General features: G+C 39.5%; 3 protein-coding genes and 1 pseudogene across 3 annotated transcripts; 2 read left to right on the plus strand and 2 right to left on the minus strand.

Moving 5' to 3' along the window:
* The first annotated feature begins 2694 nt into the window (after positions 1–2694).
* Positions 2695–14521, plus strand: LOC139644586 (NLR family CARD domain-containing protein 3-like; annotated as a pseudogene).
* Positions 14522–22692: 8171 nt separating this feature from the next.
* Positions 22693–73460, minus strand: abat (4-aminobutyrate aminotransferase). The gene is made up of 16 exons (XM_071520000.1): positions 73417–73460; positions 48162–48309; positions 45061–45158; positions 44905–44934; positions 43246–43363; positions 35240–35289; positions 34608–34688; positions 33656–33748; positions 32852–32914; positions 32627–32690; positions 30240–30388; positions 29600–29737; positions 28255–28422; positions 27402–27548; positions 26180–26291; positions 22693–25891 (listed from the first exon to the last, which is right to left on the minus strand). Exons 2-16 carry the CDS (start codon positions 48229–48231, stop codon positions 25770–25772), a joined length of 1503 nt encoding a protein of 500 aa, XP_071376101.1. The 5' UTR covers positions 48232–48309; positions 73417–73460; the 3' UTR covers positions 22693–25769.
* Positions 73461–74492: 1032 nt separating this feature from the next.
* Positions 74493–106041, minus strand: mettl22 (methyltransferase 22, Kin17 lysine). Its single transcript, XM_071520006.1, has 12 exons — positions 105938–106041; positions 102914–103051; positions 90719–90911; positions 89816–89964; positions 89108–89148; positions 88778–88922; positions 83044–83115; positions 81513–81566; positions 81214–81294; positions 80639–80741; positions 78539–78707; positions 74493–76850 (listed from the first exon to the last, which is right to left on the minus strand). Exons 2-12 carry the CDS (start codon positions 103017–103019, stop codon positions 76782–76784), a joined length of 1182 nt encoding a protein of 393 aa, XP_071376107.1. The 5' UTR covers positions 103020–103051; positions 105938–106041; the 3' UTR covers positions 74493–76781.
* On the plus strand, positions 95183–101473 carry LOC139644584 (CD209 antigen-like). Its single transcript, XM_071520005.1, has 7 exons — positions 95183–95249; positions 96027–96119; positions 96467–96565; positions 96691–97485; positions 99331–99473; positions 99590–99699; positions 99847–101473. Exons 2-7 carry the CDS (start codon positions 96050–96052, stop codon positions 99983–99985), a joined length of 1356 nt encoding a protein of 451 aa, XP_071376106.1. The 5' UTR covers positions 95183–95249; positions 96027–96049; the 3' UTR covers positions 99986–101473.
* Positions 106042–144179: the final 38138 nt, after the last annotated feature.

The following is a 144179-nucleotide window of genomic DNA, read 5'->3' on the forward strand; positions in this document are numbered from 1 at the left end:
CTTTTACTCCAGGTTTTATAGCTACATGTTTAATGATGTTCATAAGAATTTCACAGTAAATCCTATTTTTTTTTACACCTTATTCTACAAAATTCTAACCCATGTTGGAACCTATTCTCTCAAAATACAGACCGATTTTACTTCAGAGAACAAACATTTTACAGGAGCAAAAGCTGAAACAAAACATTTCAGACTGTAAAAAAAAAACTGCCTTTAGACCGGTGGAGCGATAACAGTGACAGTGTTAACATGCACAGAGTTTACAGCAGCTCTTTTCTGTGTTCAGGTCATATAAAAGCAGTGGAAAAGTGTTCAGGTCCAGGAGGAGGTTTTTGTGGAGTGATGGCGCCCTCTTGTGGATTGTACTGGCTACAGCATGTGTGCAGATCGGCTGCTTTACTGCAGTTTTATATGCAGTCTTTTGTTGCTCTGCTCTGTCTCTGCCGGGAAAGTAAAGAAGCGGCATATTGAACATGGCCAATGGTTTTGGCCAGTTATCACTCCAGTTCAAGATATCTACAATTGTATTTTGACCTATCTTAGTTTCACACCTATCAAAAAAAAAATCTTTACCTGTAATAAGTCAGAACTAAAGTGAAGATATCCTTCTCTCTGGATAAACCTGGTCAGTTAATTTGTTGGGAAGAGCAGGTGTTCTTAGTATTTTGTACATTCATACAGCCAACTCGCAGTTTGATACACAATACTGGATTCACAGTTTTATATTATACCAATATTTTGAGCAAAATCTGACTGTAAACCATTATGACTAAAAATAAAACATTTTTATTTCTGAGGGAAAACAAAAGTGCAAACCATAAACTGGGTGACTACAGATGTAAAATATCTGTAAAATTAAAGAGTAAAATTTAAAAGGTTGTCAGACCATTCCTATCACTCAGTGCACTTAGTCATCACTCCAGTTCAAGATATCTACAATTGTATTTTGACTAGCCTTATCTTAGTTTCAGATATAAAAAAAAAGATAGATATCTTTAATTATGAGGAATTAAAGATAATTTCAATGGAGGGCATAATTTCAATGGAGATATCTGGAATTCACATTTCAGATAGTCAAAACTGAATTGTAGATATTGATTCCATACAACTTAATGGCAAAAACAACTTCAATCTTACTAGTCAAAACGTAATTAGAGAAATCTTAAATTAGCATTTTAACTAGTCGTTAATGAATTACAGATATCTGTAATGAGAATCTGGTCAGGCTAATAAATGTTACAACGGCTTGTCATAGTGGGTGTGAACACAGACCTATGGAAATTGAGTGATGTAGCCTGTATAGTCCAATGTAAAACTGATTGAAATGACAGTAGGCCTCAGTGACGGTAGAGTAGACTACTTTTAATGACCAATGATGGCCGATGGCAATTTGCTTACTCAGCAGCACCATGGAGAGCGGCACGACAACAGACCCACATTCAGTTTATAACCGCCTCCCACACATCATGTAACTTCTTTCACAGTGTTTGCCAAACACGGCGATTTGGAGGGTCTATACTTACTGTACTTTTCTGTCCTCTCTCTATATATTGATTGTTAGGCTTTTTTTTATAAGGCATCAGCGGACGGCCATCGCGACAAATATTTTCCCAACTCTTTCCTCCTTTCCCCGTCTCCCTTTATAGATGCGTGCAGGCCTTAAAACAACTTTTTTTTTTCTTTTCTTTTTCAGTGGGCTAGTTATCAGGCTGCATGCCTGATTTTACATTTTAGCTGTCTGCTCCAAAATCGAGTATGAAAGCCATTCGAAAATATAGCCAAAAGGGTCCAATCCCGACTAACCTAATAAATAAATAAATAAATAAACACCACTGGCCTTGACACATAACCTAATTATTTCTTTCTTCCTCTATCTTGCCTATATTTACATAGCCTAGTATTAAGTGCTGTGGTTTGTTCATGCGTTATTCGGTTTCATATTGTGCTGCCACAAATGTAATATAATTGTGCCGTTAGTTGTGCAAATTGCAGTTCGATCCTTTACTTTGTGCATATTGGCCTATAGTCTATCGCTTATAACAACAGACTGATGCCGCAATAGAAAAAAAGTCCATGCTGTAGCCTTTCATCTTTCATATTTGCCTCCCCAAGATGAAGGTTCAAACTTCGACTATGCTTTCTGTCTACAGGTTTGAGGGAAACCTCTTCAATTGACTCTCATTAGCACTGCCAATGATGAGAAACAGAATCCGTCTGGATCCGTCTAGGCCTAAATGGTGATTCGCAAGCGTAAAGGATCGTAGCCTACTTGCAAAACAGTTGCAATCCTGTTTAGAGATTTACAGAACTGACTTCTGGTTTTCAGATTCGTTATTTATGTTTGAACCATTTCACAATCTTGGGTATATGTACGATTTCTTTGGGCAGAAATATACCTCCAGTCCTCCATAGATAGCTGTCATTTTGTGTGAAGATTTTAGATCTACACTCTCATTCACTAAAGCGATATAAATTTCTCTTCCATGCATTACAACTCTGTCTGCTGTAGCTTACTACTGTTTAGTTCACTGTAGATGATGTGGCAAATGTCGCCATCTAGTGGACATCACCTGATCTGTGATTTCTCTGCCTCAGACTTGGTTTCTGGCCACAGGTTAGACCGGTTTGGTGTCAGGCTGATGTTTGTGGACTTTGATTGTGATGTTATGCGGATGTGACCGCACCCTCAGATCAAGAAAACAGACACCCAGAACTGACGAAGAACAATAAGCAGCATCTTGTTTGTTTGTGTTTTTACAGATGAAGGTAGAAAGTCTCCGTAGCTTGATCTAGATGTGAATTCACCAGGAAAACATCTTCCAAGGTAACATTATTGTTTGATAAATGCTAGCTGGCATTATATGATGTGACTGTATAGTCGACTTGTGCAAGAGAAGGTGCTTAAGTCTTTCATGCAACTGTTGCTTGCAGATGCTGTGTATAGTGCCATGATATCCAAAACTTGTGTTAATGTCTCAGTTGTCCCCAAGGCTTGAAAATCCTTCTCTCTGTATAAACCTGGTCAATTAATTTGTTAACAAAAACAAAAGTGCAAACCATAAACTGGGTGACTACAGATGTCTGTGAAATTAAAGAGTAAAATTTAAATGGTTCTAAGACCGTTCATATCACTCAGTGCACCTTATATTTGGTATTTAACTGTCAGGAATGAACAGCAGAAGTGATATATCCTGTAATGGAAACCTTGGTATAATAAATCAGTCCAAGTCACACAGCATGTTGGGTGTGTTTGTGTAAAGGTGCTCGCTCTACTATGAGTCAGTCTGAGGAGAGAGAGGAGGGGCTCCCTCCCTCTAAAACCACTCTGCCTGGGGAACATGACAGCCGGACCAAAGCTAAGAGGTAAGATGAGGATCTCCAACTGTCCATGACTGTTCTCCATCTCAGAGCTCCGCAGTGAAATCATTACAGCATCATTATTCAGAGTAAAAGCTCTGTCTCTGTTGTGTTGAAGCCCAGTCCAGCAGGAGAGACCAGACTCCCCTGAACCCAGCTGTGTGTCCATGAAGAGCGACAAGTCTATGAATCACCCAATTCGTTTTAAAAGACAACATTCTTCTAAAACAAAGTAAGTCCAACCTTTTGTAGCTTGGCAGCTACAGTAGTAGCTGTTGAGGAAGGGGAGAACATTACTCATTCACTCTCCTCTCAGATTTTCTATCTGGTTCTGGGATTTGAACTGGTGACCTATCTGGTCAAATTCAGCTTTTATTGAGGTTAAAACTACCCTTCTTTGGGGGCACCGAGGTGCCCCCAAAGAAGGGTAGTAGTAACTGAGTACCACTCAATTGGTAGAGCATGTGATCCCCTCTCTGCCCTGTCTCTCTCTCCTGTGACTGTTCAATAAAGCAGAAATTCCCCCCAAAAAACTAGCCTTCTTTTGTGAATGTTGTGTTTCTAGCAAGATCCGGCAGGAGAGACCAGACTCCCCTGAACCCAGCTGTGTGTCCATGAAGAGCGACAAGTCTATGAATCACCCAATTCGTTTTAAAAGACAACATTCTTCTGAAACAAAGTAAGTCCAACCTTTTGTAGCTTGGCAGCTACAGTAGTAGCTGTTGAGGAAGGGGAGAACATTACTCATTCACTCTCCTCTCAGATTTTCTATCTGGTTCTGGGATTTGAACTGGTGACCTATCTGGTCAAATTCAGCTTTTATTGAGGTTAAAACTACCCTTCTTTGGGGGCGCCTCGGTGCCCCCAAAGAAGGGTAGTAGTAATTGAGTACCACTCAATTGGTAGAGCATGTGATCCCCTCTCTGCCCTGTCTCTCTCTCCTGTGACTGTTCAATAAAGCAGAAATTCCCCCCAAAAAACTAGCCTTCTTTTGTGAATGTTGTGTTTCTAGCAGGATCCGGCAGGAGAGACCAGACTCCATTGTACCCAGCTGTGTGTCCATGAAGAGTGACCGGTCTATGGGTCGCATTATTGAGTTCAAAGATGGACAGCACTCTGCTGAGCCAAGGTGAGAATTTAAAACAGATGAATTTGTTATTATCCAACGCATCAAGTCATGAGATATAGAATTGGTCCGGCCCTTCATACTCTGTTGATTTAGTTTCCTCTTTCAAAACTTCACATCCAATAATCAGGGCTGGCTTTCCTGATAACAGTGTGTCTTGAAAACTCACAACATACGTCACAGACTACTTCACAACATTTTCTTGTTCATGTGCTTGAATTTTTCACTTGCATTTCCAAAGGACATCACGATGATGTCCTTGATCATGACAGTTTTTCAAGATCAACTTCAAGAATCGTAAGGCATCACAGGTTGATTCAAGGAATCATCAATTTTCTGAGCTGAAAGCATAAGTTGATGGAAGAAATTTTTAAAACATATATTTTATAGTCTCCAGTGGTTCACTTTATCACTTGTGAAGGGGGTTGAGGGAAAATATTTACTGAATTGGCAGGCTCATGAACTACACTGTTTGCGTTGTGGGCCAGTTGCCTGGGATTTGCTTAGAACATAGCAGAATTGGGCATAGGGCACTGATGTAGACTAAAGCATAAATTCAAATTTGGTGTTGCCCAATAATAAATACATTGGTGAAAGAGAGGTGGTATTATTATTTATTTATTTATTTATGTTGACAGTAAGGGCTGGCCAAAAGGAAATGCCTCTAATGGTTTTGATGTTGTGGAGCACAGAGTTTAGGTTCAACACCAGCTTGTCTGCTGTAGGATCTCGCCTTCACCGCTTCTGCAAAGAGATACTTGAAATCTCACGACTAGTGCCAGGTTGTTGTGAATGAACGACACATTTTATGTACTGCTTGAGTGTGTGTGTGTGTGTGTGTCTGGAGACCTAATACTTAATGTTTTCTCCACAGAGTTCACCATCAAAGTAAAGAGGTTTCCAGTGGTCTGTCTGCCCAGGAGCATCAAACAGACCTGGACTCCATATTTATGGTTTGTAAACAACAACACCTTTTACTTCAGCTACAAAGAAAATGCAAAACAACCATTCTGGTCATTATAGTCTCCATGCTACACTCTTTAGACCAGTGGGCTTTCAAACCATGCAAGATGGATCTGAAGTTGTGTTCCACGATTTAAATATATGGAACTTTAATTTATGTATTATTCTGTTACAGCTTCTTGAGGAGAACATTGTCACTTTTGTGAAGAACGAGCTGAAAAAGTTCCAGAGGGTTCTGAGTCCAGATTACCCAGAATGGTCAGAGAGGCAGATGGAGGATGAGGAGTTGGTGGACGGTGAGGAGGAAGAGCAGAGGAGGAGCAGCAGAGAGGCTTTTCTGCAGATCACACTGCGGTTCCTGAGGAGAATGAAGCAGGAGGATCTGGCTGAGGACAGGTTTAACATGATGGAAAGGGGGAATGCTTTATATATTCTGTATACATCTGCATCAGCACTTTTGAAATTCTTCTGGGCTGCACACACAGCCAGAACATGTTTGTCCACTAGATATCATGGAGTGGGAAAATATATACATCCACACTGAAATGTTTACATTCCTCAGATTTTCCATAACATCCACTCATTGATTTCATTTGTTGTTTGTTCCTTCAGACACTCTTACTGCAGTGTGCCAACGTAAACTCAAATCCAAACTTAAGGAGAAGTCTCAGTGTTTGTTTGAGGGAATTGCTAAAGCAGGAAATCCAACACTTCTGAATCAGATCTACACAGAGCTTTACATCACAGAGGGAGGGAGTGGAGAGGTCAATGATGAACATGAGGTCAGACAGATTGAAACAGCATCCAGGAAACCAGCGAGACCAGAAACAACAATCAAACGTGAAGACATCTTTAAACCCTTACCTGGAAGAGATAAACCAACCAGAACATTGATGACAAAGGGAGTGGCTGGCATTGGGAAAACAGTCTTAACACAGAAGTTCACTCTGGACTGGGCTGAAGACAAAGCCAACAACAACATACAGTTCACATTTCCGTTCACTTTCCGGGAGCTGAATCTGCTGAAAGGGAAAAAGTACAGCTTGGTGGAACTTATTCATCACTTCTTTATTGAGACCAAAGAAGCAGGAATCTGCAGGTTTGACAAGTTCCAGGTTGTGTTCATCTTTGACGGTCTGGATGAGTGTCGACTTCCTCTAGACTTCCACAACAATGAGATCCTGACTGATGTTACAGAGTCGACCTCAGTGGATGTGCTGCTGACAAACCTCATCAAGGGGAAACTGCTTCCCTCTGCTCACCTCTGGATAACCACACAACCTGCAGCAGCCAATCAGATCCCTCCTGAGTGCGTTGACATGGTGACAGAGGTGAGAGGGTTCACTGAACCACAGAAGGAGGAGTACTTCAGGAAGAGATTCAGAGATGAGGAGCTGGCCAGCAGAATCATCTCCCACGTCAAGATATCACAAAGCCTCCACATCATGTGCCACATCCCAGTCTTCTGCTGGATCACTGCTACAGTTCTGGAGCATGTGTTGAGAATCAGTGAGAGAGGAGACCTGCCCAAGACCCTGACTGAGATGTACACCCACTTCCTGGTGGTTCAGTCCAAACAAGGGAATGTCAAGTATCATGGGAGAGATCATGAGACAGATCCACACTGGAATAGAAAGAGCAGGAAGATGATTCTCTCTCTGGGAAAACTGGCTTTTGACCAGCTGGAGAAAGGCAACCTGATCTTCTATGAAGCTGACCTGGCAGAGTGTGGCATTGATATCAGAGCAGCCTCAGTGTACTCAGGAGTGTTCACACAGATCTTTAAAGAGGAGCATGGGCTAAACCAGGACAAGTTATTCTGCTTTGTCCATCTGAGCATTCAGGAGTTTCTGGCTGCTGTTTATGTCATCGTCTCATTCATCGACTCTGATGTCAATCTGCTGTCATGAAATCAGTCAACATCCCGAGACAAATCTCAGGTAAATCACCTCTACCAGAGTGCTGTGGACAAGGCCTTACAGAGTCCAAATGGACACCTGGACTTGTTCCTCCGCTTCCTCCTGGGCCTTTCACTGCAGACCAACCAGACTGTCCTACGAGGCCTGCTGAAACAGATAAGAAGTAGCTCACAGACCAATCAGGATACAGTCCAGTACATCCAGGAGAAGATCGGGGACAATCCTTTTGCAGAGAGAAGCATCAATCTGTTCCACTGTCTGAATGAGCTGAATGACCGTTCTCTAGTGGAGGAGATCCAACAGTACCTGAGATCAGGAAGTCTGTCCACAGACAAACTCTCCCCTGCTCAGTGGTCAGCTCTGGTCTTCATCTTACTGTCATAAGAAGAAGAGCTGGACGTGTTTGACCTGAAGAAATACTCTTCTTCAGAGGAGGGCCTTCTGAAGCTGCTGCCAGTGGTCAGAGCCTCCAGTAAATCTGTGTAGGTACATAGATAACTGGAAATATTAAATATATTAAATGTAATATTTGTACAGAAGAGAAAAAAGGAATATTTTCAAAGTTTGTCTTTATTGCAAATGCTCCTTCAGGCTGAGTGTCTGTCAGCTGTCGGAGAGAAGCTGTGAAGCTCTGGCCTCAGTTCTCAGCTCCCAGTCTTCTAGTCTGAGAGAGCTGGACCTGAGTAACAACGACCTGCAAGATTCAGGAGTGAAGCTGCTCTCTGCTGGACTGGGGAGTCCACAATGTAGACTGGAAACTCTCAGGTAAGATACATTTACAGTTTTTCTCAATTCATTTTCTTCAATCTGTTCAACAGATGACCGTTTAAATTCTGCTTTTCATGTAGGTTAATGTCAATAAATAAACACCTGGGACCATATTTACGAAGCTTCCTAGTACTAAGAGTTGGTCATAGTGGTGAAATTCTATGAAGAATTTCTCCTTAAAAGTAAGATTAAATCATAGTAAAGATAAAAGCTATTCCAGAAGCATTTTAGCCCTTAAGAGAACTCCTAAGATGAAAAACTGTTAGAGAGGAGGACTTTTAGGAGGTTTGGGAGTTTCTTAAGCAGAGAAGAAAATGGCTGAAAGATGCAGAGGCAGGAGAAATGCTCTCCAAATGCTGAACCACCTAGGAACACCCTAGCAACCACCTAGCACACACTAGCAACCACCTAGAAATACCCTAGCAACTGGTACTCTACAGCAAGCCCACGCATTTTCTCCAGGAAATGTATTGTAGTTCCACAAAAAAATCTTTCCCCCCCAAAATTGGTGCACTATCTACTCCCACACCGTTTACACTAGAAACTCTGTCCAAGTTGCATCTTGTAGCATGTTACGTAGAGTTATTCTTGTATTCAACTTTGTGATCCAACTTTTACTTTTTGCACTATTTATGTTAATCGCAAATTAAAACCAAATACACAATAATTGACGGAATGTTCAGAGACCAGTAGGTGGGGCCATTCTCACTGACCAGAGTCATTAACAGACACACACATAGCTACTGGTACATATATAGTACCAGTTCCAGTATGTGTACCAGTATGTACCAGTACGTGTATAGTCGGCCACACACACACACACACACACTACACATCGGTACACATCCATCCGCACACACACACACACACACACACAAACAAAAACACACACACACTACACATCGGTACACATCCATCCGCACACACACACACACACATACAAACACACACACACACTACACATTGGTGCACTTCCATTCGCACACACACACACACACACGGCTACTGGTACGTATAGTACCAGTGCCAGTACGTTTATCAGTATGTGGCAGCACCAGTACATGTATAGTCGGCCACAGACATACACACACACACACATACACACACACACATACACACACACACACAGAGCTAGAATCGCCCTAGCAACCACCTAGAACACCCTAGTACACACTAGCAACCACCTAGAAGTGCCCTAGCAACCACCTAGTACACCCAAGAAACCACCTACTACACACTAGCAACCACTTACAAAGGCCCTACCAACCACCTAGTACACCCTAGCAACATCTAGTACACCCTAGCAACCACCTAGAACGCCCTAGCAACCACCTAGAACGCCCTAGCAACCACCTAGTACACCCTAGCAACCACCTAGTACACCCTAGCAACCACCTAGAAACGCCATAGCAACCACCTAGTACACCCTAGCAACCACCTAGAAGTGCCCTAGCAACCACCTAGTAACAAACAGCAAGCCCACGCATTTTCTCCAGGAAATGTATTCTAGTTATCATTAATAGTGGGCTTGCTGCAATAATAATAATTTCCATTATTTATTCTGGTACCAAGGAGGCTTTATATTATGCAACGGTACACATAAAAATGGCCGCTGCTCCGACCATCCAGGAGCGTTGATTTGAATGGGAAAGACCGTTCTATCCATTCAAATTCTATGGTGTCATACCTAGCAACGGGGTCAACCACACCTCCTCTCTAAGATAAAAGTTATTTTCCATTCCTTGCTCAGAGTTGCTCTGAGAACTTTCCTAAATCACTTATAAGCTAGGACTTCTTGCTAGAAATGTTTAGGCAAAGTTAAGAGTATTCTCAGAATATTAGTGATGAATACGGCCCCTGACCTGTGTAGGATTTTCTCTGCTTACATGATTTTTAAACCAATTGAGATGCCAACATTTAGCACTGTTTTGTAGCCCCTGTGAATTTCTTTCCTTGAAGATATTTCACTATTTCCTCTTCTTGCCACCTCAGTTGCTGAAACCTAAAATACCAGAAAGGACTTCTAAGATTCTGTCACATATTGAGTGGAGAACTCTCAAACTGGATCAAATGAAGCCACAGAGCCTAACATTGGGTTAACTGTTTGCATTTGAGACATTTACATTATTTGCTAGAATTTCACCGCATTGTCGCAACTAATTTCAGAGATACCTAACACAGAACTTGTTTTGTGTGTGTGTGTGTGTGTGTGTGTGTGTGTGCAGGGTGTCAGGCTGTCTGCTCACAGAGGAAAGCTGTGCTTCTCTGGCCTCAGCTCTGAGCGCCAACCCCTCCCATCTGAGAGAGCTGGACCTGAGCTACAATCATCCAGGAGCCTCCGGAGTGAAGCTGCTCTCTGCTGGACTGGAGGATCCACACTGGAGACTGGACTCTCTCAAGTATGGAGAGGCAACATCTGCTATAAGGCTGAGAGCTCACACACATTTTCTCTGTCACACTGAGAACATGAAGAATATTGTTTCATGTGTCATGGTGGATATGAGTGACATTGTATGGAAAATCACTCATACGAAAGGTTATGAAGATTAATTTCCATTATCTTTTTTATACAATTCATTTTTATTTTTCCATTACAATGTTTACATTCCACACATCAAGTGTGTTCACTAGTTCACTAACAGAATTCAGAGACAAATCTCTGTTCAGCACGTGTGGACACACAAAGAAAAAAACAATTATAACAACACTAAATGACTTAATTACTATTCTACACACCCCTTCATCTACCAGACCCATCTCCCCACCCATTCTCTTCACAGTCTCATACGCAGTCAAAGACACAAGACAAAAGAAATAAAACACAAACAGAATCACAACTTCTGCAACATCGACTTCCTGTACATTAACAAACATTGGTAACTGTTTATAATCAAGCATATTCAACGTCCTTTCTGATTCAACATTCTTTTTAAAGTCTTTTAATCCTTTATATCATTCTTTAACTTTTGTAAACCAAATATAATCAAACTGTCTGATTTTATAATTTTTAATACTTTTAATACTTTCAATATTCAAATAGTATTTAATGTTGTACTTGCACAACTGAAATTCAGGGCACTTATCTACTTTCCAATTCAATGATAGCACTTTTTCCCACGGCACGCCATGTGGCCAGGGGCAGAAAGTGGCAAATTCAGGTCACTCACTCAGTCACTCATTCACTCACTCGGTCACTCAGGGACGGTTTTGCACTGAGCCTGTGGTTCGTCAGATGGCCTCTAGAGGGCGTGCCATGGATCTGCACAGGATCTGTGCTTGTTTTAACAATTAAAGCTGAAAACTAAATGTTCACACTAAATGTTCGCTGTGTGACTCCCTATAAAATGTTGTAATCTTGTCTCTAGTGTAATATATCCTGGTCATAAGTTTATATTGTATTAATCGCAACCCTTCATCTGTTGTAATAGATTTTGTTAATGCAAGGCACTGATTCCATTTCCCTGTTAAACCCCCCCCCCCCTCCCCCCTCCTCCCTCCTCAGTGTGGACCACGGTGGAGTGCAGATGTTGAAACCAGGTCTGAGGAAGTGTAAGTGTGTGTTTTGTGTTAGTCATGAAAACAAAGCAGCACACATAAAATTTCGACATCTATTTATTCAAAGTCTAAATGTGTCATCATGAAACTGTGACAAAATCAACATTCTATTAATAATCTAACAAACTATTAATAAAGCAACAAATAACATAACATAATAACAGAACATTTAGATGAGAAGCTGCTGCTGTATTGTGTCTTGTTCTCTCCATCAGATGCCTGTGAGCTCACACTGGACCCAAACACAGCACACAGAAACCTCTTCCTGTCTGAAGACAACAGAAAGGTGACAGAGGTGAGAGAGGAGCAGCCATATCCTGATCACCCAGAGAGATTTGACTTCTGGCCTCATGTGCTGTGTAGCAATGGTCTGACTGGTCGCTGTTACTGGGAGGTCGAGTGGGAAGGAACGGTTTTTATAGGAGTGACTTACAGAGGAATCAGGAGAGGAGACAGTGATGACTGCTGGCTTGGAAGGAATGACAGGTGCTGGAGTGTGTTCTGCTCTGATGATAGTTACTCTGCTTGTCAAAATAACAGAACAGACATACACACTGCCCCCCCCTCCTCTGTCTCTGACAGAGTAGCAGTGTATCTGGACTGGCCTGCTGGCTCTCTGTCCTTCTACAGAGTTTCCTCTGACACACTGATCCACATCCACACCTTCCACGCCACATTCACTGAACCCCTCTACCCTGCGTTTGGATTTGGGATTAGGGATGGGGATGGGTTTAGGTTTAATTTTGACTCCTCAGCGTCCCTGTGTCAGATATAGGAGGTAGAGTTGCCTCCTGTGTAGGGAAACACTCACACTGCTGACCAAAGACAGCTGCTGAAACTCTGTACAGGATAGTCCCTTGAAGAAGTGAGATAGAAGTACAGGAACACACACACACTTACCTACACTGTAAATAGAGTGTATTCTATGTGCTGGGTAACTGAACTGGGTTTTAACAACACGCATACAAGAACATGGACATTTTATTGTGAAAATGAATGAGTGAGATATTAACCAGGTAGAATTGAGTCATGGTTGTTCATCTTAGTGTCTCCTGTAGATGATTGACAGGTGTTACGCCTGGTCTAGGGGAGACTAAAAGCGCAATATGAAATGAGAGTGACCCTCTGCCCCCAGCTCCCAAGACCAGCAAGGATTGCGGTTTAGAAAAGTTATTCATTTTAAACAAACCAAATGACAAAAAGGAAGCTATAGGCTTCAGGGTGAGTCAATGCTAAAATAACAAACAAAAGAAAACTAACTGGGGAGGACAACCAAACTTCCCTTACAATACAGTAAAATACAAACAACTATCCTAATCTCCTAACTAAACTATGACAGGTAGGCAAACTTGGAGAAGGTCTTCATTAAAAGTAACACGTTAGAGTACTTTCACGTTACCCACTTAAAATCATGCCTTTAAAATACGTCTTCTGCTGATGTCATCACTATTATTGTACAGAAATCATCACTAATCATCATGTCTGGGACACAGCCTTAAGTAACAAACTACTGTTGTCTAAAGAAAACATCAAGGTAGCTTTCAGTTACCTGGCTCCACAGTAAATAGTCAGATCACAGAAGCGTTAACTGATCCGGGCTGGTCTCAAAATAAATGGAAGACTGCACTCATAAGCACTTTCAATTCAAATCTTAGGTATGATAGTGAAAGCTAAACTTACAGTTAACAATAATGTTCTTACCCTTTTTTTGATCAGTTCAAAGTAACACAAATATTTCCAAGTTCTGCAGTTTATTGTTGTGTTCATTCTAAAAGCGAGAAAGCCAGTCTACAGTATAGTCTGCTTTTAATAACATCATGTAGCGCAATACATAGTTCCACCAAAGGGGGGACTATGGATCGGTCTCTGTCCGTTAGTTTGTTCATTAGTTTGTTAGTCACACTGCAACGTTGACTTTGTGCTGGTAGGGGACGGCATTGACAATGAATGGGGACTCAGTGGTAAAGCAATACAGTTTAAGTTATCATAGGTAACATAATAGTCTACACACGCTACACACTTGGAGACATCAGACTGGGTTGATGTGTTGAAGTGAAAGTCAATGGAGAATTTTTGGGCAAACCTCTAACCACAAGACACTGTAGTTATTGTACAGTTGTTGGACTGTTGTACTGTTATTGCACTCATCACTGCACTACCACTGTGCCGTCAGTGTTGACTACTTATATTACAACTTACCTACTGTACAATACCATATATCACTTATCATTTAGCATTTATATTATTCATAACATTCACGCTACATCTGGTGGGGGACAACATGTTTACTATTTGCTTGTTTTATTTGCACTAACTCCTAACTTTCCTGAATTTCCCCAAGGGGTTTAATAAAGTGCTATCTTATCTTAACTAAACATTTAACCATTTGAAAGAAAAATAAAAGTAGCGGAATGTAACTTATAACTGTAACTAACTAACTAACTAGTAATTACATGAACGCGTTAAGTTAGTCATTACCACAAAAAAGTAATCTGATTACTGTAACGTGTGTTATGTGTATATATATATCTATATATATAGATATAGATGTACAGTATATATATGTATATATGGGTGGTTTTAGAATTGGGGGTACATTTCGCGTCTGCCAGGTTAACCTTTTGTTATTTTCCCAAAAAATGCTCTTTTGTGAATCAATCTGAAATAATAATAGTAATTATATTAAACACTCACTAATAATAATGCTTGCTAGCTTGATGTATATTTTAAGCATAATTTATACATAAAATATTAAAATATTAACCAAATGACTTTCACCCCACCTATTATTGACTGTCTTCGACTCCTGATTTATTACATTCAACTTGAAATAACAGAGAATAATTAAGTGTAATTTTTTTTTTTTTGTGCTTAGTCTATTAATTATTATAAAATCAATTGCTGAGAATATCTATTTTCTGTATTATATGTAATTTCAGTAATAAAAAAAAATATTTTGAGCCTGTCCCTATGTTCTGGTCAACTCTGTTACCTCTGTTATAAAACCGTATTCATATATAATATACTTATATACTTCATATATAAAGCATGTGACCTGCACTCAGTGATGTCACTTTCTCTGGCAGGAAACATCTGGAGGAGAGTGAGGTGTGTCATGCTTCTTCTCTCATGATTTTGTACAAAATGTTGAAGATACACCAACAGTAGATTCATTATTTGTCAAATCTGTTACTGTGATATTGCAGTGAAGATCTTGTTAAATTTTTGAAGAACAATAATATGATGAAAATCCATAAAATTCTGTTTTTAGACATGCCATGTGCTATCTGGTTTGAGGTTAGCACATGAAGTTAAGGCACAAAATGGTGAAAAATGTCAACTCTGTTACCGTCAACTCTGTTAATGTTTTACTCAGTTTAACGATAACAGAGTTGACGATGAGTAACAAATGTTCCCAACGACATTTAAGCATTTTACATTATTTTACAACATTTAATATAGATGGGTCATTATAATGTAAAGGGTACATTTTAGGTAAACCATTCCAGGTTAAGGAAATTTGAATAATTTTATGATTTTAATTAAATTTTTATAATTTTATGGTCAACTTTATGAATAGAAAATCTTTTTAATAAAAAAATAATTTATCAATGGAAAATATGCCCACTGTGTCCTAATGACCAGGCAGTTCCTCCAGTAATCCTCTCTAGCCTTACAAGCAGAAACAACTTTACTTTTTCGCGGTTATGTTTTCTGATACCAATGTGTTGAAAATGTCAGCAGTATATATTCGGGTTTAGGCCTATATAATCCTATAATTAGGTCTATTTATTGTCTATGGCTTTTATTGTTTGATTATTTTTTGCCTATTTCTATTACTTCTTTTTATAGCTTTGCGCTTATATTCTATTTCCTTTCCCCGCTGAGTCATATTAATTTTGCTGTTGCAACAATCTAATTTCCCCACGGGGATCAATACTTTCATCTTATCTTATCCAAATTGTCTGATCTGGATCTGTCCATGTTGCATGTGATTGGCTATTTGTTACAAACCCCGCCTCTTTCATGTGAATGCGCTCATAGCTGGATAGGTAAATCCCGGGTTGACAGAGCCAGTTGATAACCAGCTATGTGAGACCGGTTATCTGGGACCACCAATGTTAGGTTTAGTGAAGCCGGCTAAGGCAAAGACTATGTTGAACTCGCTTCGTGAGACAGGCCTCTGACCTTGAACCACAGACATCCAGGTTAGATGAGTGCATAGGTCCATGAGTCCTTGAGTAATTAAATTAGAGTAACTGGACACTAAGTTATAGGTACATTGAGAAAAGTGTAGTTATTTGATTGTTAGTATTAGTCAAAATGATAGTACATAAACTGAATGTTTGTAAGGTGTTTTGTCTTAAAAGTATAGCCTACTCCTTAATTTCTTTATAGTTTGTTTATAGTCTTTTATTCCTTAACTATATGACTTCTAGATAGGACATTGTTCTCTTTTTGTTCTCACCCCACCATAACTCAAAATACAAGCTTGTGTTGCTCTAATGTTTACAAACAATACAATTGTAAACAAACCTTTTATGACATTAAAGTACATCTAAAACTCATGTTAGCTCTTGCAAACTGCTATTCCTTGTATCAAGAGCTCTATCTCTTTCTTTGTAGGTGTGTAAAAAAGTTGCATAGTGTACCTTTAATGATAAATACCAATTTCGTGAAAAATAACTTTAAGACTTTATTTTCTAGATCAATAATGAACGAGAGACATGCAGTTAATATACAAGTTCATGAAAGATCTGTAATTCAGAGATACAGTACTTGGTAGGATTAAATAATTCTTTTTATATTTAAAAATCATTTTAAAAGGTTACAGGTACTAAATGTTGTTGTTTTTGGTCTTTTAACTACAGGTGGTCAACTCTGTTATTCAGATCAACTCTGTTATCATCAATGTCAACTCTATTTTTGTAAGATTTTGTCTTTAAAATGATCATTAGATATGTTTTATTGTTAACAAAATGATCAGAAGCTGTCTCATAACTAACATTCTTACCACATGAAAATTCAAAGCATTTCATTCATTATTAAAACAATATTTAGAGAAAATGCACACTATCTTGGCAACTTGTCAGTTAATTTTTTTGATTTTTTTACTCCAAAACAAAAAGTCTTTATCTTATTAGATTTAAATTGAATTAATGGATGTAGAGACAGAAGTTCTCTTAGGGAAGGCATGGTTTTAAATTGTATAACATTTGTTGACTATATATATTTAACCCAATTTGTCTATAACAGAGTTGACCGATTTTTCTGTTAGTACATTGATTTTCCGAAAAAATATTTAAAATCTTACAGGTTTAAGATCAGCAAATACTGACAATGTTAAATTTGAATGTTGAATGGAAAAAACATTCCTATTTTTTATTTTCTTTCTGTACTTGAAATGTACCCGCAATTCTAGAATCAGCCATATATATATATATATATATATATATATATATATATATATATACACACGCACACACACACACACATATATATATATATATCTGTAGACCAGTGCCTATGGTTTTTGCACCACTGAACTCTCAAATGTGCATTTGTCTTTGTAATGAGGGGTTTATGCACTACAACCCTACTATAACATCCCTCTCTATGTAGCTGTCGACGGGCTGTTCTTGCTGACACAGTCTGATCATGTTTTGCATTGACATTCTCAGTCACCTGAGGAAGAGTTGCTCTTCTGTTTTTCCTTACATGTTGCACAAGCATCACGGTCATCGAATGTGTGCTTTCGACCACAATTTCCGACCCTATTTACTGATATCTTTTGCATAGATCTAAATGCAGATGTCACTTTACTCACTGTTCCTATTGTAACACTAGCCAGTTGAGCAGTCTTTGTGACTGAAGTTCCTGCCATCCGTGCCCCAATAATGAAGCCTCTTTCTAAGTCACTTGGATCTTTTCCTCTTGCAGGGAGGAGCTGGGCTGGTTGATTGAAGCTCAGATACAGGTGTGGAACAGGACCTAGAAACACAACACATAGAGAAGACATGCACAGACAAAGAGATGCTAGGAGAGGGAGGTAGGGGACGAGGATGGAGAGGAAGTAGGAGAGGCAGGCTATGAAATAGCCGGCCCCGTGACATAAAACACAGGAGAAAAAGAGGACCAAAAGAAGGCCCTTCCTGAACCTAACACTAAATGAAAGTAAAACAAACTACTTACAAAAAAAAGTACAATATTGTCACCCACCCACCAAAGTCACGACCGGCCCACAGGGCACCCCCCACAGATCCCATGATCAAGCTGCCCCCCAAAAAAACTGACAGGACCTAGACAAGGCGATCGCGCCGACCAACCCACCAGAGACAGCACCTGTCTCCAAAAACCCGCCAGCCAACTGTTGCCCTGAGAGGCGAAGGCCATTCCACGCGCAAGGTGAAATTACGGAAGAAAACTGGGACAGCCAACACTGGCACACTGCAAAGGAGAGCTATTGGCAGTCAATAAAGCAGACTGACAGGAAGAAGTCCAGACAAAATCATGGACTAATCATGCTTATGAGAGGAACAACTACATCCGCAAAGTTCCTACAGAATCCATTCGTCCCCAAACATTGACGGAATGCACGTTTGGACTGAAACGGGATAATCCAATACCACCTGCACCTTGGCCGCCACAGGGCGCACTTGCCCTTGACCCACTTGCTTACCCAGGTAGGTGAAAGTTGCTTTCCCAGATTCGCATTTTGCCAAATGCAACAGCGCGCAAACGATGGTAGATGTTGGTTAGAGTCACCAAGTGATCAGACCAAGTCAAGTATGCCATCTAAGTATGCCTCACAGTTTTAATGCTAAACAAGACCTTGGTCATTAGGCATGAAAAGCGGCAGGGGCATTTCTTTAGCCAAATGGCATAACGGTGTACTGTAAAAATTGATCAGCTGTAACAAAAGCAGAAATTTCAGAGGTACATGGAGTCAAGTCATGTTTAGTGGGCTGATCCTTATTCACTCAATTCAGTTGTTACAGAAACAGGGAGTTTTGTCTAGTGCTGGGGACAGCTAGACCATGTTCAAGCAAGTATTTAACCTCTTGCATAATAGCCCTCTTACTAGGGTTTACATGGTAGGCGTACTGTTTTATTGGAGTATGGCCATCAACATCAATGTCTGAAGTCTGGGATGGATTGTCAGAGAACAGGGACACATCCTCAGTCAAACAAACAATATCTGCATGGGCCAAAATAGATAAGTGGGATAGATGCGAGTCCAGATCTTTCAGGATTTCAGAATTTTCATCCACGCACAAGGCAGCGAACCACTGCTCTTCCACTGACCATCCTCCTCCGGACAGTACTGGGGTGAGACCACAGAAACAGAAGCGACGGAGGCCACTGTAGGGGGCAAAGGAGAGACTTTAACATTATCTCAGGACACATACGGCTATTAATGTGGCGAGCAAGGGTATTTACCAAATTGTCAGTTTCACTAATTTGACTATCAATGTTGTAGGGGCCATAGAATTTTGCCTGGAGAGCGGATCCAGGAATGGGAAGCAGAACTAAGACTGTATTGCCAGGCTGAAAAGTTCTTGGAACTGCTTTTTAGCCCAGCGACAGAAGAGGATCTATGGATGGCATTGTCAGTTGGTCGATTGGTCTGTTCACCACTTTATAGATCACGTGGCCCGCAGGGAGTTAGACTGCAGACTCTGAAGCAGGACACCCGAGTTCGATTCCCGGCAGAGACGCTTTCACAAAATTCAACGTCACGGGGCTGTTAGACTCTTAGTCTTGTTTGTCAAACTTGCATTTCATCTTGGACTAACAGTAAACATGAACAAAACACAGATCATAATCTTCCAAAAGAAAGCCAGATCACAGGGAAACAAGTACCAGTTCACACTAGGAGAAAATATCATAGCACACAGCAGCACTTGCACCTACCTTGGACTAACAATAAATTCATCAGGAAGGTTTAATATCGCAGAAAAGGCACGACGAGCCTATTATGCATGTGATGATGTGACTCCTCACGGTCATCACACAGGTTTTTTCTTTCTCTTGTTTAGGTCCTTGGACACATAGTCAGAGTTGTATGTTACTCTTAAATATTCGTGGTCTGAACATTTACTGTGTATACTTATTCCCCTATTCATATGCATATTTTCCAGCCAGATTCTAAATGTTGATTTAGGTTAATTATTTCCATCAGAGCAGTCCTGTCAATATCAAACATTTGGAGTAACCTATGTTAGCTAGGTTTCAGGTAAATTGTTTGCTGCCAACTTCATTACCTTGATACTGCACCATTGAATTAACCACTTTAATGTCACAAACAACACAGATACATAGAATACTGGTCCATCACTAAACATTTATTAAATTAAATACACCATAGAATAATTACACAGACCATACATACCTCTTCTTGGTTTTCCAACACCTCAAAGAGTGCTGCCGGGCGTCGGCACAGTATTTATGGGTGTCTGATGTCATTAGGCTCTACCATAGAGCATGCTTATCCTTTGTTATTTTTGTTAATGGAATATAATAATGAATGGAATCCTACATATAGTGATTTATATATTGTATGGGTAACATGGGATATTGTGATGTTGACTAAAAGTTTACCTGTGTTTTAGGTAAAACTTTATACCACCCTGGACTAGTAAAGTGGTATGGTCCTGGGAGTGGAGGCTTGATTGAGGCCTGTATTTAAGCAGTCTGTGCTTAGACATGGCAGAGAGAGGTTGTGGGCACAATGCTGGATGCTCTGTCCCAACTACCAGTTTGTTGATGTGAGCAAACTTAAAGCTGTCCGATTGATATATTGAGCTTGACTTGACGAAGTCTGATTACATGTTTTTTTCCCCCCTTTTTGTATTTAACTATTCATTTTGTACGCCATCCTGGCATTTGCCATTTTTGATTTTCACCCTAATAAACTGGTAAAGGCTGAGAACTCTGGATTGTCATCAGTCCTGTTATTTGCCTAGGCCCCTCATCAATGCCACCCATTTACAATGCAATTAGAAGAAACATCTCTAAATTCAATCCCCCCATAACAATTTGGCTTAAGATTTTTGGATCCATAATACAAGCAATCTTACTTTAACATGGGATACACACACACACACACACACATCAAAGACTGTGACATACACACCTCCACCCTCAGAGACTGCTACCACAGACACAATTTATAAACACAAGGATTTAACATCTATTTATTAATATTTATAAAATTCAACCTTTGTAAATTTGGAAATGTGTAAATTTAAATTTAACTAGTGTCTTTTATTTTTAAGTTGTACTTGCACAAGTCTTTTTCTAAAATTATGCTGCTATTACTGCTTTTACTACCGCTTTTATTTTTTTTGTTTTATTTTAACTACACCGAGAAGCCAGGTGAAATTTCATTGTACCTGAGTATAATGACAATAAAGATCATTCTATTCTATTCTATTCTATTCTATTCTATTCTCTTATATTCTATAAAAACCCAGCAGAACAATTCCATCTTGAATTCTGCAAGCATATTTTACCTGTTAACAGAAGCTTGAGAGTCGCTTCCTGCTTCACTGTGAAAATATAAGAGTCATAAATGTATACCTACCAAGTATTATGCTGAAAATTTCAATGTTCTCTGTGTTTACAGAAAGAGAAAAGCTCCAGGTTTTATTGGGGGAAAATAGAAAAACTGTAGAAGAACTCGCAGCTCAGTTTGTTAGTATATATGTCATCAGCGGCGTGAAGAAAAGATAAATGTTGAAAATGTTTCGTCTGTTACAGTTTCTTCTCCCTTTCTATCTATTTACTCTTTCAAGAGTTCTTCTCTTTACAATATTGCTATCAACTGAATCAAATTGCAAAATTTAACTAAACTAGTAACTTTACTGAACTGCTTTAGGTTATATTGTAGTTGATATGATTGTTGATATTTGTTAGATTACTATATATTCATTATTAATTATTAGTCAATGTTGCAATCTTACCCCATTTGAAATCTTGCACTGTTTGGAATGGAAAAGACAGATGGTTTGATAGAGACTGTCAAAAGCTTAAAACACAGTTAAGAAAAATATCCAACCAAAAACACAGAAACCCAGGAGCTTTTACGCCTTCAATATTGTGAGGCTCTTAAAGGTTATAAAAATACACTCAGAGCTAAAAAGAAAATTAAAATACACCAGTAAACAACTGAATTTAATCGAAGACAGTATAAATTCAAACTCACTCATGACAGTGGAGGGAACAAGTTACATTTACTGTTGATCATTATTATTTATTTTATTCTATTTTATTTTATTAACATTTTACTATTTTACTATAATCAATTTATTTTGTGTAGTATTTCATAATTTTATTTTTGTTATTTTTATTGCTTGTATTATCTTTTGTTGTTTATCTTTTATTATCTTAACTACCCATCTTTTATTGTTGTCATATTCAATTAACTCTAAATCCATTTTTAACATCCTACGTTTTGTCAATCACTTGTAAAGCACTTTGAATTGCATTTGATTTGTTGGAAAGGTGCTATATAAATAAAGTTTGATTGATTGATGTATTGATAAACGCCAACAGAGATCAAGTATTAAAACCAGAAATGAGTACAAATCTCATTCATCACAATCACATTAACGATCGGAAATAAACAAAAATGTGATTCAAAAGCTATTGTTGTTGTCCATCTTCTTCTATCAATTTGACAGTAACCTTTCCTACCCTAAACTTACAGTATAGGTTGAGAGTGGTACTCAAACTCAAGACCTTGGGAGTTCATCACCTCAGTATGGAGTGATAAAGAGGCAGCAAGTGACAGATATTGAAGGAAGACCTATTTGAGTGTTTCTGATGATAATTCAAATAGAGTTGCATTCATTTTACAATAAAAATGCCCAATCATCACACACACACACGCACACACACACACACACACAAATCTTCCTGAGAAATAAGGTAGGCCTAGTAAGTCAAAAAGGAATGTTAGCAATAAAAACCCAAAGAAGTTACTCAAAATTGCATTATGGTTTATTGTTTTAAAGTACATAGAGAGGATGCTTTATAGACAACAACAATTAGAGCCATCTAAAATAATTACATCAATAATCTTTTTATATCTCACATTAACAGTGCAAACAACAGTACTGTTAAAAAATTTAAGACAGGTCATTAATGATACACAGCTCTCTATGTAATACTGACTTGGCCCAGCGAGGAGACAGGCACTCTCATCCCCATCACCATCACCATCACCATCATAATCCTCAATCAATTATAGACGGACTAGGATAACCTCCTAATGTGACCACAACATAGATATAAACATTGAAAGAGGCATTTAAAACAATGTCAATACCTAGCTGTACATTAACTATGGGTTTTGACAATCTCAACAATAATGCTTAAAGTATGGCCAACATCATGGGGCCAGTCTGGCGGACATGCACTGAGCCACATCCCGGGAACATCATTCTGTTTCCCTCAGAGGAGATCTGTGTTAAAATGAGCATTTATGTGCAGGCCGACGTTTTAATTCTGTGAAACTGGCCCCATGTGTCGTTTACGAATCAACAAATACTTCTACGTTAGCCTTACTGGACAGAATTTCTGCAACATGAATGTAAACAGATATTAATATATTTATACATATTTATATTAGGCAGGATAAGTATGTTAATCATTGGATCTTAATGAGTTGGGTATCACTATATGAACTCAGTGACACATTCCTAACACCTGCTCAGAAGCATCAGAACAGCTACATCGTGGCACATTCACACAAGCTGACGCAGGTCTCATTTAAGCTTTCTGTACTAATTTGTGACATAGTGGTAGAGCAGCAATTTATTGAGCGGAAATTTCAAAATAAAGGTCCTCCAACCAATTGCCATTTTCAACTAGAAAACAATTTAAAGTTTTCGGAATTTGTGCTGTGAAGTTGTTTTTTATACATTGTATGCACTAACCCTCTCTAGTACCCACCTTTGCATGTGTTCCCCACCCTGTTCACTGGAGTTTACAGTCCAAGGTTTACATAGCCTGGTTGGCTAACTGTTAATTACTAGCAACTAGTTACACAGCTTGCAACAGTCCCTTATTAGCATTAAAATAGTAATATAAGTTTATTTGTGTAGCACAACGTAGCACAACATAAAACACGATAAAACAAAGCTTGACATGAATTAAATATTAGCGCTACCTAACATACTAAATGTTAACGCTAAAGAAATATAGCCTTAATGAGAGGTAGTCATCTAACAAGCTAGCTTGCCGGTTTTTTATTCATTTGAAAAGGCTTGTGCATTAGCTGTCTAGCAAATGTTAGCTATCATAATGCTTTGGAAAAAAGGTAGAAAGCTAGTGCTAGCCAAATATCTGACTGTATTAGGCTGCAGACAGACTAGTAAGCTGTGTAGGAAGGTAATTAGCTAAAGATAGCTCTTATAATTACCAGCCAACCAGTAGCTGGAGGCTAGCAGTAGCTAACTGGTTGAACTGTGAGCATAAGTCCAGTGAAGAGATTGAGAAGCACATGGAAAGATGGTATAAGAGAGGGGTAGGCCTAGACTATGTAAACAGCATACAACATGTCAAAAACAGCTTGATGACACACATTTTCATTGCTTACCATATGTACATTTTCTGTTTATTTTTCTGATATCAATCCCCAGGAGTTTCACTTTGAAATGTCAGAAAAGTTCAATAAAATGACACGTTTCATCTACTATCCTTTGTCATGAATGGCAAGTATTGCCAAGTATTACATCACAACCAAGTGAAAGCTGACATGAGTGAATCAGTATTCATAACTATGTACCGCAGCTGATATGAAGCTCTTGTTCAAGTGTTATGAATGTGTTAAGAGTTCAAGTTAAGTTACCGATGGTGGCCATTATTTGAGTAGGGAGCAAAAATATGGACGCATTAAAGTAACATGCAGGCACTAAATAATCTCTAACATTTTCCCGGTCCATTACAAAATTCACATTATTCTGGGCTAAAAGGTCTCAAGCTGAAAAGTCATTTCTAAAAAAAACAAGCAACGCAAAAGAGTCAGAAGCATAACAAGGACATTTCTAATGGACAGGATGACATGCAGGCTGCCACCTCACTGCTTTCAGACAGAACAGAGACAGATTTGGGTTTCTATAGAATCATCCTGTGATGAACATTAGGCTATTACTCCTGGACAAACAATGAGCTTTAAAAAAAGACTAAAAGACTGGTTTCCACAAGTATACTGAGCTTAGTCGGGAGAAAATAGGAATCCCGATTGAATGGGACTATTCATGTCAGGGAAATAGAGCCTATATGTGTTACTATGGAGAGTCACTGCTGACACAGTTTGTTCTTGAACTAATAGTAATCTGTCTCCAGGGACTCTGCTCTGTCTTATCAATACAAACGTGTAACCATAATCACTTCAGTGACTGCAAGTCGGGCGGTAGAACTATTAAGAACCGGCATACCAGCGTATTAAACAAAGAGTAGTTGTGCGTACTTGGGTTAGGTGAGATTTTGTTTTGGGCCTCTAGGTGAAGTCCAGTAAGAGCGGGGATCTTCAACACCTTACCTGCTACTAAGCAGTTTAGGCAGTTGGTAGGTTTCCCTTAGTGTTGAGAGAATAATAGTGCCTATGGAAATGGGTGTGAAGCGGATGGTGCTAGATCTGCTGCCACATGAGGGGCAATCGGTCAAGAATTCACCTGCGTTATTGCTATGGCCTCTATGACGGTCTACATTTATGAACATGACTTTCCCAAAGGGAGAAATCAGATGAGAAAGGTTCTTGATTTTAATAGTTGTAATTAACAGTGATTTCCAAGGCTTAATTTCACAGTAGTGGCATCAGTCCTGAAACTTTCTGTGAAACCTTTCAGCTACCGTCATTCTTATATGTGGCAAAGGAGTAGAGTGCTGAATGTTTGCTGTTGCAAGCTCAACTGTCCTCGGACCTTGGAACAACTTATATAATACATATGAGCTGTGTGTGTGTGTGTGTGTTATTGTGTGGATTGTGCTCATCATGGCATGGACCCTTTTCCCCTCCATCCTGGCTGGACTAGAACTCATGTTGGTCAGTCGAGTTCCTGCTGGGTCAGGCTTTATTTGTGCTGGGCCAACACGTCATTGAAGATGTTGAGGAAGAGGTGGACATGGTACTCCTTGAAAACCAGCGCCGGGCGGAAACGGATTGATCGCTCACCACAGCCTCCCAGGAGGACACCTGTCGATGAGAGACACTCTTACCATGCATCCACTCTATGACCAGCACAATCAACAAGTCACCAGAAGTCCATTCATTTCCGAAAGATTTGAGTGACCAGGCTTGTGACTAAACTCGGCGTGGACGCTCAACAAGTTTGTAGGCTGAGAAAAGTCGGACATGGCCGAGCTATTCTCGGTCATCGGTCAATAACACCCAATCAAATGTCCATGCCAGGACAACTACTGCTTACTCTACAGGTACAACAGCACAACCGAATGAAGAGAATAAATGCAGAATGCTTCTCACCCTTGTCTCTGGCCTTGAGGATGATGCTGTTGCGTGTGGGGTCATCACGGACGTCGATGGCGCAGAACGTCCCTTGTCCTCGAGCTCGGCTCAGTATGCTGGGGTACTGGGCCTGGGGACCGGAGGGCAAGGTAAGAGGACACACATACATTAAAGGCACATTCACACCAGGGCATGTTTTGGAGCAATTTATTCGAACTCTGGAGCATTTACTCATTCAGTTCAGTTTGTTTGGCCACGTGAGAACAATGCCTTCAAGCAATATTCCACTTAGTTTTAACATGGGGGTTATTCGGCACTTGACCGCCATGAAAACTTATATATTTTCTTAACTTTCTTCTTATGTTTCTTCCTAAGAAAAAACTTAGGAATAAATGGTATTCTTGAAATGAAAGTTCTCAAATTTGTTCTTGATTTTTTCTTAACTTTAAGAAAGCTCTTCACCTGTCTTAAAACTCCTACAGTGAAAAGGTAAGCCTCTAATATCATATATTTAAACACATTTTAGACAAGTAGGTTATAGTTCAAAGTCTTCATAGGTTCCCCTACACCTAACATTACGATGAACAAGTATTGTAAAGCTTTATTTGGTGTAGGGCCAGGTAGGCCTCTGTCTCATGTCTGTTGAAAATAAGCTACAAATTTTACAGTTACCAACAGCAACCAATGTTTAAATATTTGCTCTAGTTGCCCTAAATAGGTTTTTCCCCAATTGTTTTGTCGATGGAAGCACTTTGGGTTGCCTCCTAGCCTTGTCTCCTAGCCTCAATGGTACTAAGCCTAAAGTTTATTAACCAGAATTAATTCAGGCTCTATTTTGAGAAGTTCTTAAGTAGGAAAATGAAAGAAATCCATAGAAAATATTGAGGAATTGCACTTAAGAGCCTTCCTAAGACTTAAGAACTTCCTAAAATTTCCTCTTATGTCATTTCTTAAGATCTATCTCAAGAATACATTGGTGAATCCGGCCCCAGATTTTTACTTCCCATTCATTTGAATGAGGCCACGAGAATAGACTGAAACTTTCATTTAAAGGAATAGTTCAGTAGTTTGAACCCTGGGCCCAAATAACATGTTTTCCGATAAACATATAAAACATAATAAGTGATCTACTTGTGAGTTCATGAGACTTTTGTTTACAAGCCCTGGTAAACTTTTTTCACGGACAGTACCATACACAGCACACACACACACACGCGCACACACACACACTTGGGCCTACCTGTAGCTCATATAACCCGTGTAGCAAGGCTTTCCCGGAACGAGTCACCTCCTCCAGAAGGTTTTCTCTACGAATCACGTTGAGAACCTCAGACAGGAATAGGTTCTTGGAGGGGTCGCCCATCCACGTGTTGAAGATACGGTATGGCTAGACGCAAAACACACACACACACACACACACCTGTAAATAACACTTATCAAAATGAGAACAATAATGTTGATGTTGGCCTGTTTTGCTTGAGAATATACCGCTATACTGCTCATATAGATAACCTTTTTTTTTCACTTTTCTTGGTATTTTTAAAATATTTTAATATGTTAATCTGTTGATTTTTTTTTTTTTTGCATAATGAATGTGTATTATAGGCCTATTACCATACAGTTACAGTCGCCTATAATAGACGTTCAAATAGCTTAGTTCAAATGTTATTTGCATGTGATATTTGTGTTCTATTCTTCGGTCATGTCTTTACTCGAATAGCTAAACCCATATGTTTGTAAGACAAGCATATGTCCATAGACCATTGACTTAATATTCCTAGATTTTTAGACTCAAGCCTCTGACTCTGTAGTCTACCGGTTAATTCAAACAATATGCTGATGCCATGTGCTCAAAAGATTTCCTTTATAGCCTAAGTTCCCTTCTATCAGTTTGAATGGAGATCAGATCACTTGATGTCATCTTTGCAAAAGAGAGAGGGGCAGGTAAGGAATTTAGACATTTAAAACAGTTTGTAAATGGACGGTTACACACATATCCAGCTTCACTTTTGGCACGTAAAGTGAACATGCAGGACCTGTATGTGGCCTGAAATTCCTTGTAGTCAAGATAAAAAAATAAAAAAAAGAGAGACCTTGTCAGCCTGCAGCTCATCCCTGTGGTAGTAGCCACCGGTCAGGAGCTTCTTGCTGAAGGAGACAATGTCAGCAGGGTCATCCATGCCCCAGTGCTCATGGGCCCAGAACTTTCCTGTAGTGCCTCCACCCGTCTGGACTTCATCCACATGGAAAGCACAGCCATGCTGAGGGGGAGGCAGCGGGTTAAGAGATTGAGAAGTGGGAAAGAGATAGAGCAAAAGAGATTGCTGACACCGAAAAGCAGGACTACTAATCTAGGACCAGAGCACACCCATGATTTCAATGTCATTTAGTAGGAAGCAAGGCTTAAACCTCCATCAGAAGAGTTTGATGGCCCGATGCTGGACCACTGCTGGATTAGAATGGTGGGCAATACTGGTGAACACTTTTTAGACCCCATACATACTTGTTACTTCATACGCATACGAAGACACAATTGTCTTCCCAAGATGCCCCTAGTAGAGATTTAGCCCCCTAAACATATACAGTATCTCTGTTGATGCCCCTGGCCTGCAGATGGTGTTACCTGACTACTTGTAACATAGCACTGCGCAATGCTGTCCATCAAGAGGATGTGCAAACGTTTATAAAACTCTTTTTCTATAGACGAAAAAACGGCCTTCAATGTACCAGAAGTGTGGCAAGTACAAGCCCATCAATAAAGGTTTTATTTTTAAGGTTGTATCCGGAAATCCTACTTTTTAATCTAGCTGGCTGACACCAGTGTGTTCCTAGCAGTAGCTGTAGCTACGATTTGGATTTTGTATGTTTTGGGGATTGTGAGCACATTTGGTCAACTATCTGATGGCATAAGCACTTGGTAGCCATGTTGTCTTTGTTTTCTTTGGTTTTGTTTACTCTAAAGACATACAACATACATCTACTCCAAACCATTTGTTGTCCATATAAAATGTGTTGCTAAATGATTGGAGGTGTCTGGATTCATGACTGTCACAGTTATTACATTACTTGCCAAGATGCGCACAGGTGACAAGCATGTAAATAGCACCAAGCTAATTTACACTTATTTAAGTTTGTTTACTTACAACTCCTGATTAAAAATACTGCTGGTTTTCACTATCTGAATTAGTTCATTTTCCACGGTAACAGGATATATACAGTACATAGGGTCACTCATAGTTGGAGTATGAAGATGTATATCCTGAATATTTCCTTAATTGGGATATCATCTGGAATAATTTGTACATGTAAACATACTAGGGTCTAGTCTGTCCTCAGTAACCAGTTAACACAACTTCATTGTCAAGTCGAAGCTATTCGCGATGAGGACAACAGGCCGAGGCCATCTGAACCGACTGTTGCCATAGCGATAATTCGCACCTTGCGAGCGATGTTGCGGAGGTTCTTGAAGAAGTCCGGGGTGGCGTGGTTATCTCCGCCTTCAGCCTGGATGGGCTCGATCACGATGCCTGCCACGGGCTTCCCCTTCTGCCTCCACTTCACGATCAGATCCTCCACCTGAGCGGAAGCACATGCGGGAGTTAGCGAACACACACACACACACACACACACACACACACACACACACACTCATTCATACTAGCACTGCCACTTTTTGACCTCTGAATCAAATTAGAATTTTGTTAAATAGCTAACACTCAAATAATATCTTCATCAGTGTGAATTCCCTTTAAATGTGCACGCATGCTAGCAGCAATGCTGTAGCGTGGTTTCCAGATCACTTTGATTAAGAAAACAATTTAATATGATAATACTGTTGTTGTTGTTATTGCCACATTTGCTTGCAATTGTAAAAAGGAAAGGGAAGACATTAACAGCACCATTATATAGAGAGAGAAATTTAATTACATGTAAATATCCACATTCGAAATATTCTTAGAAGCCAAATTAGTGCAAATTCAATTTTGTGGGGAAAAGATCATAGCCATAATTTATGCTCATGTGCACACACAAATGTACTATCACTGTACAGATCACACACACACACACACACACCTACCTCCTCCAGACAGCGGGCCTCTTCCTGTGCGTTCTCCCTGGTAAACTCCTCCAGTGGGTACTGCAGTCTGGGGAACGGGGCGATCGGCCAATCGAACGACGGCACATCCAGCTTGTGAATGGCTTTGGAGTGCGTCGTTGCCAGGCAACCTTAAAGAGGCAGGGGCGCTGTGTTAGCGATGTATCGACAATGCCACAAATACGGTTCTCGAGTTTCATATTGACGGCTGGTCACCTTAGGGTGCGCTCACACTATTCTGTTTATATGCAGAACAAGCGCTGTCTTAATTGTATCTTGTGAGAATAATTTGAACAAGCAGATTTGTTTCCATAGCAACCAGCAGTCGTTATCAGTAAACAGTGCTGATGTCCAACTGTCAGACACACAGCCAATGACAGCTAGACGCCGCTAGTGTCAAGACAAACAAACAAAGAATGGAGAGAGAGACATAGGGCATCTTCTCTCATTCAGACCTATTTTCATATTGAAGGCAAATTCCGGAACATTTACTGTTTTGGCAATAAAGTGTTTTCTGATTCTGATGTTGAAAGCTTTGGGATCTCATCGTCAGCTCTGCTCCACTTTTCTGTTTGAAAAGTAAAAGTAATAATTCTAACAAATAAAATGAACACAACTAAGATGTAGCTTATTTGTGCACAATGTAGCCTGCTATAAAGAGTTTTGAATATGCCAAGGTGGATTCTCGCATCACTTGTATACAGTCAGCCACACTGCATCACTGCCTTTACTTTGAGTGGGGATCGAACTGCAAACGCCCCGCTCAGCAACATTTAGAACTGCCACAGTCTGTTCAACAAGAGTAATATGTATGTAATATTTATAGCTGACTGAGGAAATCATCCATTAATGCATCATGTCTAGAATGTCATGGAAAATGTATCACTTGCTCTCTTTGTGATAAAAATGTTTTGAGATTCCAGTTTAGCTAAGGCTTAAAGCTGTCACTGAGTTCAGAAAAGCTTGTGACATATTTTTCACATAAGGAATTCATATGCCGTTGCAAAGGTAAAATAATCTGGGTTACATTACGACATGAGAACTCATATTTTGCCGTATAGCGACATAAAAGAGCGCTAATTCTGAAATGATGCTCAGAAGCTAGCTATGTGGAGGTGTTAAGCAACTAGCTAACGTGAGCTAATGTGTTGATTAGCTGTGTGTATTCTACCACACACATAAGTGGGTCAGCAAACTTGCCTTTTAATTAACCTTGTTTTCTTTTTGTTATAATTACTGTTGTAGCATCAAGCTCTACTACTCTTTTGTTTTGCAGAACTTTGAACTGCTGGGAAATATGTGCTTGCTTGATGGAAAAATTTGGAATACTGGCTACAGTTAGCTAACGTTAGCTGTCGAGTTTGAGTCTCTCTGTAGGTAGCTCACAAGCTACTTGCTTGTGAGCAACATCCCGTCTGAGACTGCAACCCCTAAGGGCAGGGTGCTGAAAATTAAAATTCCCCGCCGGCTGTACTTCTTCCTCAACAGCCAGAGGGAAGAGGATTATGTCATTTTGATGCCAACCTCTTCCAAATCCAGAAATTGTGATGAAGAGAATTAAATACAGACTGCTTTGTCTGGCCACCAAGACGTATTGATATACCGTATTTCCTCTAATAGTGGCCGGTAGTCAATTAAAAGCCGGGTCTCCGATAATGTCCGGGGCCGTGGTCGACACGAACAAATAAAGGCCGGACCCAAATACAGGCCGGGGAAAAAAACAAAGGAAAAAACAACGGTGGATACCGGTAAACTACTGGTGCCTGTTATATAATGTAACTGGAGTTTGTAGTAATGTACAAGTGCCACAAGATGGCAGTATGCCACAAGACGGCTCGGCCGGCGCAAGTCTCTGGAGCGTGCTATCGTCGATTACCGTAATTATCGGTAATGGATTGCAGTAACAAAAAAACTGCTACCTAACGAACCCCAACAGAAGCAGATCAGAAAACAAGGAGGCTTCGTACTAAAATATGAGCAAATATACTTATCAAACAGAGGAAATTAGAAATAAAGGCCTGTCTCTAATATAAGCCTGCTTCCAATAAAGGCCTGGTACCCTCTGCAGTTGAGGTAAATAAAGGCCCGGGCCAATATTAGAGGGAATACGGTAGTCGAATCTCAATCTGTTAAATGAGCTAAATGTTATTTTGTGGTGGAATGTCCCTTTAAGATGATAGGAATAGTTCACCCAAAAATGAAAATTGAACGTGTCAGCCACAACACAACTGTTTTCAATTTTTTACACTAAAGTACACTAGCAAAATACTGTGGAGTCCAATGAGTCCAACGGTCACCTAAACAAACAGGCCAGCGTATAGAATGGTGAAGTGAGGCATTATGGGATAGTGTTAAATACTATAACTCACCCATGGTTCTTCCATGGAAGGCCCCCATGAATGATAAAATACTGAGGTCTGGACAACCTGGGACCTGTAAGAAAGACAGACAGACAGACAGACAGACAGAAAGAAAGAAAGAAAGAGAGAGAGAGAGAGAGAGAGAGACAGAGAGAGAGAGAGAGAGAGGCATATATTTAGTACAATATAGCGGGGCATCCCATATTATAATTAGCAGTGTACTCATTCACCCACCTGGTTAACCATGCAGGAGGTGAGGTCGTCATCAGATGGTGTGTTGTGGCCTCGCTCCTTGTTCTATAGCAAAACCAAACACACAGTCAGGGACTCAGAGGAATGGGGAAAGCCACAGAATTAGAATTTTGTTGTTGAGATAGTATAAGATCTATTTTTATTCATCTTGAGATTGCCTCCTTGTTAGCCATTTTCCGTGTGTGTGTGGGGGGGTTGAATTTCCCCCGAACCAATCACTAGTGACTGATGTATCCGGCCGCTCTGATGTCATTTTCGGTGACACTGGTGCTGGGCGTATTTAATAACTTCACCAAGAAGGTCAGTCGTTTTTGACAAAAATATTGTCTTTTCAAAGACAATATGTTGGTTAAGAGGGTGATTTCAACAAATATTATTCTGCTGAAATGCCAATAAAAAAAACTGTATGAACGATTCAAAGGGTCGCTCTACAAAATCTGAATTCAGGAGTCTGGAACCAGGCTAGTCATCAACAGGAAATAACAGTAAAACTCAAAGGAAGTGTCAGGTTCACAGCAGAGAAATCCTCATTTGATTTCACTTAAGTGAGGTCACAACCTGGGAACTGATATATCAGTCTAACCTTAGTGTGCACCACTGAAAATTGTGAGGCTCTTGTACTTTAATGACTTGAAAAGGTTTCTCAAGTCTTGACAAAAGATTCTGTGTTTATGTAAATGACTTAGATTTAAAGTGATGATGAGCTTTGGAAATAACCCCTTGGGCTTTATTGTGCTGTCATTTTATGAAATTGTCACCTAAATTGATTCATTCATTCATACTCACCCTGTACCAGATAAACATGGCTTTGTAAGCATTCTCATTGGAGCAAGAGCCACAGGCCATCGTCTGAACACGACTCATTCCACTGGGAGCCACCTAATAGAGGAGGAGGAGAAAGGAATGAAAGGAAAGAAAAACAAGGTTAACAGTAAACAGCCCCCATCTGGACCAATCAGTAACAAATATGTCACCTTGTTTTGAGCTGTAATTGTAATTCCCCCTCGGGCCAATCCGTGTGCAGTGATGCATCTCACCGCTGTATTCTAAGTTTTGTCATAATGGGATCAGTGATGTCTTTTATATAGCTTTCAAAATGTTGGGCAAATAAGATACCCAACTGGATGGCAAATTCTTTTTTCGTCATTAGTTTATAAGAAGCTAATATTGCAAAACTGGAAAAATAAAGAAGCGCCAACACTTCAGAAATGGAAAACATTAATGAAATATTACTTGAGTATTGAAAGGACAATGTCGGAGGACAGCAACAAAGAGAAACAAATTTCACAAGATATGGAGCTCAATTTATGAAGCTCTGTAGATTGAGTGGAGCCGCGAAATCACAATCAGCATCCATAAATTATAAGGAAGCCTGTTTTTGTTTTTATTTTGTTCTGTTTTGGTGTGTGTGTGTGTGTGTGTATGTGTGATAAGTGTGTATATGTTTGTGTGGAGGGGGGGGGGGTGCTGTATTACCTGTGAGGACAACCGTATGTGACTGTATGATACTTGTGAATGAGCAAGTCAAACAGGGTCAAATCATGAAATTTGAGTTCTTGAAGAAATGACAATTATGTTACATGTTGAAATATTGATTGTATTGTATTCAGACCCTTACTCACTCAATAAAAAATAATTTAAAAAAAACATGTCTTTCATAGATATAGATATGACACATGGAAGCGCATACAAATATTGTGAAAAAAAAACCCAATGTGAATGTGTTTGTGTTACTGACTGAGAGAAGACTTTCAGTCAGCTTGTCCGGGAAGTTCTCGGGCGGCAGGATCCCCAGCGCAGGTCGGTTCACAAACGCACTCTGAAGGGAGGAGAGAGAGAGAGGAGAGAACACAGAAAGACACAAATATATGAATCACCACATCACCACACGCCCACACACACACACACACACACACCATTTTGGTCAGCGTCACACTTGGACTCCATTCACTTTTATTCACATTTTAATCAAATCCCATGTGCTCATCATCAAACTAGTATAAAGTGTTCCTACCTCTATTTACTATTCACTATACCATACCATTTACTACACTATGCTATACTACACTCAATGGTGTAGAGGTAAATAAAAAGGAGAGTAAACTATGACCTCCAGATTCCAACAGAAATCTATTATACTTTCAATATAGCATTTCCTTAAAAGACACAATCCTCATATAACTTACATACAGATTGATACTTACTAAGATGGTTACTATGAATTCACATTATACAGATTTATGTCAGCTTAAACTGCAATTAAAAGGGTGAGTAAAGTGGGGTTACCCTCCACTGCATCACTTGACTATGCTATAATAGACTCTCACTGTAAAGGACTGAATCGTCTCTTCTCTCAGCTGGATGACCTACCAGATTGTTGGGATTGGCCATCAGCTTCAGGAGGGCGGGATGGTTATAGCCTGAGAGAGAGAGAGGAGGTGGGGGGTGGAGGGAGGGAGGGAGGGAGGGAGGGAGAGACAGAATTTGATTTAACATGGCATTGGATCAGTCAAGAGCCTCTGGTTTTACACTGTTAAATTAAGTATATGTACGGCCTGACCATGTCCACATCAGGCTTCAGTGAGGTTCTAAAAAGCTTAAAGGAAAAAGGAAGGACAGTTAAATAAGCTATGGCATCAAAAATAAACTTTTATATAGACATTCCTGTTAGGATTTGGTTAAAAATATTTAAAAGCAGAATTCAACCTATTGCTTTATATGGGAGTGAAGTCGGGCCCTACGCAACCTTGACCGCCATCTATGGGATAAGAAGCCATTCGAGATTTTTGAAAACTTTCCATGGGAATTAGCAGGAGTATATGGGAATTAATGGGAACGTGTGGGAATTAACTGGGATAAAAGGGAAACTGTGGAGTTTATTTGCACAGGCTGTATTCACCATGTCGCATACAGACAGAAACAGAAGCTTTTTGCTGTATCGTACACAGACACAAATGCAAACCCTTCTAACAGACATCAAAAATTGACAATTTAGTTGAGTTTTAATTAAATGAGTTGATTCTTTACATGGGATTCTTTCATTGAATGACAAAAAAAAAAAAAAAAAAGGAATGTTGAATAATGTATTCCCTATGATCCCCCTCCAAAAAAGATCAAGAACGCACAGTGAAGGGTTGCAATGAGTGATGTTTTAACCAAAACATGCTGCAATAATGAAGAAAAACGTTATATTTTGCAAATAAATTAAAGCTCACTATTATAAGCTAATATTTTCTATTGAAATTGGGTACAATTTCCAAAATTCGCAAGCTTAACTTCCCATGGAAATTTTCGGGAATTTACTGGAAAGTTTCTGACCCTTTTGAAAGCTTACTCCCATTTGAAACATGTGGAGAAGCATGGAATAACAAAAGCTCAAAGTGGAACTGTTATCTGGCCCTGAATAGAGATATAAATGTGCAGATCAGAGATATTAATCAGAGACTGCTCCTCACCAAATACAGGCTCAGTGATTAGAAAAAAGGAAGATATAAAAAAAGGAATAGGATATAAAAAGACATGGCTACCCGTAGAAGAGCGTATATGTGGCCACTGAGGCTGCACGTCCTCCTCAAATGAATAAATTGAAAAATACCCTTCAGTAAGTCGAGTCCTATATGCTTAAAATAGTGAAATTAATTCCAGAATTTATTATCTTTAATGATGAAAGAAGAGCAGAGAGAGAGAGAGACAGAGAGAGAGATTTGGTTATCGATGCAAGAGAATATGAACTGGAGATGACCTTCTCACAGTAAAATTGTATAAAGCAGCGTGTCACACTGTGTCAAAATCAAACACATGCTGTGAAAAATGCTGTACTTGCATGCCAACAGGAATGAATGGAAACTTGGTTATGTATTGTTAACCCAATCACTGCCTGACAATACTGAAGTCTATCAGCAACTCCCAGTCAGCTTCTAAGCTGGTTCATAAGGTCAATAATTCAGTTCTCACACAAAGCACTGTGCTCTTGTAGACGATAATAAGATGCATTACCTAAGCTTACATAGCCACCTTACATAAAGCCCTGCAGTGCTATCCCACCTCCCACCAGCAGAGGGCGCCAGCCCCAATGAAACCCTATGGCACCCTACCTGTTTTCTCCAGACTCAACTGGAATTGAAGGATTTGGTTTGTGCTCAGTATGATATATGGCTAAACATCACAATATTTTAAATGACAGTGGGTCTACAACTGCATAATAGTAGTACAAGCCTATACAGTATAAATGGTTAATGCGGACATTTGTGACACCGGTGGAATTAAATCGATATAACAAAGACATACCAGACATATGCACAAAATGTACGGAAACTAGAGGAACATTGTTTCATTGTATTTGGCAATGCAGAGAGATTAAAACGTTCTGGGTAGAGGTAAGAGTTATAACCGAGAAGATTATTTCAAAACAAATCTTATTGGACCCCAAGCTTTTTCTGTCGGGTTTATATCCAGAGAAACGTAATTATAGCAAAAATGAACGAACATTTATAGATCTCTGCTTGCTTAATGCCAAAAAATGTATTGCACTGTTATGAAAACGGTTCACAGACCAAGCACTAATCAATGGATAAGACGGATGTTATCAAGCCTTCCATTAGAAAGGATAACTTACATATTAAGGGCTAAACAGCATATATTTGAGAATATATGGATGCCCTTCATTAATTATGTTAAGGACTGGAGATTTAACAGATGATCGAGCGAATGACTAATTTTTGTGGACAATGCAGTTTCTGAGCTTGTAGACATTTTTTTTTATTATTATTTTTCTTCTAAATACTTGTTATATTTTGTATCTATTTCAATAAATATACTCCATTTTGTTTAGATGACCATTTGGTAAAACAGGAAGAGCATTCTTGATGTTTTTTTGTTTTGTTTTGTGTTAATCCAGCAATTTTATGTTGTATTTTATATTATATGTATGTAAAAGGCTGTATTTCATGGTGTTGAAAATTTAAATAAAAATATTGTGGGGAAAAAAAATAGCAGCACTGTAACGATTAGTTTATTCATCGATTAATGGATCGACAGAAAACGAATCGATTATAATTTTGCTAATCGATTTTTATCAAAATTTCAGTCATTTATCAAGTAGAAATACCAAACATTTGCTGGCTACAGTTTCAAAAATGCTATAATTTGCTTGCTTTTCTCTGTCTCATACCCTAAAATGAATGCTTTGGGGTTTTTTGGGCTGCTGTTTCAGATGAGACTCAACAAAAAAAAATCCTTAAATCATGCTTTTGACAAAATACTGGACTGCTCCTTTAATGAGGGCTCCTCTCCACTGATAGGGGAAAACCAGATTGACCCGAACACCACTCCAGCAGACACCGAGCTCGCACAAAGAGTTTAATCTTCATCAAAAACCTGCTTCACTCTCTCTTGTCCTCTGACACACGTACAAACAAACCTCTGCAGCAATGTTCTCGCGCCGGTGATTCCGCCTATTTCCGCAACTCCTCTGCTATCAGCGGGTTTACTTTCGCTACACTTGTGAAGCGCCGATGCACAGCGAAAGGAGGAGGAGGGGTGGGGGGGGTGGGGGGGGGTGGGGGGGGCTGTGAGCATTTTGTTTCCCCAAGTCATTTGCATGCTGCATGCCGCATCTCTCAGCCTCTAGTCCACAAACACCAGAGACACCCACCCACAGTGCCAACCAAAACACACACTTACTCCTTACTCCCACTTTCCTGTCACCATCAACTATGCAATGTCTAAGGAAGGAATGCCATAGCATAATCTATAGAAAGATTATTGGTTAAAGAAATGAAATTCTTATCCGAGTAGGTTCATACGCTCAGTATCCACTTTAGTAAGTACACTTCCCTAATTACACAGACAGGCCACTTCTCCAGACAGTGGGTCACGTATAAATAAAGGTTAACGCTTTCTATGATTACCGTCTCTCTAGAACACTCTAGAGGAGTGGTACTCAACGTGGGGTCCGGGGACCACCAGGGGTCCTTGAGGGGGTTCCAGGGGCTACCCCAGCATTATCACCATTATTTCATTTACAATGAGTTAACGCCATTAGAGAACGTAGAAGGCTATAAAACGACTATTTTGATCATAGTTTCACTGTCATCTCTCTGCAGCAGTGGTTCTCAACATGGGGTCCGGGGACTACCAGGGGTCCTTGAGGGGGTTCCAGGGCAGTTAACACCATTAGAGAATGTAGAAGAATGACTGTTTTGATCATAGTTTCACTGTTATCTTTCTACCTACAATATAGACATGGAATTCTGGACAAAATCATATCTGACAATAAAAATATTCTCAGATTTGGGTCCAAGAGACAAAATCGGATCATATGGGGGTCCGTGGCCCTAATGTGGACTAAATTAGCGGTCCTTGATATGAAAAAGGTTGAGAATGCTCTACAGATAGTCATGGAATTCTGGACAAAATCATATCTAACAATATAAATATTCTCACATTTGGGTCCGAGAGACATCTCACCAAATGGGGGTCCGCCGTGGCTCTAATGTGGACTAAATCAGGGGTACTTGATATGAAAAAGGTTGAGAGTCACTGCTCTAGAGCACGTGGAGTGGTGAGAGAATGTTTGACTAAATGATAGAACGGGCTGATTTAAGCTACTTTGAACATGGTAGGATCCCTGGTGGCAGACACACTAATTCCAGCATCTCAGAAATGGTCTGATGAGTCCTGGTTTGGGTTGTGAGATGCTGATGGCACATTACGGGCTGCTGATGGTGTAATGGCGCAGGGAGTGCTTTCTTGGCTCACATTAGGTCCCTTAGTATCAAATGAATGCCACAGGGAACCTAAACATTGTTGCTGACCAGGTACGTCCCTTCAAGGGCACAGTCTAGCATTTATCAAATGGAAACTTCCAGTAGGATAAGTTCAGCCAGTTCAGGAAACGGTGCAATCCTTTTTACAGCTTGCTCTAAACATCTGAAACCATTCCACCAACACATCACAAGAGGAAAATGAGCATCCAAGTTATGTGCCCAGGTTCATTTTGGAAAAGGTTCGCTTTATTCCACAGGTGAGATAGACTACAAGAACACTTTCCAATGCTCCTCACACTGAAATGAAAACTTACATTTTCGTGTTTTTTGCTCATTCTAGCAAAAACATGTATCTTTAGATCAAAATCTCATTATTTTTACTTCCTGGAAAACAGAAAATCAGAGAATCAGGGGGTGTACAGAAGATTCCAACCAATCAGATTTTTGAACGATCCCGCTCCTTTACCCTTCCCATTTAATATAACTGCGTTTCTCTCCCTAACTGATATCCCATTGGTTTACACTTTTGAATGATCCCTCCCTGCATTATGTCCCACCCAAATATCCTGTTTCAACAGGAAATGCATCCCATTGGTGAAGCCTGACACCTAATGGTGAAAAGTAGGGTACTGCACTGGCCTTCTCCTATTGGCTGGTCTTTGTGCCAGGTGATGTCACCACCTGTTGTACTCTATAGAGGGTGACATCACAGGACACAGAGACCAGCCAATAGCAGATGACCAGTTCAGTACCCTACTTTTCACCATTAGGTGTCGGGCTTCACCACAGATTTAGGTGGGGTTTAGTTACTCTTTAAGGAAGCAAGATGCTCTCAAAATGCGGCTTCATTGTGACTTGTTAATAACACCGACATCAAAGTGCTGGTCTTAGACTTCCGCTGACTAAATTCACCTTCACACTTCACATACTGTTCACTGCAGCATCTCTGTCAAACACAGTTATTATTCTGATTAAATGGAGCCCAGACTCCCACTGAGGGAGGAAGCAGATATTAAACTGGAAGCTAATCTAATATCTGTAGACAAGGCCAGGACAGTCAGTGAGGGGGAGTGTGTGTAAGCAAGTGACAGGGTGACTCATCTGTCTGTCCCTATGTAAGCTTTTAGAGGGAAAGTGTTGACATTAATGTTGCCAACCAGCATCCAGTCACTTCAACATCTTCGATTTATAGTTCACTCTGGCCTATGAATTGCATCTTCTTCTGCATGATATCCTTTCTTACCAGGGTGAGTATGACCGTTATGCCCAATCTGTATCTGGTCACCCTGGCGACCGACTGTTACTATGGTTGCATTTCACAGTTCAGTCCGCTGGATCCAGGTCAGCAGTGGAGCAGAACAACAGTTAGTTCCACTGACTTCCACTGACGAAGACTCAGAACCATGAAATGTCAAATGTGAAACAAATTAAAGATGAAGTAAGGTTTAACTCCCAACACATAATATATCTATATATCTGTAAGGGTTGATAGGGTTGTTGATCAATACCAGTGACTCATCGATTACTGAACCAGGTGCTGAGATTTCTGACTTTCAAAACTCACTTTCTGGCCTGTACTCTGTTTTGGAACAAAAACTCAGTCTCAAGCCAAAACAAGTATCAAGCAAATGACAAATCAGTATTATTATTCCAGTATTTTGCATGGTGACATATTGACCTTATTCACACATCGGCCATTTTGAACTCTCCAGGTGAGAAACTCTACCCAGAAGACTGGCATAAATATATAAAACTAGCATTACTTCAACACATAAGCAAAGTGTTCAGATAGGCCGAACAGTTATTAAATTAGCTAGAAATCTCGGGGAACAACAACCACAACAACTGCTTGAATTTAGTAGGGAAGCTAGGTAGCTAGCTTACTAGTTCGTCAACTACACACTAACTAGGTTAGCCTCTGCTAGCTAACGTTAATGGGCCAAATATATTAGAATGTGAACCTGTATTCCTCTGGATTCTTGAGATCCATTTGTGTTATTATTATCTTATGTTTCTAATATGTTTTTCAGTGGAGAATCTGTGAAATGATAAATGTTTGAGCTGAGCTGTACTCCCAGGTAGAGTTTCCCGCCTTAATTGTTCAAAATGGCCGCCGTGTGAATAAGGTCAATTACCTCTTCACTAGACGCTTCTGTTGGATCTGCTCTACTTAGCTAGCTACTCCTCTCCATTGTGAAAATGTGACTTTATTGTATTGCTATTGGATGTGAGTAATAGCTTCTTTATAACGGAAAACTAGATTAACCCTAGTTACATGCTTGTACTACCATGTCACCTCACCATGTACTAGTATAACTTATGCTGTGAAACTAATGTTACTGCTAGCACACACTTAGGCCTACTATGCTAACGTTACATCCTCAGCAAAGGATTAAGCCCACGTACAGTGAAGAAGTCCGACAAACAATATGCAAAACCTAAATCAAACAATCTAATCTTAATCGTAAAATGACACAATTTCCTTATCAGGGAACCAGACACACACACACACACACAGCTTTCCTCTATGTCCAGTCAGAGCATGAATAAGACATAGAAATATGTTTTCAGCAGATGGCATTCCTCTATGCCACTGAAGGCTTTGAACCATATCAAGCCATGTTTTTTTATTTATTTAATGGGGACAGATATAGTATACACAGAGAATTGTATGAATGAATGAATTCATACATGAATGAATTAATTAACTGAACAATTTTCTAATGTAATGTATCACAGAATCGTTAGCTACTACTAATTTCCAATGCTCGTCCCTAGTTGGGCTTTTTACAAAGCGAGACAACAGTACAATTTAAAACACGTACAATATAAAAACAACAAGAGACAAATACATACAGTAGAGAAGTAGAGTACAGAACAAATGTATATTTCCATTGTTTTCCCTCATTTACAATTATTGATAAATGTACTATTTTCTTCTTTCCAACTGGATTTTAGTGTTACACTTGTTAGTCTAGTTTTTTTTTTATATATATTGGCAGAATCTGCTTTGTTCTGCGTTTATTCTGCCTTTATGTGCTACAAGTGTGATTTTGAGCCATACAATGGCTCTGAATGGAGAGAGAAGAAAACAGAAAACTCAGATTTGGATATGTTCATTACTAGCCATCAAACCCCAGATGGAGGAACCATATGTGAAAATGTGCAAAGCGCATGTGCATTGTTGTCTACTTTTGTTATTTTTATTATAACCAGAACATATTTGCGAACGGATATTGCATATTTACAGAAAATATGTCCCGAGATATAAAGCGACTGACTGGTGGGCATCCACTGGTGAAAGAATAATGCATCCAGCATAGGTGTTTATATGGAAGCATAATACGGACAATATTCAAATTAAAATGAAAATTATTTGAATACAGTGACTGAATACAATGACTTATTTTCATTCTAATTTTAATATTGTGAGTATTATGCTTCCATACATACATACCTAAACTTGCAAATGCAAGCTGGGCTTTTGCATTTGAATTACGTCATGATTTTCGCACACATCACTGAAAATGTAATTATTTTAATTGTAATTTTAATATTGTCCGTATTATGCTTTCATATATATATATATTAGGATCTTTTGGTACTCACCAATTGGGATGGAGGAGATCTGAGTATAGACGTCCAGCATGCGGTTGCCATCCACATCCACCAGGTAGTTCCCTCTGCTTTCTTCATAGTTGCAGAAGAAATGCACAGCGCCCACGTTCTGAGAGAGAGAGAGACATGTTCTTTAGCGAAAGGTGGACTTATTACAGAATAAACCCTGGGAATAGCATGCAATTTAAAGCTGCAATAAGCGATTTTCCGACTACTAGAGGGTGACAGAAACCGCAACACATTTGTAAATAAAGCACAGCAAAGCCACTGCACTACGGAGGCCCTCCACCTGGCAAAGCACCATGCATACAGGCTAATAGCTAAGCTAACGGTGTCACCGGTTACCAGTCTCACTTTGGCAGATTTAAAGAGGTAGGTAGCAAGTTTACTAGTTTAACAAATTTACTCACTCGAGTTCATCGATTCCGCCATTATGAGAAAACAGATATACTGTGTATTAGAGTACATTAGGCCTGACCAGAATATTAGCGTTATTAGTGTCCAGCCATTTTTAACCATTACAGGCACTGGAACCGATTCTGTAAAACCGTAGGAAAACTTTGGTACCAAGTTCCCCTTCCTACAAACGACAGGTAGGTACTTAAGCCAATATCGTCCTTTTACTGTAAAATCCACAAGGAAATGTTATTTTCTTTCCGCATTTTATTTATTCATATTGTTCAATTCTGACACAAGAAAAAAATATGGGGGAAACACAAAAATATAAACACATACACAACAAGCTATCAGCTTCAATATAAAAATGTCGGTTTCACTGCAGGACGGCCATGTTTAGTTAGTATCTAGTGAGCAGAACACAGCTTAATTATTCAGGCATTCAGTCATATAGTTCAATTTTTTTTTGTTACTTTGTGAGTAGCCTTCTCTTAAATGAATCTATAATCAGTTCTCCTCACTGTAACTGGTAGCTATCTGATTTGCAAAGACTTGGAACGTGACCAATTTTGCCGATGCCCTCAGTTAAGGTTAGATCAGAAACTAGATAGCTAATTGAATACAAACCTGGAGGCCAGCAAAGTTCCACTATAGCAGATGAGCATAATACTGTATGTGGAACACTCTTTTAACCCTCCAGGGTTGATTTTAACTAGTTCACTGACTAAACATAATAGGAGCTTCAATCTGCCTATACACACGGAGCCATGCCTGTAGTCGCTACTATGCTACAGAAAATTCCCATACAGAGAGAGAGAGAGAGAGAGAGAGAGAGAGAGAGAGAGAGAGAGAGAGAGAGAGAGAGAGAGAGAGAGAGAGAGCATCCATTATTATCCTCAATTTCTGATTCACCAAACAAAAAGACCAAAAAGGTTGGCTGATTTTCCCTTTAAGCGGCCATTTTCATACATGGGTACATGGGTATACCCGCAGTATAAAAGTACCATAGTACCAAAATTTTAAAACTGAACTATACCAGCATTTTGCAAAATTCGCCATCCATGGGTAAATAAAGACCGAGCCTCTACGGATTCAAGTTGACGGTGACATGGTGGGCGGGGCTAGCAGCCTGTGTGTGCTTTTAGAAGGTGAGCTGATGTTTAAAGATGCTCCATTTTCCATTTACTGATTGGTTATCGAAACAACCCTAACACACACACACACACACACACAAACACACACCACTCAGCTTACCTGGATATCTCCCAGTTGTTTAGTCAGCTCCTGAGTATGGAAGAAAAAGACAGTTAATACTCCTTTAAGACTTGGGTCAGTGTAGTGCACTCACTCATAAATAAAAGATTCAAGTGTGTGAGCATGTGTGTGTGTGTGTGTGAGTGTGTGTGGCACCTGCGATCGTGGCCCAGGGACTTGTGTTTTCATGGAGGGTCCGTCATACTCAAACTCCACCTGGGTCTTGGGTGCTGCCTTGCTAACGTACCTGCAGCCTGTGGGAGGAAACACAGGCAATGTCAATAATAAAGCAAGGATATAACAATAGGGACACAGAACAATGCCTTCTCCATATATGGTGACCGCCACTTCTCTCCTCTCCTCATTAACAATAACAACATCTGGTGAGTTGGCAGTTTAATTGGAAAACACATTAGAATCAGATTTTGTTGATGGTTGCAAGAAAATTAATTACTATATATTGGATGAAGCCTAACCCTCCCACGATTGTTCAATGGTTACAAAAAGTCAAAACATGTTTACATGATGGAACACATGACTGCCCAGCTACAACTAAAACTGCCTATTTTTTTATAAGAAAATGGTCATCATTTATTGATTACCTTAGTTAGGAATCTTGTACTTTATCGTTTAGATGTATCATTTTTGTAGGTATATGTGTGTGTGTTCTACTTCTGTACGGTGTCATGTCATCTATATGTGTATGTATGTCAAGTGAAGCCTGATCTCAAGGTGATTTTGTTTTGTAATGTTAATTGCCTGTTAATGTGTGTTAATGGCAATAAAGTAAAAAAAAAAAAAAAAAAAAAAATCATCATTGCATAGTTCCAACATGTTAGATTTTAGACTGATATGTCCTGAGTCATCAGTTCAACCATTGTCATGTATGGACATGACACACACACACACACATCATTCCATAAGCCCAACCCTAACCCTTTTTTTTTTTTTTTTTTTTTTTTTTTTTGTAGTGTTTTTTTTTCTGTAGTAGTAGAATATTGTCAGTTCAGGGTAGAGAAGAGAATGGAATTTCCGATCCAGTGAAAATGTGAATTCAGGCTGAGATGTCCGACTGCTGCTCCCATATTAAAATATTCATCTGAGACTTCATGTGACTTTCCAATTAACAATAACGCCCCCAAGGCACTATGCATAGTTTAGCCGGGCTGAAATGCAGGAGATATAAAATGAATTTAAAAAGAACGAAAATGGTAAGGTAACTGTTTGACTTGTGATTTTTGTGCATGTCTATCATTTTAGAGCATGATCTGCCTCGTTAAACGTGAATATTTATGTTTGGCTTAATATATCTGCAGGGGCTGATAGGGTTGTTGATCATTACCAATGACTCAGCAATTACTTGGCCAGGTGCTGAGATTTCTGCCTTTCAAAACTCACTTTCCACTCCATACTTGGTTTTTGAAAAAAAGCAAAAAAAACAATCCACCCAGGAGTTTGAGGATTTGGAGCTTTAGGACAGTGGTTCTCAGCGTGGGGTCCGCGGACCACCAGGGGTCCTTGAAGGGGTTTGAGGGGGTCCCCAGCAAACTGATGAATTGTTAACACAATTAGAGAATGTAGAGGAATGACTTTGGTCATAGTTTCACTGTTCATCTCTACCTGCAATACATATCTAACAATAACAATATTCTCAGATTTGGGTCCGAGAGACAAAATCTCATTGAATGTGGGTCCGTCCCTAATGTGGACTAAATTAGGGGTAAAAAAGGTTAAGAATCACTGCTTTAGGATACTTGCAATTTGTTACACATTTCAGCTACTAAGGCGAAAAAGCCTTGTTCTTAATCCAAAAAAGCAAATGAGAAACTAGTATTAGGAGGCAACCTATGCTGCTGTTTTTGCAGATTCTACTGGTCACTGCTACTTGATGCCCCGTCAAATGATCTTGCGACCGACCAAAGTCATTTCCTGGAGGTTCCTGACCCTCAGCTTAAGAACCACTGTTGTGTTTTTCTGCCTCAAGACAGGCAAACCAGCAGCACAACCGGATCCAGCCAGATCCACCCGTTGATCATTGACAGGAGAGAGGACCTTCGAGCCATCACTCGGTCACCAGCCTCTGAAGCGGCTGTAAACTGCGTTTCACGGCCGCAGGTAGGTCAAACATTTACACTGATTATATAACTGCTGCTGTATTTCCACAGGGACGTTAAAAACAAATCTGTCTTTTAACCTTTTCATGGCTGTTTAAACAAGGGAAAATGACATTCCAATGCGGTTTCTCCCAGTTTAGCCATTGAGAACATAAGATCTCTTTGCAAATTTGGAAATCCGGCCTTCAAGATGAAAAAGTGACATTCTCATATGCAACCTCTTGCCATGATGTAGACTAGGGCTGAACGATTTTGAAAAAATATGTAACTGCGATTATTTTGACTGATATTGCAATTGCGATATGATTTGCGATATTAGAGGGAATGATCATTTTTACATCATTATTCTCATTTTCATTGAAAAACGTATTAAAATGATTATGGTGTGATTTTTGCAGGGGATCTGTACCGAACAAAGATGTTTTCTTAAGTCTGTAGAATATGATGTGTAGGCCAGGACATCTCTGCAGCACCACAATATTTCATTTAAAATGCTATTTTGACACACATTTCGCCTTTAACAAATATTGCAGTAGGCCATATTGCGATTTCGATAAAATTTTGATTAATTGTTCAGCCCTAAAGTAGATACTGTATACTTTTAGTGTTCATATTTTAAGTCAATTTTGATCAAAAACATATTTTGAGTCAAAGTTCATAGATAGCACAGTACATAAGATAGATTAAACAATTTGTATTACACCAATGTTATTCTGATCCCTACTTTGCTATTGGATGAGCAAACTGCCATGTGTCATTTCAAAAGTAACAATGAGAGCTTTGACCTTTCTGTTAGCAGCAAAATTTGAGCCTGTTTAATACTATTTACAAAAAACTGTCAGTCTATATTATTACTAATATAAAATTAACAAACTTGTATATTTTATTTTACATGCAAATTTTGCTGTATATTTGTGTAACACCACATGATCAAAATAAATAAATCAACCTCAACATTTAAGACCATAAATTTAGATCATTTATTTTCAGACATTCTGATTTTGGATTGCTTTGCCTTCAAAATGCATAAAAAATATGAAGCTAAACAAGCAACACGCTCCAATTTCTAGAGTGTATTATGAGAAGTGTTATTGTATTGGAACCACTTCAGGATGCTTTGCATATAGGCGAAGGCAGATTTACCTTGAGCGCTGAGCCGCAGGTTGTTCTGCAGGGAGAGAGCGAGCTGCCGGCCGAGCAAGGAGGACGCCATGACAAAGCCACAGAGAGACCGGGACAAGTGAGAGAGAGAGGCACCAGCTGCCCTCAGTGTCCACCTTTACCACGTCACCTGGAGAGAGAGAGAGAGAGAGAGGGAGAGAGAGAGAGATTCAGTGATATGTACAGTATTTATGAAGTAGACTGAAAGAGAGGAGGGACTTGGGCGATATTCAAAATCTAATATCGCGATACTGTCCTGCCAAAATATCGCAATATACAATATTATTGCGAGCAGTCTATTTTTTTTTTCTTTTTCTGGGGGGGGGGGGATTTTTTTTTTTCTACCATGCCATGACAGTTTTTTGGGTTTTTTTGCACTGCATGTCATGTAAATGAAATATTGTGGTGCTGCAGAGATGTCCTGGCCTACACATCATATTCTACAGGCTTAAGAAAACATCTTTGTTTGGTACAGATCCCCGCAAAAATCACACCGTAATCATTTTAATACGTTTTTCAACGAAAATAAGAATAATGATGTAAAAATGATCATTCCCTCTAATATCGCAAATCATATCGCAATTGCAATATCAGTCAAAATAATCGCAATTAGATATTTTTTCAAAATCGTTCAGCCCTACCACAGGGTTTCCTGGTGTCCCTTCTCTTCTTCTTCCCATTTACAGTTTCGCAACTTTCATAATCTATGTTCAGTAAGAAACAGGCTGGTTTTTGACAGCTTTGTCGGCAGCTTCTTTATTTTGGTTGCTAAACTGGTTTTTAATCCAATTCCAGGAAGCATTAGAAAGGTATTAAATTTGTCTTAAATGTAATTTTTTTTCCTTTCTGAAACCTGCAGATACCCTAAAGACTGCTGGTCCTTTGGCTATTAAGTAGGTTGAGCACATACATAGAAACACTTGGATATCAGACAAGCTGTGTCTTGTTTATTCTCTCTGTATTGTCTGCATTGGTTTGGACTTTGTCCAATTCTTATGCTCATTGAATGAAACTCTGCATGCATAAGCAACACACAGGCCTACACACAATGCCAGCTGGCTAGCGATTTCATATTTATATTATTTTATGTAATACCCGCAAACTGATCCATCAGCAATCCTAATGTGATGTTATCTTATGGTGAAGTGGAGGGCTGATTGTAAACGAAGGAGGAGGTAAGTGGAAGAGCAGCAGTCTTGTTTGACAGGTTTCTGTGTGTGTGTGTGTGTAGTCAGTAATGCTCATTACTTTACTGCACAGCTGTAGGGTTTAGCTCACACTCACCCTGTGGAGTGCGTGTGTGTGTGTGTGTGTGTGTATGTGTGAGAGACTGGGAATGTGTTTATGAGTCATGTGGGAAGCAGAAGTTATCTGAGATCAGCAGCTAAGTGAGGCAGAGGGAGGTGTTTCCCCTGAACCACATTCACTCTCTAATACATATACTGTATTGGCATAAATGAGACAGAAAAGATGCCCCCCCCACCCCCTTAACTTGCAATACAATATATAAATAATTAATTGACTTATTAACATGGCATTAATCAATGACTTAAGAATGCACATTATATAGTTACATTTTTAATTAAACAATGTAAGAAATTCATCTTAAATTCATTCTTAAAATTTTTTTTTTTTTAATAAACCTGGGTCCTACACTTCCATGCATAATGATCATTCCTGATTCGTCACATAACAAAATGGCCAGTGGAGTCGGTCTCCAGTTGATTTTCCCTCTAAAATGGGAATACATGTCTTCATAATCTGCACACCACACAGCGAACACAATCACACACACACACACACACACACACACACAGCACAGCGCCACACTGTACCACTGCACCACATAAGGACTGCTATTAATTGCCCTTTCCAGCGTTTACATTGGCATTGCAATGGCAATGCAACTTGAAACAATAATTCACTATAATTCATAAAATATAAAGAATTTAAAAAATCAATTGAGTGGGAGACAAAGGTTAGAGAACTAAAATTTAAACTTGAATGATTTGGATAACTATATATTCTCAATTATGGACTATTTTACATTATTATAGATATTTATGAATATGTACTATCGCATTGTACATGTTTTCAGACCAGATAATTCATTGTTATTATAGACATTGGTGATTATGTACTATTACATAGTCCGTGTCTTCAAGCCAAATTATTAATCATCTCAACATGATTTGAATATATAAACTGTTGTTTGTGGGTTTTGGAAATGTAAACAGCTTTGGCAATATTGTTTCAAACAGTCATCTCTCCTTCCTGATTTTCCCAACTCTTATGTAATACTGGCAGCGCAAACAGGAAAAATCCAGACAACATAAGCTATCTGCTTTCACACAGCTAAGGAAACTCTACCCTAACACACACACACACACACACACACACACACCCTTTCTGAGGCGACACCTCATGGACTGGATCAAACTGGTTCTAAGACTGAGTGTTACACAAGGCTGCATCTCCCTCTGCCCCCGAGGAAGGGGAGAGAGAGAGAGGAAGGGGAGAGAGAGAGAGAGAGAGAGAGAGAGAGAGAGATTATGATGAAGTGATGGAGGGGGGTGGAAGAGAGACAGCAAGGGAGTCTGAAGAGAAAAGAAGGGAATACAGAGGGAGCGGTGTTGCTGCCTCTGATAAAGCTCTGGGTCAGAGAGAGTTGGAGGAAACATTCATTGGAATGTTGTCAAAATCAGGAGAAATCCTTGATAAAAGACTCATGAAACTTTGGTTAGTACATTGTGATGGATCCTAATGTATATGTCTAATTTTATGTCTAACTGCCATGATTTATATAAGAGTTGCATTATTCAACTTCTTCATCTTTACATGGGTTTAGATAGTCATGTTTGATATTAAAGTGTTCAGGAATTTAGGCTGAGTTCAATAATGTGAATGTTATGACTGTAAAGTAATTCTGTATCATGTATCAAACCCACCTTTCTGGATAGAGCCATAAAAATCGTAAATCCATAAATTCCTTTCATTCTTGGTTTAGTTCTCTCCTTTTTCCTCTACTTTGTATCTCCTAATGTCCCCAATGCGTTTAGAATAATGTGAAGTATACTAAATTGGTTAATCATATATGCTTAAGTGTTTTTATTATCATCACAATAGTTAAGGTCTAGTTATATTTATCCATTCTGGCCCTAAGTCGATAATTATGTTCTATTTCACTGTTTCCCTATATCAACCACCAAAGTTCCTATATATTCGTGATTTAAATATTAAGATTATAAGTATGTATCTAGGCTATTCTGCTAAAACAACACGAAAAGTGTGAACAGTGAAAGTTTTATTGTCTAATTATGTTTCATGTAATGGTTTTATACAATCCATAAGGGTTTGTTTACAGGGTTCATAATGTTCACCAATAATAACCAGTAATTGGTTGAGTATGTAAAGTCCAAACGCGTTATTCTAAATCTTTATCATTACATAGACTAGTTAGGCTACTAAAGTAACTGAGAGAAGTATCCTCATGTGTCTCTCTGTTGGGTGTTGCCTGTGTCCCGAACAAAGAAATGTAGGCGGAATCTCCAAAACCGCGCAAAGTATTTTTTTACACTGCAAAACCCGCCTTGGAATTCGGAAAAACGATAAATCTCTGAGTTCTTTGTCACCTTGGGCGCTTCATTGCCCCGAGCTTCATGCCGGAGGCCATGATGCCGTCACCCACTCAAAGACCAACCGAACCAGATTTAGATTCAGATCTCGAAAGCCCGGTTCCATCATGCCCGGAAGTCCAGTCGACAGCGGAAAAGCCAGTCGCAGAGCCGTCTTTCTTAAGCATTACGTGATTAATGTTGTTTACGAGATGTTACATAAGACAACCAATCGGATACTACCATACACCATTGCATGACCTATTGTTTACTGACTTACTAACCCCTGCCTGTAGACCCCCGTCCTGCTGAAGACTCCGTTTTGTTTGATATCTTCTGGCCACGGTTAAGACTGGTCTGCATTACTGGTAGCTGTACGTGCAGCTTCCATTGACTTAGTGCACTTGCAAACAATAAAAGGCATTAAAAACCATATATGAAAACGGTGTAAACAAACACTTATGCGTGTCTTTAGTAGTGATTGTATTGGAGTAAAATCACTGGACCCAGATGGACTCTGACGGACATCTTTAATACAAGAGCACTTGATAAAATCGGGGTGGTTGGACTGGACTGTCCTTATGACTATCTTTACTGCTTCTTGTCTTATCTCATGTTGTCGTTTGTGTTTCTATGTTTCTCTATTGTCTCGCCGCATTGAATTTCCCTGTGTGGGATAAAGTTGATCTAATCTAATGTAGCCAACTGGGATAACGCGGGGCAAGATTTGGTGTCTACAGTTACATCTCGACTTTTTAACCCAGTATGAGCCAGAACGCAGCCTGAGATCCTATGCAAGAGATCTGAACAGTATTGTATTGTTTACGTTTTTATTTTAGTTTTATCAAAAGTTTAGGCGAAGTGTCGAAATACTTTGGTGTGATATCTGCCCTTGAATGAACTGTTGAAACCTCAGGCAAAAAAAACAAATGACATTTACAGAAAAAACAGTAGATATGAACAACACTTGGAAATCGTGATCTAGATCGTGGATTGCTCTACTGCCTAAAAAGATCGTGATATGATATTTTAAGTCAGTTTAAGTCTTTTAAGTCAAGGTAATAAAATCAATTTTAAATGTTTTTTGCTTGGTTCTAAGTTGCTTAATGAAACGTAACGCTGGTAGGGGATTCAATTTAAGATTGTGGGGCTTTCAATGTAAGCCAACGCCAACAAAGCAGGAACGGGAGTATTGCAGCATCCATCAATTACTTTGTATGTTCAAAAGCTTATCAAAACAGCAGTTCTGACAAAATGATGTATGTATGTATTATGTATGTATTCCATATAGGGTTGCAAAGGGGTGGAAAATGTCCGGTAAATTTCCGGAAAGTTTCCGGTAAATTTCCATGGGAAGTTAAGCTGGGGAATTTTGGAAATATTCCAAATTGGAAACTTTCCATGGGAATTATGGGAATTTATGGGAATTTATGGGAATTAATGGGAATTAATGGGAATTAACTGGGAATTGAGGGTAATTTAATGAAAAGGTATCATATCCAAGCATAATATTTGTTTTGTTATAAGCAGACATCCATCCAAAATAATACAATTAAAACAGATTTATTTGTAAGTAGAACTTTATCAAGTGTTAAATATTTTATTGAACAATCAATTCTTTCATTGAAGAACAAAAACATGAATGTTGAGTTAAATATTACTCATCCCCCAGACCCAACCCATTCAAAAATTAACAAAAATGCACAGGAATGCACAGTGCATGTAGGCATGTAGGGGGCGTGGTCTCAACAGCCCTGCAGTAAGCAGTGTGCTATGTGTGCATGTGATTGAGGAATAGCATAGATATTCAACTGTACTTGCATGATATCTGGTTGTTTTAGTCAGGATTATGCTAAAATATGTTTTCCCCAACTATATTTAAGTTCCCTATTAAGAGCATACCTTCAATTTAGTAAATTCCTGGTTTATTCCCGTCTATTCCCATAAATTCCCGTTAATTCCCATAAATTCCCGTTAATTCCCATAAATTCCCGTTAATTCCCATGGAAAGTTTCCAACTTTGAAAATTCCCGGAATTTTGCAACCCTAATTCTTTCTAATCAAGGTGTCTTCCAGGTGGGGCTGTCTGTATGGGTTCTGAGAAGTTGTTTGGTGGCATAATTTACTTCCCGTTTGGTCATTTGGTATATGCGAGGTGCAAAAGACTGACCCATTACACTAAATCCGATCCATTATTTTTTGTTTTCAAAGGCAGTTACTGTGAATTCTAAAAAGGCAGTAAATGGTATTTACTTTGCAGGACCAATAATCGTAAAACAATGAAACAGTGACTTTTCCTCACACTATAATCATATCATCAGACCATCAGGGTCAGAGTCTGGGCTATTTGGTCCAATTGGTCCGGGCCCCTCAGCTATGGAACTCACTGCCTGAGCATCTCAGGCAAGCAAAATCGGTATCGTCTTTTAAATCACTTCTTAAGACTCACTTTTATACAAAGGCCTTCTTACAGTTTTATTGATTTATTCTTTTATCGACTCCCCTTTTACCTGTGTTTTATCTTTGTCTTATGGTTTTATCGTTTTGTGGTTTTATTGTTTAACTTATTTGCCTCTTTTAATCAGTGTTTTGTTGCTTTGCTTATCCCTTGTTGGGTTGTATTGTAATTGTTACTCTTCTTATCTTTTATTTTATGGAAACCACTTTGTTTTTTAAGTGTTATATAAATTACAGTTGTTATTATTTGGAATGAGTCCAGGCTAGTCAATGGAATGTGCCTGGGCTAGTTGAGTCAGACAGCCGGTGAGATTATACTACCATAGTGTGGGAATAGAATGGGCTCAAGTCTCCTGACGACTCCATACCAGTACAACAAGATTTTTTTGCAAACGATTTGGATTGATTTGGTCGGTCTGGTCTGCCGGTTACACAGCACATAAAACAATTTACAGAGCTGCCAGCCCGTCTCCAGTGTGAGTGCTGAAATGGAAACAGGCCGGATAAGTGAAAGCTTCACGGCCCACTTGACTTCCTCCTCTGCTGGGCTTTAACGGGAAACACTAGTGGGGAAACACAGGCTTCACAGAACTCCCATAAGGATAAAAAACAATGTTAGAGTGTCTGAACTAATACACTGGAAGTCTTTTTAAAATCCTGAACGATTTTGAAAGCGATCTCCAAATATAACGGAGATTTATCCTGCTGACTCCTGATACATCACTGATGCCACAACCTCTAATCATGCTGGAATTTTGCGCAATCCAATGTCAGTCAGTGTGTATTTATATTCGCAAGGTACTGTACACACTGTAAACTGGGCTATTATTGGCTATTGACAGTCTCCACTCTTTGAATGAATCCGTGATCCCCACACACTAGAGCAGTGGTTCTCAACATGGGGTCCGGGGACCACCAGGGGTCCTTGAGGGTCCCCAGCAAATTGATGAATTGTTAAACTTCATTATTTTGTCATTTTAGAATGACTGTTTTGATCATAGTTTCACTGTTATCTCTCTACCTACAGTACAGACAGTCATGGAATTCTATACAAAATCATATCTGACAATAAAAAATATTCTCAGATTTGGGTCAGAGAGACAAAATCTCATCAAATGGGGGTCCATGGCCATAATGTGGACTAAATTAGGGTCCTCGATATGAAAAAGGTTGAGAACCACTGCACTAGAGGACCCTTCCAGATCTTGGGTCGTAAACATCAAACATGTTTAATATGATCGGGGCGGCTCAGGGCCTCATTTCCCAATAGCGATGGCTGTTAGAGGTAAGGAGTGTTTTTAAGTGTGGTCCTATGAAGGTTCGTTCATTACCTACGTGTGTTTCTCAAAGCAGCACCAGACTTGGTTTCATAGTAACAGATTAAGTAATGATATTGTGCAAATACATCCTTTAATGCAGTAGTCATACAGTATGTTCGTGGGTTTAATGTTAATGTCTTTTCTTTTGCTCGAGATACTTGCCCTTTTGCAAAAATTAATAACTAGCCTCAGATGTAGGAGTGATGATTCACGGTTTCCCTCAGCACCCGAAGACTTTTTTTTACATCATAACTCAGTGTTCCCGTCTCCTGAAGCACACCACCGCATCCATCCATTTTATACCGAGATCATTAGCGGGAGTGTTTTGTTATTTCTCAAGACGCACTTCTAGGACCAATCAGAGGCAGTCATTATCTATGATCGCTTTTAAGAGCGTCTTAAGTTAAGATGCTTTTCAGAAACACCTCACATACTAAAGAGGCTTCGTAAGACGGATACTACGATCGTCTTAGCCTTAAGATGCTTTCGGGAAACGAGGCTCAGATGAGTCTACCAGTCCATCGGGCGGTTAAGATCGAATCTGTAAACCCTTCACACTACCAGATAATCTTGGCCAAGCCTCCAGTTACGATTTCCTCTCCCAATTGTCAGGCTTGCAAAATGTGGTGCAAATCGCCCCGATAATCCTCTAGTGTGTCCAAAGCCTTGGTCTGATCTTGGCACATCATTTATCTGAGGCCCTATTCGCACAGGACTAATATTACATGGGACCGTGAAGCGATTTGTAATAACTGTGGAAATCGTCAGCAATTGTAATCCTGTAATTTGTAAAGAAAAAGAATCCAGCGCAAATTACCTGACATATTTTGGTTAAGACAGAGGTCCACTGTTAATACTAAGCCTGTGCAAAAATAATTCATTAATTACATGAGGTCCCCACATACTGTACTGATCCCATGTGAATAGGGCTAATCCCATTAGTACCAATCTCATGTGAATTTTCACAATGTCAGTGTATACAATACAACTTCATTTTTCTGGGACTGATCTATGTTATGTTATGCTAATGTCGCCCATTGGAATGAGCGGGGCAGATACATAAAGTTAAGAGACTTCTGGTTTCATGTTATTGTATTTCTAATCGGAGAAATCGTTATGCACCTGACCCACTGGACCATATGTTCGCATTATTAAGGACTTCAATTAATAATCGACCTAAGCCTATCGTTGACTAAGCAGCATCACTAAAGATGGCAGCATCTGGTGCCAAGTGAACCCTGTCATGATCACACCATTTGCAAATGCTTTAGGGCTGAGCGATCATGCCTTTACAGTTTCTGACATTACAGATAATCTTCACACACACACCATAGAGTCGTCAGAAAGAATGTATAGAGAGAGAGAGAGAGAGAGAGAGAGAGAGAGAGAGAGAGAGAGAGAGAGAGAGAGAGAGAGAGAGAATACATTATTATTAGCTTCATTATCTTTGTGTCCGTACTAACAGACCGCTTCCCAGAGCCACATACACACTTAGAGGACCACACCAGTGTTTTTGCATGTTTAGCCCATTTACTACAATACCCATATAATTAGCATTACTACTGACCATTTTCCAAAGCATACCTCACTTTTTTTTCATGCTTGAATGGGTTTTTCCTACCTCCCAGGCAGCCATTTGTCTTGAAACTTGCCTGAGATAGGTAATCCATCAAAGTAAACCCCCTGCCCTTTATTGTTAGTGGTAATTTAGTTTAATTCCCACACTGATTTTGAAAAGTCTACACGTCTTCTGGCGCGCTCACATGCTGGACTTCAATGGTGGCTGCCAAGCAGCATGGACAACCATGGACGTTGTGTAAAGGATGATGTGGATTTGGCTTCTTGTTGCTTTAAAAAAAAGTAATGATAGTTTGTCTGACTAACTATCTATACTAACAACTCCACCAGAAAATACTCCCTGAAGAAAAGATTGTTTTATGAACTAAATTCAAATGTCTTCTAAACCTGGGCAAGAATGTTAGGTTATGACCTGAACATTTGAAATGAAAAAAAAAATAAAAAAATAGGGAAATCAAGTAAATATTCCAAAATCAAAAAAATATGGGACGCTTTGAAATATGGTTGGTAGTAATGTTAAGTATGCGTGCAGTATAGTAAATGGGCTAAAACATGCAAAAACACTGGCATGGTCCTTTCATTCCCTTATCTCAAATACAGAACAGAAAGCCATTCAAATGCAAATTATCTTTTACCATGAAACGACAAACACTAGATCCAGTGTCCAAGAGAATTCAGGGTTTCTACACCAACAGAGCGACTGACTGACTGAATGAGACGCAAAGTGTTTCATTTCAAACACCTTTCATGAAGTGTACAGTCATGGTCATTTACTTCCCTATTTCTGCAGCCTCTCTTCCCTGGCAGCCTGGCTGTTTGGGTAAAGCCTTACACTGATGAAGGATGAGGACCTGTCAGTACTGTGAGTCATTCAGAGTGACAATAATAAACTCAAAGTCACACACTTCCTCCAATTTGGCTACAGACAGGGATACAACAGAGGGTAAACCCATTTGCAGGATAGATTTTTAGATAAATCTGTAGGACGTAAATTCATAGTAGTAACTAGCATACGGTGACCAGACATCCCGGTTTGTCCGCGATTGTCCTGGTTTGTCCGGGATTGTCCCGGTTTCAAGATGGGTGTCCCGAGTCCCGATAAATATCTGTAAAACACTAAAATGTCCCGGTTTTCAACATTCACTACCAAATTGTCCCGGTTTTCACCACAATTAAAATAATAATAATAGTATTATACTTGTTTTCAGCGCTTACATAGACATTTATCATGTTCTGTCCCGCTCATTATTACCTAACCCAATCAAAAAACATAAACAATGCACCACATAAACTATGTTTTGGTGGATTTTTGGAGACAAAACATATTATATTATATGTTATGGAAACAAAATTTCTGTGCTGTTTTTGACTGGGAACTGATCATTTCATCACTGATCCATCTGATGAATTTACTGTTTAGATAGTCAGCTTGTTAGCTAGCTAACCATGGTATCTGGTCAGCTAACCATCACGGTCTTGTTGCTAACACATCTGATTAGTACACTAGCTAACGTATCTAGTAGCAGCTAGCTTTAGCATGTTAACATTAACATCGGTGCCTTTGCTGCCTAGTTAGCTAGCTAACAGTTTGTTCAGAAAGAGAAAAGAAAGAGAAAAAAAAAGAAAAAAAATGATGTGACAGTTGCATCCTAGAATAGATATGAACAGTCATCCACAAAAAAACATAAGCAGCAATGTGGAAGTGAACATGAAGGCCAGCAGTGTGAATGCTGCTTAAGCCACAAGCGATTTTTAAAGTGAACATACCACTGTTAGTTTGGGGATTCATGTAATTCCATGCATTACATTGTATTTTGTGCTGCTGTACAACACTCATGCAGCATGATTATTTTCATGGCCAGTTTTAGAATCAAATCCAAACAGCTTTGGTACTTCTGACACTGAGAGCAATACGCTACAGATAAGGGTATGAAAACTGTGTGTGCATATGGATGTTTTCGAGGAATAACCATGAGGCACCTGACTCACCACAGGTTTGTGCTAAGTATGTACTGACTGCAGATGTCAGACAACACCATTAAGGGTGATGTAACACCCCTAGCAAACTGCGGTTTACAGCATCTATCGCTTAGAGAAAGAACCAGCTGTATGACTCATTCAAATCTGACCATGAGGCCTCTTTACCATACCAGACTTTGGCTGTCCTGCTGCACTAAACTGTCCTTGAGCAAAGTCTATTATGCAGTTTCATCCTTGTTTTTCCTACAGAAGCAGACAGCTGCTTTGGCTGCATGCATTTTTTTTTTTCCTCTTATATCAAGGCCATAGGAATGGGACGATATGCTTACCTCACGATACGATTTGAGACATGATGTGCGGTTCATGATTCGATACAACCATGACACGATGTAGTAAAAAAAAGTTCAATGACAACAAAGTATTTAAGTATTTTTGAGCCATAAATCTTTGTAGCAATGGCATTGGCTTGCAAGAATGTAAACAACAATTTAAGAATGTCATTCCAAAGTGCAAGGCTGTGACCGGAATGGATCACTATTCCCTCATTTGTTTTTCCCTATATAGTGCTGCTCTATTAGTGCACTAATTAGCGGTAAATCACACGATTGAGTGAATTCGGACACTTAATTCATCATCAACTTGCGTCTGCATTCACCAGTTGCATAAACAAATGTTTCAGCTAACATTTGACAAGTTACCAATATTCCTTCAAAGCCAACCATATACAGTATGTGTCACTAGCTGACATTAAACAGAAAAAAATATTCACCGACGTTCCCATCTAGGCGTTTTCCGACCTTATGTCGGTGAATAAATATTCTATGCATCAGAGTTGTGTGCGGCTACTTTTTTCTGTTTATTTTCACACAGCCGGCACTTCGCCAATCCAGGTGTGCGGTTTCCTTCACGTTTTGGACTTCTCACTAGCTGACATTAACAAAAAACACATTACAATAAGCTATGTACCGTATAACCTGCAGCTAGAGATAAATACCTTCCTGAACAACAGACCTTAATGTTAATGTTAGCGTTAACAAGCTCAAATTAGCGTAACAAAACGTGCACTCATAATTAGTTATGAATTGGCAGTTAAAAGAAAACTACTTTAGAATAGCTTGGCATCTTTTTGGCACCAAAAAAAGGTTAATTTCCTTGCATTAGTAAACGAGGTTTGGTGAAGAAGAGGATGCCATCATTATAAAACCACGGAAGGGTTACAGCTTCGTTGCTTGGTAATGGCCATGTGACGACAGACTCGCAATGCATTTTGGTGTACTTTCACCGTTAGTGAAGTGGCGTGTGCACTACATGTTACAGTGGACTTCGGGAAATATGTAGTGCCCTCAAAATCATTCCACAATATCATTTTACGATTCGGACACGAACAAAAAATGTCTGACATACGTATTAGTGCCTTAAAACGCAGATAGTGATCCATTCCGGTCACAGCCCAAATAATATAATTTGGATGTAGTTGTGATTGTGATGTTGTGATTGAATTGTGATGGTCTCATTTGTAAAGTAAGTAAAGTAAGTAAAAGTTTATTTATTGTAGTATAGCACCTTTCACAGAGCAAGGTCACAAAGTGCTTCACAAGAGTAAAATTGTTAAAAATAAAAAAATAATGTATACAGATGCCTGACCATGCAGGGCTCTATATGTGAAAACAAGAACCTTAAAATGAATCCTGAACTTGATGGGAAGGCAATGTAATTAAGCTAAGATGGGTGTGATGTGAGTCATCCTGCTGGACCTGGCCAACAGCCTTGCAGCAGCATTCTGGACCATTTGTAGAGGGTCCAGAGACGACTTGCTGAGGCAGGTGAAAAGGGAATTGCAGTAGTCTAGCCGGGATGATATAAAAGCGTGAATGATCATCTCTAGCTCGGGTTGTGATACAACTGACCTGAGTTTGGCAATGTTTCTTAAATGGAAGAGGCATGTACGGGTCAAAGATTTGATATGCTGATCAAAGTACATAGACTGATCAAATATAACTGTACTGTACAGCTGTACAGTTGAAGAAAGGGACCCAATACAGTGAGCAACCTTGGAAGCTATGCTATCTGAAGCAATGATAAAGACCTCAGTCTTATCTGCGTTCAGCTGTAAAAAGTTGTTCACCATCCAGTCCTTAATGGCAGTCAGACAATCGTGCAAAACAGTCAGTTTCATCAGGCTTAAAAGAGACATACAGCTGGATATCATCAGCGTAAGAGTGATATGACATACCTTTAAATTTGCTGATAATATAACCTAAGGGAAGCATTTACAAAGCAACTAATATAGGACCCAAGACAGAACCCTGAGGCACACCACAGGATAGAGCAGCAGTTTCAGATGTGTAGGGACCAAGCGAATTGGAATTTATTTAAAATTTTGTGTGCATTCAAGACAGCAGTGAGTTGTTTGGCAACAACTTTCTCTAAAATGTTTGAGATAAAAGGCAATTTCCATATAGGCCTACAGTTTTTGGGAAGGGATGGATCAAGATTAGTTTTCTTCAGGAGAGGCTGAACAACTGCATGTTTAAAATAAGCTGGGACACAACCAGATTGCAGGGAGCCATTTATAATAGCGACCAGACATTGGCCGATAGACCCAAGTACATCATGAAGCAAGGAAGTAGGTAAAACGTCTACAGGGCTTGAGGAAGGTTTCATACTGCCCACCAGATCAATGAGGTCTTGCAGGGAAATAGAAGAGACGCAGTCTAAAATTGACAGCCGAGTTGGATAAGCAAAAAAGGGAGTAGAAGAGGGGATGATGCTAGCCCTAACATCTCTAATCTTATCCACAAAGAAAGAGAGAAAGTGAAGAAAGAAAGTGAGAAGACAACACTGCACTTGGGTCAAAAGCTGCAGAGAACTTCTCAGCTGAGAGGCGATTTATGATGCGAGAGCAACTTACACGTTTACTGGGCAGAGAATCTAAATTAAAAGACAGGTTGAACAAAACACATTCATGGTCAGTAACATGTAGCTCCTCAGAGAAAATACAATCAATATTTAAACCAAGCGTAAAAACACGGTCCAGGGTATGACCTCTGATGTGTGTGGGACCAGACACGTGTTGAATAAAATTAAAAGACTCAGTGACATTAAAAATCAGGTTTTGACAGGATTTGAACGACCAACTTTGATTATCTGCAGCTCAAAGGAGGAGAAAGCCCCAGTGGTCACCGTCCGATTTGGAAAGTAGTTCCTGAAAACCACTGCGAGTCCTCCACCCCGGCCCGAGGTCCTGGGAGTGCTGATAAAAGAACAATCTGGCGGGCACAGTTCGATTAGGGGGCCGTATTCCATGCTCCTCTGCCAGGTCTCGGACAGAAACAGAAAATCCAATCCCTGGTTATGGAATCTCCAATAATTAATGTAGTGGGGGGAGGGAAAGGGGACGAGGAGATGGTGCGTGTGGGCTGCCTGGACAAGACAGTCGATGTTCAGTTACCTCCATCTGCGTTGAGTACGACGGTCCAGGCCGGAGGGTCTGCGCAGGCGGACAGGGCCGAGGAGGCTCAGCCCGAGGAAGACCTCCTGAGCGTCTGATTACGGCCCCCTTCCGCATCCTACGGCGGTCCTTTCCCGTGGTGGAGTGGAGGAGATGGAGGAGATGCCGTGGTGACTGGAGGAGCCGTAGCTTGAGTGGGGTCCAGGTCAGGTGGAGTCGGGACTGCAGGGGCGTCGCCAGGATGGTACCGGAGCCTGATTCAGCAGGAACGTGGAAGCGGTTAGAGAGAATTAAAGGTCGTGGAGAAATCCCAACCGGATTTCTCTCGCGTCCGCGGCGTACCACCTCTGTCCAGGACTGCCGGGACGGCTTTGGTGTGGAGCTGTGGACCGGGGCCTTGAGGCGTGGATCTGGTGCGGACCTCTGAAGCATCTGGCGGCGTTCAATGGCTACGGAGACCAAGCCATCGAACAGCCGATCCTTTTTTCGAAGCTCTGACTCCAGGCGGTGGATATCATCCCTTAACTGTGAGTAAGCAAGTTTGCAGTCCACACGCACAGCCATAGCTTGTTTTCGGTCCAAATATAACTCGTAATGCAACACGATTGTTAAAATGGAAAACTTAAAACAGCAAGATAAAAGTAATCCAACGATCGGTAAAAGAAAAGCGTTAAAAACGTGTTTTACTCGGCAGTAGAGAGTGGCGTGGTGGCGTGTGCCTGAGTCAGGGTGCAGCGACCTCTGATTGTTATTACTACAGCAGAATAAAATGGAGCTGCTAAAGTGATTTTGTTGTGATCATGACTTAGATATCTCATTCTCTTTAACATAAAATATGATTGCTGGATAGAGAACTTTTGCGATGATGACATACTTCAAGATCACATTCACATCGGCAATTGGCAATGAGAAAATTGAGAGAAAGACATTCATGCCTATCAGGATGCGGCTTGCGTTACTGAAAAACAACTAGATGGTAAGTAGAAAATTTGCAAGCCTATGAGAAGTAATAATACATAAAAATGTTTATATAAATAGACATGCGCTTTGCTATTCTCTATTGCCGATTGAAGTAACACAGTAATGATTAAAGCTAGGCCTGTGGCCAGTTATGAAATTTTCTAATGATGATTATTGTCTCACAAATAATTTACAATTTATCTTTTTCCCCCCAAGGAAGTCATAATAAACTGGAAAATAAACCATGTTGTTCACAGTGTTACACTGCACCAAAGGAAAGCTACACTTCAAAGAGTTTGCACACGGAACACTGGAAAGGCCGGACTTTGAATCCCCTTCACCAGCCAAGCAAAGACACCAACAGACCGCGCAACATTACGGCTGATGTCTGCATCCACAGCAATATTATAACCCCCAATGTACAAATTAAATACAACGTCATGCTGTAAAACTGTGGAATAAAATAACCAAATCAGTGTCTTTGTATTTCCAAAATATGACAACATATACAGGGGGGACCAGGAGGTGTAGCAATTACTTGATTCCAGCATATTACATGTCGGCAAAAGTGCTTGAGTAAGCAAAATGGCAAAAAGAACGAGAAGAAGTCACAAAGTATAAGGTATTGAAACTAGAAATAACCGCCTCGTGGTTGTATGCCTCTGCCAATAAACTTTGTCTTATCATTGCAAGGACAGTCTTCATTTATTGAACATATATAATTAAAGTGATCATTAGGTCAACTTAAAGGATTTCGGTGTCTGCAAAAGTAAGTGACAGCACTTCCACCGTTTTTGTAGAATGACCCAAGATGGTTTTCTCAGCTACAGTGGTAAGCAAAACATTATGATGTCACAGTGAAGTTGACCTTTGAACTTTTGGATATAAAATGTCATAACTTCATCATTTTATCCTATTAGACGTTTGTGTGAAATTTTGTCATAATTAGCGTATGAATTCTTGAGTTATGGCCAAAAAACGTCTTTTGTGAGGTCACAGTGACCTTGACCTTTGACCTTTGACCACCAAATTCTAATCAGTTCATCCTTGAGTCCAAATGGACGTTTGTGCCAGATGTAATGAAATTGCTCTATGCTCTTCTTTGCTTTTCTGTACTAGCTTAATAGATTGAAATGAATGCATGGTTTAGTCCTGGGCTCTTATATAAGGAGTTTGTCAGGACTATGCAAGCAGTGCCACCATCATTAGACCAGTAGCCTAACACAAACACACTCAATCCAGCCTGGAGTTCAAAGGTTGGAAGGAAATGACTTTGCCTGACCATGCATTAAATACAAGCTGTTTGGAGGATTATATACTTGCCGAGTGTACCAGAAAGTTTTAAATTCTATTTTCTGATTGTTTGAGATTATCTAACACATGATCCACAGATTATTACTTTAAATACATACATGGAGTCATACGTGCTCAGTCTCTGTGCACACTGCTGTGCCACTGGGAATCAAACAGTGTGAGGGTTAATATGCAGCTGAGATCTCTAATCTGTCACCTTGGCAACAGGACAGGCACAGGAGGAGAGGGACGGAACTAAAGATGTGGTGTATGTGTGGTTGTGTGTGTGTGGTCTAGGAGAAAAGAATGAATGAGAGATTGAGAGAGAGAGAGAGAGAGATTGAGCTTGAGTGTGTCTATTAGTCGGTTCAGAGGAGTTACAAGGCAAATGTTGAGAGACTGCAGGAGTGGACGTCCAAGGAGGAAGGGAAAGAGAGGGTACAACAGAGTGACAGCCAGTGTAAAACTGTGAACTGGGCAGGAAATCGTAAGAGCAATAGAGAAAAGTGGAGGAAGAAAACAGTGAGGGCTAAATGCAGTATAAACAAAAAGGATAAATGGGGGTCAGGCCTCTCCACGGCAACTGAAAAATCTGCCGTCAGTTTCCAAGGTGACCAGAACAAGGACTGAAACAGCGAGCCCATTGTAAACGGGACCAGTCGGTACTTCCTAATTCCACAAAGGTTTGGAGCACTGGTTTTATAACCACCAGTGACCGGCACAGCTTGCCAACAGAGCAAACTTGAGTTGTTGCGCTTATGTGTTGTCATTTGTTGTGTGGCAAGGTGAAATCTGACTGAGCACAGCAGATGGAATCCAAAATCTGGGTTCAGATGAGCATTTTGAAACGATAGCCTAGTTATGGCCATTGATGAGGATCTTTTTATCTCCCAGGGTTTCGGCTAAATGAGCGTATACTGTACTTGTAATGTTTGACCTATAAAGGCTTTGCAGTTGCGTCACATCTGCTATCAACCACATCTGGCCCAGTGGAGAATAGGTTGTGCGCAAATAATGTCTAAATATATAACAACCAGTGGTGGAAAGTAACTAAGTACATTTACTCAAGTACTGTACTTAAGTACAATTTTGAGGTACTTGTACTTTACTTGAGTATTTCCATTTTATGCTACTTTGTACTTATACTCCACTACATTTTAGAGGGAAATATTGTACTTTTTACACCATTACATTTATTTCATAGCTATAGTTACTAGTTACTTTTCAGATCAATATTTTATATTTAAAACATTTGATCATCTTTATAAAAATAACTATAAAATAGCATTGTTATAGATTAGACTACCCAAAGTATAGCTAAATTGTTAAGATTAGCTTCACGTTGACAACTTTAAAATGCTGCTTACATGTACGTGTATGTCAATAAATCAGTATTAATATTCTGATAATTTATGAAAAATAAAACTCTCTAAATGGGGATAGTTTGCATAATGAGTATGTTGATACTCTAAGTACATTTTGCTGTCAATACTTATGTACTTTACATTGTTGTATTGCTACTTTTACTTAAGTAAAAGATCTCAGTCGTTCTTCCACCACTGATAACAACCAGGCTAGAAAAAGCGAGATATCTGCGGAAGACTGCTGTACTGTGGGTGCGGCAATGTTAAAAGTAAAAGTGAATGGTCTGATAACATAATTTGTTTCTAAATTTAGGTTACTGTGACACAGTAAACTGTCTCGTCTTTAGCCCTTGTATCTCTACTCCAAAACACTCTGAGTTATAGCTTGAGAAGAGTCAACTCACCCAGTCTAACCTTAACTTATGATGAGTCATAAACTGTCAACAGCAATCAGATATCAGCGCTTCCATGTTTCCCTACCGATATGATTTTGTTGCATAAAAATGAAAAATGGACGAAAAGTTGATTACATGGAGTCTCCGAACAGTTTTCCCTGCTTAATAACAACTGCTATCTAATGCACTTATTGTAGCAAGGAAAATTATTTTAATGTTTTGGAAAAAGGCAGAGGTCCCACCTGTCAAATTACGGCTGGAAGAAATAGTAAAAAAAATTTCACCTGGAGAGAATACGGTTCTCGCTATTAAACAAACTGAAACAGTTCAACAGGATCTGGCATCCCCTTCTCCAATACATTGACAACTCAAACTGATCAGTTGTACAATATTGATGGCCCCCTTTGGTGTGACAAGATGTAAAGTCCCGGGAAGGTGGGGGGGGGATAAGGGGATAGTTGTATACATGTCTTTGTTTTTTCTTTTCTCTTCTTTTTTATTTTACGACTGCTTCCTCAATAAAAAAGATTTTAAACACGAAAAGTTGAGTACAGCTGTTCAAAGCCTGACAGTTCTCAGACTACAGGAACAAGCATCTCAAACACGATGCTTGGAGAGTGGTTGTGTCCATCGTTGGGGTTGCTAGTTAACTCTAAGCAATGAGGTTATCCAGCTATATGTTCATTCCTGTCATCTTTACTGTTGCATAAGATTTTCTCATCTATAAGCCAAGCTCACCAGTTTCCACAAGAGCTGCTTCCCCATATATTCCTGTCTTGAGATGAACAAGAGGGAGGAGCATCTTCTATACTGCGAAAGAGGTGGCAGGTCAAAAAAAAAAAAAACTGCTCTCATCACTGTCATTTTCAAGCGGGTTCCAGCTAGCTTGTCGCCCAGGGGCGACGAGTTAAAACGCCCCGTTTCACACCTCACCGCCAGCCAACTCATTAGCAAGAAAACCCAGATACAAGAAACAAGAACACAGCAGATCATCAGGTCATTGCACTGGTGAAGAATTCATTTAGGCCTTTGACCAACCCAAACACTTTAAACCTCTTTTTCCCGCTGCAATCAATATGGTGCCATGATGATTGTCGTGTCTATTTTTAATGTGTTGGAAGACCAATGCCCCAATGAGTGACAATTACGGGTACTTCTACGGCAACTGCTGTTGCTACCACTGCTGCTAACCATAGAGTGTAAACCATACATGTATTGTTACAGCATTTTAGCCAACAAATTGCCAGCCTTTTCCGAAGACCTGCTTTTGGATTTATATGTATATTTCTGTCATACAACTCTAAAAGAGCCCGAGACCAGTTTGGATAGCATCTCTTGCTAAGAGATTTGAGGAAATTACTATGACTAAGGCCACATCCACACTAATACGATCTCCGTCCACACAAGCGTTTCAGAAATAATCTCCGTCCATACTAACACGCCTGAAAACGCATATCACATGACCATTCACGTACACTGGACATGCGCGTGCCGGTGTAAACAGGAAGCAGATTGTCTACTCTGCGGTTGGTTGCTTAGTTGCAGAAAATACTACGGAGGAAGAACAGCAATGGCAAAAAGTACGACCAGAGATTTCTTTGCGACGACGAGGTGGAACTGTTACGGAAAGTATGTTCCAGTCAGTAAGTTCCATGTTGAATTAACCACTGGTAGTCAAGGCTGATGTTGTTTGTTTTCTTCCGGAAGAGGGTCACTCTTTTGAGAGTATGTATAAAATTTGATTATGTACAAAATTTGAGTCTGTATAAAAATGTGAGTGGTTATGTGATGATTGTGACAAATCGTCTCTGTTGAAGCAGACATTTCTCAAGTTGAAAACCTGACATTTTGGCCCTAAACTTGTGTAAGCATTCCGATTCAACATGCAAACAGGCTGAGCCACACACACAAAGACAAAACACACACCTTTCTAGGTCAATGGCGCTTTGCCTTGCAAAACACCAGCACAGGCTGCTCCTGAAACCAACCCGCTGCCTTTCTTCTCATCGACAGGAGGACATGAATGAATCCCAGCATGCCGCATGGAAGTGTTCCTATCCTCTACACGGCAATCAGATCAGATTCAAACTAAAAAGAGGCAAGAGGATCACTCTGAACTATGCCACAAATCATATGCTTTCAGAAGCAAAGAGCCATGTGCAATAATCTCAAAGATGAGGTAGAACAGGATGTTCACGGCATGAATGTACCATCAAAAAATTAGCACCTAGGCTTGGGCGATAAATATTGCGATATACGATATCATTGCACGTTTTTTTGTTTTGTTTTTTTGGAGGGGTATTTTATTTTATTTCTTCCAAATGACATCAAATTTCTAGTCACAAAATATTGCGATATTCAATAATATAGAATATAGGCCCAAGCCTTGTCCAATACCTAATAAGATGGATACTGAGTCTATACTCGAAAGCCATTGTACAGCGATCAACAGAACAAATAACTAATAATTTATCCACGATACCAACATTGATGATATATCTCCCCTCAGACTGGTGCTCTTTGACTATATGGAGTAGAGTAGCATCTGCTAAGAGAGACAAAGGCTAATAATGAATCAAAAAAAGACTGTTGTGTAACCACAGCTGCAGTGGGGTATTATTGAACACTGGAACTGGCCCTGCCGCTTGGTCCGCTGATGTTTGATCATTATAACAAGGTTCCCGCATGAGAGAGAGAGAGAGATAGAAAGGCACTGCTATTACTGCACAATTTACTGTTTGGTTTTTACTGTATTGCAATTATTGTTATTACTGTCTTTGCAAAGCAGTTGCCCTTTGGGATTGAATAAAAAACCTGACCTGACCTGACCTGACCTAAACTGAACTGAGACCGACAGACATGAATATGTATTGAGTTATTATTTGAATGCCTGCTGTTCTGACCATTAAACTGCAAGAGATAAGGATATGGGCTGTCAGGGTAGCAAGAGAGTGGGAAAGGTTTATGAAGCAGATAACATGTCAAAGCTAGCAGAGCTAAGAGTTGGAACAAAGAGCGGTATTGTCGTAATTGCCTATAATGTTTCATCTTCATTCATCAGGCATGCAGCCAAGAGGCCCAGAAACAGGATGTGGGAGCATCAAAGTGATGATAAAGATAGAAATGGGTTCAGCATGTTGTGCAACACAGCGAAAAGAGAAGTGTCACTCGTGAACTTGCAATTGTACTGTTCAGTCTAACTTCAGGGTGAATAGGAAATATAGCCTGTTTTAATCACCCAAAATGATAAAAAAGATTGTTGCTCATTGCTCTATCTTGGCAATCAGATGCAGTTAGTACAGGGTCTGTCTGCCTGATCATTATAACGATCTAAGCCACATTCCTCCAGCGGTGCAGTTGGAGTTGAACTCTTGGCAGCCGGCAGAGCGCTGTTAGGTCACCGAGTCAGGAATGTGACCTAAATATGGAGTTTGGCTACTGTTCCTGTAACGCAATTCCTCTGTTTACTATCCTTAGGTGCTCTGTCACAGCAAAACACCTCTAGAATGTCTATCAAGTGCAGTGTTTCCCATTTATTCAGTGGCTAGTGGCCTTTCTACTGTTGAAAAAAAATAAAAAAGCACTGTTAAAAAATTGTAAAGATAATGAAAATGACTCTTCTCACCTTACTACTCACCCCAAACCAAACAAAATCGAAGCCGATCGTGGTATAATTACAACTAGCCGTTAATGACCACCGCTCCCCACTACTACAGCTTGTTGTTTACATATGTCCAATTCCATTAAAGATGCAATAAGTACATTTTTACTGCCGACAGAACACAAAATGTCCATAATACCTGTATATCTGTGGTGGTTGACAGGGTTCTCGATCGATACCAATGACTCATCGACTACTTGGCCAGGTGCTGAGTGAGTTTCTGGCTTTCAAAACGAAGGAGGACAGCGCTACCACGCATTTTAGCTAGCGTCGGCCATTTTTATGTGTACTGCTAGGCTAGCTTCCGCATAAACAGACTTACGCCAAGTTGCTGAGGCGAGAGGTTTTACGGCAACCTTCTCCTTCACCTTGCTGCTATGGACTGCTAACATGCTAATGCTGACTAGAAGAGCTAGTGAGAGAAGTACAAGCTTTAATAAAGCCACGTTAGCTAACTTTAGCTTTCAGTTGAGTTTTGACAGTTTGCCAAGCACTCGTGCAACAGACACAACTGCACAGTTCTCAGGAAAGTGTGACACACTTTACGGCCTAACCCTAACCCTTGTCCAGACTTGTGCTGTCACCAGCAATTCACCCTAAAATTTGCCATTTTATGCTGTACTAGCCAAATTACCATGGGAATCAGTGGAAGGGCTGTTCTATCCGTTCAAGTTCTGGGGTTTAGGCTATCCCATCACCAATCACAAAATTGCCTATTCCGAATTCTGCCTAGCAACGGATGCTGACTGGCCTGCACAGATTTTTATTCAGTGAAACCACTGTTAATGGAAGCAATTCCAGACCTATAGTATATAGCAAAAGCGATTCAGGGGCAAAAAAAAAAGCTTGTTCTCAAGACAAAAAAGCAACCAAAGCAGTATTATTATTCCAGTATTATGCATGGTGATATACAATTTGATTTTGTCTGAGTTTTACACTAACTCTAGTCCAGTGATTCTCAACCTTTTTCATATCAAGGACCCCTAATTTAGTCCACATTAGGGCCACGGACCCCCATTTGATGACACTTTGTCTCTCGGACCCAAATCAGAGAATATTTTTATTGTTAGATGGGATTTTGTCCAGAATTCCATGACTATCTGTATTGTAGGTAGAGCGATAACAGAGAAACTATGATCAAAATAGACATTCTTCTACATTCTCTAATTGTTCTTGTAAATGAAATAATGAAGTTTAACAATTCATCAATTTGTTGGGGACCCCCTGGAAGGCCCTCAAGGACCCCTGGTGGTCCCCGGACCCCAAGTTAAGAACCACTACTCTAGTCAGCACATCACAAGTTGATTTGGTCTTGATTGGCTCTCCTCGTTCAACAATTACTGAAATCCTTCCAATCAGGCAAATGGAAAGCCTCCGCTCAGCAGGTTATACTTCATTTGAAGTAGCTGTCGTCCAGCATTGTGACTGTTGTGCCTATGAGGACTGAGTCATTCAATAAATACCCTTTTAACTAAGTTGCATTATTTAGCAAATCATCTCATTATTCTTATCCTGAGCCACAATATATTTGAACACAGTCATGAAAACTGAATCATATGGGACTTAAATATCCTGTATTTCTGGACGGGGGTTTCTCCCTCTACAAGGAACTGAATGGTATTTGCAAGTTGGGTCACATGTCACAATGCAAGAAGCTTTAACAAACGACAATTTTGACAACTTAATGCAAAGAAAGCTCCCTAAATGACACTTGTTTTGCATCTAAACGGTCTCAAACCCTTAGTGTTTCTGTGCCGGTCTCAAATTGAGCTGTACTTGACATCACAAAAGAACTGACAAGGTCCACAAAGACTGTTTTCTCCTAGACTGGATGATGCGATAATGAAGCTTCCTCTGTGCATTTCCCCCTCAGCGAGTGAGAGGTTGATATGAAAACGGATCGGTTTTATTGGCCCGGTAAGTTTGCTTTTAGAAAAATGATTGTATAAAAAAATATAAAACAAAAGTATAACCTTAAGGAATTGGTCTCTTTCTGGACATCACAGGGGAAATTTTTCAAAAGTTGTGAAAATTGTTGATGTCTGTTGAGGCCTCTTGCATTGTGACCTCTGACACATAGGCTATTACATTAGGGCTGCAACTAACGATTATTTTCATTGTCGATTAATCTGTCGATTATTTTCTCAATTAATGGATTAGTTGTTTGGTCTATAAAATGTCAGAAAATGGTGAAAAATGTGGATCAGTGTTTCCCAAAGCCCAAGATGACGTCCTCAAATGTCTTGTTTTGTCCACAACCCAAAGATATTCAGTTTACTGTCATAGAGGAGTAAAGAAACCAGAAAATAGTCACATTTAAGAAGCTGGAATCAGAGAATTTTACTCAAACCGATTAATATCGATTATCAAAATAGTTGCCGATTAATTTAATAGTTGACGACTAATCAATTAATCGTCGCAGCTCTATATTATATAGGCTAATATACACATATTATAAATATTATTCAGTTCCTTGCTATAGACCCTTTTTCCCCCAAAGTGGGGTCCAGGGACGTCAAAATCTTTACAAAGGGGGGGGGGTCCTTGACATGACAACGCTTGGGAGTCACTGCTATAGACGCATATAGAGCAAGCATCTTGTCTACAGAGCATGCAGACAAGACAGAGACCTCACTGTTAAAAACTGTCTGCATGACACCCAAAGCCATGTCGTCCATCCCCGGGCAGCAGAGGCTGGCCGGACTCCACGGACTTGCACCCAGTTGCTGAAAGTGGATTTCACAATCCTGCGTTCCTTTGATACAATCAACTGGTTCCGACTGGATCTGGCTGGCTTGTGCAAAGAACAGCGATCTCCGGAGTGCCATAGGTTAGACTCGAGGCCATAAATTATTAATAAATCAATTAGGACGGGATTGCAACTCCTTTCCTGGCATAGAGACTGCTGCAGACCGCGGCCACAACGCAAAACCCCCGATGCTCTGACTGGCTTCAGCAGAAAAACCATGCACCGAGTCCCGGTGGGGGGGGGGGGAGGAAGCGACGCAAGACAGAAACGCAACCAAGCGAAATGAGAGGGGGTCTGTGTTGTTGATCCGGGGATGAAATCACTCCTGCAAACCTATGATATGCTCGGGAGTCGCGTCTGGCTGCGGCCACTCAGCCCCGATGACGGTAATAAAAAAAACCAGAGCGGAGACTTACCGGAGGATCCGACGCTGGCCGACCGAGATCTGCGGAGCGAAGCCTCTGGTCTGCAGCCCGGCAGGTCGACAGGAGCGCTGGGTACCCGGGATAAATCTCTCTCCCTGGCCTGGATCCCCAACAGGAGGAGGGACTTACCCCAGCTGGGGCCGGATCAGCCAATCAGATCGGCCCGAGAGAGCAACGGGAACAGACCAACAGGCAATCGGACAAACAAGGCTGTTTTGACATAAAGCAGCCCCTCTACGAACCAGCAATCCCTTTAAAATAACCTTATTTTCATTAATCCACCCCTTCATCCGTGCACAATCTCCTTAAAATGAATGAAGGGAGTTATTCATGGAGAAACACCCCTTCATCTTGACTCCTTACTTTCTGATTGAATGTAAAATTCAGGGAGACAGGAACTTTTCCATTAATTTCCACTTAATAACCCTGTGAACCATGCACAAAAGGCATGAAAAATCCCTTAATTCCTAGTCTCTGTGAATCAACCCATGAATAAATCCCTTATAAACCCATGATACTAACCATACTTATTTTTAAAGCTGTTATTTTTCATGGATAATTAATGGTTATGTAATGAGAAATGAAGGGGTTTGGTTTTGTAGTGTATTCCAGGACATTTCCGTAACTTTCCATAACTAGGTTGGACATCTTCCATGACCTAAGGCTGCTCTCCCTTCCTGTTTTGATCATGTTGCTTGCCACTCTGGTTTCCACTCCAGCTGGTCTGAAATCCAATGAATGTGTGAAACAATATGGAATCTACATTCTGCTATATTCATGTAAACGGAGCCATTTGTAATTCCCTGATTTCCCCAGAGAATTTCTCAAATCCCCTGACTCTGGTGCTCTGGAACACACCTCACCTCAACTCTCCTATGAGGAGTTACTGATCTGAAATTCTGTATCTGTAGCATGGAGGAGTCTTGACTGTGGTCTGCTGTTCTTGTCTAGTGTGCACAGGATCCCCCCTAGTGACCAACAAGGGAAAACACAGAGATTGCATAATGAAGGCAGTTTACCTTTTGTTACTATCAAGGAGGAGTAAAGCATCTGATGCATCTGATGTTTCACTTTGTGTTTTATTTAGAAGATGTTAACAGAAATTTCCGCAAAACAGTGAGTTCACACGTTATTAGTTGTAATCCCAATCCGGACTACCTATCTCTTTGTTCCATAAAATGGAACAAATAAATCAGAACAAATACAAATAGATGATCAACACAGAATGTGCTATCATCTATTTGTATCATTTTACACTGCACTACATCTAAGAAATCACAGCATTTGCTTTCTCTCCAGTTTCCTACAAAGTTCCAATTTCAAAATTCCAGACTTTTTTTTTTTTTTTACCAGACCTTGATTTCTTGATCTGAAGATGTTGGTAGGTGATCAGTATGATTTACCCCGAGTCATCTTCTATCTTTGCCTACAACTCTACAGATGAAGATTAATATTAGTTAATATTAGATATGAGAAAAGGTGAGATGATAGTGGCCTAAAACCACAGAAAATGTGTAGCATATGTATTTTGGTGCAGTACAACAATATTTTTCCATGCTCTCCTTAACATTTTTTTGCACTTTTTTTTTTTTGCAATTTTTGCAAAAGTGAAGTATGGCTAGTGATTTTTTTTTTCACTGCAGCTTCAAAACTGAAAAATCAGAATCCACCTCAACAAAGACATGCATTTTTTTGCAATGCAAGATTAGCATTGGGTGTAGTTAAAGGCAGTCATTTTACATTTTGACTGACAGGGATAGGATCCGAAATCCCTTATTTGCGCCAAAAAATGATGTCACGCTTGAGAGGTCTATATTGTGAGTAGGTCCTTTCAAGGAGTTCTACGGTTCCACTCAATAAAACAACAAGAAAAGCAACAAACATGGCAATATCACACATTATGGGATGCAAAAATTCAAATTCAAACTCACAAAACACAATCTATCCATAATTATCTTCTCAAAATAACTGCCATTTGGTGTACTGGTATATCAAACTATAATGACCGAACAATTCAAATGATGGTGTTCAGCTCAACTCAAATGAAAGCATAAGAACCTGAATCTAACCCTAACCTAAATTTGCATGACACATTAATACTGTACTGTATATAGCACTTAGCAGGTTCTTCTTATAAAAGATCCCTTCAATACATGTTAATGGTGTTTTAAGTAATCCATGACTCTCACCACACATTGGGTAAGGTGACCAATGGGAGAAGTGTGTGTACAGTGTAGAAAACGTGTATCAAAATGCCATTCAAAAGTGCTACATGTTTTCCACATTGTACTCTAGCATTATGAAGCAGAGTGCACCTCCACCCTAAAATCCTACTAAGATGTATTGATTGACTTGTGTGCTGACAACTCCACTCTGATGGTTAAGGGCCAAAATTGCTCTGGTTTATATTGCACAAATCAGGCCTAACTGTCAACCTAAGTATTCTAACAGCCAGCTCTAGTTATCCCTTTAATTGGGTTGAGTTCATCTAATGGGGTTTCCCTTTTCACAGCCAAAGATTACATGTTTGATGACCTTGCACACCAAACAAATGAGAGAAGCACCAAACTCACACAAAGACAAGGAGAAAATGTCAAAAATACAGAAACTCAAATGGGGCAAAAACCTTTTCTGTGATACCGAAGATTCTTTTTATAATCTGTTTATATTTCAAATCTTTACATTCAATACGGTATAAAGTAGCAAAAATATTTTGTACCATTTTGTATCTCTATAGTATACCTTCCAACCGTAAAATATGAATTGAGAATCATTGTACTGTTTGGAGTGATATCCCAACACTGTATCATGACACTTATCCTGGTATAGTTTAACAGCATAAAATTGTAGTATCATCACAATCCTGAGCCTTACCATTACAACTCAAAATTAATGTGATGGGTCAGTCAGGACTGAAGGTGAGACACTTTTTAAGTAGATCACCCTCTTGCCCCATTGATTACACTTCATCGTTGTGGTGGACCAATGGATGAATGACACAGGGTGTTACTGTGCCAGTCAGGCTTGGGCCAATATTCAATGTTATCGAATATCGCGATATTTTGTGAATATCACAATATTTCCCACGATAACAGATATATGGGTTCCCTTTTCCACAATCAGCCCGTTTTTCTTGTAGTAAGATCAATAGTAAGATCAAATTTCAAAGATCAAATAAATAAAAAAACAAAAAAACAAAAAACGACCCCCACCCCACGATAATATCATATATCGCGATATTTTGGTGGGACAGTATCGTGATATTAAATTTGGGCTATCGCCCAAGCCTAGTGCCAGTTAGTAAGAATCCACATGGAGCGGTCTCGGGCCACCGGAGACCCAAGTCCAAGTCCAAGTCAAGGAAGCAGCTCAGAATCAGATGGCACTTCAAACTGGAGAGGTGTAGCAGTCACTTTCCACAGCTCCTGGAGAAATAAACAAGGAGGTACGAAAATATATTGATGAAGACGGCAGTGCAGGTGTTGGGGAACTGGGTTAGATGTTGAAGTGCAGTCAGAACTAACACAATGCTCCATTATTGTGAAAAACAATTTCAAAAAGTATGAATAAAATAAAGGCTTTCTAAGAATAAAATAAAGCCACAGCTTGAAAACCTTATGAATGTAAGTATTGTGTGTTGCCAAAGCAATAGTGTTCAAAACTAAGTGAGTGAATGAACATATTTAAACTACACAGTACAGTTGGGTACAAAATCAATCAAGTGAAATTTAAACGTTCTTCTGTTTTGGCCATTCAGCACAGCTAGCAATTAGGTTTCAGATTTCCTAACCTGTCCCTTGTTGAAAAAGGTTTATATGGCTTTTCCTCTAGGTTGGTGGTTCTCAACGTGGGGTCCGGGGACCACCAGGGGTCCTTGAGGGGGTTCCAGGGGGTCCCCAGCAAATTGCAAAATTTTTAAACTTTATTATTACATTATCTCATTTACAAGAAGTTAACACAATTAGAGAATGTAGAAGAATGGCTGTTTTGATCATAGTTTCACTGTTATCTCTTTACCTGCAATACAGATAGCCATGGAATTCTGGACATAATCATATGTAACAATAAGAATATTCTCAGATTTGGGTCCGAGAGACAAAGTCTCATCAAATGGGGGTCCGTGGCCCTAATGTGGACTAAATTAGGGGTCCTTGATATGAAAACGTTTGAGAATCACTGCTCGAGGTTGCTGCAGTACAGAGTTGTGTGTAAAAGCATTACTTTAGCTCCATCTAGTGGATACAGTCAGAGGACTGTAGAAAACAACTATTAAAGTCACACTGAAATGAAAAATACATTTTTAGCTCATTATCATAACATACACCTATTTGACATTTTATGCCAAAAAATGCTAAAAAATGTATTCTGTTTAATTTTTATATCAAAATCTCAATACTTTTACTACCTGGAAAATAGAAAATCATCAGGTACCAGGAGGCGTACATAAAAATTCCAACCATCACAGATAACTGTTTCTCTCCCTAACTGACATCCCATTGGTGTACACGTTTGAACGATCCCTCCCTGTGTTATGTCCCGCCCCAACATCCTGTTTCAACAGGAAATACATCACATTAAGGAAGCGAGATGCTCTCAAAATGTGGATTCATTGTGACTTCAAGTCTCAGCTGATGACTGACTGCAGTGATGATGTGCACATTCTATATTGTGGAAAAATGAAGAAAGAAAATGAAGCAGGGAAAAAAAAAAAAAAAAGACAAAAAAAAGTGAGACATTTCCACAAAAAACAACTCAAAATTCACATCCAATGAATGACTGCGTATGTGTGAGTGTGTGTGTGTGTGGGGGGGGGGGGGGAGGTTTGGGGTTAAGATTAGAATTAGAATTAGGTTAGGGCAGTGGTTCTCAACGTGGGGTCCGGGGGCCACCAGGGGTCCTTGAGGGCATCCCAGGGGGTCCCCAGCAAATTGGATGAATCGTTAAACTTCATTATTTCATTTACAAGAACAGTTATAGAGGATATATAGGAGACTGACTATTTTGATCATAGTTTCACTGTTATCTCTCTCCCTACAATACAGATAGTCATGGAGTTCTGGACAAAATCATATCTAACAATAAAAATATTCTCAGATGTGAGCATCCCCCTCACCAGTTGCTCCACGCGCTCGTACTGCAGGCGCTGCGGGAAGGCGGTGGGCAGCCGCTCCACCCGGAAGCGGCGGCGTCCGTCCTCCAGGCCCTGCAGCTGGGACAGGCAGCGGCGGAAATGGTCGTAGGCCTCGCAGGAGATGTCCATGTGGCGCAGGGTGAAGTTCATCCTGGCAGAGAGACGTCCGGGACGTCCGGCACAGTGAGAAGCCTGATTATTGCTTGAGCTTGTGATAGTACGGTATGTAAATGGCTTTGACTTTGAAGCTTGTTTCTCCTTGGCTAGCAGGCAAATTTAAAACGTTGCCCGACTTTTTTAACGCTACCTGGAACCGCCGATTTCTTTCTTTCTCAAATCTTTTTTATTGATTTTGCACCAGTGTTGTAGACAACAAACAGTGACATATCCAAGACGTATGAGTGAACCGGTTTCCGATTTGACAGACAAGACATATAAGCAATATGCAAGACATATAAACAATAACAAGCACATGAACCAACCCTCAGTTCTATCAACTCCTACCCAACCTTCACATACTCATTAACCCTTCCCACCCAAATTCCCAAGTTGGAACTACCGACTACTGACTGAAAGCTAAGGAAAGTTCTCAAACTATAAATGGACAGAACAAGAAAAAGGACAAGATGAGTAGTAGTAGATGTAGTCCAACTGTGTTTAGTAAAGCAGATAGAACGCATATTATTATATGTTATTATCAGTGTTGGGGGTAACATGTTAGAAAGTAACGCATTACAGTAATCAGTAATCATTACTTTTTTTGAGTAACTTAACGCGTTAGTTTTTCAATATATGTAATCAGTTATTAGTTACTTTGTCAAAGTTACATTTCGCTACTTTTATTTTTCTTTCAAATGGTTAAATGTTTAGTTAGTGCAAATTAAAAAAAAATTAAGGTAGGCTATTATATGCTACATATGTTATTAAAAGTACACGGTACAGTGGAGGCTTGTAGGTTACTTGGAAATATTCGCATTACTTTGAACTGATCGAAGAGAAGGATAATAAGAACATTATTGCTAACTGTTAAGTTTAGCTTTCACTATCTAACCTGAGGATTTCAATTGAAAGCTTGTGGGTCAGTCTGCCGTTTATTTCGAGACCAGACCGGATCAGTTCAGGCTCCGTTGATCACCGGGGTGAAGTTGGTTTGAAGTTTGATATTCACCGGTTGATGCGCATTTTCACGTCAATAAGTCTGTGATGATAGCATATTTTTTCTCAAATTAGGCTTTTTTTATAGAGAGGAACACAGAGCCAATATTTCACAGTGTTGGTAAAGTCTAAATCACCTATGGTTGTGATGCAGTGATGGCAGAAAGGCGTCCAGTCGGTCCATTAAGCCCCACTGAGTATTTACTGTGGAACCAGGTAACTGAAAGCACCTTGATGTTTTCTTTAGACAACAGTAGCTTGTTACTTAAGGCTGAGTCCCAGACCTGATGATTAGTGATGATTTGTGTACATTAAGGGTGATGACATCAGCAGAAGACGTATTTTTAAAGGCATGATTTTAAGTGGGTAACGTGAAAGTTCTCTAACACGTTACTTTTAATAAAGACTAACTTAGAAACATAACTAGTTACTGTTTAGGTAAGTAATGAAGTAAAGTAACTAGTTAGTTCCAAAAATAACTTTCCCCAACACTGGTTATTATGCATACTAACCCTGTTCTGTATTAATCTGACTGCCTTCAGACTGCAAGCAGCACTGGAAGTCCATTCATTTGCTATAGAGCAGTGGTTCTCAACGTGGGGTCTGGGGTCCATGAGGGGGTTCCAGGGGGTCCCCAGCAAATTGATGAATTGTTAAACTTCATCATTATTTAATTTACAAGAAGTTAACACAATTAGAGAATGTAGAAGAATGACTGTTTTGGTCATAGTTTCATTGTTATCTCTCTACCTACAATACAGACAGTCATGGAATTCTGGACAAATTCTCAGATTTGGGTCTGAGACACAAAATGTCATTAAATGGGGGTCCGTGGCCCCAGTGTGGACTAAATTAGGGGTCCTTGATATGAAAAAGGTTGAGAATCACTGGCCTACAGTAGCTGCTGTGTGATGCTTTTCTCCTTACCTTTTCTCTATAGAGATGTAGGTAACGCAGGGCTGAGAGAAGTTGCTGCTGAGTCGATACAGAGTTCGGAAAAGCCCATCTGTCAGATCATCGTCATAACAAACTGGCGGCAGACAGATAGAAATCAAATTATCAATCTGTTCTGCTAGTTTGTTAGTGTGTGTGTGTGTGTTAATGCCTGTGTGTGTGTGTGTGTGAGTGTCATGTCTAAACATTCAAATAATAAAAGAATAGGAAATCAAGTACCTTATCAAGATATATATGATATTGTACAGCTATTCTACAGTGACTTGGCATTATTATGGGTAGAGGTTCAATTCCTGCTGGAGCCACTCATAAAACTGCATGTACTCACACCATAGTGTAGGGCACTTAAAGTAATAATCAGTGGCATTTTCATATAAATAAATGTCTGTTTTGCTACTCTCTGGGAAGAGCAGTAAAAAAAAAGAAAAAAAGATGGGAGACAAAATTAAAAAAGCACAGATCCCCCTGTAAATTTGATGTGTTATTTTAAGTTTTTGCAAACTTCATTTTTCCGGCTGTGAGGCTTCGGTTCCAACACAGTGACCTACTGTCAGCGGCAATGATGAAGCTGGTGTTGTCATGCAGATCCGCCACTTCCTCCTCCGTCCAGCTGAATTCCACATCAGCATCTGCAAAGAACAGACCAGCGGAAAGGAGGAGATAGAGGTCGATAGAGGCCATACATTACTTACTTAAACACAGTGCTGCAATACAGTAGAAACCACTGAATTCAGGGTTTTAATGGTGTGACTGGTTTTAGGACAGACAGTAAGCATGTTGGTTTCAGTGAGTGGAAAAGGAAAATAGAGTGCTGTGCATATGTGTGTGTGTGTGTGTGTGTGTGCACCTGTACAAAGGTCATGTTGGAGCCAGTCCAGCTGCCTCACTCTCACCTCACCACCTGATGGAGAGACAGACAATATTAGGCCGGATGAACCACCATGTGCTCTCATCGTGCATTCACACTGTGAGCAACAAGATCACCAAGTTAAAGGATCCGTGTCCATGTAGCCCAATGCAGCCATGTCCCAGCAGCCATAGAACTCCATTGTATTAAAAAAACAATTAAAAACACATCATAGAGCCATGCTGTTGCTCTGGGCAACATATTTCATCAACACGACGCACCGGGCCGGCCGACTTTTTCCTCAAACAACTTTAATAAGCCGGCCGTAAACACGTTAGGGATCTCAGGAAAGTAGTTCCGTAGCACCGAAAATAGTCCCCGGCGTAATGAAGAATTTGTTCCCATTTGAATTTGATTTGGTAATAACTACAAAAGCCTGACTTTTCGTGGTAACAGTTAGCGATTTTTAAAATGTAAACTATGTCTTTGTGAGCTGTATTTAAAGGTTTTTAGCTTACAATTGACTTCTTGGTTGATGGCTAAAAATGGAATGTGGGAACTCAGAAAGTATCGGGAGTACAGCAAACGCATTATTGATTTTGTTATTTTCATAAGATTTGTTGACGGTAAGCAATGCATTTAAAAACACCAGCGTTATCCTTTAACTGATTTCCTGTAGAGATGAGTGACTGGTGCAACTCCACCAATGTGTGAATGGTCAACAAGACTGTCGCCGTCAAACGGCCAATCAGATTTCTGCATTTCCTAACCAATGTGATTTTGTTTCATGAACAATAGCTCCGTCAAATGTAAATGGCAAATGTAAAATGGACAAGAAGTTGATTGCTGCGATTCAAAGTTTCCCTGTTTTCTACAACTTTTATTCAATGGCTGCATGAATAAATGTCTCAAAAACGATGGTTGGAGAACAGTTGCATTCAGTGTTGGGGTCTATGATATATGATAAGTCATTTGAGTTTTTCTGTTTCTTTTCAGTTAATCCTACTTCATTAGGGTTTGCTAGCTACATTAACTCATCAAGACAATGTAATGTTAACTTAGCTTTAAATTAACTTTTAATTAACATTGCCTTTTACCCTTTACTTTATTGTCTGTTTATCATTTTATAAGTTGGTCATTTTAATGTTATTTTAATACAATATAATGGTTTTAACCCATTCACTGTTTTCATTTATTTTCAATTTTTTCAGTTTTAATCAATGCATTTTATGTAACTTTGAGTTACATTCTATGTATGAATGGTTCTATGAAAAATATATAAAACTGAAACTTAACTTAAACTAATGCTATGAAAGGCAATACCAAAGCAGCAAAAAAATACATGATTTGCCTATTCAAAAGATTGTAGCGACCCATCAACCATGTTGCTCGCAGTGTGAACAGAGTCAGTGTTGACAGTGAACTGTGATTACTTGATAGTCCTAGGCGGATAATGTCAAATCAGTAAGTAAAAATCCTTTCACACTGGCTTTATTCAAGTCTAAATAGCACTGTGGCGACGTTATCTCACCTGCAGGCTCCAGCAGACATCTATTTAAGGTGATGTTTCTCTGGCACATGCTTAGAAGGTCCTCCCCCACATCTGCAATACAAATATCATCCACACTAAGAAACATTGATATTTGTACATGGAATGTCTGTCAGTTGGCTTGACTTTTAAAATAGTTCCAGTCTTTGACCTTTCCCTTCCTGAGATTAATCTCTATCCAAATCCCCTGCAAAGGCCAGAACTGTAGCACAATTATTTGTTAGGGCGCTCTGAATTTAGAATGGGGATTCTATACAGCTCCTCACTGCTACACTGTGGAAAGCACATTTTCACATTTTTTAAAGCTTTAACCCCCTACAGGGACATATTGTTTCATAAAGTGCATCATTTCCTCCTTAACTTCACTACTGACTGTAGACGGTCAATAGAGAAGACTGCTACTATTTTCTATAAGAGAGAAGAACTGAAATGTAATTATCACCGCCCACTACATTGAGCCACTACTGCTTTATATAACGAGAAAGTGAGAAAGGAAGTGTGAAAGTTCCTGGATCAGGCTAATTGTCACTCTAACACCCTTCAACGAGTGGGTCTGTGTTGAGTCACTACTGGGCGTGCTGGGGCCCATTGAACCTAATTAAGTGTTCAGCTGGCACAGAAAAAGGCGTAAATTGGAAATCTTTACGGTCTGAACAAGAACAAAGAGATCGGAAATACGATTTTCTGTCTGTGAAGCATCGATCGAAATGTCAAGGGGATTTTTTGCAAACTTTTTGAAATGTCGCAAAAAATACAATGTTTCCTTGATGGCTTCTTGAATGTCAAACAAATAAATAAATAAATAAATGAATCATCCAGCAGAAAAAAAAGATTTTGTATTAGGCTAGTTTTTGCAGTTTAGTGTCAGCTAATGTTGGCCATATTTGATGGGTCCATCCCAACATCCATAACTTATGGCTCGCACAAATTCACACATACATACTAACACCTGAGACCAACAGCAGATGACAATCATTTATCGTAGTGTAAAAAAGGCAAAGCAGATGTTCAATGAATCTGTTGCACATGTATTAAACAACAACAGTAAAGATACTAGTGGATTGATAATCAAATATATACAGTATATGTGCTTCTGTGGTGATATGATGCAAATTAGACTAATTACAGTGTATTTCCACTGTGTATTTTTATGACATCAGCCTGCCACACGCATAGAAAATAGACTTCAAATCTAGTATTCAAGGGTTTTTCCTTCAATTTAAATTTTGACACTGTTGAGTATAGAATGTTTTACATTTTGCTGTTTATCCTCAACTAATTGTATGCTAGTTAAGCATCCAGGAAGTTTACATGGTACCACTTTATAATAATACTAAATAATAATAAACTTTATTTATACAGCACTTTTCAAAACAAAGTTACAAAGTGCTATACATGGTTGCACCAGGATTCAAATATTTAAGGACTGAGGCAAATAAAATCAGGCAATTAAAATAATACAGAAATAAAATGGAATAGAATAAAAAACAACAACAATAGAGACAATAACAATAACAATAATAAAACAAATAAGACAGATAAGATAATAAAACAGATAAGACATGTTGGCAATAAAAGGGTGTGCTAGAATTAATAAAAGGCTTTTTTAAAAAAGATATGTTTTGAGAAGTGATTTAAAAGATGTCACTGATTCTGTATGTAGAGCAGCCAATCAGGACCCTCTTCAATACAGTTTGATTTTTAGTTTGATTTGATTGGCTCACAGTTTGTCTGGTGAATGTTAAGCCTTGCAGGTGTATGTCCTTAAAAGTAAAGTAGCTCTCTTTAGAGGACTGCACCATTCCTTCTGCTGTGCACTTCTCTCCATGCTGCAAGTATCATTAAAGAGAACACTGAATTGGATGATACTAGTCATTATTTCAATAGGGTCTCTCCACCATATAACAGAAACATGTGCTGAGCCAGACATAATCAGCCAGTGTCAGACCTCTATACGCAGACACCTGAGCACTGCCTCACATTCACCCACTCACACTCCACACTTTCAATCATGTTCTCGCTTTCTCTTTCTCACACAAACTGCTATGAAGGACATCCTACACACATGTTAATTAACACTTTAATTACACTTGAATGTGTCTTTCCTGCCTCCCCGGTGCCCATTAGTTAGTAATCTATCACAGTTAACATCCTGCTCAGGTTTATTTTTGTCATTTAGTAGTTTAGTTTAACGCCCACACTGACTTCAAAATTCTACATGATCTCCAACATCCAGGACCAAACAGCATTGCTTTTATGCGCTATCTGGTTGGAAAATCAAGCACAGAAGACAAATGATAAGCAAACATGAGCATCGTGATGAAGATGATGTCGATGTGGCTTCTTCTTGCTTTGAATAAGATAGTCTGGAAATTAGTTTCTCCAATTTAGCGATAGCACGTGAATGCACCATTCCTCTCTGTCGCACTCAAAAACCCACGCAACAGACTGTACGTCACCACCAGAAAATAGCCCTGAAGAAACGTTTGGTTTATGAACTAAATTCAAACGTCTTCTAAACCTGGGCAGAGATTTTTAAGGTAGGTTTATCACCTGAACGTTTGAATTGGAAAAAACACAAAAAGGAAAAAACGAGCAAAAATTCAAAAATGTAAAAAAAAAAAAGGTAACACTTTATAATAACCATCATTAATAAATGGTAAATTGATAGTTAATTAAACTTTAGTTAATAGTTATTTTACTGTTAACAAACAATGAAATGATCATTAATAATGTTTACTAATTATTAGTAATGCTATAATTGATGTTATTTTATAATTCGTTTGTGTAATATAAAATCATTTGTTTATAAATTATATATTGTATCATAGCTTTTTACCCTTTTTACCGTCTCTTATCAGCTATGATACAATATATAATTTATAAACAAATGATTTTATATTACACAAACTAATAATAATAATTAGTAAACATTATTAATGATCATTTCATTGTTTGTTAACAGTAAAATAACTATTAACTAAAGTTTAATTAACTATCAATTTACCATTTATTAATGATGGTTATTATAAAGTGTTACCAAAAAAAAAAAAAGTATGGTATACTTTGAAAAATGTTTGGTAGTGTATGTTTTGGTAGAATATGCACACAGTGTAGTAAATGGGCTAAAACATGCAAAAACACTGTTATGGTCCTGTAAAAGTTGTTGTATTCATATTTGTATTCAGATAACTCCAGAAGTGGGTGGAGCTTCAAGCGGAAGTGGGTGTAATTTAGACTGAAACCCTTGTAATCATTGCCATTGCTATTGTTGAGATATAAAGCAATAAACTCTTGACAATGACATCAAATATAATGAAGAACAGCATCCTAGATGTTATGCAACCATAAACATAGCACAGCCATAAACGACCATAGTCATAAACAATTAACAGGTGCTGTGTGTTGGTGCTGAGCTGCTTTCAGTGCAGTAATGCCAGTGTTACAGAACTAACAGCAGTACCTCCAGGTTATGTTGTGGCAGCATTTATTGAGTGTAGACTTAGTTCATCACCAGAATGATCCCCTGGACTCCATCTCCTTTAATTAAGTTTGCCTCCACCTCAGAGCCTCTGTAGGCAAGGCACATACACAGTTACACCAACTATGTAGCTGGAGACCACTGGAGACTTAATCAAATGTGCTCTACTTTCTGTTGATACGGTATATAGCTATATGAATCTGTCACACTTAGTGATGAGCCTGTAATTGCTTGTCACACTAAAACAGAGTTCACATATGGAATTCCTTTAATCTTTGGATACTTCAGTCAATATATATTTCCCAAAAACTAAAGAGCCAAGACTAACACTTTCTGGAGGTTACTCCACTGACAATAAAAGACAACTGTAAGGTGATTTGGTAACACTTTACAATAAGGGTCACTAAGTTAAGGGTTAGTTAATGCTTAATAAGCATTAACTAACCCTAAATTAACAGTTAACTAATGTGTAATTTACTAATGGTGTTCGTGTTAACTAAGGTATTCATTTATACATTATTTAATAGTTTATAAAGATGACTATTAAATAATGTATAAATTAACACCTTAGTTAACATGAACACCATTAGTAAATGATTACCAGACACATTAGTTAACTGTTAATTAAGGGTTAGTTAATGCTTATTAAGCATTAACTAACCCTTAACTTAGTGACCCTTATTGTAAAGTGTTACTGGCGATTTTATTAGAATATGGGAAGATTACTTGTTCAAAACTGTTAACACTGCCATAAAATAAAGCCCACTTGAGCGAAAAAGCTCGAAGACTAAGTCTACAAAGTGAAAGTCCCATTCATTATCAGCAGATCTTGTTTGGATTCTTGCTTTGCTGTTCATGTTCATAAATATTAGTTATGTGTCCAGGAAGACAGGAATAACAAATGAGTATACTGTTTTAGGGTGAGATTTTACCTTTAAATAGTGACTGCATGTGTAGCAAGTGAGTACAACAAGAAAATGCAACTGGGGGCTTACTGAAGGTTGCATCCCAATAAAACTCTCAAGGTGACCATCCCCTTCTATCAATCCTTTTCTCCAACCACAATCATTATGGTTAATAATTATATCTGACCCCTCCATGCCTGTATCAAGGATGTGATCGGCACAACACAAAAGACAGGGGGGAAAAGCAAATAAATGAATGAATAAACAAATGAAAATCTTATGTTATTGGTATGTGAACAGAGTGAGCACCTTAAAAGAGGGATCCTACAAAGTGCCACAGACTACCACACAGACCCATAAAGAACCATATTCAATTTTAAATACCAGATTAGTCAAATATCACTGAGCAAAATGCCCTATAAAAAGAGAGAGAATCCAGTACAGTGTTTCACACAGAATTTTGGCAAACTGTGCCAAATGGTGCCCCACATAGATCCCCCCTTAACAGTTAATTAGGAGGGTAGATCCATTATGAATTTTGTCCTTTTGCAAGCAATGCAGTCATGACTACATATTATAAATACAAACAAGCCTATGTTATTGATTAATGCATATATTTATGTTGTGAAGTTATAGTTAGTTGGTTGTTTCTCATCATCTCATCATCTGTTTTGTTTAAACAGATGTAAAGAGTAAAGTAAAGAGTGTAAACATACAGCAAAAAATAGGGTGACTACAGCTGACTACAGGATAGTGTTACATTACTTCTGATTGGCTGCGCAGACTACAGTTTAGTGTTATATGACTTCTGATTGGCTAAGCTGACTACAGGCTAGTGTTACATTACTTCTGATTGGCTGAGCTGACTACAGCTGAATACTACAGGCTAGTGTTACATGAATTCTGACTGGTGGAGCTAACCACCGGCTAGTGATACATTACTTCTAACTGGCTGAGCTGACTACAGGCTAGTGTTACACTAGTTCTGATTTGCTGACATGACAAAAGACTCTTGGGACTTTAATACCCAAAACGCTAGTGTTGCGGGAGGATCAAGCTACAGTACAATTGCAAGAACACAGAAATAGTGACGGAAATTGGCTACAGGCTTAGCTTTAGGAACAAATAACAGATCATTTTAACTTAATTATAATTTCTGTCTAAAATGACATGTGCAAGCTACCAAGGCTGTTAAATTGTATTTCCTACCATAAACCTTGATTCATTTTTTTCCCAGTATTCTCACTAGTGTAATTCAGATTAAGGTATACTATTAGCTGACCCTTAATAACTTTTTATGAGATCAAATTTCTATTCGACGGCACCGTACCTGTGCAGTAAACCGTTTTGGCGACGATCGCCATGACAACGCTGGCCAGGCCTGTTCCCGCCCCCAGCTCCAGCACCGTCGCCCCTCTGAACATGACTTGCTGCGAGAGGATGTAGTCAGCGAGTAGGAACGCTCCTCGCCACACCTGATGAGAGGAAGACAGACGCCATGCCATCTGAACACCAGCCTAAGCTTTAAGCGCTTTTCCAGCATCTATTATTGGGTAGGAAAAAAACAACAAAAACAGCAGGATATAAAACAGAAAGAGCGCGAGGACAAGAGACAGAGAGAAAGAGAGAGATAAGATATTAAGATGAGCCATTGACCGACCTGTTTGCCGACATCCTCCAGGGGCGTGGCCATGGTGTGCTCTGTGAATAGGTGGGATACAAACGTTACAAACACACTAATACATTAACACACTGCACACTCACACTCACTCATAGGCTTGGGCGATATCCATAATTTAATATCGCGATACTGTCTGGACAGAATATTGCAATATACAATATTATTGCGTTTTTTTTTTGTTGTGTTGTATTTTTTTTGGGGGGGGGGGGTTATTCAATATTGCGGGAAATATTGCAATATTCACGAAATATTGCTATATTTCCCGTGATATTGAATATACAATAATATTGAATATCGGCCCAATTGCAGGAGCATGACTTTTTTTTAACCGATCCGTATAATATCTGGAAAATCATGATAACATATGCCAAGCAGTCAAGTTGAAACTCATCAGCTGGGACAGCGGCATAGTTGCTAAACACCACAGATATCCCAAATATCCAATATCCCTCTTAACACAATTCAGGCTGTTGAATTTTCTATTTTGTCCACCCCCTGTATTACATTTTTTGGAAAATATATCACACAAATTCAAATGCATCAAGTGCATCTCTTGAGCAATCAGTTATCGGTATTTACCGCTGAAGCGCACCTCTTTCTGTCAGCATTTCAAACTACATTTTCACATTCCTGTTTTTACTTTTGCGTAGTGTTCAGGAGAGCAAAGATAACATAAAAGCTTCTTACCGATCCTTATAATATCTTTGGAGCGCTGTTTGTCTTCATTCTCCACCTCCTCCTCCTCCTCTTCCTCTTCCTGCACAGTCGTGGACTGGCTGAGGATGATGGGACAGACCTCGTCTCGGTCGCTAGCCTCGGGGGGACTCGTCTTTGGTCTGGGGAATCACAACAATTGTTCGAAATAAGTGGATAATATTAGTAGATAACATTCCACCATATCAACCAAAGCTGTCCTATACATTTTCCTTTGCACAGCCTAGTTTCTAATGCACAAAAGGTTGAACAAAAGTTTGGACACACCTGATTGAATGTACAAATTTTTCATTCTCTTAAAGCCGTTTTGATCTAAAGGCTTCTGCTTACATACTTGAAATCTGTTTCTTAGACAAATATAAATCATGAAGTTGATACCTACATATGAATTTCTTTCCAAAGCCTTTACCTTTCCACCTTTCTATCAAGGCAAAGGAATCTAAAATAAAAGATAGTTTTGATTTGTTGAACACTTTTTTGGTCACTGCATAATTCCATTTATCTTATTTCATAGTTTTGATGGCTTCACTATTATTCTAAAATGTGAAAAATTTGTGATAAATGTGGTATGTCCAAACTTTTGACCGGTAGTGTACATCATTGTATGGCAGCAGTATGTAATGTATAGTTAGTTGAATTTTCACAATAATACAACTTCAGCTTCATTTTATTAATTGCATACTGCTCAATAAAGAACAGATTTGATGTGTACAAAATTATTTTTACCAAACCATGTCGAAGTTTCATAGCACCCAGGTATAACAGAGTGCTGCCAATTCTGACATTTGCTCTTGAAGACAACAGCACTGTGGTAAAAACATGTAAATGGCATATTTAGCTGTTGACTGAAAGAGAGAGATAAGTGTTTTTCCATACCGACGCGTCACCTCAAGGTCTCCGTCCTCATCCAGGACTGGATCCACACCTCCTTCCCCTCCTTCCTCTCCTTCCTCGGCCTGTGCGTCCTCCTCATCTCCCTTTCGGTCTTCCTCCTCTTCTAAACCTTTCCCTGCATCGTTGTCATCTTGCCTCTCACCGTCCCACAAGATCTTGAATTTGGAGATGAAGACTGGAGGGACAGACACACATAGCTAGATATAAGTGAAAACATACAACTTAAATCTGCTTTAGCACATCAAAGGGAAAAGACCCTCCAACCAACTCAAAACTTTTGGAGTTTCAATCCAGCATTACGTACAAATTTTGGTAATTTGACTATTTCTAAATAAAGTATCTAAGTACAAAAGAAAGAACTAGTTTGAAACCACCGCATCATTATTTATTACCTTGTGACATCCAGTTCAATTGGTTAACACCTTGAAATTGTCGCAATTGTTTTGGACAAACTGAGGCTCTGCTAAAACACTGTAATGCACTTAATTGAGACCAAATCACAGCATATGATCTTATAATGAAATGTAGACGCTTTTTGGACAAACGATAGGCAACAATTATGCTATCTAGTGTTTTTATGACACAGAATATTATTATTATTAGAGAGCTTTCTAATTGATGTGGAGTAGGCCTGGAAATTAACAAGTGTTAAGGCATTTTTGCTTTATTTCACTACTTTGGTCGCATTCTCTTATCCATCGTAAACACTTGTCCAGCTCAGTCTTGGGTTTCGAGAAATTTAGAAAGCGAACACCCACCATATACGGTTGGTCCATATACCTACTGTCACCCCATACATATCCCCACTACATACCCCATAACAGCAGTGTTTTATGTACACCTGATTAAACAAATCAAAGCACAGATCCGTGTTCAATTCAATTCAATGCACTGAAGCACTAGAACGTTACCTACTGTTAATGTTTGTAGGGCAGCAGAAGACGTGGCATCAGGTTACTGTTTACAAACCCCATTACTAATACAGGCGAGTTTGGAGCAAATGGTGCAATGTTAAGTGTCACTTCCGTTTTCACACCGGGGGACTGTTGAACTGAGTACAATGCTGCTGGTCTGCTGTCTGTGCATGTCCAAATGACAAACATGACGTGATGTGACATCAGGTGCATTAGAGATCGATTTAATTTCTCTGCAATGACTAATTTTTGATTTTGTGCTTATGTATTGGAAACACTGCATCTCTTAGTCAAAGCCTAGAGGTCATCTTACGAAGCGACTGACTGACTGACTGACTGACTGACTGACTTGAATTTGCCGCTGTTACAGCTTATTGTGCTAAGGCCAGAGGAGGGTGTTGTCTATCACTCTCTGTTACAACACAGGGTGACACATAGCTCCAGCAAGCTTGCCAATATGCAATCATACAGTGTTGTTCTCATACAAAATCTATTCCATAACCAGACATGGTTCAACATTATTGGAAATAACTCTGTTTAAAGCTTCTGATGGTTCAATGCATCAGGACAAGTCAGATACTGCAGTGTTCAGTATGCTGTCCGGCAAGTATATTGTCCAATATGTAGCGAACCCCACCCATGTGACCCAAGTAGGCTAAAACAAACCATAATAGATAATAGCCAATACTATTTCACCCATTCTAAGCAGCTACTGTGTATCTCTACAATGAACTGTTTGTGCGAACCAAAGACCTTTTATCTGTTGGTGAACAACACCACATTATTTTTTTTTTTAATTCTCAGGGTGAGGCTGTTTCCCAAATCTTAACGGACCCTGATGACACAACTGCCCTGACTAGAGAAGAGAAGGGTGTGGCAGTCCATCCCTAAGTCTGTCAGGACAATCTCACTTCCTCTTCGCTTCTCTTCTCACTGACTTGCTCAATAGTAAGAGAGCCCTAGCACTTTTTAGGACAAGTGTCAATAAAGCTTTCTGTATAATAAATAACACATAATTGGAAATGCAGTAATAATTAAAAAAAAGAGAGACATATTAGACATATTATATTATCTTATATTATATTATATTAGATTAGATTAGATTTGCAAACCATTGCTCTGACACTGTGTTCCCGGTTCTAGGCTCCTGTGATTTTTCTCAACAACAATAGGTATCTCATTTTGTTTCTCTGTGAAATTTTTATAGTATTATCTTTAATCGAATGGAACTCACTTTTTTTCTTGGCCAGCATGCCCACTGGAAAAAAGATAGTAATAAAATTGTCTCTTCTGCTTTGTCTCTTCTAGTCTCCAAACAGCTATGGGCTGGCAAACTAACATTACACTATTCAGTTCAATACAATGCAGTTCAATTCAAATTTGTCAGATGCATAAAAACAGGTATAAAAAAACATATACGTAAATATGAAAACACAAAAGTACATAAGACAAGAATATTATCACAAAACAAAATATTTTTTCTGGATATTCAGAGTATCTCTTATATCGGCCTAAATACATTTGAAATGTAAAGGATGGATACTCCTCAGCAGTAAATGATTTTCTTAACACTGGCCCAATTTGTCACTGAAAATACACAGCACAATACAAGTGAAGAGAGAGTCATTTAAGTGTCACCCTCACAAATTATAGAGATCATTTTTCACTTTATTTTGAAAGTAAAAAAAAAGTTTTGAAAGCAAACAATTTTGAAACTAAATTAGTGTGAAAGAGAAAAAAATGTTTTCCCTTTTGGATACTTCTCCTTTGGTCACTATGGTCTTTTCCGCAGCCATGGTATTAAACTTCAGTGTTACGCGGACGACACTCAAATTTACATACATGTCATAAAACTTCTTGCGACTAAATGCCAATAAAACTGAGATGCTAGTTGTTGGCCCGAAAACCAGAGTCCCACAGTTAAAAATCTTGCTGTTACATTCGACCCAGCTCTCTCATTTGACTCATCACAGAGATTTTCCCATAATATCTCAAAGGTCCGTTCCTTGCGTGGATGCTGAAACCCTAATATACGCTTTTGTTTCATCAAGACTTGATTACTGTAACGTCTTATTTTCTGGTATTTAAAACCCTTGTGCCATCAGAATATTAACCAGTACTAGATCACATTACTCCCATCCTGACCTCCCTTCATTGGCTCCCAATTCAAAGACTGACGCTCGTCTGTCGCCCTGCTACATTTTACACTGGCGTTTGTATCTTCGTGTCGCTGGCTTCCACTGAAAATTTTCGGTGGATCTAGTGCTGATCTTGGTCCCTTCAAGGTTTTGCACTGATGGTCTAAGGCTGGTGGTGCCGGGTAGGTTAGGCTATGTAGATTAGGTAGGCTGTCATGTCTTGCTATAATCTGTTTTTGTGTGTCTTCCTGATGTCTTCCCTATATCATTCTGTTCTATGGTCGATTGTTGATCAGTTAGACCTAGTTAGGCACATTCTCTGTACAGTCCTTTGAGACATGCTTGTGATAAAGGGCTATATAAATACGCAAACTTGAACTGGAACTTCGACAGCATGCTGATATCTGTTCTTTGTAAACAGCATGTTCAGCATTTCTATGTTGGCATTGGAACTTACTCATATTTCTGAACCACTGATTGTGAAAGTGCCACTGCTGACTTCTTTGTAATTACTGTATCATCCTGACAACACACCATGGAGCAGTGGTGTTCACCCATGTGCCGTCATGACCCAAGAGGAAGCAGGTGTTTATTCCAACCAAACATACCAGTTGATTTCATTAATGAGTTTCTCCTCTCTGGTTGAAGGTGGGTTAATCAGTGGTATCAGCAGGTGTTTGGTTGCGTTTCCTTGGGTCATGGTACATGGATTACGACCACTGCCGTGGAGGATTGAAGCAAAGATTCAGTCTTTTACCCAGGAAGGACAATTGGAGAGGAGCCTCTTGTTCTCGCCTGTGCACTTCCTTCAGCATTACAACAATGATCTCAACACAAATTACACACCGTCGTTGGCAGGGACGGGCATCGTCATCATCATGTGCCATGGAGAACCGAGAATATGCAGCTTTTCATTCCAACCAAACACTACAGCAGCTGTTTTCATTGATTAGCACACCTTGAGGGGGGAAAATAATCAGTGAAATCCACTGCTATATTGTTTGGTTGGAACAAAAACCTGCGTGGCACATGGTTGCCCATTCCTGCGCTTTATAAATTCTACCTTTTCAGGGATAAATTCAACGTCCAAATAGCACTTTTAGGCTGTCTTTTGGCACAAGGACGCACACTCTTGTCCGTCAGTACAATGGCTTTCCTACCAGCATCTACTGAAACACACAGATAATGTACATAGACAGAGGGTAAATAGGTGCAGGTATGCCTCTTGGACTGTCCCTGGCTCTCACTCCGCCTCCTGACCAACCCTCAATTCCCACCCTGCTGGCCACAAGTATAAAGAAAATGTCACAAGTATTCAAGGGTGGTGTAACATGACACACAGAACTAATGCTTTTGCAGGCTGAACTGAGGTTGAATCGTTGACACATCGAATTGCTCAAGAGGAGTACCATTTTATTTCAAGTCCTTCTGCTGTATTTGCTATTATCTCTCCAAGCCCAGGTAAGACTTACTTTATTTTCAACGTACATTCACAATATGTTTTAGGCTGTTATGTGACATCCTTCATAGATTACCAACTTTTATAAGCAATCAGTAGTTCAATACTGGAGACATATCCAGATGCAAAGTGCTTTGTCTAAATGGCTTGGTAGCCCCCTTACCTGTCCCATGGGCATCCCTACTGAAGAGCAACTAACTAAATCACTATCCCGTACAGGAGTGGGTCCGAGAATCTATCACCTGCTCCAAGATCAATTGCCTGACCCCCTAAATAAGACCAAGGCTCAATGGACAAGAGAACTAGCTCTGGATATATCCCTTTCAGAATGGAAATCATGCTTGATCAACCTGAACACTATGTATAAAGAAATGGGAAACAAATGTATTCATTCTAACATTTTTGTTGTCATTGTCGGTTACGTTTGTAGTTGTCATGTCCTGTCTTTTGCTTGGAAACATTCATCAAAATGTTCATTACAAAAAGAAAATAAGCAATCAGTAGTAAGGAGTGAAAGGGTCAGCACCTTGACAATACACCTAGATGTAACAAAATGTACTTATGATGATGAAAGTGTTGAGCTGAGGAGAACAGATAGGAAGGATAGCCTATATTTTCTTCAAGACATGAGCACACTGGGGCAAGTAGAGGAGGTAAAGAAGTGAGAGGGGGATGCAATTCAAAGGAGATGTAAGGGGAGAGAGAGGTTGTAGTTAGATCATTTAAAAATTCTGTCTGACTCCATTTCAAAAGTGAAAAAATATTTTGTTTACATTCAGAGAGTGACTCTACGAGGACAACCATGGACACTGATGGCGGCGCAAATGGCTATAAGCTCCTCACAGCGGATGGCAGGAGGTTTCAATATTCAGGTAAAATGAGAGCTTCATTCAATAAGGAGATCGCCATCACGCATTTATTAAAGTTAAACTCACTGTGGAAATGTCTAAGCTGTTTGCCAATTCAAGACTTTCAGAATAGCCCTTCAAAATAGCAACAGAATCATGTATACCTCTGAAATAACAATTAATTAATAATTTCAGGTAATGTTTTTTCTTGAAATTAGTATTCTATATAGTATTTTGTAATGAAATCGTTCAATATCCTAGTTACTCACATTCACCCTCATGCTGACAAAACACATAACCACAAGTTCCTCAGATCACTTCATAATTTTTTTTTACATTTCTACTCTTTCTACTCTACTCTTGTGATTCAGTTTATGAGTTGAAAAAGAACCCTCTCAGGGCTGCTGCAGTCTGTCTCGGGCTGCTGTGTGTTCTCCTGCTGGCTGGGATCATAGGCCAGCGAGTCCACTGTGAGTCTACCTTTCTATTATCTTTGCCAAATGTCCTAGTGTTGTTTAGAAGTCACTTGAGATGAGATCATTGTGAGATTCATTGATCCAGGACATTGTTCACCGATATTTCACCTCTTCTGCAGATCGCAATGTAGAGAGAGGCCAACAGAGCAGCTATGATGACATGACTAAACAGAAAGACAACATACAGGAGAACCTGAAGACCACGCTTAAAGACAAAAGGGAACTACAAGTCACCCAAACCCGGCTACAGAAAAATAACGATTACTTGACTAGACAGAGAGACCGATTACGGACCAATAACAATATTCTGACAAAAGAAAGAAACGATCTTAAAATAAGTGAAAGCCAGTTACGGACCAGCAGCAATGCTTTAATGAAAGAGAGAGACCAGCTAAAAAAAAGTCAAGGCCAATTGCAGACTAATAACAATGCCTTGACTAAAGCCAAAGAGTTGTTTGAAACAAATTACAATTCAGTGGTCAAACGGTCCAATGAGTTGCAGACCAATTACAACTCACTGACCAAAGACGAGGACAATTTACACAACAGATACAACAACCTGACCAGATCAAGAGAGCAGTTGCAGATGAGTTACAACTCCTTGATTAAGGAGGTAGAGCAGTTACAGATCAGTCACAACTCCTCCACCAGTGAGAAAGACAAGTTACAGAGCAGGCACAACAACCTGACTAAAGAGACAGACAATTTACAGGCGAGATATTACATGCTTGTGAAAGAGACAGACAACTTGCTGGCTAATTACACTGCTTTGATTCAAGAACGTGACCGGGTGCAGAACAGTTACGACAACGTAACTGCGGAGAGAGGCGAGTTATCGATGAGATGCGACAACCTGACTGCAGAGAGAGACCAGTTACAGAGGGAATTTGAGAGGCTGAATGCAACGACTAGAGGTAAGCAAAAGGAAGCAGAAATAAAAGAATTGAGCATATTTAATTTTGTCAAATGGTTCCTTGTCTGGGGAGAAAGCATTGTTTGGATCTTTGTAATCAACAAACAGTTCAAGAATAGACAGGAATTCGACTTACCACACAATCAATTTTGGAAGTATTTGCAGTTAAGACACCTACTGGTACAAACCTTTGGCTCCCCCTCAATAGCCCCATCTAGTGTTGACACTCTAGAGAAGGTCCTAAACATTTTTGGACTGGGTCATGAAGCCTCTGCCTACTATTCTATGATCCTTACGGCCTCGGATTCCAATATATTGTCCCTTAAATTGACATGGGAAACTGACTTAAATGTATCATTTACAGTGGCAGAATGGGGAAGAATTCTTAAGAATGAGGAAAAAAATGTCAAGGGAACTGCAAACAAGACTGATCCAATTCAAAATCATAAATATAATCTACTGGACGCCATCCAGGCTGCATAGAGTGGATTTGGTTGACAGCTCAGAGTGCTGGAGGTGTCTTGAAAAAGATGGTACTTTAGTACATATGCTTTGGAGTTGCCCAAAAATTCAGGAGTTTTGGTCTGCTATACATATCATTGTGGAAAAAATTATCGGCCTAGATATCCCTTTCTCCCCCAGTCTGTTTATTTTGGGTGACCCCGCTGCATTAAGTGACTTGACTCCACCACTCGCCGACTGGATCCAGACTGCCCTTATGTTAGGACGGAAACTTCTGGTCAAAGAATGGAAAGCCTCCTTGGCACCAGCAACATCTTTGTGGCACACATCTCTTGGTCAGCTGGCTGCCCTAGAACAATTATCATATAGGCCAGTGATTCTCAACCTTTTTCATATCGAGGACCCCTAATTTAGTCCACATTAGGGCCACGGACCCCCATTTAATGGGATTTTGTCTCTCAAACCCAGAATATTTGTATTGTTAGATATGATTTTGTCCAGAATTCCATGACTATCTATATTGTAGGTAGAGAGGTAACAGAGAAACTATGATCAAAACAGTCATTCTTCTACATTCTCTAATTGTGTTAACTTCTTGTGAATGAAATAATGGAGAAGAAGTTTAACAATTCATCAATTCACTGGGGACGCCCTGGAACCCAATCAAGGACCCCTGGTGGTCCCCGGACCCCACGTTGAGAACCATTGATATAGGCTGCTTGATAAGGTGTTAATCGTTAAAAAAAAAAAAAGTTAAAGAATGCCAAATGTGTCCTTTTGTAATAGTTGAGAGCTCTGCTTTCAGAACGTTGTCTAGGTTACGCTTGGATGCTATGTTCCTTAGTTCTATCCCTCATGATTACTATTCTTTCAACAAAGAAGGAACCCACTGAGCAATTTAGCGTTGGGACGTCTTAATAGTGATAAACGTTTAGGCTAAAATTCGGCTACACAGTGGTTAAAAATGAAAGTTTAGTAGATGACTATGACTCCATCTTTGCGGCAAAAACAAAGCATTACGTTGTACATATGGACTTCTCGGGTGCATATTTTTGATATTTACAGCTGTTTATGTGTTGTTTAAATATTTAATAATGTATCTACTGCTTGATCTAAACCTGGGCTATATGAGAGCTAAAGTATAGACACAATATTGAAATCATGTCCAGTGTTCAGTGGGAAGGTGTATTACTGAGAAAGGCAGACTGCTCTTAACACACACAGCAAAAGTGAGAAGTCACATTTGCTGACAATGCCATCTGGTGACAAACTAATCAGTCAACCATCAAAAATTATTTAAAAAATGGTAAAACTCCAAAAGGATGGTAGGGAGCACTGACTTGTTCTCACTATCTATTGACCAATGTATATACTACATTTACAGATAAGACCTGTCTTCCTGGCTGGAAGAAGTTTCAGGATAGCTGCTACTTCCCTTCTGCTGAGCGTAAATCCTGGAATGAGAGCAGACAGGACTGTCAAAGCAAAGGGGCAGACCTGGCAATCATCAACAGCCATGAGGAAATGGTGCGTTTATCTGTGTGCGCTTGCGTTTATATGCATGTGTGCAAGCATGTGTTGCTGTACGCTTGTTCGCGTACCATTGCAATAATATTTTCAATTTTATCTCTCTTCCCTCGAAGACATTCGTTTCTGGTTTTTCTGAAAATAGCGAAGATGTCTGGATTGGCTTGACTGACGAAGGAGTGGAAGGACACTGGAAGTGGGTGGACGGGACGTCACTGACCATAGAGTAAGGGACTGAACTCATACCTCTGCATGATTGTGGAAAAAAACACAATTTCATACTTTCATACTTTGTTGATTTCAATCGTCCAGGGATTGGTAAAGTCATGGAGACAACAGTTAATCTCCTTTTGAATGTCTCTCTGTACTGCAGGTACTGGGCCGCTAACCAGCCCAACAGCTTTGATGGAACGAACCAGGACTGTGTGGAATTCTGGGCCACTGTATGGATGGCAGGGGCTTGGAACGATGAGTCATGCGACAAAGAAGAAAAATGGATCTGCGAGATGTAGATTTCCTATATAGAATGGCCTACAGCTATAGCCAACCGTTCTGGTCAGTGTCTGGTAGAGCAGAGATCTTATTGGACCTCTGTTTCCGGGTAGAACTAATATGATTGTGAAGCACGTTACGGAAAACAAGCACAAATCCTGTACAGACCCACGGTGCGTGTGTTCAATTCAATTCAATTCTATGCACTGAAGCACTGCAACACGGTTATCGGTTAAATAACCAAATTCCACTAACGTTACTTAAACCTGCAATAAGCCATTTCAGACCCGATAACCAACCCTGAAACTAATGTTTGCTATGTGGAGATTTCCTTGAGACATAATGATATAAACCAATATCCACACAGGTGGATATTGGTTTATTGCTGTTCACCTCTTTTCTAAAGCTTGTTGTCAAAATCCGGACAGTTATGAAGCTCCTCCCGGCCCATTCAGTAGCTTTTCATTTTTTAAAACTACCTTGTCTCCTCCCTCGCTGTTTAAAAGCGGCCCTCACCCCCTCCCATTCCTGAAAGAAGTCTGGTAATGGCGGAATCGATGAAGCGAGCGAGTCAACTTGTTAAACTAGTAAACTTGCTGCCTACCTCTTCACTTGTCATTGTGGGACATGTAACTTCAGCGGGAGAAAAATCTGGCTAAGCGAGATGCAGTGTTTCCCATACAGAGGCACAAAATCAAATGGTCAATGTATAGAAGTTGTTCTAAATCGATCTCTAATGCGCCTGATGTCACATCACGTCATGTCTGTCATGTGGAGATGCACAGACAGCAGACCAGCAGCATTGAACTCAATCCACAGTGTCTCCCGGTGTGGAAAAAAAAGTGAAATTTAACATTCCACCATTTGCTGAACTCGCCTGTGTTAGTAATGGGATTTGTAAACAGTAACCCCATAACACGTCTTCTGCTGCCCTACAAACACTAACGGTAGGTAATGTATAGCCCACCTTGTGGTATTTAAAGGAATAGTTCACCCAAAAATGAAAATTGTGTCATCATCTCCTCCCCCTCATGCCAGTTGAAACACAGGTGAAGTTTGTCCATATAACACACAGGGAGGCTGCCAGCACAACTCCATGGCAGCCTTCTCCAAAACAACTGAAGTCAGTGGGGACCAGTTCTTCAGAGTTCCAAAAAAGACCTACAGTATATTTACACCATCATTTAGTGCAAATCGTAACTACAGCTGATTGATTTGCAACAAATAATGGTGTATATGTCTTTCCATTCAGTGCATTGAATTGAACTGAATTGAACTGACTTGAACACATGCACCGTGGGCCTGCCCAGGGTATGTGCTTGTTATGCACCACATGCCTGGAACGAACTTCCAGAAAATCTGAGGTCTGCCTCCACTTTAGAATCTTTTAAATCTGGGCTTAAAACTTTTCTGTTCACCATGGCTTTTCAAGTAATTTAGGGTAACGCTTATCTGCACTGGAATATTTCTTCTTTAATCTTAAACCTGTTTTATCTTTTATATTTTTTTGCACTGTCTTTGTGATTTTAATGCACTTTTTTTTTTAAAGCACTTTGAATTGCCGAAGTGTATGAAATGTGCTATATAATAGTAATTAGTTGTACAGTAGGTGGCACACGTTTCTTTGTCTGTTCAGCCATGGTGGCTATCGCTGCTCATGCCAACTACCCAGTTCTTCCATTTATTTGAAACAAAACCCGAAAATGTAAAACACATCACCTCCTGTGCACCAGAGGATTTTCCTGGGAAAGCCCTACCAGACACCGGGTGTTTAGAACCGCAAATGTAAAAGCTTTCATGAACTGGATATACAATAGGTAAAATCACTACTGTTATACGCATTGGAGATAAAAAATAGCAAAACTGACATTTGCCACGGGTTATTACTTTAACCCGTGGCAAATGTCAGTTTTGCCATGGGTTAAAGTAATAACCCGTGGCAAATGTCACGGGTTATTACTTTAACCCTCACCCCTGCATGCCAAAAATTGGTCATAAAAAGAATAAATGGCTCAAACCTAAATTAAACTAATCCAAATCGACAGAAAATGATGTCCTCACTCCGAAGGTCTAAAACTCAAAAGTCAAACTGGACAGAAGAACAAGTACACACACACACACACACACACACACACACAGCCGTAAACAGCGGGATGTGATTGATCATAAATTAACATGGAAACAACATATTGACTATACATTCCTTCCTTACATATTCCTTACATATCTTACTGTGTGGAATTGTGGGAGTCGACCTTTAAAACGACTATAAATAAATTCAATAGTCTTACTACAAAAAACGAGCCATACGTATTATTAATAAGGCTGGTTATTATGATCACACTAATCCACTATTTATAAAATCCCGTGCTATGAAATTTAATGATTTGGTATATTATAAAATAATGCAAATAATGTTCAGAGCTAGAACAAAGTCACTCCCAGACTGTGTACAAAGGTTTTTTTCAATGCAGGAGTGCAAATATGATTTTAGAGATGTTTGTAAGTTTACCGTGCAAAAAGCTAAAAAGGGATTAAAAGGAGATGTATTTCTATTGTTGGGGTTAAATTATGGAACAATGATAATATAAATTTAAGAATGTGTAACTCGCTTTTGGTTTTCAAAAGAATGGTTTATAAAGCTATTTTTGAGGTTTACAAGTGTGAATGATTTTTTATTTTATTATTATTTTTTATTTCTGGAGGTTAACTCAAATTGATAAGAATGTAGGATAGGCATATATAAACATTATGCTTCTGCCTGTGCCTTTTCAGTCACTACTTAATACATAGATTGTTGATTTTGTTTATACTGCCTAGACTGCTTATACTTATTGTATATTAGATTGTATATTGTATATACTGTTTATACTTATTGTATTGTGTGTGATGACTGAATAAAATACTACTAAAATAAATAAATAAAAAAATAAAAACAGAATACAAACCAGGCTGTCCTACGTGGTTGAGGCGTGTCATAAGGTGCCGTACGTTGGGCAGTAGCAGGTGAACGTCCGACAGCACCGTGTCATAGTGAAAAGTAATCTGGTCCATGGCTGACCAGACATGGCCTCAAGATGGTATGCCTGAAGAGATCGGACACACACACACACACACACACACACACACACAAGTTGACTGTAACCGACACAATGCTATAAAAATACCAGTGGCCTGATATATAATGGGCATGTAATACAAATTGATCAGCTGCTAGGTAAGCGATTTGGCAGTAAGTGTGGTTAGTTAGACCACAGCCATTATAGTGACATGATATGATCTATTGCAGTGATTCTCAACCTTTTGCATATCAAGGACCCCTAATTTAGTCCACATTAGGGCCACGGACCCCCATTTGATGCAATGTTGTCCCTCGGACCCAACTCTGAGCATATTTTTATTGTTAAATATGATTTTGTCCAGAACTCCATGACTATCTGTATCGTAGGTAGAGAGATAACAGAGAAACTATGATCAAAATAGTCAGTCTCCTACATTCTATAACTGTTCTTGTAAATGAAATAATGAAGTTTAACGCTTCATCAATTTGCTGGGGACCCCCTGGGATGCCCTCAAGGACCCCTGGTGGTCCCCGGACCCCACGTTGAGAACCACTGATCTATTGTATCATTACAGAGTTGTTAGCCTGGACACTGTCTTAATTTCAGTGTAAATGGATTTAAAAATGTAAATGGCGAGATCATTCCTTGTTTTTCCTGAGAATCCATGCGTGTACATTATACACTTGTACACTATCATTGTGGCTAATCAATGCTCATTGGCTAAAAGGGTTCATGAATAAAAGTAGCTGGCTCCCATGTCCACACAAGCCATTTACGACATTGTGACCTTGGTATTATAAGGTTCTATCTGACCTTTTTGTCAAAACTGAGTTAGTCGCATGAACCTATTCTATGAGTGCCTGTTGACATATGTGTGGTGTTATTTTTTGAAAATAATGATTCTTGCGTCTTTAATTTCTAAAACAAAAGGACCCATCTCCATTTAACTCAATGGATGCTGAAAATTTTGAAGCTCAATATCTCAGAACTATCCTGAAGGCAGATAGGACCTTATAATTCTAAGCTCAGTGTCTGTGGCTGCAGTTAATTCATGAAATAAAACAAATCAGAATTAAATAAAATCATGGCTCCTGGAGACACCGCTGCTATGAAAAAGTTTGCTACGACTGGAAATCACACTGATGATTTTCATCAGACGTAGCCGGCATGAATTATTCATGAGGTAGGCAAATGGCAGGGTTCCCACACTCCTGGTAAAACTTGGACAAAGTCATGGAACTTTAAAACTGTATCTTCCAGGCCTGGAGAAGTTATATAAAATGCTAAAAGGGAGAGAAGTTTTGGAAAAGTCAAGACATTTTATTTGTGAAGTTAATGATTTTTTTCTTGAATACTGTCAAATGTTACAGAAATCTGTGGCTGGCCCCCTACAATCTAGACCAGTGATTCTCAACCTTTTTCATATCAAGGACCCTAAGTCAAGGTCCACATTAGGGCCATGGACCCCCATTTGATGTGATTTTGTCTCTCAGACCCAAATCTGAGAATATATTTATTGTTTGATATGATTTTGTCCAGAAATTTATGACTATCTGTATTGTAGGTAGAGAGATAACAGATAAACTATGATCAACACAATCATTCTTCTACATTCTCTAATTGTGTTAACTTCTTGTAAATTAAATAATGCTGAAGTTTAACAATTCATCAATTTGCTGGGGACCCACTGGAACCCCCTCAAGGACCCCTGGTGGTCCCCGGAGCCCACGTTGAGAACCACTGATCTAGACAACACTGTTGGATGCTGACTGTTAAAATAATATCATAATCCCTGATTTTAAAGTGAAACACAAAATAATGCTTAGAATTAGCGTGGGTGATGGCTACTTTTTAATACAGTCTCATTCAAATGTGGTCATGGAAATTTGAAAAGGGAAGTTTTGGAATAAGTTTATGTTTTTGTTTTTTTTTGCTGTCTTTGGAAACCGTTTCTGTCTGTGTAACCCATAAAAAGTATGTGGTTAAACATAAAGGGGCATAAGTATCAGAAATTAATCATGCTAAATGATAAATTACCTTAATGGGAATTTTATAGAGCGAATGATGAAATTAACAAAACATTTTAAATCATCACAGCTAGTCACTTGAAAATTTAACTGGTTTCAATCCACATGCCATTGCATCAGTGTTTTTCAATTCATATTCATTTTCATCATCTGAACTTTTATCAGTTCATTTTTGCAACATCCACCCTTCTGGGGCTCGCCTTAAATGATAAATGGCAATTTTGTTGTTTAAATGACAAATAATGAATGATGGTAAGAAGTGATGAATGATAAAAAAAAAAATTTAAAAAAAAAAGCTGTTTTTAATCAAATCGTTTTTGGATGTATCAAATCACGTGACAAGTGATCGCTACATTTTTAGATTCACAAGCATTTCCATCACGTCTATTTTTATCATGTAACTTTTGTTACTCTCACCCCTCATATTAGCTTACCCTAAACTTAACATGTAGGCCACAATGATAAATCTGTGGAATATTACCTGCATAAGTTGGTAATATTATCCCAATATCATTTGATAGGCTATATTGTTGTGAGGACATTGTGGAAATAGCTGTTGACCTACATATGGTGTTGGATATCTGTTGCTAAACCAGAAATTCACCATTAATAATATAAAAATAAATGAGTGTTATTCATTATATCCCTGGTACTATCACCCGTCAGCTCACATGCAGGTGTGTCAACGCTCTTGTTTACATTTGCACGTATTATAGTATTATAGTTTTACTAACTCAGTATATTCACTGAGTAAAAAAACAAACAAACAGAAGAAAATGTTGTTAGCTACTAAGATTACACTATTTTGCTGCACGTATTTTACTGAATTCATTTAGTCCAAACGTGTTTAAATGCACAACCTCAACAAAACAGCATAACCTACCTTTTACGGATAGAAACTACCACACACCGACCGTTAGAAAACTAAATATAGACCAGATAAACTCTGTAGCTGTCAGCTGTCACTACTGTCCTGGTCAGACTGGTGCGACCTCTTAACTCGTCCGGGTTACAAATGGGGAAAGACGCTGCGGGTTCCTGCCTGTGGAAGCATCCAGGGACAATATACTGTAAATTCATTCGCAATATTCAAAATGTGTTTCATGTAGCCAAATGCAAATCGCAAATAACTCAGTTCAATGCGCAGTTACAACTAGGTCGCTCACCCGTGTTTATTTTTTGCACTACCTGAGGTGGCTGATTTGTAATGAACAGTGGTGGAAGAAGTAGCCTACTGAGATATTTAACTTGAGTAAAAGTAGCAATACAACAATGTAAAGATACTCCATTACAAGTAAAATTCCTGCATTCAAAATCTTACTGAAGTAAAAGTACATAAGTATTGGCAGCAAAATGTACTTAGAGTATCAAAGTAAACGTACTCATTATGCAAACTGTCCCCATTTAGAGAGTTATATTTTTCATAAATTGTTGGAATATTAATACTAATTTATTGACGTACATGTACATGTAAGCAGCATTTTAAAGTTGTCAACGTGAAGCTAATCTTAACAATTTAGCTATACTTTTGGGTAGTGTAATCTATAACAATGCTATTTTATAGTTATTTTATAAAGATGATCAAATGTTTTAAATATAAAATATTGATCTGAAAAGTAACTATAGCTGTGAAATAAATGTAATGTAAAAAGTACAATATTTCCCTCTAAAATGTAGTGGATATGTACAAAGTAGCATAAAATGGTAATACTCAAGTAAAGTACAAGTACCTCAAAACTAAGTACAGTATTTGAGTAAATGTACTTAGTTAAACTTTCCACCTCTGCCAAGCAGCACTTATTTCAACATAAAATTCACATGGGTTCTGCCTCAGTAGCATTATTGCCTTAATCACATTATAATCGTATTATTGGAGTGCATGTAAACGTACCCAATGTTGCTGGGATGGAGGTGGGGAGGATATTGGGCACCCACAGAGACATATCAATTCAATTCAATTCAATTCAATTCAATTAGCATGACATACTTGCATTTCAATTACAGTAGGCTACATCAAACAGGAACAATAATAATGATTGATTTTATTACTTTGTAATAAATGTAGGAAGGATGATGAATAAACAATAACAATAATAACAACAGTAAATGATTTTAAGAAAGAAAAAAAAAATAATTATCTTAAATGTTCACATTGTTTACAGAATATGAGGACATTGTGTTCACTTTCAATGTCCTTTGAATCACAGTTTGGGCAGATTCTTGTTTCTCTGGGAAGCCATGTTTGTTTGTGGCATCCTGTCTCTATGGCCAGCTGGTGGTCGCTCAGTCTGTACATTGTATCAGTCAGGATCACTTAGCAATAAGTGGGACCAAAATTGACAAGCTCTTTTTTTCCAATGGTAAGAAGAGGATATCAACCTATACTTCTGCTCTGCAGGCGAGGTTAGGGGCATTTCTGTGGATCTTAAGAAGATTTATCAGTGTTCCTCTTTGCAGGTTTATTGCCGCCATCTACACAATATTTCTGATAAATGCCAGAAAGTCATACTTTCCTGCACCTTCAGCCCCATCCAACCAGACAGAATGCGTGGGCTCCAAACAAGGTAGGCAACTAAATTCATCACCTAAACCAGTGATTCTCAACTTTTTTCATATCAAGGACCCTAATTTAGTCCACATTAGGGCCATGGACCCCCATTTGATGAGATGTTGTCTCTCGAACCCAAATTTGAGAATATTTGTTTTGTTAGATATGATTTTGTCCAGAATTTCTTGACTATCTGTATTGTAGGTAGAGAGATAACAGAGAAACTATGATCAAAACAGTCATTCTTCTACATTCTGTAATTGTGTTAACATCTTGTAAATGAAGTAATGTTTAACAAGTTTAACAATTCATCAATTTGCTGGGGACCCCCTGCAACCCCCTCAAGGACCCCTTGTGGTCCCCGGACCCCATGTTGAGAACCAATGACCTAAACAACGCAAAGGGAATTTGTTGTTTTAATTTGCATTAAAATGCGTTTTGGGTGATCGGATTGCAATCGGATAGTGCTTGACCACATGAAAGTACAGGTGTAAATGCACCCAAGACGCAGTGAGGACGCATTGAGATCCGATCGGCCAAACCACCTCCGGAGGTGGTCAGGGACGCATTGTGACCACATTGAACACAAGTGTAAATGCAATTACGTTTTCAATCCACATACAACAACTACGTAGGCGGAAATACGTAATCGCGCCGACTTTCGTCTTCGGCATTCCAGTTGTTGAAGACGTCGCCGGTGTTCGCGGTGTTCACGGCAAGACCGTTCTCTCCGCAGAGGCACAGCATTTCATGGTAAATGCGGTAGCAGCGCGGTGTTCACGGAGAGCGCAGAATCTCCTCCTGTTGTCCATTTTTGCCGGTTGTCAGCTGTCACTTGGCTGTCACTCGATTAGACTTACTTCCCTGGTAACCAACTAACATAGCAACCATTAACCAATCATAGCCTCTGAACTGATTGCGGCGTTTGCGGAGGCCTCCGCAGTTTCATTTTTTGAGAGGAGCGCGGAGCTCGGTGCGGACCCTCCGCAGACCCCCTGTGGAGCCTAGTCCATCACGGATGGGTATCATCTTTTTCTTTTTTTTTTGGACCCACGCAAACGAGAGGAGGATGTGACGTTCGGTTGTTTGAGCTGGACAGAGTGATCGGATCTCAATGTGGACACTGGAGACACATATTAATACCAGGTGTAAATGTAATCAGGTTAAAACATATCTAGATACAATCTGGATGTGTAAGGTGTAAAGGGGGCCTTTGAATACCACTTGCTTCATTCATCAGACCATACTACTACATCTGAACCTCACAAAAGCCAGCCAACACCTGCACTACCGAAAGAAAACATCCTTATACAAAAAACTTGAACAAGAATTCCAAAAACTTCGCTAGAACTTCTCTGGTGAAAAGGATGACAAAAAACTATGCCACATGCAAGAGGTTGAAGTCGGGCAACAGGAGAGGGGAGAATAACGTGGGAGTACTATGGGATGAGAGCAACTTGTTTTAAATATCAAGGTTGGAAAAAAAACATACTGTAGGTTGTGTGTATTTTTATATTGCATTTCCAATGACAAACAATACTCCTTTAAGATATTCAATTCTATGTCTTATCTTTAATATCTTTAATTCCACTGATGATGGACGATCTAATTGGTGGAGCTGGGGAGGCACGGCCAAGCACCAGTGAACAGAGTGCCACTAGCCCATAACCCATCCTTCTATTACCCCCTTTCCACCAACTGGAACCTAGTGCTGGTGCTGGTGCCGGTTTGCAATTGGTTCAACTTGCAAACCTTCTAAGAACCGGTTTGCTTTTCCACGGGCTAGAGCTGGCTAGAGAGCCACGTCATTACGTCACTGTATACGTCCGTATACGTCTCCGCTTACCCAGCAACACTAGCGCCAACTTCAAGCACAACAACCAAAATGGCGGACTGCGCCTCTTTACAAGTGTTGCTCCTGGCTTTGCCAGCCTTCATTGGCATCCAAACACGAGACACAAGCTCCCTCGAGTTTATTCCGGATCTCTGTCGAGGACCACAATGCAAGGAGACAGTTTGTCTCCTCCAGGGACCACTGCTGCTTAAATTTCACGTCCATGTCCATGAAGCTCTGGTTTTTTAACAATGGCGGTCTTCTTGGTCTTGTTGGTTTTAGTTGGTCACGATAATCCCGCCCCCAGCCCCTGACGTAAACAGTTCTTTATTCTAGACCAGCAAAGTGTGCCACTCTGGAACCAGTTTTCCTGGCCAAGAGCCGGTTCTTTGGCTGTCGAAACGCGAAGAACTGGTTTGAGATTAGGCACCGGCTCCGAACCGGCCCTCGAACTGCCCTGGTCAAAAAGGGGTATATGAGACTTTTGAGGCCCATGCAGCAAGGAGGACAGATGGAGTCACTGGTGCGACCAAAACAAGAGCGCTGGAGAAGGCTGAAGGAGAGAAGAAGGGCTTTTGAGGGAAAAAATGTTGACCAGTCTTGGAATGATACTATCACAACTCAAAGAAATTGGTAACCAGCGAAAACAATAATCCAACTGTTGCAGGAGAAATCATAAATCATATTTAATATACATCAGTTATGTGTCATTCAATATAATTTTTGGTGGAACAATGTGAAGGCTTTTTTCTTTTGCCTATGGCACTATTCTCAAAAGGCAATGCACACACACACACACGCATACAATGCTATTGCATTGGGCTCATTTGCGTCTTCCATAAATTGGAGTGATAGGGGATATGCAGAATCTCCTATGATGTGTATTCCCTCTGGCACCACGGAATAGGAATCTTGTTCCAGATGTAATCCAACTAGTGACAACTGTGCATCGAGCTGAGCATTGAACCAAACACAATAAAGCATCATGCCATCCACCAGGGTTGCCTGTTTGACATGGCAGAAACAGCGTTAACCGTCACAGAATCCAGTGATTCTGTTTCGGTATGCCACTGGGTAGGCTACTCGCACAGCAGTTTGAAAATTGGCAGTGGTGGAAGAAGTACTCTGATCTTTTACTTAAGTAAAAGTACCAATACAGCAATGTAAAAATACTCCCATTACAAGTAAAAGTCCTGCATGAAAAATCCTACTTAAGTAAAAGTACATAAGTATTAGCAGCAAAATGTAGTTAAAGTATTAAAGTAAAAGTAGTGGTTTGGTCCTTCTGACTGATATTTTATTATATATGACATCATTAGATTATTAATACTGAAGCATCAGTGTGTAAGCAGCATGTTACTGTTGTATGCTTTATATACAGTTAGCTAGTTTAACCCAGTGGTTCCCAACCTAGGGGTCGGGCCCCTCCAAAGGGTCACCAGATAAATCTGAGGGGTCGTGAGATGATTAATGGGAGAGGAAAGAAGAAAAAACAAAGTTCTGAAACACAAATCTGTTTTCAGTTTTTGGACTTTTTCTCTAATCTTTGATTTTTGCTGAATTTATTTATTGAAATGAAACCATGTGAGGTTTAGAGGGAAAAATCACTATTTGGTGGAGCTGTTAACTCATAGACATCTGAAATGTGACCCCGACTACACACTGCTTTTTGTAAGACGTCAAAAGCCAGAAAGGTTGGAAACCACTGCTTTCATCTTTAACAATGTGTTGTATTTTAAAAGCTTGTTATGTTATCCATTGTGTCAAATCTCCATCTGAAAAGTAACTAAAGCTGTCATTAAAAGGGGATGATCATGATTTTAGTGAGATTGTATTTTAAATGAATTATTATTAAGCAACACTGATCAATGAATATTGATTAAAAAGCACACTGCCCAGAGATGTCAAGGACCCACCTACACAACCGTCATCTGGGTTAATCAATCCTTGGTGCCATGGGGTTGATCAGTGACTACAGCAATTACATCACACTGCTTTTGACAAATGACTGCAATTATAATCACAGACATTATGCACTTGGGATGACAGGGTTCCAGAGGGGCTGCAGTGACTCAGAGTTTGATACTTGTGGCAGTGATAAAATTCATTATGACAACACTAAGCTACACAGAAATGAAATACAAGTCTTCATTTAACACTAGAAAGGCCATTGGATTTTGGGTAAATCAAATAATTTTTAGTAATGTTTATTATGTGTATTATTTTTTAATACAGTTTGTTTTATGCATGTACACACATGCATGTGTGTGTGTGTGTGCACATGCATAGGTATTGTACTGCTTCATTGTATGTGTATTTATTTTGTATTGATTTTGATTTTTGAAAAGAAGTGTTTGATATTTTTAATATGAACCTGTGGTTGCACTGTGGATGCACAATTAGCATTTTTGCTAACTCTGGGGTAATTGCCCATTGTCCCTGTTAAATAAACTAATAAATAAATAAATAAAATTTCCTTGCATGATGTAGAAAATCTAACATCACTGGTTTGTACAGAAAGTGGTGGAGATATTTCCATTCTAAAGTGGAAAAGACCTGTATTTACATCATTATTTAGAGCAAATCTTCACTACAGCCATTGTTTTCGACACACAAAGGATACATGCACGATAATAATACATTTTGTCTCATGCACCCTACAACAATGAATAGGATTTCAACAACCTTAAACCACAGCAATGCAAATAATGCAACATGAGAAAAAAAAGTTCAAATATAAAGTCCAATATATTGAAAGCAAAAAGAGAATCAGTATGAATGTGTGTGTGTGTGTCAAAGCTCAGTCCAAATAAAAAATATATTTTCTCAGCTACAGTGGTAAGCAAATCATTATGATGTCACAGTGAAGTTGACCTTTGAACTTGTGGATATAAAATGTCATCACCATTTGATCCTATTAGACATTTGTGTGAAATTTTGTCATAATTAGCGTATGAATTCTTGAGTTATGGCCAAAAACGTCTCTTGTGAGGTCACAGTGACCTTGACCTTTGACCACCAAATTCTAATCAGTTCATCCTTGAGTCCAAGTGGACGTTTGTGCTAAATTTGAAGAAATTCCCTCAAGGCGTTCCTGAGGAATATGTGTTTGCGGTACTACACATCTATCCACTAGCACAGATTGACCAAGAAGTGCTGATATACGACTGCAAGCGGGAGACAGCAAGAGTAGACTTGGTCCCGGTGGATTCGGCAGTGATGTCCAAACCCCTCTTTGTAGCATTTGAGAATGGTAAAATGTACTTTCTCAGTGTTGCAGTTAAAGAGAAGCCCCAGTGTAGGTCAAAAAATAAACTGCGGGTCCCTGGATTTCGCTAGCTAACCAGAAGGATGGAGACAGAGTCAACAAATGCAGTTGAAAAGAAAATCAAAGCAGGTTATTACAATACCAAAGCAAAGCAAGTCCGACATTTGGACAAATTTCTCAGTTGTTACTGACAAAGATGGAAAGGAACTGGACTTTGTTAGTTAAGACAAATGTGAAAAAGTATTCATCTACAACAGGCACAAATCTGGCACCTCTGGGGTGAGGCGACATACCTGCTCCGTTCTCCCCGGTCAAAGTAAGCTCTTCAAGGATAAAGCCCTTCTTCCTGCACTAGAACGTAATTTCGCTACATTATTATTACCGACAGGTGGGACTAGAGGACTGCATTGGCATTGGGACCCATTAGGACCTGACGCAAATCTCGCGGGAGCGGGCGGTTAATTACACACACAGTGCCGGAGCGGGCGGTAATGGTCAGAAATCCAGCGGGAGTGGGATTAAGAAAACAGTCCCACGCAGGGCTCTACCCCAGTGGTTAGAGTCCCACATTATGCCTTCCTAAGGGCATGATTCAGATGACCAAGCAGCATTATGCCCCTAACTGCGTACTCATATGTGCTGGCTCAGTGTACGTCATATTGCAGTGTTTCACATTTTAGTGTATGATGTAGGGATGTCATGAGAAGCTATACTTAGGACTGGCGTATACTGGCATGTTCTGGTATGTGTGTTTTCTCTCTCTCCCTCTCTGTAGTATAGTGTTTCTGGAGTGTGGGTAATTGTTTGCAGGTGGAGTGTTGTCATTGGCTGAACCAGGTGATTGGAGGGGTGTGTCCTGACTGCTGATTGGCCTGTGATGACGGCGCCAGGGATATAAGGCTGAGGACAGCTGATTCCATGGGCTCTCTCTCCTCTTCCCTGCTCCCAACCGGCCAGACCACACGTGACGCAACTGCTGAATTTGTAACCCAACTCTGTTTTTCTCCTGTTTTGGGTAGGGAGTTAAGTTATTTACAATGTTCTTTTGTTTATCTTTATTTTCTTGGTAGGTAAGTTAGACCATGGGTTTTGGTACTCGTTTTGTTTATTGTTTTGGCTATGCCCACCCTGAAGAGCAAAGAATCTGAGAATAAATCTGCTACTTTTGAATGTTACACAGTTTTACTGGTCTTCCTTGGGAGTGGGGGGAAAGTGGGGAGTCACACTCTTTTCTGTTGTGTCCAGTTCCCCTAGGCTGGGCATAACAATATCAAACTCACATGTGTGACACACGTCAATGTCACATTTGGGATTTCCTAAATGTGTCAAATACCCATTTATTTTACCCATGTATCTAAAAAACCTTACCCACCTCTTATATTGTTCTTAATTCCTAAATCAAGGGCTACTAATCCCTCCTTGATTTTACCTTAATTTAAAAAAACAAAACAAAAGAAAATTCTTTTGTTCATAGATTTGTTTGGAAGGAGCTGAGTCCAACCCATGTATCACTTTCAATGTGCACCATATTGGATTTTCCGCCATTTTGAATTCTTTAAGAACCACTTTTTTCACAACTCCTCAAACTTGGTGTGGACAATCTTGGGACTGTTTTAACACTAAATTGGCCATAGTTTATTGACCATTCATCTAATCTAGCCAAAATTTTAAACACGTTGAGGAGTGTTGCTTGAGCACACAAAAATATTTGGAGTTCTATCACTAGTGGGCGCTACAAATGCAAAAAGTTTATATCTCATAATTGACAGCATAGATTTTTATGAAATTATTACATTTGGTTGTGATAGATTAGAGTGGGCATGGCGTATTGCATAATATCCAAATCTTTATAGAAGTCAAGACTTCAAAATTCATAAAAATCACCCGTATGTCCTAGAGAGCTAAAATTTTCAGGACATGTTGGCCGAAGTGAGATACATCTTTCGTACACTGGTACCTACCCCCGATTCTGACGTCGCCCCCCTCTGTTTATAGCAAAAACTGACTGTGATCCCACAACATTATCTTTCTAAACTGTACGTACCAGAAAAAAAACAGATTTTTTTTTAAAATCGTCATACCTTAATTAGTAAATCAGAAAAAAAAATGTAATATCATGAAAACTCAGTGTACGGTAGATTGAAATGTGCAGCTGCAAATAGTTTGATAAATTGACAATGTGATATGTTCAAGATAGTTTGATCAATCTTCATCAAACTAAAGACAACTGATATCTGTACTGTCAAGATGATGTCTGAAAAGCCATGTTTAAATTAATTAATGTGGGGCACTAATACAGTTATAATATTCTTTCTGGGGCTTTCAATATAGTTTGGACTATCACCTATGACCAATCACTTGTCCCTTTGTTTTGTTTCCCCACTGTAAACCCTAAAGTGGAAGTTGGCAGAGTGGTTAAGCACAGGTCTTAAAAACACGTGAGTTCAACAATCATGTCTCATGATCAGTTTCATGAAAAGTAAATCAACACTTAATTACATAAAACTCAAAGCAGGTGTTCGACATGATCTGTTACCAGCGAAATACCTGATTTGGCATCACTGATTGGGGTGTGGCCAGAAGTTTCAACCCAGCAACAGTACTTTTCTGGCACATTTATTCATTAATGGAGAGCACGACAAAGTTCTCTGAAGTGGTTAGCACTGTCAATCATAGGCTGCAGTATCACAATACTTCCCCCTTTAGTTTCTCCTCAGTAAATGGTGTTACCAACTTGGCGACTTTGTCACTACATCTGGCGACTTTTCAGACCCCCTTGGCGACTTAATTTGTCAAAAGCGACTAGCGACAAAACTAGCGACTTTTTTTTCTCTGGGAGAATGTTTGTTCATGTACAGAAGCACTCATAAGCACTAGGGGCAAAAATATAAGCACAAACACCAAATTTATTAGAGAAAGAAGAGAAGAGATGACAACAAATCAGTACACTGAACATTCAAAATCACTTAAGTGCAAGTTGCAAGCTAAAATGCAAGTTACAGCTACTACAAACAATAGCCTTTATCTAAAAGTTATGACAAAAATGATAAAGGCTATTTTTTGTAGTAGCTGTAACTTGCATTTGAATGAAAAATATACCTTAGGTTGTTCTAAATATGATGGATTTTTGTCTTTATAGATAACTATTGACAGAAACAATATATATTCCTGACAAGTTTTTCTGTTTCTCCCCTTTCATTGTATTTAGGTGATTTTGAATGTTCAGTGTACTGATTTGTTGTCATCTTTGTTTTTAACCTTTAATTTTATTATGTTCATAGGGATTTCTCTAATAGATTTGGTGTTTGTGCTTATGTACATTTGATATTTATACACTTCTATTGATATATATTTGATATTTGTACACTTCTATTGATGTATATTTGATATTGATGTACTGTATATTAGATATTTCTATTAATGTATTTTTTCCTTCGGCCCTCCTACTATACTTGTGATTGGCCCAGTCAAATAGAGGTAGACAGGTGGTTATCATTTAAATGAATTAGATCACACCCTATATATACCTGTCTGTTAGCTGGATTTGACACCCTGATGAAGGCCTCTGTAGCTGCAACGCGTGGGTCACCAGCCATGATAATGTTTTAGTCCAACTTAATAAAGACTCTGAACATGACCAAATCCACTTGAGCGCCTTGGACCTCCTTTTTCACTATTGAAGAGTCCGATCCCTGTCACGAAAGAGCACCAGTGGAAGGTACCAGAGATACACAAGTAGCACTCCTCTTCTCCCTCTGTGCACTCAGGATATAATTTGAATATGTATCAGTAGATCTTATATTAACTCTGGCACTCATTTTTCTGTGTTTGTTTTTTCAGTTTGCTACAAAGAGTGGCTCCAGAACCAAAACCTGGATCAGGCAGAGGTGGAAGCTCGAGTGGGGAAGGCTGGACGTTACATAACTGAGAAAATAATGGACATTAATAAACAAAAATAAGGCCACTTAAGTTATGTGTGTTTGTGTGTGGTTGTGTTCTGTTATGTTTATTGATCTTGTTTAATAATCATATTGTTGACCCTCAAAATGTCCTTTACTTGACTTTTCTGAAGTCAGAGCTGAGTGAGGTACAGTTGGCCGTCAAGGCTTTTGAGGGAGAACAGGCAGACCCACTCAAGCTACTTGACTGCTTGATTGGCTGGATCAAATCTGTGAGCAGCAGGGTGATAAATCCACTGGCAAAAGTCGATGTACTGAAAGGGCCAATAGATGGGTACATCAGTCCCAAACCATACCTTGGTTACCTTTTCGAGTCGAAGGCAGCTGAGCTCCGCCTCTCACCTGAGGAGGAGAGCAACGTTCGAAGGCGATGTGTAGCCTTCACCATCTCCCTGACCAATGAGTTGCGTGTGAGACTGCCAGAGAACATTGGAACACTACAGTGCATGTCAGTGTTCAATGTGGGGGGAACTCCAAGGCATGATAAAACTGAAAAAATCGCCAAGCTTCTAGGTACTCCCCTGCTGACATAGACAGATGGATGACACGCCATTGCTGTACAATCCTGTCTAAGTGGACTGAAACAAAAAACACAGTGGGCTTCTGGAGTGAGGTATGGAGTTTCAGGGATGCGGCTGACATCAACCCGTTTCAGGAGCTTGCCATTCACCATATTCACGCGGCGGCCATTTTCCTCTGACGTCACGCTCAGGGTGGAAAGCTCAAATGCTGTTATCAAAAGGATAATGTCGTACTGCTGTCGTATAAACGTAGGGAATCTGACAAATCGTTATAATTTCACCGCTTCCCGATTGATCAGCAACTGAAAAGACAATGGATAGTGAAAATCCGGAGGGACATCAAGCCATATTTCAAGGTAAAACAACATATTTAATAACCCATTAGCTGCCGTTAAACAACAGCTAACGTTAGCATTCAACCACTTCCTAGCTAACATTACTGTTTGATAGTGTTACATGACACGATAGGAAAGGCGTAAATTAATTCTGAAATATCAACGCACATCTTGATCAGGGTCTTTTTATTGTAATTTTTCACATTATATCATAGGTCCAAACAGGTCCAACAGAAAAAGAAAAGGAAACTTAATCGAATCCTCAACGCACATCTTGGACACATATTTAGAAATATGTGTTCCAGTGAGCATAAATATACATACACATATACAGTGGGGGAAATAAGTATTTGGCAGCTTAAAAATTTGCAAGTTCACCCATTTAAAAAAATGAGAGAGGTTTGTAATTTTCATCATAGGTACACATCAAGTGTGAGAGACAGAATGTGAAAAAAAATACCAGGAAATCACATTGTATGATTTTTAAACAATTTATTTGTGAAAATGGGGGGGAAAGAAGTATTTGGCAGCTAGAAAACAAACAACTCTTTTGTCCTTCACAGACCAGTCACTTGCTCTTTAAGAAGTTATTCTGGCCTCCGCTCGTTAATAGTATGAATGGCACCTGTCTGAACTGATTAGAGGCATAAGAGACACCTGACACACCTTTAAACAGCCAGGCTCCAGTCTTCACCATGACCAAGACCAGAGAGCTTCCCAAAGACACCAGGGACAAAATTGTACAACTTCACAAAGCTGGGATGAGTCAAACTGACATTAGTAAACAACTTTGTGAAAAAAGATCAACAGTTGGATGCATTATTCGAAAATGGAAGAGGTATAACATCACTGAAAATCTCCCTCGGAGTGGAGCTCCATCCAATATCTCACCTCGTGGGGTTCAAATGATCCTGAGAACAGTGAGTAATCAGCCCAGAACTACACGGCAGGAACTGGTAAATGATTTGAAGACAGCTGGGACCACCGTCACAAAGAGGACAATAACTAACACACTACGTCGTCATCAGGTGAAATCCTGCATTGCCCGCAAGGTTCCCCTACTAAACAAAAATCATGTTAAGGCCCGTCTGAAATTTGCTAAAACACATTTGGATGATTGGGAGAATGTGATGTGGTCAGATGAGACCAAAATTGAACTTTTTGGCTTAAACACCACTCGCCGGGTGTGGAGGAAGAAGAATGCTGAGTTGCATCCCAAGAACACCATACCTACTGTGAAACATGGGGGTGGAAACATCTTGTTTTGGGGATGCTTTTCTGCAAAAGGGACAGGCAGACTGGTCCGTATCAATGGCAAGATGAATGGGGCCATGTATTGTGACATTTTGGACAAAAACCTCCTTCCCTCAGTCAGAGAATTAAAGATGAGACGTGGCTGGGTCTTCCAGCATGATAACGATCCAAAGCACACAGCCAAGAAAACCAAAGAGTGGCTCCGTAAAAGGCATATCAAGGTCTGGACTGGCCTAGCCAGTCTCCAGACCTCAACCCAATAGAAAACCTATGGAGAGAGTTGAAACTCCGTGTTGCCAAGCGACAGGCCTCAAACATTAGAGCTCTAGAGAAGATCTGTGTAGAGGAGTGGGCCAAAATACCAACTAAACTGTGTGTAGACCTCGTCAAGAGCTACAGGAACCGTTTGACCTCTGTCATTGCAAGCAAAGGCTACATTACAAAGTATTAAAATTAACTTTTGCTGGCTGCCAAATACTTCTTTCCCCCCCATTTTCACAAATAAATTGTTTAAAAATCATACAATGTGATTTCCTGGTATTTTTTTTCACATTCTGTCTCTCACACTTGATGTGTACCTATGATGAAAATTACAAACCTCTCATTTTTTTAAATGGGTGAACTTGCAAATTTTTAAGCTGCCAAATACTTATTTCCCCCACTGTATATAAATACATCATTCAGTTATAAATTAAACACAACATTGTGGGTTTTTGTGATACTCTTTGATCCTCCAAAGGAGAAATTACTCACCACCATGCTGCTCAATATTTGGAATATATTAGAAGTTTATCAGAATTTATTGGAAGTCGGAATGCAGAGGATTATTTATTCTTTTGTCTACTCATGCCCCTGTATCTATGGATTCATGGACTATGGGGATCTGCACTAGCATTGCAAATACACAAATTACTTTTTTGTGAAAACATGCCTAATGTGCAATCATTATACCATTTAATTAATTTTAATATGCCAGTTTAATATGAGCTGTTCAAGATTTACACGCAAGTAATATGGGAGTTTAACGGATTCCTGTTTCAAAAAAGTGTGAGAAAAAAAAAAAGGATTCAATCTGTATGGCACATTTTAAATCACACCATGCAGGTTTTTGCTCTTTGATTATTATCAAAACAACAAATGGAAATAAAACATGCGAAGTACATCTTTTGACATACTTTATTCTAACTACTTTTTGTCATGGAAAATACTTAAGGTGTACTTGTTTCAAACAGAAGGGCTAAAATGGGAACAATGATAAAACAACTGAAACTGTTTTAGTTTAGTTAGTTGGGTTTAGTTCACCCAAAAATTAAAATTCGGTCATTATCTACTCATTCTCATGCCAGTACAAACTCGGGTGAGTGTTTTTTCTTCATACAACTTGAAAAAAACAAAATTTGATCACTCCTTGAAATAATGGATCAAATTTCGTTTTGTGACCCAGTTGAACTTTTTCTGGACGGACAACACTGCAAAGCGGTGCGTTCTTACTTCAACAAAATAAATAAAATAGCAGCGAACACGTTGACATTCCAAAACAGCTCAATGGAAAGAAATCCATGCATTAGTGATTCTGAGTTTTCTGACGGATCAATGTAGCCGTGGCCTAAAACAGATTAAAAATATATGGAAGACCCACGTTTTACCTGTACACAAAGACAATAATTCATGGACAGTGACACTGAGCGTTCACTTAGCAAAAATCGCCTAGCAAAAATCTACAATTTAAACAATTTAGCAAGTATTTTTAATACTTTGAGTGCAACAAAACATCATTATTAAAGGCATACTGAGCAGGATTTTCCTCCTTGAAATAGTAAAAACTCATCCAAAAATGATCCTACTCAATCATTACTTATTTGGTAGTCTGTGACAGTGTGTGTCTGCAGAGAGCCTGCTGCCTTCTGCTTGGATTTTCTAATTTCTGAATGTTCGGGACGTTTCTGGGCATCAACCTTTTGGCAGCAGGTGTGTGCGGCTGCAAGCAAAACCACTGCTAAATCATTTTCTATCTAAAAGCCTTGCTGGCTATGGTAACGGTAGCGGTTACAAGCCACAAGCAGCAAAATCCTACTCAGTATGCCTTTGTACCCCGACTTTAGCTGACTTTACCCTTAAATTTCCCCTTAAGTAGCTTCAAAGTTAGAAAAAAAAAAATCTTAACTGTACAACAAAGTCACATCCATATTCTGTATCTGCTGATCCAACGCTTTCTTGAAGCTCCAGCTGCTTACACTGAATGAAATATTCAAATACAAGATGCCATGTTTTTATGGCTGCACCATTACATCAAATGGAAAAACTCTAGATTGTGCGTCATTATATACACGTTTCCCTGTAATTCAGCATGATATGGTGTCTTTAGAAAACTTATTATCTTGACTAGAGTTTAAAACAAAGTTCTGTGGGTTTGAACAAAGCTTGGCTGTGCATCCTACGTTTGTAATGATGGACCCAGTGTCGGGGGCGGCAGGGAAGAACAGGTTAAGATAAAGATGACTGATTTTTTTTTTACGTTTGTAATGAGATGCCCTGTATTATTACAGGTCAGTTGATTGCCGACTTCCTTCCTCAGTATTTCTTCAAATAAATCTGTCACCATACACACACACACACACTCATACACCCTACCCACTACCTCCCACCCCTCCATTACGTAATTGCTATCATCAGTGATTGCGAACCTGTTGAAAAATCAATGTTTCAACCTCTGTGTGAAAGATCAGCTTCTTAAACAACGTTTTCTGTAAATAGTCCGTTAGAAATGGTGTAGATAGATTTACTAATGACATGAATAAAGTGCTAAGTTAGTGATTTCAGGTCTTAACATCGTTCAAAGCAGCTGAAATAATTCAACAATGATGCTATCGAGGCTTCTTTCCAATATGTAAATAACGCAATATATTTTTTCTAACCCGGTATCCCCATCCTTTCAAATATTATCTGCCATGCCTGTGACTTTTTGGCCAGGTTCCAATATGTTTTTAATGGTGAGTTATAACTAACTCTTTGGTGTTCCGGCGCCTACAAAACTTCCGCCTCCTGTAAATGTGGGAACGCCATTTGACGCGTCTCGTAGAGCTCAGCGTATTTGGGGGTTAGAGTTCAATATAGTTGAACTTTAGGCACAAAACCTGGCGAAAAATCAAGGTGGTGCGTTTGGTGTGAAAGCCCGGTAAGGCTATGAACCATGGTTTTTTGCTTGCTTTCCTCAAACTTCAAAATGCAAATCCAATTTAGTTATCCATTAGTCTTGCACTGTAAATTCTCTGATTGATTGAATGAGTGGAACCATGTGGCTCCAGCTATTTTGAAATCTTTTTTTTGAGTGCTACAAATGAACGGCCAAAACATTTCTAGAACCTTGATAATGTCGGGATTGCCTCGTGACTAGCCAGCTCTACAGCAGATGATTCTTGCTTGTAGTCCATTCTGGGATTTGTAGTTCATTATCTATGTATTTGTCTATAACTTTTTTTTTTTTTAGAGAAAACTATTGTTTCATACTCGTCCTTAATAGCCAAATATCAGCCTTCATCATAGTGAATATAATAATTTTTTGTACAGCAAACAAGTGGCATATTTAACGCAAAATGGTATCTGAGTGAAAAAAACAGCCACATTTAGAATAAACATTGATTATATTGTTAGTAATAGAGGTAAAGAAAATGTTAATGGCCAACATATATTTACTAATTCCATTACACTTTGACTACTTTAGGCTACAGGTTACCCATTACTGCATGAATAAAGGTTTGAAATGTGCAACAGTAGTGTGCATATAAATGTATTCATGTATATAAATGTTGTTCTTTCACTGTCTCTCTCTTTCTCTCTCTGTGTATGTATATTTTTCAAAAAATCTCTTTTTAGTAAATATTTCTATGAAGTTTAAATCAAAGAAGGTGGACAAAACACCACGACATTATAAACTATATCTTTGAAATGCCAAAACATAACAAAAAGGAAATTGTATTTCAAAGAATAAACACAAGATCTGCAGTTTTTTTTTTAAGTGCTCATTCAAAATATAATAGGCTTAAATGTAGTTTTCCATCCACCCATTTTAGTCAGCATAGCATATGGTGCCATATTCAAGAAACGTGGAGCTATTTTCCAAATACCACAATGTTAAATAAGATACTTACCATGTCATTATTTGGGTAATTGGTCGCCGTTTCTTGGCCTTGAGCCACCCCAGACGCTGAAGAATTGGAGGATTCACCCCATCAGCAGCATCCCCGCTCCGTTTGCTAATGGACTTGTTGTGGGCTCGAACAAATCAGTCTCGCACGGACCGCCACTTTTCCTTCGCTGCCGTCCAACTCTCATTCAATTCCCGTCCAATCTCCTCCCAGCTGTTCTGTATCAATTGTTTGTCCCTGTGCCCAGGTGAGGTAACATCATAGATACGTTTATGATTTCTCACCAACTTGCACAACCTCTCCTCAAAGAGTTCCACCATTTTTTTTTTTAAATGTCTTCGTTGGGTCTTGCTGGTCTCGCTTGAACTATTGGCTACACTGCCCCCACGATTTCCGGTGGTCCTGCGGTGGTACTGCTCTGTTTTGTCCGTATCCGTAAGCTTTCAGAAAACGTGCACAAATACGGACGAAATGAACACAGAGTGCGGACAGAAGGCTCCGTCCGTATCCGTATTTAACTTTGAGCATAAATGAGCCTTTAGTCTCTGGTGCAGGGGAATACAGTTAACACAGGGGTTTGACTTTACTTGATGGAAAGATGGCAGAGGGAGCCCAAAAATGTTTACAAATACATATAGGAGGGAAGAGATGGGGAAAAATAAGGCAACAGAGGAAAGGTGTAGATTATTCTGAAATATATTGTTACAAGAGCAGTTGCTCGCAAAGGCATGGCTTGTTTTAGAATAAACAATTGAACTGAACTTTTTTGCCTGCCTTTTTGTTTGACTGACAGTTTTTATTGATCACTGAGATAACAGTTATTTGGCATGAAGTTGGTTCAATGTTAAGAAAAAAAAAAAAAAAAAAGTAGGAGCGCGTACCATTAAGGCAAAGTCCTAATCGCAGCAGCACAGGTTTGAATTCGCTGCATGTCATCCCCTCTCTGCCACGTCTTTTCTGTCTCTCTCTACTCTCAAAAGAAATGCCAGAAACATAATCTAAAAAACAGAGGAATCATGCAGTGAATTATAATCAGAATAAATACAGAATCCATAATGAAAATCAAGTCCTTATAATTAATTAAAAATAGTGCATTTCATTTTAGAACAGTTCTCCCATTTTCAATCCTTTTCCCCTTCCTGTAACATTTTTTTTGTGGTTCACTTTTTTTCTTATGCTGGGCTCAGATTATAGGAGTTTTAAAATCCTAAACGATTTTGAAATAGGGTTGCATCACTCAGATAAGGAGAAACTTAACCAATTTCCTTCTCTCTAATTGCAAACAAGCTCACACTACAAGTTTAGAAAATATTTTTTATTACGATTCTCTTGCCCGAGGGAGGTAGTGCACGCAACACCTCACGTGATGTACTGGATTCTCAGCATTGTCACCCTTGTCTTCACCTCCTCAACTGAAATCATGCAATATACATTTACCAACATGATCTCACACAAATACGTGAAATTAACACAAACTCTGAAATGGCGATTTACATGCTGTGGGGACGTATTATGGGAAAATAACGTAGGCCTGTTCATTTAAACAAAAATGAACACAACTTAACTATATACAAATTTATAAATACGATTTTAATTGCTGTATTTATTTATTTTTAAACTTCAGATATACTTTTTTTTTTTTTTACTTTTCCACCATCATAAGAAAGGGTGACCTTGCAGGGAGTAATTGCCTCACCAGAGAGGAAACGTTGCTCCCAAACATCCTTGGTGATGATGACCAGCAAGTCATTGCACAGAAGGAGCTCCATGGCTCCTGAGTGGAGCTCCTGTGTGCCTCATATTTTCACTTCCCTCTTCTCACTGATGACAAATCTATTGAGAACAAACATGTTATTAGACAAGTGTTTTGTGCATACATACATAGCCTTTTTGAAATTAAGTTTTTTTTTTTTTTTTTCAAATGGTTCAATGAAGTAGTCCATTAGAAGTGCAGCAGGCTACAACACAAAACATACAAGTATCATAAATAAAATAAATATGTACTCTATATATTGGTTACCTGAAGTTTGTAGAGTGGAGAATGTACCCATATGAAGGGGATTGCTTCCCCCTCATATGGGTGAACAGTACTGGCATGCCAACTGCCAACCTCTACTTCTGCCCCATCCTTTAATGATAAAACAGGCTTCATGAGCGTTGTTTAACAAATTATACAGAATAATTTAAATGCACACATATGTGAAGAACTTAAGACTTAGACTAAAAATGATATGTTAAAAATCATTTTTCATTGAGATGAAAGTGAGTATTACACAAGAAAGAAAGATAGCATTTAAATTATTCTCTCCCTCGTTTATTTTGACGTTCCTGACAGGAACTGCCGGGCCCCTCTCTGGCTCATGCGTCCATGGTTCATGGTTCCATCTAAAATGTAAAAAAAAAAAAAAGGGGGGGGGAAATGGACTGTGTTGGTTAAGCTCAAAATTGAGTTATTATTGAGTAATAAAGTATCGGAAAGACCTTACAATATAAAACAATCCACTACATTAGCCCAGAGGCAGGTTACACTGGTCAGTTAGGTGAGGGGCCCCCTCCAGCGAAGCCGTATGGTAGAACACTGTCTCTGTCGTGCTCGGAAGAGAGGCTTGCCTGGGCAGTCTCCCACAACGGTAGTTCTGCATCACGTATGTGGATCCTTGCTTGACTTTATCAGCCAGTTCCTCATACAGAGTGAACTTCGCAACAAAAGATCCATCACAGGCGGCCACCCGAAACACCGGGGGTGGCTTCCCCGTCTCCGAAATCCCACTCGTTCACTTTCACCATGTCTTTGACGGCGACGACATTTATGGTGATGGGTGGGAGTCGTTTATAGGGCTCCGTGGTGGTGCCCAGAATCTTCTGCAGCGCCATTCTGAAAATACATAGAACAGACACATTTAACACACACACGTAAACACCAGTATTTAGGCAAAATAACATGTTTTAGTAACTGCAACTGGCATAGCAACTCGATATTGTTTTGTAGTATGGTCAGGAAACCGTGAAATGCTTCATAATCACGCATAGGTTAGTTACAGGGAATAATTTATTGTACCTTGTGAGATATAAACCATGCATGCTGTCATAAATTCAGAGAAAATCGAGTAGGGAAGCATTAAAACTGCACTTCAATTTACAATAGTGGCGCTGTCCTTTACATCGGACACCAGAGGCAATCCTGCAGCATTTAAGTGCAGAAAAAGAGGAGCCGGACAGTGGTGGGAAGTTCTGCATCGGTGCACAGGGAACTGAAAACGTGAGAGACAGGTAAAAGGTTGGAGATGTTATACAAATCAAACTGATTGATTATCGTCTTAATTAGAAGTTGTAGTGAAGTTAGAAGAAGTGAGTTAGCGTTTATTGGCTTGAATCGTGTCACAACTGTTTGGGTAGCTTTATTAACTGCTCGGCTAACGTTAACATTATCTCAGCATTAGCTACTGCCAGTTAATGCTTGTTTTAGCCCCAGGCAACAATAGCATAGTCAGCAATTAATGTAAATATGGGAGACTTTAATGGTTTATTCATAGGTTAAGAGAAGTCAATCATTGTAGTCTGCAGACAACACCTTGTTTTTCTTATAACTATAACACACTGAAGCAAGCTGTACGCTGTGTATCCAAGACTAAGGCTCAGGCTAGCTAACGGTAACGTTAGCTAGCAGCAGGCATAGCTAAAAACAAGGTTAGCGATACTACACGGCAAAAGTTTATTTTTAATGTTTATTTTGAATGTTCAGCACATATTGTTAACCCACAAAGCAGCTGCAAGTACCTACTTAGCTACCTAGCGATCAGTGACACATACTGACGACCATCGTGTTTCACATGTTAGAGCTTCCAGGATGATAGCACTGGCTCTGATTCAGCGTATACTCCAGAACCAAGCACGTCATCTGCTCAAAGAGGACAGGCCCAGGGTAGAGGGCAGGGTCCAGCAGGGTCCGAGGAAGTGGAGGCAGAGGACGAGGCAGAGGTCGTAGTGTGACAGGCCAAGGAACAGATGTTCTCGGACAAGAGGACATACGTCGAGTTCAGGATCTGCAAGCTCAAAGGATTGCAGATGAGCAGGTATCGTAGCATGTTACTTTTGATATTTTTCCTGACATAAACAATACCATGAACTACAACTGTGTGTATTAGTCTGTGGATATGATGGTCAGGGGCTTCTCTGTGTATGTATGTTCACCTGGCATGTACCGTGGCTACACAAGTCCTCTGAGAGCACAATAAAGCTCTATTCAGTGAAATTGTCTTATCATGTTGACTAGTCCATAATCAGGGATGCGCGCGCCACAAATCCGCGCAGACTTGCCAAAAATTAGCATAAACAGTGTATATTAGGGAAATGGAAAAATCAGCTTTGTCAGTCCCTGCCTATGCCAATGCTCAATGCCCATGTGCAGTTTCAGATTGATTGGCCAACCCATTGAGGAGCAAAATTAATGCAGACAGACGGACAGAGTTTTCCTCATTTTATAGTAGGATAATCTATTGTTTTACAGGCCAGAATTCGGGGACTGAGTTTAGAACAATCCCATCAACTGCTGGAGCTCTGCCTGACGCGACCCAAACCTGATGTTTGATGTTCTCCTATTGACCTCACCAGATGCTCCTCCACCGGGCCCTCCTGTTCCAGGTCAGCCCAAATGGTGTGTCTGCTGGAGATGCAGGGAAATGCCCACAGACGTGGAACAAAAGTGCTGTGGGCAACATCGGGACTGCGTTTCCATGCTGCTGCATATAGATTATTTATCCAGGAGTAGTTGCAGTGCGCACCAACAACCACCAGGTGGCACATGTGAGCAGTCCAGATGCAGTCTCTCTGTCTCTCACATTTGTGTTATATTTAAACCAACCATCCGTCAACACAGTTTAGACTTATCTATCAGACACAGTTTTAATAATCACTAATAATAAAGTTGAAAGTGAACTATTATAAGAGTCTGGCCGCCAGAATGTTATGTTAAAAAATGAAGTGGTGTTTAGTGTTTATCTTGTGGTGCCTTCCCTCTTGACTTCCCCTCTAAAGTTTGAATAAAGTTCAAGTCCAGTGCGGGACTGTGCTTGTCTACACAGCGCAGGTTACACGTAAATTTGGGCACAGTCGTAATTTAGACTCTATTAAAATTATTGGAAAGCATTTCTTTATCATATTCCAGAAACAACATTTAATCTGATTTATTGACATTTAATTGAAAGAAACGTTTGAAAACTTGGGAGTGATACCCTTGAGTTTAATCTGTTATCTGTCTCCACTCCACGGACTCAGATCAGTCCGTCTGAGATTCTGTCCTTTTTTCAGTTTGTGGATTTGGGCGACACAACTCGAGAGTTTCATGACAGAGCAACAGTGATGCTCAAACCTTTAAATCATCTCAAAAACTTCTATTTGTAATATTTTTCATTCAACTCCTAAAGATTAAGGTTTGGATTGATTACAGAACATTCTTATTAACTAAGCTCAACTGTCAGGCGGCAGCAGCAGGGGGTGGTGACAAAAAGCTGAGATGGACTGTTAACCATAGTGTGTTAAACTGTGAGCATTCAAGATTTGTTGCAGACAGCCTGTTTCTAGCCATCATGTAATTGTGATACAAATGTGTACAAGAGAGATTAATTTACATGAAACATTATCATTCTCTCTTGGACGTTTGTTTCACAATGTACAGGCAAGAACGACCATCAGGTGCATTGTGATACAAGCATCCAAGAGGTTAATTTACATGAAACATTATCATCACCATCAGGCCATGAATGACCTCCATTTATTTCCTCAGCATATTGATGGTGGACAATTCCAGAGAGGGTCACATTGATTTTTCTACCTTTAAAAAAAAAAAAAAATCTTACAATGTAGACTGTTTCAGAATCACTTTGTTTTATTTTTACAGAATGTCCATTATAATAGACAACAGGATTATTATTATTATTTGCTGTATTGTTTTGTATGGTTTGACTGAGCTATTTTCTTTCTATTTTATAATTATTATTTGTCAGACGTGAGTCTGACTGGCACCCCTCTTCATTTAAAAGTGTCAAACCCGCGGGTACCATTTTCCTCTACTCAAAATGGAATTGAATGAAATACAGAAGCAGAAATAAATACATTTTGAACATTATGGTATCTGGCAGGCACAGGCGCATAAATAGTTCCTTGGGGGGCGTGGTTTTACCTGTATGTTGCCGCCCCAAAAAGGCATCCCAGGCCTTAAAGGATGTACTTGCCTACCACCGCAGCTGTTGCTACTGCACATACTACGGTTACAGGTGTCAAGAGATGGCAAGGATCAACCTGCAAACCAGTCAACTCATCAGAAGTCTCTGGCAGACCAGAGATATCGCTAAATATCAAACCGTTAGTCGATGAAAAGAGTCTTAGTCGACCAAGTCATCGGACCTTCCCGGGTGCAACGGAGGAAGCTGGCTGTCGGACCTCGCGGTCGGATATTTATTTTAACAATCCTGCTTCCCTGGTTGGAATTATGCAGCGTTCCATGCAGCAGTGATATTACGATGGTAGTGAGGGCTTAATCCCCTAAGAAGAACAAGCTACTCACGTTTTATTCATGGACGCACATGGTCTGATGTTTGGAGCAGGTCAGAGTAGTTGGTAAGTTACTTAAACTAACGATTACTAGTCGACTAGGAAAATCTTTGGTCGGGGGCAGCCCGACCAAATCACTGTTTAGCTACGGAGCCACATGTTCCATACAGTTGGGTCCTGACTTTGTTTTGATAACAGTTTTATATCAGAATAAGTTCTGAAGTTCATAATCTGAAACTCGCTGTAAGTACTTACCCGAAGATAGTATGTGGAACTGACAGACATGTCTCCACTTTACAACAGTCGTATGGATGTTTAAACTAGCTCATGCACACAAGTACATTTCCATTTCATGCTAAAGCTACACTATCATAAGCCAAGTCACCTAGCCCTCTGGTGAGTGAAAAAAAACAGACTGATAGCCGGAAACATATTTCTTATTATTTATAACGACATAATTTGGGCAATCGCCACAGCATCAAGGGCCCACACATGCTCTCCTGTAACATGGTGCAGGGGTCCAATCCACAGGTCCTGAAGGAAAAACCATTACAAATGTATTGTGAATTCGGGGGGCAGCAAGGAGTCAAACTCAGTTTGCACAGACCACAGGTTAGCACGCTAACCAGTCAGCAATAGGGCTGACTGGCCTGTTGGCCAAGGGCTAGCGAGCATTATTATCTGTTGTTTTTACAGTAACATTACTTTGTCCAAACATGATATCTGTATATTAACCTTTTGGCAGTCTCGGACCCCATTGTCTATCCGTCTGACGACGATTAGACTCTGGGGTCGACGGCCAATATTTCGGGGTTTCCGGTGTAGCCAGCGGACATCCGGGACAAGACTTCCTTTTCCGTGCGCCGGTCATTGTTTACAGTCCGATTAGCAACTTGAGACGCGAGAATGGAGTTGGAGTTCAGAGACGACATTTCCTATGCAGATATCTGTTTATAGAGATTAGCTGAAATGTTGTATGGACCTAAAACACCTACAAAAAGTATTGATGTTTGTGTATTGTGTGGAGAAACGTTCAACTCTCGAGTCTCCAGTTGCTAATCGGACTGTAAACAATGACCGGTGCACGGAAGAGGAAGTCTTGGCCCGGATGTCTGCTGGCTCCAACTAGTCACATAAATACAACATTTGACATGGAGGCATATACTAAAGGCCCGGTATATCAGTAATTATATTACTTTATAAATCATAGTTGGGGGCGAGGGAATGGCATCAGCCACTGACTGATTTCAAATAAAAGCTTCAAAATCTTTTGGCCTTTCATCCCTCAATATCACTACTGAATACAGACATTACAAAAGCTATATTTCTGTAATACTTACAAAATAACTTCATAGTTCTCTGCCATCTTACAGCAATGCCAGAAGTGGTTGCAGATGTCTTTGTTCCACATCTGTAGAATAGAGCACCCCTTTTGCTACCCTGTCTGGACAAGGAACAAAATACAATTGGATGGGACATAAAGTAGGTTTATGACAAGAGGGTGGTTGTAGATTATAAAAAATAAGCTATACTGTATGTTATAGATAGAGAGTTCATAAACTTACTGCATGAATTTTTTTGCCCAAGTTTTTGGACCCATGCCAGATGTCCAGGGTGTGGTGGACTCCACTGTCCTTGTATTTCCCTTTGTCTGGAGGACAAAAGCAAGTCATGGAACACATATGCTATATAATAATCCAAAACAATGTCCAGTCATAATAAGATAATCGGTGACTGTTGTCTGGCACTTTATGTAGAAAGTTGGATTGCTGTAAATCCAAAAAACAAGTGCGCCTACTGAAGAGGGCTGAGATTTGTGCATGTGCATCTGTGCAAATCTCTGTTAGTTTCAGCTCTTGACGGAGCGTCTCAAAGGTACGCATGAAGCCCTCCTTCTCCATGATGATGGAGTTCCTCATCGTCTCCCGCTTATCAATATTTTCCATGTAGATTATTTCTTTGGAGTCATTGTCCATGGCAGTGTACGTGCAAAACTGAGCACCGAATCCAGGACTGTCCATCCGACCGTCTCCTTTGAATAGAAATAACCAAAAAAAGCGCAAAAAGGGTTACCACACTGACGAGCTAAACATGTTATTTTCTGCTGCATGAAACTACACTGAGCAACGATAGGTTAGAGTAGCGCTTCAAATCTCAAATAAAAACCTCATTAAAAATTATGTCAACATCTCTTCAGAAATCATAGGGGCAAAACCCAAAGTAGCCTGGTATTAGTTCACCATCAACTGAGTCTGAATGAAGCCTACCAACAGTCTGTGTACACTTTATTGCATTTGATTACTACTTTTACTATAGTGTTTTATGTCAGTACTGCACTTCTTTTTTTGCGTTTTGTCTTTGTATCACCATGCATCTACCCTGCAAAAATTGACCCTTGGGAACAAATACAGTTCTATTATATGGTGTATAGTGTGTGTGTATGTGTGCACGTGTCAAAGGACCTGACCTGTAGGACCTGATTGCCATCTAAAATTTGCTCCTTGACATACTCTCTCACCACATTGTAGGCTGCACTGTGTGCTGCAGTCTTCTTAGCCTGGCCTGTGTCTTCCTTCTCCATCTTGCGGGTATGGTGGAAGTACTCGAGGTTGAAGTTGTTACGACAGGTCTCGTGGTATCGAGCCTCTTTTGCAAAGAGATCTTCACCCATGACTTTGCCAAGAAGATTGCTTTTTCCGAGAGCTTCAGCCATGGGCTCGATACGCTTCCATGCTGGCTCTTTGTTCTTCCATGTTGGAAACTTGATAGTCCTCTTGGTTTTCCCGTGCACTTTTATTTCAAACTTGTCACAGAAAATGCATTCTTTAGGAAAGAGAGAGCACACTGCTGCTTTTTTCTCCCGAGAATACTTCTGTGTTGCAGAGGGCTGGTCTGAAGTAGCACTTCTTGAGCTTTTCAATCGATCCAGCTTTGATGTGAAGTTCAGGTAGCAGTTCCTATGGTACCCAGTTGTCTCCAAGTCGACACCATCTAGTGTTTCCAGCAGCAGATCACAAACAGCCTTCATACGATAAGGCGAATCAACTGGCTCAGCTAGTCTTCTGTCACGGATATCAATTAAATGAGACAATTGCTCTTTGGGATCACCTTTTATAGAATTTAAGCAAGTAAAGCAGTCATCAGATGCACTTGGGGTGTGTAATACACAAGTGGGACTTGGGCTTTTCATGACAGCTGACACATGGGAGCAGCTCTCACCAAGTCCAGCTGTGTAATTGCAGTGGGCTCCTAACACAACCCCATCATTCCTGACCACCACCCATGGCTTCAGCTGAAGGTCATTCAGTCTTTGGGAATGATTCACCTATAATAAAAATTTCATGGCACTTGCGTGATAACTGTTGTTTATCATAGACGTATAATTTCACGTATGAGGTGGTGCCTTTCGAAATTTATTCACACAGTGATAATGTAGTTAACTCTTGGTAAATCGAAGATACAGACTAGCTAACGCTACATACAAGTTAGCACACCGATTATATTACACTGCCCGTTGCTTATGCTAAGGTTAACTAAGATGAAGTGACACTTACCCTTCCAGTGACGACAAAGCAATTTTTAGCCGGTAGACTCCAAAGCTGAATATTCATCACAAATCCAGATTTTGTCCATTTGTACCCCTCCAGGCTTTTGTAGGCTTTCAAAGATCTGTCGTTGATCAGGTAATTGTAGATACTGCAGGTCTGGAACGTTGTCCGTTTCGGCTGTTTCAATACTCGTGAAAAGCATCCCGGGGGCATTATAAGGGTCAGTAATGTTTAATCTATCAAGTTTTGCAATATAGCGTTCAATGTCCTTGGAATTAAAGTGCACAGTGAACTCCAACGGCTTGAAATTGACGCTGGCGCCATTCATTTTTGCTCACGCTTTTCCTGCCTGTAAACAAAACGAGTCACGTGCAGCACCGGAGCTCTATTGTTCCGACGGCCCATTATTCCAAAACCCCAATAGTCTGAAAAATGTCCCATTTGTCCGACAGCCGTTACTTGGAAAACATTGCTCCGAAGGCCCATTGCTCCGAAAATACACACTCTCCCTGCAGTTAGAAAGATGGCCTGCAATCAGTCGGCCCTGCCTCCTAATGTTTCACACCCTCTTTCTCCTGGTTGATTGGGAGCATCTGTGTATATATATATGGCTGTTGGAACTAAAGTCCGGTAACTTACCAACTACACCACTCGGCTGCTCCAAACATCAGACCATGTGCATCCATGAAGAAAACGCGAGTAGCTTGTTCTCCTTAGGGGATTAAGCCCTCAGTACCATCGTAATATCACCGCTGCATGGAACGCTGCATAATTCCAACCAGGGAAGAAGGATTGTTAGAGTAAATATCCGACCGCGAGGTCGAGGAAAAATGTCCCATTTGTCCGACAGACAAACGTCTGCAGACTGCAAGAGAGAGGCGTAACGTGAAGTGGGCGTAACTTGTAGCAGGGGGCGTAACTTGAAGTTGTCCAAATCACACAGAACCACACAAGATGTCAAAACAAGAACTTGTCGGCAAGATGGCAGACCGTATAGAGACAACAGTAAGAATATTTTCCAGAGATAACTGTTTAAATTGAAGTGTATAAGTCATTTTTCATACAGTAGTAACACATTGGTATTGTTACCGGAGTTGATAATCTATTAAAACTTAACCTACCTCGCTTAGCGTTATTAGTAATCAATATTTTTATGTTCTGGCGGGCAAAAAGAACAAAAGAAGCTAGCTAGCCCGATGATAATCACCTAGGTACGCGTGTCGAACTGAAATGTAGAATAAAATTAGTTTAGCTGTAGGTTACTTAATGAAATATGGTATGAATTTGGATAGACGACGTTAGCGGTTGGTTGAACTGAGGTTTAAGATGTGCGCTATTAATTAACTTTAAGGTTATAACATTAGGTAATTTGGGAGCCCTATCTGTGACGTGCAACTTATATGCTTGTTTTTCACATATTCCCACACATAAAAAGTGAAAACGTTAGCATTGTTGGTATTGGTATTAATTTAGGCCATTTCCACACTAATCCGGAGAAATGTGAAAACGCATCTTTATGTCTCCGTTTTACTCGGCGCTTTTCAAAAGCGCTCTCCCAAGTGGATAACGTTAAATTTAATAAAGCCTGGGGGTTGGTGGTGTAGTGTCACGTAGCCAGCAAAAACGGTGAAAAGGAGGATTTCTTGACGTTTTATCATACACGGACTAAGCATTGGAACAGGTGTGTGTGTGTGTCTGTATCAAATGGTAACCCCATGAAACCATTGATTTAATTTTAAAAAATTACTTTTATGACACTTGTATGATAGACAGCGTTGCTTTGTGGTTAAGCAATCAGTGAAATCACCTGCTGTAGTTTTGGCTGGAATGAAAACCTGCAAGACTCATGGCTCTCCATGGCACATGGTTCCCTATCCCTGGCCTAGTTGGCTATATTGTTGCATTCTGAATAATATGAGATTCTTAGTTGTGATTAAGAGTTGGATGTTGATATGAACGTGCCATACCGGTATTCTAAAGGTCTTGTCCACCAGCACAGGTGATTTCATTTATTTTGTCTCATTAGTTAGGCTGAAGTTGTGTAGGTCTGTGCTTCATTGCTGAGGTGACTGAACTGCATAGTCCCCTGAATCATAAAAGTGCAAGTGCCACTCTTAACAGGTGCTCTTCAGCCTGAATAGAGAACTTAATCAGCTTACTGACATTATGTGGGTGTATTACACCTTTAGGGAACATGACTCTTTTGGAAAGTGTTGTAAAAAGTGTTTTTGATTAAATGTTGACGTGTGTAAAAAATCTTACTTTATTTGCTTCCAGCTTCATCCAACAGTTTGTAGGGAAGGTGTCTTACAAAAATCCATTTGTGAAGGCCCAAACTACAAATGCCAGTTCTGCAGCACAGTGGGAGAGTATGCATATGTTGTGGCACATATGCAGACCCACGAGAAGACAGCTGATAAACATGGAGGTATTTGTCAGTTTAAATAAATGTTGCAGATCTTGTAAAATGTGCAAATTGTCCACTAGTAATGTTAAGCATTTTATTCCAATGTTAATTTGTATACGGTTTTAATTTTGAACATTGCCTTAAGAATAAAGTATGTATGAGTAGTTTGTAAACCGGATTTCTCTTTGTTTGTAGGGTATAAAATGTACAGATGCCACGGTGGATGTGTCAAAAGCCACCATTATCACTGCTGCTATTGTGCAAGGATTATAACCCGGCAAAATTTATTTTTGAGCCATGTGCAGAAATGTGGCTTAGAATCTTTGGCTTTTTAGGGAGCTATAATGTGGTAGTAAAACCCAAACGGCCCAAATCAGATCCGTTCTGCAGGTTGAAGAGCAGATCTTCTGTTTGGTGACTCTTCTGGAGGAATCGGACATCTGACGCTTCGGCTGACCTGGATGACGTTGTTGCCTAATTTTGTTCGGGGGAACAAAACATTAGTAGATGAGCGTCTGAATGTGAAAAGACACCCAGAGATGATGTACATTTGATAATTAAAATCAACTGGAATAAAGATTGATTCATAGTCACTTTATTCTCAAAGCTGCCATTTCTCCTCGGCTCTTCTGTCATCATTCAGGTCACAGGAATATTGATTTTCATCTGTGACCAGTGGTGAATGTTCATAACAAAATATCGGTTGTATTATTTGAAGGATTAGGCTTGGTTACTTGGTTAATCCTACCACTGCACATAAATACAGAAAAACATTATTATAAAAAATAATGATTTGATGAGTAATTACCACCACTGCACAAAGAGTAAAAAAAATATTATTAAATGTATAAATTTAATGTTGTGATAAACTATCATTTGCAAAAATCTTTATTTAAATCACAGGTTGTCTTGATCTGTCAATAATTAGTTATACTCTTAATTCTTTATGCAAATTCTGCGTTTTAAATGCTCATTGAACATCATATCTTTTTCTTCAAAGTTTTTTTTTCCCGTCATAGTAGATAAAATAGATGAGAAACAGATGAAAGCCACCTTTAAGAAAGAAACTTTGAAGAAAAAGCGTAACTTGTAGTCTTGCAGGCTGCAGACAGATTCTCTTGAAACTGAGGCCCTGTCTACACGTACACGGATATTTTTGAAAACGTATTTTCTCTGGTGTTCCATTCTCAGCCTTTTCAAAGGACATTTCAACTGTAAGTCCCATTTTAATTTTTAACAAACGATTTTCTTATTTAACCATGACGAAACCATTTCCCTAACCTTAACCAAGTTGTTTTAGTTGCCTAACCATAACCTTAACCCAAACCTTAAAGGATAAGGCTGGTGTTTTTTAATGCATTGCTTACCGTCAACAAATCCTATGAAAATAACACAATCAACAATGCAAGGCAAGGCAGCTTTATTTGTATAGCACATTTCATACACTGGGGCAATTCAAAGTGCTTTACAGAGTGATAAAAATACAGTAAAGGTAAAGATTTACAATTAAAAAGTGCAAAAGTACAGAAAAGATACAAAAGATAAAAGACTTAAAAAGTAAACTAGTGCAGTTCAAATCAAGTGAAATAGAAAGATAAAAGAACACAACAATTACTCCCACTTTTAGATGCACATTGTGAGTGAACCCATATGTTTTTCTGTAATTTCTTTTCCCCTGTCCTTCCTGATTCTACTCTTGATCTGATATTTACATCAGATCTCACTGCCTAAGGCAGACGAGAATCATAGATTCTCCTATTGGTCAAAAACCTCACCATCCGCAGAAGGATGAGAATCATACAGGGTATGATGCGTTTTCTCTACTCCCGTTACTTTCTGACTTCCCACGTACCGTTTTTAGCCGTCAACCCGGAAGTCACTGGCTCCAATTGTAAGCTAAAAACCTTGAAATACAGCTCACAAAGACAGTTTACATTTTAGAATTCACCAACTGTTACCACAAAAAGTTAGACTGTTGTAGTTATTACCAAATCAAATTCAAATGGGAACAAGTTCTTCATTACGCCAGGGACTATTTTCGGTGCTACGGAACTACTTTCCTGAGATTGCAAAGTGTTTACAGCCGGCTTATTAAGTTGTTTGAGGAAAAATTCGGCTGGCCCGGTGCATGGTGATGATACTCATGGTGAGAGCTACGGCATGGCTCTGTGATGTGTTTTTAACCGTTTTTTTTTAATACAATGGAGTTCTATGGCTGCTGGGACATGGCTGCATTGGGCACCGGCTACATGGATGAGACTTGTTGGCAAAACAAAATCATTGCTGATTTTGTTTATTTTCATAGGATTTGTTGACGGTAAGCAATGCATTAAAAAACACCAGCCTTATCCTTTAACCAAGTTCTTTTACTTGCCTTAACTTTTCCCTAACCTTAACCAAAGTGGTTTTACTTGCCTAAATTTAACCATTAACCAACTTTTGGGACGTAGTTCAAAATTGTATTTGGTATGGCCTCATGACTTTGGTGTATTGTATCACAATGCAAAACATTTCTATTTGCAACACATGGTGAAGATCAATTGTAAATGATTTACATACATTACTTGTGTTAATAGATTAGCTGTTGTATATTGAATAAGGCCTTTTAAAAAAAAAGTGTTCAAAGTTTATCTAATTAAACATTTTCCATTGTTTTATAGGTTTTACTATTATATAAATTCAACACAGGATGTGTCACAAGTGGACATTACCACTGTTGCTTGTTAACAATGTATTGTTAGGAGAGACAACTTATTACTTCACCTGCAAAAATGTCGAGCGGTGATGGGATCCTCAGTGACTGGCCCCTCCATCCCTCCCACAGTGACTGGCCCCTCTGCGCCTACAGTGTATGACAGTTGTTCAGCGTCTACAGTGCAAAGCAGTCGCTCTCTTACCTTTGTGGTGGGCTCTTCGGGACCAATGAATATATTTCATTCAAGAGTGAAGAGAACAACATGTTGCTTTTGTAATTTGAAGTTGAGCAAAAAAAACCCTTAAGTTACATATTAAAAGGCGACACTCCTCAACAATTGTCGACATAAACGAACATAACGGTCTGTCTTCGGTGTGTATTGATGCTAAAAAGGGCATTTTCGCTGTGGCAAAAACTGCCACTGGACCTAGATACCCCATTCATGTCCAGAAGCACACATGGGGAAACGGCCATGTTGTCACCTGTGAGATATATATCATGCACCTTTGATATTCTCTTCTTAATGTGCCCCCCCCCGACATCGCATCAATATGATTTCTCATGTGTACCCTGTGGTCATCATCCACCTATTGTCATCATGGATCTACATAAAAAAAAACGTGTATTCAATATGGCTGGTAAGTAGGAAATCCTTACTGTATATCCTACCTGCATACATGCATACCTGTTTGGTCAGTTGATGGCTGATGACTGGAGGACTTCAATCCTGGGGTCAGATCCTATGCTTGAATGGCAATGAGGATCATAGAGCTACTGTCATAATCTGTGTTTTTCAGTGAGTGACATAGAAGAACCTCCACCAGATTTCAAAGGAAAGGTGGATCTGGAAGGTTTCTGGAGCTCAGTAGAAATAGAAATCCTCTGTAGAGGCTTCTTGAAAAGTAAGTTCACGTTTGTATTTTTTTTTTGAGAGAGCAAATTGAGAGTGTGTAAATTCTATTGTGATGAAAAGTAATTAGTAATATTTTTCCCTAGGTAACCGTGAAAATCCCTTCCATGTGGTGCCAAGTTACCATCAATGGGCACCATGGATAGGGCCCCAAACCAGGGCAAGTCATGTTGTCACTAACACAGAGTATGCTAAAGCACATGTATCACAGAAGTGCAAAGAGCAGGGTGACATTAACATTACAGAGGAGCGGCTCACAAATGAAATCATGAATTTGAAGGTAAACGGTTAAACACTGTAACTACGTTTTTTTTGTGGATTTCAAAACACACGTTTCTTATTGAGGACATCTCCATAGGTTGACGCTGTAAGGAACCTCTGCAATGAATGCAAGCTCGATTCTAAGGGCTCTAAAATGGACCTTGTCATGCGCTTAAGGAAATACAAATAAGAAGCACCTATGATAAGGTGTTCGAGAAGGTTTGGTGTGCATTAGGTGAGTAAAGGCTTATTGATGTGTACTGTTGATGTGTACTGTCTTGAATCATATCTGAACAGTTTATGCAGAGCAATGCTTATGCTTTTGCTATGTTCCCTTTTGAAAGGTGGTTGGGCAGTCATCGTGTGCCCATGTGGGATAGTCTATTCGGTGAAATTCAACATCAGGGCAGTCCGAGAGACTACGCCGACATGCTGCTCTCATGGAAACATTCTCCAAATGTGGTGGTTTATGACTTCACAAGGGGCTTAGTAAAGCACTGCAATGTGAGGGATCCAGTGAGACTTCCATTCAGTCCCAACAAAGGACGACTTGCAGAGGCATCCCCAGAGAACATATCAATGGCAATTTGGGAACCCTGAGGTTGCTATATAAAGGGTTTCCAAATGGACAGGTTTCCCTAAATCTACTTGTCCATTTGGAAACCCTTTATATGGGGACCTCTGGGTCCCTGAATGGACAGGGCCATGCCCAGCTATGTGAGGCCATTGCTGGGTAAACCCTGTCCATTCGGGAACCCTGAGGTCCACATATAAAGGGTTTCTGAATGGGAATAACAAAATATGAAAGAAGAGAATGTAATCTATCTACACTGTGATGTGCAACTATCACAACTGTTAAACTATCTAAGCCTTAATTTGATGTACAGACAAAAAATTATTACAATCATTATAATTAATTAACAGAAACGCGAACTCTGAACATGAACTTTATTACAAAAAAGAAAATTTGTAAAAACTTAAAACCCTTTCTCTTCCTGCTCCTCCTCTTTCTCCAAAATAATAGTGTCGTCTGATGATGCGTCTTCCCTGATGGGTGGAAGAGTTGGAGTGAATTTCTCCCATGTCTTCCACCCTTTACCTCGCTTTCTTTGATACTTCTTCTTTTCTCTTCCCTCTGACTGAAACATAAAAAACAAAAAAGTCGAGAATGACTTTTAAAGACTGCATTTCATGGAGCATATTAGACTTTATCTAATAGAAAAATGTCTCCTGCATAATTCTTACCAAGTTTGGTGAAGGCGGAGGTGGTGGAGGTGGTGAGGCTGCCTGCCAGGAAATCATTGGCTGCAAATCCAAAAGAAATAAAAAATACAAACTTGAATACACCCAGATCCCTTCATTTCATATTTTCAAATTGTATCTTCACATGTATTAATCTAATTTAATTGTAAACATTACGACAGCCAAAACTTTGTTTATGCTCGCTGACAAAAAACATTTCTACAACAGTAGCTATAACAGAAACATCAGTTAAACAGTTAAAAGATTGTTAAAATATATGGTAAACTGATATTACCTGGATGGAGAGCCCAGTCGTTGCCATGATCAAAATAAACCTTCTTCAACGTGTGTCAAAGGATGTGTGTTTCAGTAAACTTATTCAATTTCATATTATTGCATTCAGTTTTAAGTTTATTGGAATTCAGTTTAAAACTAATAAACCAATTTCAAATTATGCTATTCAGATTAAGTTTTTCAACGCAATTATTCAACTTAAACAATACAAATTCAAAGTATGTGATTCAAATTCAGTTTTTTAATACAATTATTCAAGTTTAGCAATTCAATATAAATTAAAACTGCAAGCAGTGATGAGCGGGCCCTCGCCTCCGTGTGCAAGTCGGGGTGTGCAGCAGCTGTGGCCTTGTTACTGGACATTGACCGGTTGACGTGGCCCACAATGTGAAAATTCCATGTAAATCATGTGGTGATTGTCACACAAGGCTTACTTCCTGTGGCCAGTAGGTGGGGTAATGCCTGTGATTCCCAATTGGCCTGTAGATTTTGTCAGTCCTGGACTTTTGTCCAGCATGTGAAATGTGATTGAAATTGACATTGTACACTCAAGTTATTGTAGCTTCCTTTGTCATGGTGAAACATTGAAATGTGAAATGTGGAATGGATGTGTTGTCCTGGTCATGCTGTGTAATTGAATGTGAAGCGTTGCACAGGTTTCCATTGTGAAGGTGTGGTATACATGGTGGCCAGTGTTAGTGTGTATGGATGAACTGCTGTAAAGCAGAAATGTCCAAAAAACAAACTTGTATAAATGGAATTGGACATAATGGCTATATGTGACCGACAAGGTCTTGCAATAACAGGATAGCAGGACATCAATGGAACATCAGGACTGTGAAGCAATGTGAGTAGTGTGGGAAATTCTATCAGAGCAAAGTATAGGTAAGTTGGAATAGCTTGAATAAGAAGAAGGAGAGTTAATAAACAAGATGAATTGGAAGGTTTGAATAATGTAACAGTATTAATTGGTAAATAAAGAATATAATTGGTAATTCATGTGTGTGGGTTTTGTGTGCTTTAGGGCAGTAGTGGGTTGGTAGTATTTAGGTTTTGGGAATTAGTGTAGTGTTGAATTTTAGTGTTGTATTAGTTTAAGGTTAGGGGTTAATGTTAAAGTTGTAAGATCAAATGGAAGTGGGCAAGGTAGGTAGTAGCGGTACAATAGGTTTGTATCAAGTTAGAATGAAGATGCAATTGAACCTTTAGATGTGTTGTGAAAATATGGGATTTAACAGTTAGGTTATGAAAGTTATTGTATATTTAATAAACTATGTGTTATGGCAAAGGCTTTAACGTTGAAGGCGTATAAATATGAATTATGTAACTATAAGAGCAGGTTGTGATTAAAAGATGTGTTTCAATGGGACCGGCAGTGTACATTGATATGCGTGGTCTCGCTGGAAACTAGAATTTCCGAGCTTAACAATGACAGTAAATGCAGCACAAGTGGAACGATACAGCGGGTGGCATTTCCGGTAAGAAGTAGCAGGTAATATGCACGGTTTTCATGTATACGGACAAAATTTTTGTTCTTGATCAACTAAGGCGTAGTTAACTGCGGCATAACACGGTAGATTGTAGTTGTTGTGGTGTCAGCCGTTAGTTTGGGTGGGTTTTGTTGGTAGCGATATTTTTGCTTTAGCTACACATTAGCTATTTATGTGTAGAGTCTATGTGGGTTTGTGGAGGTAGCGCAGGCTTTTGTCGTCATCTGGCGGCTGTGTAGAAGTACTGATACTAAGTAGTCTGTACATTTGGCTGGACTGTTTTAAGGTGCATCATTATGTATTTGATTGTGGTTGTCATTGTGTTAATGGTGTATAAATGATTCGTTTGTTTGTCATGGATTAAATTAATATTTGCAGTACATCGTTATCGTCAGTACAGCGTTTGCCATTAGTGGTGGTGGGCATTGTGTGTTTTATAGATGTATGTAGCCTAGAAGTGAACACGACAGAAAAAGCAGTTATTCAATGCGTAACCAGAAATGAGGAGCATACAGTATTAAGAGTTTAAAACAGTGGCATACGTTTATTAAAAAGTGCCAAAAATCAAAAGAAACAATTTAAAAACGAAAAATCAAGGCAGCTGCTGTTCCTCGTCCACTGTCTGGAGAGTGTCAGCGTCTGTTGGCATGGCGACAGTGTGGGGGGGGGTGTTTGGAGTGGTGGTGGAGGTGGCGCTGACGGGAGAGAGCGGAGACATGATAGGCTGATAGGCGGCGGTGGGGTCATTTGCATCCATATCTTGTGAAGGAGGAAAAAATGTTGATAAAGTTGTAGGTTGTGCGATTAAAAGCAAACACGTATCCGTGAGCATTTTATATAAATTGTTTTTCACCCACCTGCTATTATAATGTTTTCCCACTCCAGGGTGTACAGGCGGGCTTCTGTGTCATGTAGTTGTTCCTGGAGGGAACGAAGGCTGGCCGATGCGTCGTCTAGTTGTTTTTGTAGGTTTTTAATGAATTTTTGGTGGAACTCCGCTTGCTGTGTATTTGCAACGTCTTTTTGCGCCAGCCGCGTAACAACGTTGAGGACCGTGGTTCGTGTAGCTGCTATCCGTTCAGCCAGTAGTTGTCGGCTGACAGTGGGGTCCACACAGTTATACTGTGGAAACATAAATACATGTTGATACAGGGTTTGTAATGAATCAATGCAAAGGTTACTAGTAGATGCACACATGTAGAGAAGATATTAGCGTATTTTTGAGTGTATTTTACTTACAGTTAGGAGCTCGAACCGTTCTTTTATTTTTGCCACTTCACCGGAGGTAGTAGGCGGCAGCTTGGTTGGAGAAGGTGTGTGGTGGGCCATCGTTGTTTTTGTTGTCGATGTTTGAAGATGAATGACCAGAAAGAGTTTGAGCAAACCATGATTTGCGCGCTGTTATATAGGGGCGGTGTTGCGCTGGTCGTGGGCACGCCCACTTGTAGATTTGGCGTAGTGTCATGTTTTGGGAATATATCAATTTGTAAGTATAATAGTATTTAATTTTTGTAAGTATAATTGAAAGGCAAATAAAATTAGTCACTGCGATTGTGAGAGGTGCAATGCACCCAGCAAGACAGGTTTTTGTGGACATGTAAGTTAAATAAATACATGTATAGGAAGCTAGACAGAGTTTCCAAGTAGATGGTATTTTAGTAAATAGGTATGAAGTGTAAGTGAAGTGAGTGGCTGTAATGGTTTACAAAATACATAGCAGAAAATAACATAGTGAGGTCACATAAAAGGTATTGATGTAAGGGGTGTTAATATAGATGTTTTGCTATGCTAATTTTCTGTTCAGTTTTATTTATCTATAATTGTGTATGAATGTTTTTCTGTTGGTGTCAGTACAAGAGGGGACA

This window comes from Centroberyx affinis, unplaced genomic scaffold (genome assembly GCF_046629955.1).
Source record: "Centroberyx affinis isolate AG114_WGS23_722 - 3 ecotype Tasmania unplaced genomic scaffold, CSIRO-AGI_Caff_v1 ptg000757l_1, whole genome shotgun sequence".
NCBI lineage: Eukaryota > Metazoa > Chordata > Actinopteri > Beryciformes > Berycidae > Centroberyx > Centroberyx affinis.

Bases quoted from the DNA above. Each gene is read 5' to 3' on its own strand.
- abat (XM_071520000.1), bottom strand. From the start codon at position 48,231: ATGGCGTCCTCCTTGCTCGGCCGGCAGCTCGCTCTCTCCCTGCAGAAC. The intron at 32,915-33,655 runs GTGAGTATGAAT...GTTTTGCTATAG, and splicing joins CCATGTTTATCTGGTACAGG to AACAAGGAGCGAGGCCACAA. The intron at 30,389-32,626 runs GTGAGTTATAGT...TGCCTCTTTAAG, and splicing joins CTTCCATGGAAGAACCATGG to GTTGCCTGGCAACGACGCAC.
- LOC139644584 (XM_071520005.1), top strand. From the start codon at position 96,050: ATGGACACTGATGGCGGCGCAAATGGCTATAAGCTCCTCACAGCGGAT. The intron at 96,120-96,466 runs GTAAAATGAGAG...CTTGTGATTCAG, and splicing joins CAGGAGGTTTCAATATTCAG to TTTATGAGTTGAAAAAGAAC. The intron at 96,566-96,690 runs GTGAGTCTACCT...CCTCTTCTGCAG, and splicing joins CATAGGCCAGCGAGTCCACT to ATCGCAATGTAGAGAGAGGC.
- mettl22 (XM_071520006.1), bottom strand. From the start codon at position 103,019: ATGGACCAGATTACTTTTCACTATGACACGGTGCTGTCGGACGTTCAC. The intron at 89,149-89,815 runs GTAAGAAGCTTT...ACCTATTCACAG, and splicing joins CAAAGATATTATAAGGATCG to AGCACACCATGGCCACGCCC. The intron at 78,708-80,638 runs GTAAGGAGAAAA...TCTCTCTGCCAG, and splicing joins TACATCTCTATAGAGAAAAG to GATGAACTTCACCCTGCGCC.